The sequence below is a fragment of the Anabrus simplex genome, chromosome 1 (assembly GCF_040414725.1).
Source record: "Anabrus simplex isolate iqAnaSimp1 chromosome 1, ASM4041472v1, whole genome shotgun sequence".
Classification (NCBI taxonomy): Eukaryota; Metazoa; Arthropoda; class Insecta; order Orthoptera; family Tettigoniidae; genus Anabrus; species Anabrus simplex.
The window spans coordinates 291,906,087-292,050,265 of NC_090265.1; positions in this window are offsets into that span (position 1 = coordinate 291,906,087).

Here is a 144,179-nt window from a genome sequence, read left to right on the forward strand (position 1 = left end):
TCCTCTTCCTCAATAGGATTGTATTTGATCCCTTCCCCGTTTCTATGGGTAGTTTGGGCGGAAGGTTTCAGCCGTTTCCTTTTAATGTAATTTTGTAATCTGGTGGTTTAAATGTAGGATTTTCGGCGAAGTCTGAGTACTCTAGTTCTATCCCCTACTGGAAAATATGTAATGTAAGAGAAACGCGGGTGGAGACCCTCTGTCGCCTCCCATTCTCCATTTCTATTGGGTGAGTCAAGTTTTCAACCTCTAAATTTTGAAAATCTTGTCTTGGCTTTAAATGCTCATCCTTTAGTCACCCTTTTTAATATGGGGTTAGCCTCTGTATCACCCACTTAGGCTTCCAGAAATTTATATGAGGAGTGCAGGTGTTTTTCCTCCTTGCCTTTTGTTAATGGCAGGCTAGGTGCAACCTTTTCTTTTTACTATTATGGTCGTGTACTCTTTTCTTTCTTTCTTAATCTGCTTACCCTCCAGGGTTGGTTTTGCCCTCGGACTCAGAAAGGGATCCCACCTCTACCGCCTCAAGGGCAGTGTCCTGGAGCGTGAGACATCGGGTCGGGGGGATAAAACTGGGGAGGATGACCAGTATCTCGCCCAGGCGGCCTCACCTGGTATGCTGAACAGGGACCTCGGTGGGGGATGTGAAGTTTGGAAGGGATAATCAAGGAAGAGGGAAGGAAGCGGCCATGGCCTTAAGTTAGGTACCATCCCGGCATTTGCCTGGAGGAGAAGTGGGAAACCACGGAAAACCACTTCCAGGATGGCTGAGGTGGGAATCGAACCCCCCTCTACTCAGTTGACCTCCCGAGGCTGAGTGGACCCCGCTCCAGCTCTCGTACCACTTTTCAAATTTCGTGGCAGAGCCGGGAATCGAACCCGGGCCTCCGGGGGTGGCAGCTAATCACACTAACCACTACACCACAGAGGCAGACAAGGCCGTGTAGTATGTGTAATTATGCCCCTGTTTATTCTGTATTATTCACAGGGAAACTCTTTCCTCGTTTTTGTTCCCTTTGAGAACAGTGACTAATATGATTGTTGAGCAATAGATAAGGCCACTATCGGGCAACTGTGTATGAACACTTTAATGTGGAGTCACCAGATAGGTTGCCTAGTGTAATTTTAGTGTGTCAAAAGAAAATGATCACCTTTTAGAGGTTATACTCTTGTATTTTGAAGCTTAGGCTCCGGTAAAGTGTACCTGCTCGGAGCAAATCTTGCTCTTTCAAAATACTGTACCTGTCAGGAGCAATAATTCTCTTCTCTATATCAATTAACCACTAGGTATTTATCTCATGCTTTGCACCTAATATAGGACTTCTTGCACTTGTTCCCTGTTATTTCATTAGATGTTCAATCTCCCAACATTAAGAAAGAAAATAAATAAATTTTCCAAGTTTGTTCTACTAAAAGTTGCTTTAAGTAATCCCTTGTCCACCCATTCAACCCGGACGCTTCCTATTCCTCTGTTAACCACGGAATCTCAGTAAGAATTACTATTATTTCTTACGTATTTTGGATCATTTGTGATCTGAAAGCGACAGAATCATACCGCGTGAACTTTCCACGAATGGTTCACCCTACTGACACGATCTCCTTCCATTTCAATATTTGTGGAACCTGAGTAACTTTACCAGAATTCGATCTTCCATTCGCATACTAGAGAGGAGTACTTAAATAAAAGCACCACACAAATTATTATTATTATTATTATTATTATTATTATTATTATTATTATTATTGGTTGTAGTAGTATTAGTAAGGTGGTAGTAGTAGTCATGGTCTTCAGTTAAGAGGGTTTCGGGTTCGATTCCAGGCCGGCTCGGGGATTTTTGCCGCGTCTGATTATTTTTTCTAACTTGGGGACCAGATGTTTGTGTTTATCATAATGCATTCGTCTTCATATACACGCAAAACGCTACACTAATGACCACCACAGAACCAGAACAGTACTGTTATGGAGTGTATGACGCTGTTGACGGTAACTCGTCCAACGGATGAGGACGTTGAGCCTTGAGCAGACCACTAAGGCGTTTATCGGCAAGACTAGGCTATGCGCCGATACCAGGTTGAATCCTTTCACTCTCATCTCACACTATACAACACATAAAATGCAGTCATCACGCTGGAATAAAAAAAAAAGCACATACACTCGCGTAATGATCTATGTTAGTGAATTATTTAGAATGTAAGTCCCAATGATTTAGAACGGTTGGTCTACTTGTTCTGTATGTCTTCTTTCTTAATCTGTTTACCCTCCAGGGTTGGTTTTCCCTCGGACTCAGCGAGGGATCCCACCTCTACCGCCTCAAGGGCAGTGTCCTGGAGCGTGAGACATTGGGTCGGGGGATATAACTCGGGAGAAGAACCAGTACCTCGCCCAGGCGGCCTCACCTGCTATGCTGAACAGGAGCCTTGGTGGGGGATGGGAAGATTGGAAGGGATAGAAAAGGAAGACAGAAGGAAGCGGCCGTGGCCTTAAGTTAGGTACCATCCCGGCATTTGCCTGCAGGAAAAGTGGGAAACCACGGAAATCCACTTCCAGGATAGCTGAGGTGGGAATCGAACCCACCTCTACTCAGTTGACCTCCCGAGGCTGAGTGGACCCCGCTCCAGCCCTCGTACCACTTTTCAAATTTCGTGGCAGAGACGGGAATCGAACCCGGGCCTCCCGGGGTGGCAGCTAATCACACTAGCACTACACCACAGAGGCGGACGTACCGTATGTGTTTAACAAAATATGGTACATATTATTTGAAGGCGTAAGCGTTTTATTATTCTTCAGTTTCGTGTATGAAGTCATTGCTGTGTTTGTTATTATATATGGCAGTAAATAAATCTCGCCTGTCAGCAGTATATTTAATAATATAATGGTGTATTTTACCTTTCATATCAAATGTGATTCAATTGTGTGTGTTTCTTTGTGTGAATTGTGTTTGTATAACAGCTGTTCCACAGCCTCTGCGTACTTCATTAGCTCTGTGAGGTGACAGATTTTTGTGATTCTTATGTCCTCTGTGACGTAAAACAAACATGGCTACTCATTCTGTACGTGTGTGTGATTTAGTACAGTGACCGACAAGAGGTAATGAGATCAACTGTGTCCCAATTATTCAATCAATCCTCACATCCAGCCTCAGGTGATCCTCCCCAATCGCAAACGAAAATCTAATCTAATAATATTTTTCTCCTCTTAATTCGCGGGTATTATTAATCCGGAATCCAAAACACGACACAAAATAAATTTTCCACACCCGCCTATTGAATAAAAAAGCATCAAAAGTGACACAATACATTTAAAAGTGATGCTAAATTTCACATCACGTTTTGTTCTGAATAACGGTATGGGCGTTTACATCGAATCAAGGCATAGTTAGTTTCCTTTGACTGCCGCATTAGACGCGTATTTTCTTAAATATTAAAAGTATAATTTATATAAAGTAACAATAATAATAATAATAATAATCGTATGGCCTGATGTTCCGTTTTACTCTGGGCCTACTAGATGGCAGACCGAGTAAACCGAAACTCTCTTGGGCGTCTATGGCTGAGATTTTAACGAATTTTGTCGGCTAAACACCAAATGCGTCACCAGAGATCTTTTACATGCCGACGTCGTACGACATGGAGTGTCGAATGGACTTTCTTTCCGCCTTTCAAAAATCCGACTACCTCTGCTAGATTTGAACCCGCTAATCTTGGAATCCGGAGGCCGACACTCTGCCACTGATCTACACAGGCTTTTACTCCATTTACGTAAGTTTTGGGTTTATAACCACATTAATCGTTACTGGACATGTTATTTTAATATATAAACTATAACACTTCTTTAAAATTCATTTTATTAAGATGAAAATTTCAAGAATGCAACACACTTTCGTTGGATTTCCATAAAGCATAAATTCACTCGTTTAGAGTTGTCAGTGGTGAGTTGGCGTGGAATGACACAGGTACGGTAAATGAATAAGCGTGAGCGAAGCTTTTAAAAGTAGGAAGGATCATTATACCCGCCTTTGTGGTGTAGTGGTTAGTGTGATTAGCTGCCACCGCCGGAGGCCCGGGTTCGATTCCTGGCTCTACCACGAAATTTGAAAAGTGGTACGGGGGCTGGAACGGGTCCACTCAGTCTCGGGAGGTCAACTGAGGAGAGATGGGTTCGATTCCCACCTCAGCCAACCTGGAAGTGATTTTCCGTGGTTTGCCACTTCTCCTCCAGGCAAATGCCGGGATGGTAGCTAACTCAAGGCCACGGCCGCTTCCTTCCCTCTTCCTTGTCTTATCCCTTCCAATCTTCCCATCCCCCCGCAAGCCCCTTGTTCAGCATAGCAGGTGAGACCACCTGGGCGAGGTACTGGTAATCCCCCAGTTGTATTCCCCGACCCAGAGTCTGAAGCTCCACGACACTGTCCTTGAAGCGGTAGAGGTGGGATCCCTCGCTGAGTCCGAGGGAAAAACCGACGCTGGAGGGTAAACAGATAAAGAAGAAGAAGAATCATTATTACGACGATGAAGTTGAAATTCAAGAGGACAGACTGGGGCAAATATTGATTTATTGGACGAGGAGTAAGGGATTAGAATAAATTATCAAGGGAAATGTTCGAAAAATGTCCATGTTATTTGAAAATGTTTAAGACAGAAGTAGCTGTGTAAATAATTGATATGGAATCTGCCACCTGTTTGAAAGCCCTAAATGTATATTATTGATTGATTGATTGATTGATTGATTGATTGATTGATTGATTGATTGATTGATTGATTGATTGATTGATTGATTGATTGATGTGTGCATTGTATAGGTACCTGGTGAGCACATCAGATGTTTATACAACTAAATTCTCTCGGCATTCAAACCCATCTACACAGAGTTAGTTTTCTCTTACAGGAGAGTTGACTATGATAATCTATATTGGGGGAAGCCTATTAGTGAAAATAGAATGTCGAAGTCGACAACTATGAATTAATTACGTGAAACTATAGGGAAATTTAATCCTCGTCCACATTGTTAGTAAGATCATGCGTAAGCAATAATAATTATTTATTAGTCCACATAGTCGGCTTGTTACAATATTGTTTATACTGATATCATTGGGCTCATGCTTCATAAACTCTTGCACTACACCTGCCCCCATCGTTCTAGTAAATTGTTAATGCCATAATTACTTAACAGGAATTCAATCATCTTAGATTTCTTACCTAGCGTCGTCGCTGTTAGCGATTATGATTTTTATTATATGTTTTCTGAATATTATTTCAAATTCCAACGTATAATTAGACTGCAAAATTTCGGCACATCTCTCGTTATCAGGTTATCAGCTTCAATGAAAATGAAAACCTACAACCTGTTTTCCAGTCATTGACCGGGTCAGGGATGTAATGAACGAAGCATATATAGGCTATTAGTACGATGGGGTCGCCACTCCCAAAGTGATTTATTAATGACTGATAGATGCTATGAAATGAGAATGGAGAGTGTTGCTGGAATGAAAGATGACAGGGAAAACCGGAGTACCCGGAGAAAAACTTGTCCCACCTCCTCTTTGTCCAGCACAAATCTCACATGGAGTGACCGGAATTTGAACGACGGTATCCAGTGGTGCGAGGCCGACGCGCTGCCGTCTGAGCCACGGAGGCTATCAGCTTCAATGAAATGGCTTTCCAAACTACACGTAAGTATAATTTCAGAGGAAGTCATTCCAATGAAAGTGTGATAGTTGTTCCTTCCAGATCAGAAGACATAGAGCACTGTAAACGCCGTGGCCGACTATTTATCTAAATGATAAATAGCTTGTTCACAAAGTGGCAGCCAGACTTAGGCATCGTAGACATCGTATAAATATTGTTTCAGAAATCGGCCTTGTATCTCACCAGAGATGGATCTGGGCTTTGATTATTGTTATGATTTCTAAAATAAAGTGAAAGAATACAGTCTGAATTTCAACGTGTTTGGAAGTAATAATTTTATGTAGGATGTTCCACTGTATAAACTGTGCTTAGCCGGTGTTTAGCAAGACATCGTTCAAGTTTCAATAGTGGTTCGGAAACGGAAATAGAAGTATATTCCATGCTACTATTTGGCTGTCGTAACCAATGAAACTCATCGCTGCGGGTGCCAAAGGTTAGTTAGCTGTCGCCTGTCTTACGAATATACAGCATGGAGGAATGTGCGTAGAATCTGTTCACAGAACATAGCTGTCTCTGAAATAATTACATTTCATGAATTTATTCATGATAGAGCCTCCGTGGCTCTGCGGCAGCGCGCCCGCCTCTCACCGCAGGGTTCCGTGGTTCAAATTCCGGTCAATCCATGTGAGATTTGTGCCGGACAAAGCGGAGGCTGTACAGGGATTTCTCCGGGTACTCCGGTTTCTCTGTCATATTTCATTCCAGCAAGACTCTCCAATATCATTTCGTTTCATTAGTCATTCATTAATCATTGTCCAAGAGGAGTGCGACAGACTTCCTCAGCCGGCACAATTCCTATCCTCGCCGCTAGATGGGGGCTTCATTCATTGCATTCCTGACCCGGTCGAACGACTGGAAACAGGCTGTGGAATTTCATTCATGATATTATCGAGAGTATAGCGACACGCCACCGTATAAGGAGCAGAAGCTTTGATTATAGTGTTGGTGTTAGGGTGAGTGTAAAAAGCAGCAGCTAAGGGAAAAATCTATGTACTTTGTAACTGAGCAAGTTGGCTGTAACAGGAGTATAGATATAAGCTTGCATTCTGGAGATGATGGGTTCGGACTTGGTCATCGGTAATCTTAAACATAGTTTCTCGTGGATTCCTCATTTTCTCACTAGGCAAGTGCCGGGACTGAAGTCCTTGACTTTCCGTTACTCATCGTTGCCGAAAATCTGTCTAGGTTAGTGCGAAGATAACCAGCTAGAAAGAAAAGACAACCTACTTGTAGTGTCACTCTTCTGTTTATCTACTTGGTAATACTGTAAGTAAAATAATTATAATAGAATTCCTTCCGGTTGATATATGCCACAGCCCTCTGTCTATCGGGACAAGTTCTTCTTATACGGCATGGATGCAATCAATAGGGCCTATTATTCCTGGGAGAATATCCATGTAAAAAATAATGACGTTTCACAGTTATAATTTATAACATACTATGAGGTAGTGAAATTTACACATATTAAGGAGAGCTAGTAATTATATTCAATATAAAATAAGACAAAATGTATTATTTGCTTGATATGACAGAGAAACAATTTCTTATAGTTTGTAGATAATCATTGTTAGGGAAATTAATAAATGTTCTCTTCAGTACGTTCGTGGTAGTCACAACAATACCTACTTTCCTCCGAAGTCACTGTGGTAAAAATTCACGGTAAAATTCAGAGTATACTGAAATTGCCTGCGTTGTCGAGAATCATAGGTGGATTCACAGGTGAAATAGACTGACCCTTGTGTCACGCTGAAGAAAATGTCCCACATTGCCTATCAATTTATATTTTCCTTGAGTAGCGAAATCGCATGTTAAACTGTACCTCCTCGTATATTTCAAATAAATTGCTGCGATCTCACAGCAGACTAACCTAACTCTCCTTAATCGTCTCAGTACAAATACAATTTCTTTGTTTCACAGTAGATCTTCACAACCTCCGATTGCGATTCACGTCTAAAATTTAAGGTTAAGTAGTGTCCTAGGCAGTGTATAAACACCGTCTCTTAAACTTGGTTTTAGACAGTATCTAAGTGATAAATAGCGTGTTCGCAATGTGGTAGCCAGACTTAGGCATCGTAGACATCGTCTAAATATTGTTTCAGAAATCGGCCTTTAATCTCACCAGAGATGGATCTGGGCTTTGTTTACTGTTATGATTTCTAAAATAAAGCGAAAGAATACAGTCTGAGTTTCAACGTGTTTGGAAGTAATAATTTTAAGAGCTTAGTTAAAAGTACCGTCAAATTTGCTGCACGCTATACTGGAAAGGCTTCAGAAACCTCCAAGAGGAGAGACAAGAGTACAGACTTAAACTCACACTCGACTGAATACCATGTTCAACCAGTGAGGCGTCAAGGGTGTAATGAAGGGTTTAGGAACTTCGTAAGCTGGTATACGTGTCATGTCTGCATCTCGTTTGCGGTGATTGTGTGTTCAAGGACGTGGATTGGTGTCGTCAGTGAGGAGGTGCACATGATAGGAAGAAGGGTAACATGTCTATATAATGTCCTTTAGACTTTGTCACTCCTACATTCATATGACAAAAACGATTGAAGTAAGATAGTAACATGCATGTATTTCTTTAACAGTGTTCAGTGGCAGAATAGCTCAGGGAGAAGTGCATTTTCCAGGATTTTTCTATCCACACTGGAGATGAAACGTCTGGTATGGAGCCATTTTTAATATTCCTGAGCTTTTCTTTTTTTTTTTTTTTTGTTGCTATTTGCTTTACGTCGCACCGACACAGATATGTCTTATGGCGACGATGGGATAGGAAAGGCCTAGGAAGTGGAAGGAAGCGGCCGTGGCCTTAATTAAGGTACAGCCCCGGCATTTGCCTGGTGTGAAAATGGGAAACCATGGAAAACCATCTTCAGGGCTGCCGACAGTGGGGCTCGAACCCACTATCTCCCGATTACTGGATACTGGCCGCACTTAAGCGACTGCAGCTATCGAGGCCTGAGCTTTTTAGCCGTAACTTTAGCTAATTGCAAATGTAACACTTACACAGATACAACATACCATCGTATATATTCCTCACGATGTAATTCGATCTGATGTTCACAGGTCGTTAGGTTCTAACATAACAAATATTCTTATGGTTAGTTGAATCACGGAGGCGTGATGGCCGAGTTATATGTGACTATATTTTCACCGCGATGGATGCTGTTCGAATTTCAGCCACTGCATGTGGAATTTTTGAAGCAAAAATCACGCTCCTGTGGTTCATAAAACCGGAGGTCCGTTGGTTATGATCACGTAAACGGTCACGGAAAACTATAATTTTTCTTTCATTCTGTTGATCCTATACTTGAAGGAAAAAAGGAGCATTCACATATGTAAGCTGCTTTGTAGAATAGATTTTAAGACACAGGTACTTGATTTAATCATTAAACTGAAATTCAACCGGTTCACATAACTGTAAGATATGCAGCTCCATGGATGAATGGTCAGCATACACGCCTTCGGCTCAGAGGGTCCTGGGTTCGATTCTCGACCTGATTGACGAGGATTTTAATCGCGTCTGGTTGATTCTTCCGACTCGTTGACTGAGTGTTTGTCCCAACACAGTCCTCCTCATATATACAAAAAGCATAACACTGCCAACCACCACAGAAATACATGAATACAACCCTCAACAGAGGGTTATCGTCAGGAAGGGTATCCGCCCGTAAAATAAGGTCATGTCCACAGATTTCGGACCCACGAACACCCTAGGATGTGGGAAAAGCGGCAGAAGAAGATATAACTGCAAGATCACCAACCCCTTCATATTTTACTGCTCATTTCGCTACTCGCGGTATATAAATACTCTGAGAGTATACAATCTGTTCACTTTCAACTGCTATGATTCACTCTTAAAGTCACTTGCTACGGAAATGTATGGAAACCAATTCTCTAAGCATAATGCTGTGTCCATACATTACTTTACTAGGCAGTACTAAAAGTACTTGGACTTGAATGATGTTTTGGCGAGGTATTGTAATTGTAGTAATGGATAACTCAATTTAATGTGATAGTGTTGTAGCAGTGATCGCCAGAGTATTAATTGTCTACTTTTTCTTTGTTTTGGAACTCCATTTGTAACAGCCACGAACATTTTCCATTATGATTTAACGAGACCCTTTCAACAATCAAAATATCATTAACGCGTCTGCATATGGACTGCATGGAGACAAAATCATTTGAGTGGACGTAGCATTCGTAGTCATTGGTAGGAAGATAGATTTTAAAGGAGGAGTCACGGACTATGCCGGATGCCATGGAATCATCAATTCCAGATCATTCTTATTGTAGATAATACTGGTGTTTAGATACTTGCTCATTTAGGTGCAGCAATTTAGAATTCCAGGAGTATGCTGTTCCCGTCCTACAACTTTGTTTATTATTTGTTAGAAATGAGCTACGATCTTATCCTTGGATATTCATAATTATGTTATTAATGAATAACACAATGGTGGATGTAGACGATTGTTAACACTCAAGTTGTTAACTAGATTTCATTAAACTATGCGATGATTTTGTTAGTAATAGTATACCGGAAGACACGATTTTTGGGCCAACAAAAACAGATATTAACGAAAAAAAACCTTCATATTTCTTGTCATGGATTGAATTGGATGATGTGGTTTTTGATTAATTATTTGAAATACGAAGTTAATGTTAGAATAATCGTCAATATGTTTAACTAATTGTATAATGTTATTGCTTTTGTTGCGATTGATACAGTAACTAACAAAAGTATAGAGACATTTAATTATTTGCGTTTATTACTATTATATTCAATTTCGCTGATTATCCAATCATGTTGTCAGAATCAGTTAATATTATTGGTTATATTTCGTAGAGAAATGAGTTAATTAAATCGGAATATCCTTCCATATGAAAATGATTCTCGTTATTCTTATTTCTAGATTAAGATTTAGAATTATTTCGAGTAGTTATAAGAAAATGCATTCTCGTGATGTCGATTAAGGCTCAACAGTAAACAGTGTGACCTGTGACCAATACTCTTCGAACTTACGCGCCCATGAGTGGACTTTCATTGATCTCCGTTGACACCAGCCGAGGCATACCCATAATTTCATTCATCAACGTAACATGTAAGGTCACGGTATTCATACACAGTGGCCCCGCTGTGGGTTTATCCATTGCTTCACAATAAGATTGATAACCGTTCCAAAACGGAACAGAAGCTGAGAAACAGGTACCATTAGAATAACACCTAGTAAACAGGGGCGGCATTGCCCATACTACGTGGCCTTAATCATAAAACAAAAGGTTGCACACAACCGGCCATAAAACAAGAAGCAAGGAGGTGAAACACCAGCTAACGGCCCGAAGGTACAGAGGCTAATCCTATACTACAAGGTGGTGACTAAAGGAGGAACATTTAATGCTAAGACCAAACTTACAAAATTTTGAGGTTGTAAGCTTTAGTCACCCAATGCAAGGTTGAATGGGTTAACGACAGAGGGTCAGCACTATTCGTTCCATTACATTACATATTTACCAATAGGAGATGGAAACAGAGTCCTCAGACTTTGCCGAATATCCTATATTAAACCACAGGATTACAAAATTAAATTAAAAGAAAAATTGTTGAAATCTTCTCCTCAAGCTACCCCCAGGAGCTAACACATGTCTAGGTAAATTCTGCCATTACCTTGTGTCGCACGATCTTCCTCAAGCAGGCATCACCCCTGTCTCCTAGCCCTCTGTTGTACTCCCAAGCACTGGAGCAATGCAGACAAGACGGCCCTAAGGTGCCCTGAATTTTTAGTGCAGTAAGGGGAATCTTCCAGAACACTTTGCTCAATGGCTGTATTCCTGGACACACCCCCGGTTTTGAATGGCTAGAGAACATATTTACCAGCATCTGATAGGTTGATTACAATCGAGGAGGAACCAGCTGAGGTGTTGACAACTTTGGTACATTAAAAAAACAACCCTCAAAAATATTTACCAACTCCAAAAATGATTATTACTCTATCAAGTAGTTAGTTTTTAATCAGAGAGGGTGCGCTAGCAAATCGATGGTAGAGACATCTAACTGTAGACGACGGCAATTTTTGGGACTTTGCCCGTTCAAGTTTGTTGACATAGATGGTCGTAGAGAAGGCGCGCAGTTTAAATAGCCGGGGAAGGTTTACCCCTGGTACAATTATTATTATTATTATTATTATTATTATTATTATTATTATTATTATTATTATTATTATTATTATTATTGTTACGGATTTTTCCGTGGTAGGTAGAGGTGAAAGAAGGTGCGGGTGTGAATAGGTCTCCAGCTACGAAAGCAAAATTAATTTAAAATTTAACAAGGTTATATTTTCTTTTCAAAAACAAAGAAATAACAAGCATGGCAGGTACAAAGTAGCAAATCAAAAAGGGTAGTTACAATATTTACAGGGATTGGGCTTCGCGCCCAGATTTTACACTGCTTGGGCAATCAGCTCAATTTTACCCCAAACACGAGTTTTAACAGAGGGGCAGAAAACCCCATTCATACCTAGGAGCCCTTGCTCCAAATTACACAGAAAAGCCTCCACGAGGCATACAACATTCAATTTTCAAAAGAGCCACTCGCTCTCAAAATTTAAACCAAACTCCACCTTCAAGTTGTCCTCACTGGACATAGACACAGGGGTAAAATACCCAACCTACTGAGGTCTATTAAATAAAAATGGGCAATTACATGACCTCTAAAATAACAATTTGAGAGGAGGCGAACTTGCACTCCTAATACACTTGTTTAAAAAACCTAATCTGGCTCTAGGCCACTAATGCAAGGGCTAATCCCATACTACCGAGGTGACTTTAGACAAGAGCAATTGGTTTTACATTAACGAAGAATAGGTTGAGAAAATAAGTTCACCTCAAGACAATGTGAGTGGGAGCTCGAGAGGGTTAGCACTCTCTATCCCAATATGCAGCTTAAAAGAGAATAGAAGAAAAGATCGTTACATTTTAGGAAAAGGTTACATGGAGGAACGCCTCGCACCCGCCCCGAGAGTTAAACTGCTGAGCTAGCAAAGAAAGAATTTATTAATCGGCCATTACCTTATTGATGACCGCTGCCGAGGAAAGAGGCGCTTCCCGCCTCCTGCTATGTACTTTATACACTGAAAGATGGAACAGAAGTGGCCCGGAGACCCTAAAATCAGCAGTTTATATCCTCTCGCGGAAGGTTCTAGGCGTTAGGGGAATGAAAACACCCTCCCACAAACTTCTTATTGGCTCGGGTACAGAAACATATCCAAGTTGGGGGAAGATACATCGGATTGGTCGGAAATAACTCAAAGAAATTCAGGATTGGTTAAATGCAAAACAAGGGGAAAGAGAGGGGTATACAGCCAACTTAACCAAAGACTAAAAAAAAATTAGCAAAGACAAACATTTGAAATAAAAATTTCTCCAACAAAATAGTTCTTTGACTCCGCACTAGGTTGCACTATTGTTGATCTTCAGTAGTGTCCTCTAGAAGAGAAAGTTCACACTTCTTACTTCAAGTGAAACAAAACCACATCAAAAATGACACAGTTCAAAAACTCAAAATTTTCCACGTGGTGACATCTTCTGAGAAAGTAGAGAATTAATAGCGTAGATAAAGTTCAGACTTCCTCCAGCAGAGGAGTTTCAACTGGCGCACATTTTAAATTAGCGGAGTGGAGGTGTACCGCCCGGTACAGACCTCCCCCCCCAAAAGTTCCTCCCGGGGTGACACATGAAATTGTTTGAAAACAAGGTCCAAGTTTTGATGTAGATATGGAGATTAATTGCCAAAAAAAATATTTATAAGATTTTCTTAATTTGGTTTGATTCAGTTTCAAAATTTTGTTGTTGCAGGTGAAGTAAAGTTTTTAAGTTTGTCGAAGTAGAATTCCGAAGATGGACTTTTAATACTTAAAAGTGATGAAAAATTTTGCAATGTCCACCAAATATTGCTTTTGAATTCCCGAGTGTAGTCATTGCTTATCGTAACTGTTCATGTAGTTGATGTTAATGAAGTTGGATGGCCAGACCGGCCGTTGCAGCTTGCGTCCAAAGGGAGGCCGCTCGGACCCCTCAAGTACCCTGAGATACCGCTCGCCCGCACTATGAGGGGAGCAGAGGTGTTGAAACACGCCGCGCCCGCGGTGAACATATACAGGCTGCGGGCAAGTAGCTGGTCGTGCGCCGCACATCAGCCTTGGCCGGGAGGAGAGCTCCGGCTCGCCGTGCACATGTCGTCCTCGCTGGGGCCGAGCTGGCCCGTCCTAGAACCCAGCCGCGGCACAGCGCCGCGCGGCTCCGGGGGCACTGAAACATTAAAGCTAGGCGGCAGAATTGTGTTGGACCATCATGTTTCTTTGGAGGGCACAGGCATGTAGAGAGATTGAGGGGCCAGCGGCGTGCAGATATCCATGGCATTTCATCAAAGCCAGCCACTGTGTGTAGTGGAGCAGGAGACGGGAGCGTGGTAATGGCCGTGGCAAGGACAGGATGGCAGTTTAACAAATCGGGGAGGTTTACAAGAAATGCTTACCTATAAAATAAAATAGAAGGAGCAGAATGCCTTAAGAGTGGAACTCACAAAAAATATAACCTTCATATTCCTATCAAATTATATGAAGCAAGTTGACACAAGATTTACACCGGTTTCACCTGGGACAGGTGAACCCTAAATATCCTCTCGGTGGCTGGATTGCTTACTAACAATGTAACCGGAGTAAGAAAATCGAGAATGATGCATGGCCCATGAAATCTGGGGGCAAGCTTGCCCGCGGGAACAAAATTCTTGACCATCACCTGGTCACCTACCTTCAAAGTGGTGGGTCTCCGTCCACGATCATACTTTTCTCTAACCTTTTCATGAGATACCTTAAGATTGGCTTTAGCCTTCTTCCAAAGATCTTTAATATTATCCGGATCTATTGTCTCGGGTAGAATGTCACTCAGAGACCAAAGGTTAGAGAGCGGCGTGTTGGGCACAAACTTGAACATCAAGGAAGCTGGAGTGAACTTATGAGATTCATGAACCGCCGAATTCAAAGCAAAAGCTAACCAATGCAGGGACGTGTCCCACCTGGAATGATCTTCATGATGATAGGCAATAAGTGCGGACCTGAGATTGCGATTAACCCGTTCAGCCAGAGATGGTTGAGGGTAATAAGCAGAAGTAGTTACATGAGAGATGGATAAGTCAAAACAGAATTTACGAAATAAATTAGATGTAAAAGCCTTAGCATTATCAGATACAATATATTGGCACGGACCAAAAGAAGCAAAAATAGAATTTAAGCAAGTAATGGTAGACTGAGCGGTAGCCAGCTTAGTCGGAAATAACCAGGAAAATCTGGTAAAACCATCTACACACACAAGGATGAACTTGTTGGCATTACCCTTTGACTGGGGGAATGGTCCTACATAATCAATATACAGGCGTTCCATGGGGCGCGACGCTTGCTGGGAAGACAAGAGGCCTACCTTGGTGGACATGGTCGGTTTACTAAGCAAACAGGATTTACAAGCCTTTACTAGTTCACGGATTTCACCGTCCATACCTTTCCAGATGAACATTTCACGAATCTTTTCACGAGTTTTAAAGATACCAAGATGCCCTCCTAATGGGGTCTCATGATAATACTTGAAGATCATAGGTACAAGAACCGCTGGAACAACAACCTTAATCATCTTATCATGCCTCGAAGGGCAACATAGAACACCATTCCTCAGAACATAAGGGACAACATGTTCCCCAGAAGAAAGGGTTTCCATTATCGGAGCCAGCGTCGGATCTTCACGTTGGTATTTCTCGATATCCCTAAAGAGCATGGGAGCATCTGTTAGGATGGCATTAACCTTAGATAGTATGGACTCGGAAGGTGATGAACTGTCGACCGGTTCGTGGGTGAGTCCATCAGCGACAATATTTTCGGTACCTCTGATATGTCTAACATCAAACTGGAAGGCAGAAATACGGATGGCCCAGCGGGCTATACGACCAGTACGACGCGGCCTACCTAAGACCCAGCTTAAGGCTTGATTATCTGCCTCCAGGTCGAATTTAACATGTTCCAGATAGAGACGGAACTTCTCTAAGGCGAATAAGACTGCCAAACCTTCGAGCTCATAGATGGAATACTTGGCTTCTTGAGCCGACAATGTTCTAGACGCATAGGCGATGGGGCGCCTCCCTAGTTCAGTCTCTTGAAGAAGGACTGCAGCTACCGCTGACGACGACGCGTCGGTTTGGACGATGAATTTCTTCGAGAAATCAGGCATAGCAAGTACAGGGGCATTACAAAGTGCTAATTTAAGGTCTTCAAAAGCGGCTTGTTGAGAAGGTCCCCACTCGAATTTGATGCCTTTCCTACGAAGAAGGTTTAAGGGCGCCGCTCTATTAGCGAAGTTAGGAATAAACTTCCTGAAGAAATTCACCATACCAATGAACCTGGCGATACCTTTAATGTCCTTGGGCGGTTTGAAATCACGGATGGCCTGTGTTCTAGAATGATCGACTGCTACACCATCAGGTGACACAATATGCCCTAGGAAAGACATAGAGGGCTTAGCAAAGGCAACCTTGGACAACTTAACAGTTAACCCAGCCTTACGAAGGCGATCGAGAACCTCTCGCAGATGATCTAGATGTTCTTCAAAAGTCTCTGAAAATACGACGACATCATCCAAGTAGTGATATAAGTACTCAAATTTGATGTCGGAGAAGACCCTATCTAGTAGCCTAGTGAGTACAGCTGCTCCGGTGGGGAGCCCGAAAGGCACGCGGTTGTATTCGTATAAATTCCAGTCCGTGGCAAACGCTGTAAGATGTTTAGACTCTTCGGCAAGGGGAATTTGATTATAGGCCTGATTCAAGTCCAAGATAGTAAAGAACTTGGCCTTACGAAACCATGAAAAACAAGAATGAAGGTCGGGAAGGGGCACAGATTGTAACACCACCTTCCGATTGAGAGCCCTGTAATCAATGACAGGCCTGAAGCCTCCTTGGGGTTTCGGGACTAAAAAAATAGGCGAAGAATACGCTGACTTAGAGGGCCTAATAATACCGTCCTTCAACATCTGATCGATGATTTCTTTTAGAGCCTTCATTTTAGGTGGAGATAGCCTATAAGGTGGAAAACGGACAGGAATCGAATCCGTGACCTCAATTTTGTATTCAATAAGGTCAGTAACACCAGGAGTATCAGAGAACACCTCGGGAAACGACTGACACAATTTGCGAATACTATCAGCCTGCTCCTCAGGTAGATGTCTAAGGTCTAACAACATCTCATCCTGGGTAGGCGAAATAGAAGAACATGATGCAGAATTACACTTTAATAGAGGGATATTACAATTAGAGGCAAATTTGAAAGTGCAAGACCTACTCTGAAGATCGAGCACAAGACCAGTGTGAGAAATAAAGTCCGCTCCCAATATAATGGGGCAAGACAAATGCTTGGCCACAAACAATTTAACTTTCCATGTGAATTGAAAAATACGAATTTTGACATATAAGGAACCGAGAATTTCTAATGGAGAGGAATTAGCCGAAACGTATTGGATCGCCGACAAACAATAGTTAGGAAGCTTACAAACAGATTTCAATTTTGAATACCAATCAGCCGAAATAATAGAACAAACACTACCTGAATCTAAGAGAGCTGTTATAGGCTCGTTATTTAACTCAATTTTGAGAAAGGGGACCGGTGCGGGGAAATCCGCCGCAATCCTAAGACACCCTTTGGGACCTTCAAAAGATGAATTTGAAAATTGCTCGTTCCCTGAAGTTACAACCTGTTTACCCGGGGCTGAGTCTCGGGAAGATGGATTAGTCGACTCAGCCGAAGCCACTAGTCACTTTTTATTATTGGCATAGGTGGAATTTGCACCAGAAGTTGAGCAGGAGGGGGTGCTATTCGAATTGGGACAATTCTTGGCGATATGTGAGAAAGCCCCACATTTAAAACAGCCTTGTGATGACCCGGCTCCATTCCTTGTCCCACTTGACTTGATCAGTGGACACTTGTTGCGCAGATGGTCAGGCGACCCGCAAGCATAACATTTACAGGGATTGACTGGTCGGCGAGGTGGAGGCCGAGTATTACTAAAGGAAGGCGGGGGTTCTTTCGCGACACGCAAAGAATCGGCGTATCTAACTACTTCCGCTGAGACGGCCAATGCTTCAAGTTCAGAGAAAGTTTGCGGGCACGCCGCGAAACACAAATATGACCTGTAGGGTGGTGAAATCCCTTCCACAATAGCTTGTACAATCTGATCCTCAGGGAAATGAAGAGCAAACACCCTAGTATAAAACTTAATGTCCTGAATGAAATCAGCCAAGTTTTCATCCAAGCGTTGTACACGGTAATAGTACTTCTGAATAAGGGAGGACCTGGCCCTAGCCGGGATGAAGTTAGCTAGCAAATGGGCATGGAAATCCTCAATAGATGATTGCTCGGCAATGGCTCTTACGATTCTATCTGAGAGAATACCAATAGCATACGGATAGATAATTTGCAAAATTTGACATGGAGAAAGAGAAAACACAAGGGCATGATCCTGAAATTCAACTAGAAATCTTAAAAAAGGAATTACATCACTGGTGGTATTAACGGAAAACTTAGAGATACCTCTGAGCAACATTGCCAATGGATGAGGCAAGCTGCTAAACCCGGGTGACATAGTAGGTAAAGGTTTCAATGGCAAGGAAGCACGACGTTCAGATTCGTTGTCCAATGGGGCAGGGATAGTTTGAGCAGCAACGGTTATCCTATTCACTTCTCCCTTGGGAGGCGCTTCCTCACTACCTGCATTCTCTGTGGTGGGTAGATCGCTTTTGGGAGGAACCTCCCCTGTTAACAATTGAGTGACCTTGCTAGATAATTCAGACATATTTTCAAGCAGCGTACTAGCTTCCTTCTTCTGAACGTCATTCAACTTTAGAGACAACAGATCGTTAACCCTATTCGAAAAATGATATAGCCTAGCTTGCACACGCTTAATTTGATTAGGAGAAGGATCATTTTCATCAAAAAAACTAACTACAGAAGCTAGCCCAGTAATATTCTCCGTGATCGTGGAAAGAGAGTCGTCAATTTCTTTCTCTCCCAAATTGGGGATGGAAATGGGCAAATCTAGGGACTCTCTAAGCTTGTTTGTGTCTACTGCAACCGTGCCTCCAGATTGTACATTTCTAATAGTCAATTCATAGATCAACTCCTCCTTGCGCAAATAGTTAAGATGGAGAACATCGCGAGGGCCGGGCATGGTGACAGAACAATTTTGAAAAAGTCAAAAAATTCCAGCAACTGGGAAAATAGTTAGAGTTCGGAACAAACAATATTTAGCCGTCAAAAGGGGCTAAATTGAGACCCATTCAACCACGCTCTGCTACCACTTGTTACGGATTTTTCCGTGGTAGGTAGAGGTGAAAGAAGGTGCGGGTGTGAATAGGTCTCCAGCTACGAAAGCAAAATTAATTTAAAATTTAACAAGGTTATATTTTCTTTTCAAAAACAAAGAAATAACAAGCATGGCAGGTACAAAGTAGCAAATCAAAAAGGGTAGTTACAATATTTACAGGGATTGGGCTTCGCGCCCATATTTTACACTGCTTGGGCAATCAGCTCAGTTTTACCCCAAACACGAGTTTTAACAGAGGGGCAGAAAACCCCATTCATACCTAGGAGCCCTTGCTCCAAATTACACAGAAAAGCCTCCACGAGGCATACAACATTCAGTTTTCAAAAGAGCAACTCGCTCTCAAAATTTAAACCAAACTCCACCTTCAAGTTGTCCTCACTGGACATAGACACAGGGGTAAAATACCCAACCTACTGAGGTCTATTAAATAAAAATGGGCAATTACATGACCTCTAAAATAACAATTTGAGAGGAGGCGAACTTGCACTCCTAATACACTTGTTTAAAAAACCTAATCTGGCTCTAGGCCACTAATGCAAGGGCTAATCCCATACTACCGAGGTGACTTTAGAAAAGAGCAATTGGTTTTACATTAACGAAGAATAGGTTGAGAAAATAAGTTCACCTCAAGACAATGTGAGTGGGAGCTCGAGAGGGTTAGCACTCTCTATCCCAATATGCAGCTTAAAAGAGAATAGAAGAAAAGATCGTTACATTTTAGGAAAAGGTTACATGGAGGAACGCCTCGCACCCGCCCCGAGAGTTAAACTGCTGAGCTAGCAAAGAAAGAATTTATTAATCGGCCATTACCTTATTGATGACCGCTACCGAGGAAAGAGGCGCTTCCCGCCTCCTGCTATGTACTTTATACACTGAAAGATGGAACAGAAGTGGCCCGGAGACCCTAAAATCAGCAGTTTATATCCTCTCGCGGAAGGTTCTAGGCGTTAGGGGAATGAAAACACCCTCCCACAAACTTTTTATTGGCTCGGGTACAGAAACATATCCAAGTTGGGGGAAGATACATCGGATTGGTCGGAAATAACTCAAAGAAATTCAGGATTGGTTAAATGCAAAACAAGGGGAAAGAGAGGGGTATACAGCCAACTTAACCAAAGACTAAAAAAAAATTAGCAAAGACAAACATTTGAAATAAAAATTTCTCCAACAAAATAGTTCTTTGACTCCGCACTAGGTTGCACTATTGTTGATCTTCAGTAGTGTCCTCTAGAAGAGAAAGTTCACACTTCTTACTTCAAGTGAAACAAAACCACATCAAAAATGACACAGTTCAAAAACTCAAAATTTTCCACGTGGTGACATCTTCTGAGAAAGTAGAGAATTAATAGCGTAGATAAAGTTCAGACTTCCTCCAGCAGAGGAGTTTCAACTGGCGCACATTTTAAATTAGCGGAGTGGAGGTGTACCGCCCGGTACAATTATTATTATTATTATTATTATTATTATTATTATTATTATTATTATTATTATTATTATTACCATCAGATTCCACGTAACTGAGTCGACCATGTACACACCAATTTCAGACCTTACAGTGCTCTATGACAACAAACTTGGTTGTTTCGCTGTAACGGAAACTTTTGCCATGTTCAACGAGAACGTCTGTTGGATTATCCGTTTATCACATCAATTATCTTTAGCTATTGTATGGTTGTTGTCATCCTAGAAGCTGGTTGGGTCCGTAAATAACATTACCGAAATTATACGATTATAGAGGCAATTCTTAACACTGACGGCTGTCCCATGCTTAAACATTTTTCCTCGGCGATCTGGAAGTTCTGTTTTACGAGTAGCATCTTTCGCAATTACTTAAATCTACTACCGGATTCCTAGCTCTAACCCCTGCAGGATGATGAAGTGAGTGAAGAAGAGAATAAGGTCAGATGCGTGAGTAAACGTGTGGTAAGTGACAATTCTGAATTACAAGTTCATGCTTGAATCTGAACTATTTGTGGCCGATGACCTAGATATTAGGCCCCTTTAAACAACAAACATCATCACCATCTGAACTCCTTTAAGTTACTACCAGATTTTGTGGGCTAAGTACAGCAAATGAACTGCGTATTGTTGCCGGAGCATCGACTCTCTCTCTCTCCCCAGTTTGAGTAAGTTTTTCTGAAGAGATTAGGTGACTAAAGTGCTTTTTTAAAACTGACCATTAGTAGTAGTAGTAGTAGTAGTAGTAGTAGTAGTTGTAGTAGTAGGCCCTACGGTCTAGGGGCAGAGTGCCTCCCTCTCACCCGGAGGCTCCGGGTTCGATTCCAGGCCAGGTCAGACATTTTTACTTGGACCTGAGGGTTGATTTGAGGTCCATTCTGCTGCAGTATGAGCTATCTGATGGCGAGACAGCAACGCCGATCTAGAAAACTAAGAATAACGGGCAAGAGGATTCGTCGCACTAGCCATGCATCACCTCGTAATCTGGAGGCCTTCGGGATGAGCAGCGGTCGCTTGGTAGGCCAAGGCCTATCAGGGCTGTAGTAGCATGCGGTTCGTTTATCAGTAGTAGTGGAACTGTGACCTGTCCGTCACTTAGAGTTCTTAACACTTCCTACATTCATCTTTGGGGTCTCGTGTACACTAACTGACAGTAATCAGAACTCGGAAGCTTCCGTACTATGACAGCCATGAAGGAAAATAAGTAAAGCTATATTTCGCTCTTATCTGCGCCGTTTCAGACGTAACATATAAACTCCTGGTACAACAGCCCATTAGTGCCTTGACCTCGCAAGACGACTGTTGTCTAGTGAAATGTCTTGAAGATTCTGGAGTCCCACAAAGTCAGCGTAACGACATCCTAAACCATATTGCTGGGCTTCCTTGACCGGGTCCACTGTTTCTCGTGTCAACAGTTTCTCGATTGAACTCACAAGTCTTAGTGATTCCCGTTCCAGATCTCAGTCCAGAATTAAAATCCCTATACTGGCCGGGAGTCAACCCGCGGGGCTGGCAAGCTACCCCTAGAGCACGGGACTGATAGAATTAGTTGCTCATAGCAACGATCAATGGTAGTCGTATGCTGCCCGTGAGTCCCGCGTGACCACAACAATAAATGCTGCTGTAGGCTAAGTAATATGAAAATGAAATGGCGTATGGCTTTTAGTGCCGGGAGTGTCCGAGGGTCCGCCTCTGTGGTGTAGTGGTTAGCGTGATTAGCTGCCACCCCCGGAGGTCCGGGTTCGATTCCCGGCTCTGCCACGAAAATTTGAAAAGTAGTACGAGGGCTGGAACGGGGTCCACTCAGCCTCGGGAGGTCAACTGAGTAGAGGTGGGTTCGATTCCCACCTCAGCCATCCTCGAAGTGGTTTTCCGTGGTTTCCCACTTCTCCTCCAGGCGAATGCCGGGATGGTACCTAACTTAAGGCCACGGCCGCTTCCTTCCCTCTTCCTTGTCTATCCCTTCCAATCTTCCCATCCCTCCACAAGGCCCCTGTTCAGCATAGCAGGTGAGGCCGCCTGGGCGAGGTACTGGTCATTCTCCCCAGTTGTATCCTCCGACCAAGAGTCTGAAGTTCCAGGACACTGCCCTTGAGGCGGTAGAGGTGGAATCCCTCGCTGAGTCCGAGGGAAAAGCCGAACCTGGAAGGTAAACAGATGATGATGATGATGATGATGATGATGATGAGTGTCCGAGGACATGTTCGGCCCGCCAGGTGCAGGTCTTTTGATTTGACTCCAGTAGTCGACCTGCGCGTCCTGATGAGGATGGAATGATGATGAAGACGACACATATACCCAGTCTCCGTGTCAGAGAAATTAACCAATTAAAACTCCCGAACCTGCCAGGAATCGAACTCGGGACCCATGTGAACAAAGGCCAGCACGCTAACCGTTTAGCCATGGAGCCGGACGTAAGTAATATAATATCCATTAAGAGAGTGAGCAGGAGGGAACTAACATGACTAATTTGATGTGCACAACGCCTCATCCAAGAAATAGCATGGACCAGAATATTACATAATCATTATCACATACCTGAAGATGAAAGCAGTTAGCAGACTTTATCACTTACTTCGTGTTAACGATCCGCCGAGCCGCTGCCTGGCATCCGCTGTATTAGCACGAACAGGGAAGAAACATCTGGAGATGTTAGCGCCAGCTGTAGATCGTCCTTATTGCTGCAGCAGTATGTGTGTGTGTGTATGTGTGTGTTGGCTACGAGTTTTCGCCGTAACTGTATGCTGTGGCACTTCTAAGGTTCGTTCAACTTTCTCAAGCAATGTTTCCATATCTGTTCGGTCCCGTGTACTCCAAAAATGTATAAATAATTGTAGGGTATTATTAATAATGTCCTGAAAAACCTAACTGTTAAAACAGGCCAAAAGCTGAACTGTCTTGATGATATTTAGGTATTTTCAACAAACCTGACCTTGAAAACGTACAGTACATGGAAAACTCACGCTGTATGTCAGAAATTTCCATAGTGAAATTCCTGGACTGAGCACATTTCCTTTTAGAATCGTGAATGATTACTAACTTAACTTTCGTCCAATTACTTCTTCAACTTTTTGTTATATACAGTTTGTTCAGTTGAAATGTGATTTTTGGTCGCTTTCTTCTGACAGGCTAAATTTAAAATTTAGAAATATTCATCTTTTTATTATTTTTATTATTATTATCGTGTATCCTCAGCTATCGTGTTGCAGAAGGTTGCAGGTCTTGTGAAGTAGTGGCCTGCCTTCCTATTTCGAATCTCAAAGTTGCTGACATATAGCTGACAAGAGGAAATCTACGGGACGGTTTCTAAGTCTGACGCCATTAACTCGCCGAAATTGACTTAGAATGACAAGAATACTGACCTGCCCTTGAAAACTCGGCTATCTCAGTCAGGAGCGAAATCCTCTACCGTTGATTGTTTGAGAGAGTTAACTTACGGTAAAGAATTTACGAGGGAGAAGATCGAAAGTTTGCACTGTGCTAGACGTACCTTTATCATATAGGCTCAGCTCATGGAGTCAATATGAGTCATTAATCAATCAGACTCCATATTTCAGTATCCATGACAATATTGTATTCATCTTCCTTTCAAATTTTGGTAAGAAAAGGAAAATAATTTGTTGTAATTGCAATGAGTTCTTATTTGATTTAAGTATATCACGCACGTGTCAACGTAACTGAAAATAAGAGTTTGTGTTCTGTCCATTCAAAGAATGAGTGAGTCGAGTCGAGTAAGGGGAGCCGGAGGTGGGTGCGAGTGAGACACTTTCTTGAAATCGAATATTTGACGAAAGAATTGGCCTAGAACATTGCATGTCTCGATCTGTAAGCAAGAGGACTCATTTCTGCAGATCGTCCTGTAGTTAAGACACGAGTGCCGGCAGTGATTTTCAACGCAGCGCAGGCTTCCTTTGTTAAAGGTAAGATCATCAGTAAAGCCATTCCACGTCGTCTCCCAGGGCGCCAATAAAGACGACAAGAATAGGAACAAGATTTTTAAAAGCCCTGAACAAGTTATCTGCGTAGCAGCCCAGGGGAAGCCCCATCCATAACGCCAAGTGTAGTTAATAATACAAGCAGGGCATTGTCCCACACATAAAGCCGGGATAGGTCGCATAAAACGAAATTGTGCTCTTCGCGATTCTTGCTTAGCTTTAAATAATAGAAAACCTCAAATATTCAAAGGTGGGTGTTATGGTGGTTATCAACACCCGGACATTGAGCAACACATAATCAGAAATATGGAATAAACTTTGTCGGCTTCTTCTCTTCTCGACGTTCTAAGGAAGCAGAGCATCAATAGTCTTCCCATCACACGCGCTTTATTTTCAAGAATGTATTTTATTATTTGAATAACTTCTGGTTTATTTGTGTTCCTATCTTGAAATTCTGACAATATAGCTCCGTTCTTGCTCTTCTTCCCCAAACAAGGAGCAAAATACTGTCTAGAGGCTGAAATGTCAAGACTTTTTGGAAATTAAATAGTGCTCAAGTTTAATTAGATACTTTTGCGGGACTGGTTAACCTGTGCAGCCTATTTATAATACTTTAAAAGTATGTAATGCATAGACGGGCATTATTGAACCCGGCTGTCTTACTATTATTAATTATTATCATGTATTGCTTGACTAACTTTTGTAATACTTTTCCAAAACTTCCATCTCTAATTGACTCATTTATTGAATTGTGTAAAATTTTACAGGATATTATTATATGTTTCATCAAAGAAGTTATGCAGAATGTTACCTACAAGTATATGGGCATATCAGTATCTTCAATGCATGTTAGCTTTTTATTTCCAAATATTTTTTATTAATTTGTTATTCACTATTCTCAATCACTGTCGACTGGGTTTACATGGTTTGTATCACAAGTTTTTAAAAAAGGCACCCTACTTTAGAATGTTATTTGCAAATGAGTTTTCTCCAACTTTACGAGTGTTAATTTATATTAGTAGTATAATTGGGTGGTTCTGCCGCCTCCTCCTCCGCCCGCGGCGCGGGAAATTTGAATTCTGGCGGGAAATTTGAATTTTTGGCGGGAGATTTGAATTTTGGCGGGAGATTTGAATTTGTAAACAAAGCCACGTGCTTTTTGACAGCTGTCATCGACAACAACGCATCGCTAACCTCACTGCTGCCATCTTAACGGGCCTAAACCTCAGTAGTGCCAACTTAACCTAACTAGCATGAGGTAAACAAAGCCACGTGTTTTTTGACAGCTGTCATCGACAACAACGCATCGCTAACCTCAGTACTGCCATCTTGACGGGCCTAAACCTCAGTAGTACCAACTTAACCTAACTAGCGCGAGATAAACAAAGCCACGTGCTTTTTGACAGCCACGTGCTTTTTGACAGATTTGTAAACAAAGCCACGTGCTTTTTGACAGCTGTCATCGACAACAACACATCGCTAACCTCAGTACTGCCATCTTCACGGGCCTAAACCTCAATAGTGCAAACTTAACCTAACTAGCTCGAGATAAACAAAGCCACGTGCTTTTTGACAGCCACGTGTTTTTTTGACAGCTGTCATCCGCCATCTTTGAGCACTGTGCTGCCCTCTTGCGTTACCTGTCATCGGCAGTGCTGCCATCTTGGCGGGCCTAAACCTTAGTGCTACCAACTTAACCTCACTAGCATGAGATAAACAAAGCCACGTGCAGCTGTCATCCGCCATCTTTAAACTACAGAGCACTGTGCTGCCCTCTTTACCGCAGTAGCTGTAAATTCGTCACCTGTCATCCGCAGTGCTGCCATCTTGACGGGTCTAAACCTTAGTGCTACCAACTTAACCTCACTAGCGCGAGATAAACAAAGCCACGTGCTTTTTTGACAGCTGTCATCCGCCATCTTTAATCTATAGAGCACAGTGCTGCCCTCTTTAGCTACTTACCTTTGAAATGTGGTGGCGGATAATTTGAAAAATACTTTTTGACAGCAGCCATCTTTGTGCACCGTGCTGCCCTCTTAAACAAACTCACGTGCTTTTTTCTGACAGCTATCATCCGCCATCTTGCATCACAAACCTCAGTGCTGCACTCTTTAGCTAGATACCTTTGAAATGTGGTGGCGGCAATTTGAAAAATTCTACATTCTCTTGTTTGGAAACAAACCCATGCGCTTTTTTGACAGCTATCATCCGCCATCTTTAATCCAGAGAGAACAGTGCTGCCCTCTATGTGGTGGCGGCAAATTCTACATGCTCTTGCTTGGAAACAAACTCACGCGCTTTTTTGACAGCCGTCATCCGCCATCTTTAATCAACAGAATACAGTGCTGCCATCTTTAGCTAGATACCTTTGAAATGTGGTGGCGGCAAATTCCACGTGCTCTTGTTTGGAAACAAAGCCATGTGCTTTTTTGACAGCTGTCATCCGCCATCTTTAATCAACAGAGCACCGTGCTGCTATCATGCGGACAATTTCATCACCTGTCATCCGCCATCTTTAATCCACAGAACACCATGCTGCCCTCTTTGTGGCTACTACCTTAAGCACGTAGTAGCGGGCAATTTGAAAAGTTCTGTTAGCTATCATCCGCCATCTTTAATCAAGAGAGCACCGTGCTGCCATCTTTAGCTAGATACCTTTGAAATGTGGTGGCGGCAAATTGAAAAATTCCACGTGCTCTTGTTTGGAAACAAACTCACGTGCTTTTTTTGACAGCTACCATCCGCCATCTTTAATCAACAGAGCATAGTGCTGCCCTCTTTAGTTTAAATGTGGTGGCGGCAAATTCCACGTGCTCTTGTTTGGAAACAAAGCCATGTGCAGCTGTCATCCGCCATCTTTAATCCAGAGAGCACCGTGCTGCCCTCTTTATCGTAGTAGATGTAAATTCGTCACCTGTCATCCGCAGTGCTGCCATCTTTAGCTAGATACCTTTGAAATGTGGTGGTGGATAATTTAAAAAGAGAAATTCTACAGCAGCCCTCTCTCGACGCTAATTGCATAAGATGGCGGCTATACATGACTCCTTAAGGGTGCTTACGCAAGATGGCTGCTATACACAGGTTCTTATGAGACGCCCTTGGGATGCTTGCGCAAGATGGCAGTTATACATGGCTCCTTATGAGATGCCCTAGGGATGCTTGCTCAAGATAGCGACTGCTCTTATGGGACGGCTTAAGTGTCCTTGCACAAGATGGCTTGAGACGCCCTAAGGATGCTTGCGCAAGATGGCGGACGCAAGATGGCGGCTATACACAACTCCTTATGAGACGTTTCAAGGGTGCTTGCGCAAGATGGTTGCTACTCTTATGAAGAAAGCTAGCTTAGAGGCTAACGTGTCGTGCTAGTTCGATTCATTAAATTTAGGGCTTAAATGCAAAATGTTAAATATATCGAAAACGGTGCACCGTAGAGCAAAACGGACAAAATTTTTCTGTCTAATTCCTACGTTCGCAGTATGAGGAACAAGAAAACTATAGTCTAATGATGGGATCAACGGTTCGGTTCCTACTTAGGCCCTTTGGCATTTGCTCTGTTTTAGCTTGTATTGAAGCGAGTCTTCGTAACATGATCAGGTCTAGCTATGGTAGAGAGTATAACGTACCGTGCTGGTTCGATTCATTAAATTTGGAGGCTTAAATGCAAAATGTTAAATATCTCGAAAACGATGCATCGTAGAGCAAAACGGACAAAATTTTTCCGCCTAATACGTAGGTTCGTAGTATCAGGAACAAGAAAAAACATAGTCTAATGACGAGATCAACGGTTCGATTCCTACTTAGGCCCTTTGGCATTGGCAGCTATCTATTTCTATAAGATGGTGGCTGCTCTTATGAGACACAAGATAGCTTGAGATGTCCTAGGGATGCTTACGCAAGATGGCAGACACAAAATGGTGACTATACATAGCTCCTTATGAGACAGCCTAGGGGTGCTCGCACAAGATGGCGGCTAATCTTATGAAGAAAGCTAGCTTAGAGGCTACTGCGCAAGATAACAGCTGCTGTTATGCATGCGGTGGAGGGTAATTTGAAATTCTATATGCTTAATCAACACAGCACCCTGCTGCCCTCTTTAGCTGAAATGTGGTGGCGGATAATTTGAAAAATTCTTTTGACAGCTGTCATCCTTAAACAATGGCGACTATACATAGGCTGTTAAGGCCTTATCATTCTCCTCCTCCTCCTCCTCCTCCTCCTCCTCCTCCTCTACCTCCTCCTCCGCCTCTTATGTCAAGGCATAGCTTTATATCGAACAAGTTTAAACCTGCATCGCGAAGGCAAGCGTGTGCAGCGATAACATTATTGTGCATGTTTAGACTTTCGAAACATAAGAAGAGTAGAATCAAACGCTGTACTCCATACGACATGTGATCAGAACATTGATTGATGCGTTCAGAAAACAAAATAAGTGATCAAGACTAGAATCGAACACTGTACTCAATACATCATGTGTTTAGAATATGTCAGGGGATACCCTTGTTCTAAGAAGATCAGATTGAAACATAACAAGACTAGAAGAGAACACTGTAATCGATGTTGTTAACTTCAACATGTGATCAGAACATTGATTGATGTGTTCAGAACACAAAATAAGTGATCATGACTAGAATCGAACACTGTACTCGATACAACATGTGATCAGAACATTGATCGATGTGTTCAGAACACAAAATAAGTGATCAAGACTAGAATCGAACACTGTACTCAATACAACATGTGTTTAGAACATGTTAGGGGGTACCCTTGTTCTAAGAAGATCAGAATGAAAACATAACAAGACTAGAATCGAACACTGTAAGCGATGTTGTTAACCTCAACATATGATCAGAACATTGTTTGATGTGTTCAGAGCAAAAGTACAATTTTGATGATTTGCTTAGTGTAAAATCAAAAACTATGGAAACACACTGTGCACATATCGCGTAGCTAACTCGCTCAGTAAGCAATATTGCAAAACTACAACTTCAATGATTTGCATAGTGTAAAAATAAAAAAAAAAACAGCCTTGAGGTTTACCGCCGTAAAGATGGCAAGAGTGAGGTTAGCAATGTTCTGTTGTTGGATTTTAAATTCCCCGCTATAACATGCATAAGGTGGCAGCCTTGAGGTTTACCGCTGTAAAGATGGCAGCAGTGAGTTTAGCGACGCTCTATTGTCCTCCAAAGTGAGGTTAGGGTTCGTCAAGGAGACAGCTGTCAAAAAAGCACGTGGCTATGTTTACCAAACAAGAGCACGTGGTCGTGACGTCACGGACACGTAATCAATCCTTAGCTCTACGTCGTTAAGAGCAGTATTAGGATTAGCTATGTTTATAAAACTTGGGAACAGAGCAGCAGTATGAATAGCCATGTTTTAAAGCGTGTACACATCACCTATCGATTTTACATGCATCGACTATCGTACTAAACTTCTTCCGCTAGATTGTGCTGCTATCTTAGCATAACCTATACCCATAAATTTAAAGTACAAAGAATAGCCATGTTTCAAAGCGTGTACACATTACCTATCGATTTTGTATACACCGACTCTCGTATCAAACTTATTCCGCTAGATTGTACTACTATCTTAGTATAACCTATACGCATGAACTTAAAGTACAAAGAATGGCCATGTCTCAAAGCGTGTACGCATTATCTATTGATTTTGCAAGAATCGAATATCATACTAAACTTTTTTCACAAGATTGTACTGCTATCTTAGCATAACCTATACGTATGAAATTAAGGTACAGAGAATAGCCATGTTTCAAAGCGTGCACACATTACCTAATGATTTTACATGAATCGACTATCAAGCGTGCACACATTACCTATTGATTTTACATGAATCAACTATCATAGTAAACTTTTTTCACTAGATTGTACTGCTATCTCAGCATAACCTATACGCATGAACTTAAAGTACAAAGAATAGTCATGTTTCACAGCGTGTACACATTACCTATCGATTTTGCATGCATCGAATATCATACTAAACTTCTTCCACTAGATTGTGCTGCTCTCTTAGCATAACATATACGTATGAACTTAAAGTACAAGGAATAGCTATGTTTCACAGCGTGCACACATTACCTATCGATTTTGCATGCATCGACTCTCATACTAAACTTCTTCCGCTAGATTGTACTGCTATCTTGGCATAACTTATACGCATGAACTTAAACTTCAAAGAATAGCTAAGTTCAAAGCGTGTACACATCACCTATCGATTTTGCATGCGTCGACTTTCGTATAACGATCGCATATGTGTATTGCTAACGTATGTGTATAAAGTTAAACTTCTCCCGCTAGAGTGTACAACGATCGCATATGTGTATTGCTAACGTATGTGTATAAAGTTAAAGCACAAAGAATAGCCAAGTTCAAAGCGTGTACACATCACCTATCGATTTTGCATGCATCGACTATCGTACTAAACTTCTACCGCTAGAGTGTACAACGTTCGCAATTGTGTGCTGCTACCTATCTGCGTGAACTTAAAGCACAAAGAATAGCGTGTACACAACACCTGTCAATTTTGCACGCATTAACTCTTGTTCTACACTTCTTCTACTAGAGCGTGCGATCATTGCTTGTGCATGCTGCAATCTTAACATAACCTATGTGCGCGAACTTAAAGCACAAAGAATAGCCAAGTTCAAAGCGTGTACACATCACCTATCGATTTTGCATGCACCGTCTTTCGTATTAAACTTTTTTCACTAGAGCGTGCGTCAACCTTATAACTATGCCGCTAACTTAGTATAACTTATACGCATGAAATTAAAGCATAAAGAATAGCGATGTATAAAAATCTTGTGAACATAGCAACAGCAGTAAGAATAGCAATGTTTTTAAAGCGTGTACGCATTGCCTATCGATTATACATGCATCAACTAGAGTACTAAACTTCTCCCGCTAGAGTGTGCTACTATCATACCATAACCTATGTGCACGAACATAAAGCACGAAGAATAGTTAAGTTTCAAAGTGTGTACACAACACCTATCGATTTTGCATGCATCAACTATTATACTAAACACATTCCGCTAGAATGTACAACGTTCACATGTGTTTGCACTGCTACCTTAGCATGACCTATGTGCACGAACTTAAAACATAAAGAATAGTTATGTGTAAAAATCTTGTGAACATAGCAGAGTGTTAACTACGTAGGTGTAGACATTGAACTTTGCATGCTGAAGCAGCATACTACGTGACCGTGACGTCACGACCACGTGCTCTTGTTTGGTAAACATAGCCACGTGCTTTTTTGACAGCTGTCTCCTTGACGAACCCTAACCTCACATTGGAGGACAATAGAGCGTCGCTAAACTCACTGCTGCCATCTTTACAGCGGTAAACCTCAAGGCTGCCACCTTATGCATGTTATAGCGGGGAATTTAAAATCCAACAACAGAACATTGCTAACCTCACTCTTGCCATCTTTACGGCGGTAAACCTCAAGGCTGCCACCTTATACATGTTATAGCGTAGAATTTAAAGTCCAACAACAGAACATTGCTAACCTCACTCTTGCCATCTTGAAAAGTTCAGTGTTCCAAACACTAGTTAGAAAAACGTAACTCATCGCACCTCAGGGATTTTATTAGGTAAGACGTAACCCCTAGGTTCCATTCCTGGTTCTGAACATAAAACCATTTACCAATTAAGATTAATTTTCTACACTTAACAAAGTACAAGCGTTCTTGCTGATAGCGATCGATGAGGTTGTTGCTCCTTTAGCCCTTTAGCCCTTTAGCCCATTAGCCCTTTTGCCCATTAGCCCTTTAGCCCATTAGCCCTTTAGCCAATTAGCCCTACAAGGAATGTGCGGTAAGGAGGAGGAAGAGTCCTTTCATCCTTTTGGCCCTTCTGATAAGATGTAACCCCTGGGTTCCATACCCTATCACGATTTTTTTTTCCAGCCATGTTTATGCGATAACTTGTTCGACTGATTTTCACACAAGACGAATGATGGAAGGTAAATAATTTGAAGTTATACTTTGGCTATATCGTTTACCGAGCGAGTTAGCTGCGCAGTATGGGTACAGTGTGTTTTTGATTTTTACACTATGCAAATCATTGAAGTTGTAGTTTTGCAATATTGCTTACTGAGCGAGTTAGCTACGCGATATGTGCACAGTGTGTTTCCATAGTTTTTGATTTTACACTAAGCAAATCATCAAAATTGTACTTTTGCTCTGAACACATCAAACAATGTTCTGATCATATGTTGAGGTTAACAACATCGCTTACAGTGTTCGATTCTAGTCTTGTTATGTTTTCATTCTGATCTTCTTAGAACAAGGGTACCCCCTAACATGTTCTAAACACATGTTGTATTGAGTACAGTGTTCGATTCTAGTCTTGATCACTTATTTTGTGTTCTGAACACATCGATCAATGTTCTGATCACATGTTGTATCGAGTACAGTGTTCGATTCTAGTCATGATCACTTATTTTGTGTTCTGAACACATCAATCAATGTTCTGATCACATGTTGAAGTTAACAACATCGATTACAGTGTTCTCTTCTAGTCTTGTTATGTTTCAATCTGATCTTCTTAGAACAAGGGTATCCCCTGACATATAATAAACACATGATGTATTGAGTACAGTGTTCGATTCTAGTCTTGATCACTTATTTTGTTTTCTGAACGCATCAATCAATGTTCTGATCACATGTCGTATGGAGTACAGCGTTTGATTCTACTCTTCTTATGTTTCGAAAGTCTAAACATGCACAATAATGTTATCGCTGCACACGCTTGCCTTCGCGATGCAGGTTTAAACTTGTTCGATATAAAGCTATGCCTTGACATAAGAGGCGGAGGAGGAGGTAGAGGAGGAGGAGGAGGAGGAGGAGGAGGAGAATGATAAGGCCTTAACAGCCTATGTATAGTCGCCATTGTTTAAGGATGACAGCTGTCAAAAGAATTTTTCAAATTATCCGCCACCACATTTCAGCTAAAGAGGGCAGCAGGGTTCTCTGTTGATTAAGCATATAGAATTTCAAATTACCCTCCACCGCATGCATAACAGCAGCTGTTATCTTGCGCAGTAGCCTCTAAGCTAGCTTTCTTCATAAGATTAGCCGCCATCTTGTGCGAGCACCCCTAGGCTGTCTCATAAGGAGCTATGTATAGTCACCATTTTGTGTCTGCCATCTTGCGTAAGCATCCCTAGGACGTCTCAAGCTATCTTGTGTCTCATAAGAGCAGCCACCATCTTATAGAAATAGATAGCTGCCAATGCCAAAGGGCCTAAGTAGGAATCGAACCGTTGATCTCATCATTAGACTATGTTTTTTCTTGTTCCTGATACTACGAACCTACGTATTAGGCGGAAAAATTTTGTCCGTTTTGCTCTACGATGCATCGTTTTCGAGATATTTAACATTTTGCATTTAAGCCTCCAAATTTAATGAATCGAACCAGCACGGTACGTTATACTCTCTACCATAGCTAGACCTGATCATGTTACGAAGACTCGCTTCAATACAAGCTAAAACAGAGCAAATGCCAAAGGGCCTAAGTAGGAACCGAACCGTTGATCCCATCATTAGACTATAGTTTTCTTGTTCCTCATAGTGCGAACCTAGGAATTAGACAGAAAAATTTTGTCCGTTTTGCTCTACGGTGCACCGTTTTCGATATATTTAACATTTTGCATTTAAGCCCTAAATTTAATGAATCGAACTAGCACGACACGTTAGCCTCTAAGCTAACTTTCTTCATAAGAGTAGCAACTATCTTGCGCAAGCACCCTTAAAACGTCTCATAAGGAGTTGTGTATAGCCGCCATCTTGCGTCCGCCATCTTGCGCAAGCATCCTTAGGGCGTCTCAAGCCATCTTGTGCAAGGACACTTAAGCCTTCCCATAAGAGCAGTCGCTATCTTGAGCAAGCATCCCTAGGGCATCTCATAAGGAGCCATGTATAACTGCCATCTTGCGCAAGCATCCCAAGGGCGTCTCATAAGAACCTGTGTATAGCAGCAATCTTGCGTAAGCACCCTTAAGGAGTCATGTATAGCCGCCATCTTATGCAATTAGCGTCGAGAGAGGGCTGCTGTAGAATTTCTCTTTTTAAATTATCCACCACCACATTTCAAAGGTATCTAGCTAAAGATGGCAGCACTGCGGATGACAGGTGACGAATTTACATCTACTACGATAAAGAGGGCAGCACGGTGCTCTCTGGATTAAAGATGGCGGATGACAGCTGCACATGGCTTTGTTTCCAAACAAGAGCACGTGGAATTTGCCGCCACCACATTTAAACTAAAGAGGGCAGCACTATGCTCTGTTGATTAAAGATGGCGGATGGTAGCTGTCAAAAAAAGCACGTGAGTTTGTTTCCAAACAAGAGCACGTGGAATTTTTCAATTTGCCGCCACCACATTTCAAAGGTATCTAGCTAAAGATGGCAGCACGGTGCTCTCTTGATTAAAGATGGCGGATGATAGCTAACAGAACTTTTCAAATTGCCCGCTACTACGTGCTTAAGGTAGTAGCCACAAAGAGGGCAGCATGGTGTTCTGTGGATTAAAGATGGCGGATGACAGGTGATGAAATTGTCCGCATGATAGCAGCACGGTGCTCTGTTGATTAAAGATGGCGGATGACAGCTGTCAAAAAAGCACATGGCTTTGTTTCCAAACAAGAGCACGTGGAATTTGCCGCCACCACATTTCAAAGGTATCTAGCTAAAGATGGCAGCACTGTGTTCTGTTGATTAAAGATGGCGGATGACGGCTGTCAAAAAAGCGCGTGAGTTTGTTTCCAAACAAGAGCATGTAGAATTTGCCGCCACCACATAGAGGGCAGCACTGTTCTCTCTGGATTAAAGATGGCGGATGATAGCTGTCAAATAAGCGCATGGGTTTGTTTCCAAACAAGAGAATGTAGAATTTTTCAAATTGCCGCCACCACATTTCAAAGGTATCTAGCTAAAGAGTGCAGCACTGAGGTTTGTGATGCAAGATGGCGGATGATAGCTGTCAGAAAAAAAGCACGTGAGTTTGTTTAAGAGGGCAGCACGGTGCACAAAGATGGCTGCTGTCAAAAAGCATTTTTCAAATTATCTGCCACCATATTTCAAAGGTAAGTAGCTAAAGAGGGCAGCACTGTGCTCTATAGATTAAAGATGGCGGATGACAGCTGTCAAAAAAGCACGTGGCTTTGTTTATCTCGCGCTAGTGAGGTTAAGTTGGTAGCACTAAGGTTTAGACCCGTCAAGATGGCAGCACTGCGGATGACAGGTGACGAATTTACGGCTTCTGCGATAAAGAGGGCAGCACAGTGCTCTGTAGTTTAAAGATGGCGGATGACAGCTGCACGTGGCTTTGTTTATCTCACGCTAGTGAGGTTAAGTTGGTAGCACTAAGGTTTAGGCCCGCCAAGATGGCAGCACTGCCGATGACAGGTAACGCAAGAGAGCAGCACAGTGCTCAAGGATGGCGGATGACAGCTGTCAAAAAACACGTGGCTGTCAAAAAGCACGTGGCTTTGTTTATCTCGAGCTAGTTAGGTTAAGTTGGCACTATTGAGGTTTAGGCCCGTGAAGATGGCAGTACTGAGGTTAGCGATGTGTTGTTGTCGATGACAGCTGTCAAAAAGCACGTGGCTTTGTTTACAAATCTGTCAAAAAGCACGTGGCTGTCAAAAAGCACGTGGCTTTGTTTATCTCGCGCTAGTTAGGTTAAGTTGGCACTACTGAGGTTTAGGCCCGTCAAGATGGCAGTACTGAGGTTAGCGATGCATTGTTGTCGATGACAGCTGTCAAAAAACACGTGGCTTTGTTTACCTCATGCTAGTTAGGTTATGTTGGCACTACTGAGGTTTAGGCCCGTTAAAATGGCAGCAGTGAGGTTGTTGTCGATGACAGCTGTCAAAAAGCACGTGGCTTTGTTTACAAATTCAAATCTCCCGCCAAAATTCAAATCTCCCGCCAAAAATTCAAATTTCCCGCCAGAATTCAAATTTCCCGCGCCGCGGGCGGAGGAGGAGGCGGCAGAACCACCCAATTATACTACTTATATTCCTACCCTCGTTTCTGAAACAGCATTTATATCACCTTTTCTTCACCTTTTGAGAATGTTCATCATTCGTATTTTCATTGCGCACTTTTTCATTTCCTCATTTAAAACTTGGGGCGCCAAGGCTCAATACATAACTGAAAAAAGAACTTATAAACATTATCTTCCAAAAATGTATAAAAAGAGCAATGGAAGTGTCCGTTTGGAAACGCAATAACACTGTCTACATCTGTTAGCTTAACGATATATGATAAAAATGGGAAAATTACGCATAGAAATCGAAAGTAACACATTACATACATGGGATACTTTCATGAGCCCACTCGAAAAACATTATTACCCTAGAGACAATTTTAAATTTAAAAGTCTGTTCCAAACTGTGCTAACCATTGACACAGAAAAACAAATTTTGGCTTCAGTTCATAAAAAGGTGGTGTTAGATGTAAATATATTGTTGCGGCATAAAGGTGGTGTCTAAGAACACCATCAGACAGTATTATGATAGTGATCATGATATTGTTCTGTAAGCTATTTTCTAATTCGTATATTTTCCTCCAGTTGACAAAAATATGAAATTTTATCTCTGGACGCGAAGAAGTGGCCAGTGACTGTGATTTTAATTGTATTGTTCAACTGTAAGAGTGTGTAAATATGACTTGCACACATACGTTCGTATAGTACGCGCATGCATAGGAAAATACACACAACGAAAAATGTTTGCGATAGACTGCATATATCCATATATGGCATGGAGGCGAGACCAGTCTTAAGGAAAATAATGAATAGGAAAAGCATTGTCAGATACACGGTATTGTTTCTTCAGCGATGATATATAGAGAATTAAATTTGAGTGGGTTTAAAATTCCAAGTTATTAAAACTTGAAAATATATGAGGTCAAAGGGACGTCAGCTATAGTGTAAGGGTTATTGAATATGATCTTTCGAATTTTTGCCTCATAGAAGTGGCGAACTACAGGGAGTCTTTATGCTAAGCCTTTCTAAAATATTCTCCCCGTAGAGGTCTCTGATGCTTTGATTTCCTCTCGATAAACATGAAATCTTCATAGTTTTCCCCGTGTGAAAAGGCAAAGTGCGCCTTGCTTCTATGCTGAATGGTCAACATCGAGGCCTTTAGTTCAAAGGGTCCCGAAGTCGACTCCCGCACGCATTAGGGATTTTAATTTGCTGATTCAGGCACTGAGTGTCTGCCCCAATACACTCCTATTCATATCTATACAACACACCACACTACCAACCACCACAGAAATAGGTAATAGTGAATACATCCCTCATCAAGGACATCTCACCGTAAAACAGAGTCAAATCCACATGCACGACACAATTTACATCGGCGATTACACCAAGGTATGGAAAAGACGATGGTACAAGAAAGAGGCAAAAACCTGGGAATATAAAAAAGTATCTTCCCCATAGACGGTTCTGATGTGAAAACATCAATCTAAACATTTGACACCTCTATGGGGAGGATACTTCAAATAAAGCTCAACGTACTTTCTTTCTTTTTTTAAAATTTGCTTTACGTCGCACAGACACAGATAGGTTTTATGGCGGCGAAGGGACGGGAAAGTTTTAGAAATCGGAAGGAATCGAACGTGGCTTTGGTTAAGGTACAGCTCCAGCATTCGCCTGGTGTGAGAACAGGGGAACCATCTTCAGTGCTGCTGACAGTGGGGTTCGAACCCACTATCTCCCGAAAGCAACTTAACGTAATATTTCCTTCAAGTTGCCTCTCTCAGGGTAAAATAATATACCGTATATAATGCTCAATTTGCAGTGTTAGGCAGAAACTCCTTTGTAATTTTTACACAACAGTAGCCTACTTATCGCTTTTGCGGAACTATTTGAGAGACTTAACCATATAATTATCAGACTATTGCACACAACATTTTTTATTCTTTATTTAATTCTTTCCGGATGAAACCTGCTCCATATTTGAGCGGTTGTACGGAGTGCATCGATTGTGCGAGGTTGGCTTTTTAAACCGCTAGCTATTACTCTGTTTGGACACTGAAGGAAGAAGAAGACCTGAAACGTTCGCAGGGGGAGCCAGCCGAATGGGCAGAGAAATCTATGCTTGTGTAAATTTGTTACATATTTAAACGAAACGCATTATAATTTTAAACTTGCCTTATTTTTTGAATGAACGTCATTTATAACTTTACCGTTGTAATAATAATAATTTTACCCTCCAAAAAATGAGAATATAAAATAAATAGAAGTGTGTTGAAGGCGTGAAGGAATTATGCGGTCTTGAAGCAGGTAATAAAAAGACACCATTCTAAAACAAGAAAATCAACATTTATAAAATTAAAAATGTGTGCTTAATGTAGTTAACAAAAAACTGACAAACTGACAATCTGCTCAGAGGCAACAAATAATAGTAACATGCGAAAGAATTTAATTGAAAACAAGGCAGTGTGATTATGACTTTAGATAAATTCATAACTTTTCTCAAAGAAACCAAACGGGAAAAACGTTGGCTGAATGGTAAGCGTACTGGCCTTCGGTTCAGAAGGTTCGATTCCCGGTCGGGTCGGGGATTATAATCGCTTCTGATTAATTCTTCTGTCTCGGAGACTGGGTGTATGTGTCCGTCCCAACAGTCTCCTCATCATATTCAGACAACACAACACATGACACAGCCAACCACCACAGAAACATGCAATAGTGATTACACCCCTCCATATAGGGTTGGCGTCAGGAAGGGAATCCGGCCGTAAAAACAGGGCCAAATCCACTTGTGCTACACAGTTCGCACCCGCGACCCCACAGATGTGGGAAAAAGCGGTAGGAAAAGAAGAAGAAGAAGATTACATTTTTCACAACAATATACACTGACTGACAGAGCAAATGCAACACCAAGAAGGAGTAGTTCGAAAGGGATGAAAGTTGGGGAAAAAACAGAGACGGCACGGACGAATAATTGATGTTTATTTCAAACCGATATGCAGGTTACACAATGCGCACGGCATCGACTCAGTAGGATGTAGGACCACCGCGAGCGGCGATGCACGCAGAAACACGTCGAGGTACAGAGTCAATAAGAGTGCGGATGGTGTCCTGAGGGATGGTTCACCATTCTCTGTCAACCATTTGCCACAGTTGGTCGTCCGTACGAGGCTGGGGCAGAGTTTGCAAACGGCGTCCAATGAGATCCCACACGTGTTCGATTGGTGAGAGATCCGGAGAGTACGCTGGCCACGGAAGCATCTGTACACCTCGTAGAGCCTGTTGGGAGATGCGAGCAGTGTGTGGGCGGGCATTATCCTGCTGAAACAGGGCATTGGGCAGCCCCTGAAGGTACGGGAGTGCCACCGGCCGCAGCACATGCTGCACGTAGCGGTGGGCATTTAACGTGCCTTGAATACGCACTAGAGGTGACGTGGAATCATACGCAATAGCGCCCCAAACCATGATGCCGCGTTGTCTAGCGGTAGGGCGCTCCACAATTACTGCCGGAATTGACCTTTCTCCACGCCGACGCCACACTCGTCTGCGGTGACTATCACTGATAGAACAGAAGCGTGACTCATCGGAGAACACGACGTTCCGCCATTCCCTCATCCAAGTCGCTCTAGCCCGGCACCATGCCAGGCGTGCACGTCGATGCTGTGGAGTCAATGGTAGTCTTCTGAGCGGACGCCGGGAGTGCAGGCCTCCTTCAACCAATCGACGGGAAATTGTTCTGGTCGATATTGGAACAGCCAGGGTGTCTTGCACATGCTGAAGAATGGCGGTTGACGTGGCGTGCGGGGCTGCCACCGCTTGGCGGCGGATGCGCCGATCCTCGCGTGCTGACGTCACTCGGGCTGAGTCTGGACCCCTCGCACGTGCCACATGTCCCTGCGCCAACCATCTTCGCCACAGGCGCTGCACCGTGGACACATCCCTATGAGTATCGGCTGCGATTTGACGAAGCGACCAACCTGCCCTTCTCAGCCCGATCACCATACCCCTCGTAAAGTCGTCTGTCTGCTGGAAATGCCTCCGTTGACGGCGGCCTGGCATTCTTAGCTATACACGTGTCCTGTGGCACACGACAACACGTTCTACAATGACTATCGGCTGAGAAATCACGGTACGAAGTGGGCCATTTGCCAACGTCGTGTCCCATTTATCGTTCGCTACGTGCGCAGCACAGCGGCGCATTTCACATCATGAGCATACCTCAGTGACGTCAGTCTACCCTGCAATTGGCATAAAGTTCTGACCACTCCTTCTTGGTGTTGCATTTGCTCTGTCAGTCAGTGTATGTACCATACACATGCCGGAATAGCTTTGTGATATTTGGAAATTACGATAAGATAAAGAACCCTTATGCATTCGTGCTCATTATCTTGTACATAAGTATTAATTGAGGCAATTTCGCAGAGTCACGAAATATAAATGTAAGTTTTATGATTACGTTAGCGGCGAACCAGGAAGGAAAGAGACAGCTGTGTGAAAAAGGACGGGCAGGTAGACGCACGACAATACAGCTCATCACCCGTCCGTACCCGTCATGAGCCATGACTAAGAAAGTATAGAGGTGAAAGAGCGTATTGCTTGCCCGGCGAAACAATATATCGCAGGAGACAAGGCTTGGACCGATTGGATATGCTTGATAAAAGGGTGCGCAAAAATATGCGATTTGTTAACGAACTCCAGAAGAGTGTCATACAAAGGAAACAAACCTTGAGAGCGAGACGAGAGTTCGAAAACATCTTTCAAGCCGAAGGGACGGAAGACGAGAAAAAAAAAAAAGGGCAGATTGAGGCCAGACCCCGGTTAACTGATGCCAGGGGGGGGGGAATCGAACTTGGTGACCAAATAACCCGAAGCCAGGACCAATGAGAAATAGCATGGGAAGAAGGATTGAAATATGACTGGGAGATACCCGGGAGTGCAATTGGACTTGACAAAATAGTGACTGAGTGGATGGCTTTCTAGTAAATAGAACTCAGAGAATTAGAGTAGGCGAAGCTTTTATCGTCCCTGTAACAATGAAGAGGGGAATTCCTCAAGGTAGTATTATTGGACCTTTATATTTTCTCACATATATCGTGTAATGAAGTGGAATCAGAGATAAGGCTTTTTGCGGTTGATGTTATTCTGTACAGAGTAATAAATATGTTACAAGATTGTGAGCAACTGCAAAATGACCTCGATAATGTTGTGAGATGGACAGTAGGCAATGATATGATGATAAACTGGGTTAAAGGTCAGATTGTGAGTTTCACAAATGGGAAAAGTCCTCTCAGTTTTAATTACTGTGTTAATGCGGTGAAAGCCCCGTTTGGGGATCATTGTAAGTACCTAGGTCTTAATATAAGGAAATTCTTCACTGGGGTAATCACATAATTATGATTGTAAATAAAGTGTACAGATCTCTGCACATGGTTATGAGGATATTTAGGGGTTTTAGTAAGGATTTAGAGGAGAAAGGGCATATCATTCTCTGGTAAGACCCCAACTAGAATATGGCTCCAGTGTATGGGACCTTCACCAGCGTTACTTGATTCAAGAACAGGAAAAAAATCCAAAAGCAGCTAGATTTGTTCTGGGTGATTTCCGACAAAAGAGTAGCGTTACAAAAATGTTGCAAAGATTGGTCTGGGAAGACTTAGGAGAAAGGGGACGAGCTGTTGGACTGAGTGGTATATTCCGAGCTGTCAGTGGATAGATGGCGTGGAATGACATTAGTTAGTAGACGAATACGTTTGAGTGGTGACTTTAAAAGTAGGAAAGATCACAATATGGTGATAAAGTTGGAATTCAAGGGGACAAATTGGAGCAAATATTCGTTTATAGGGAGGGGAGTTAGGGATTGGAATAACTTCCCAAGGGATATGTTCAATACATTTCCAATTTCTTTGCAATCATTTAAGAAAAGACTGGGAAAACAACAGATAGGGAATCTGCCACCTGGGCGACTGACCTAAATGCAGATCAGTAGTGATTTATTGATGTATTGATTTGGCATACGCGGAGAAACAGAAGTGATGAAATGTGTCAGCTCGGAGCGCGGAGGAGGATTAGCATTCTTTTCATCTATCAGTAACATTTTACCGGTCTGTTAGCAGTCAAGTCCCACATTCGATCTCCAGCAGAGTCTTTAACATTATGTAACTGTCGTTGTACAGTTAAAACTTTGGAAGAGCATTTCTTCAGACATAGAGCGTGCGCTAACTGAATGTCCCGGCTTAGTCGCGCGATCTTGACATGTACACGGCAGTGCTATAGTGTTAGAGTATGTGTGAAAAACATGGACAAATCGACGAGTGCAAGTCCAGAGCACAATAACGCGAGCGCACGAAAGCTGTAGTGCTGAGATCGAGTCTGATATTACAGAACGAATGACGGAGTTCGGGTATGTTCTCTCGGTCATCGTGACGCGGAGAAACGCCATTATTCCTGAACTATGTGTATGTAAAGGCATATTGAACTAGCTGTTAGAGTGACGCTGACAAAATGTCCTATATAATCATAACGTAGCCATATACTCTGTAACGAAACCAAATAGCTAACGGTAACACATCGGTATGTAAGTGTTACCAGGCTACTAACTAGTCAGCAGCGAACGAGATTCAGCACAGCTGGTTCCAGTACCAGCAACATTAGCGAGGGTTCACGACGATGCAACGAGATATCAGTACCAGACCCGTAGAGAACGAGTTTCCAGAATATCCCGAGAAGTTGACGATGTACGCATAAAACAGCATGGGGCCATCTAGTCTGACACAAAGTGTCACTTGAGATGAGTAGCTATTTAAATTCCTAGGAATGTAATATTTTACGTAATTAATTATAGGGATTATCTTGTAGATAGTAATCATGATGAAATAATTTCCTTGATCAGTTCTTAGTCACCAGACAGCCACCAGATTTATTTAACTAGAGATAATGATAATATGGCCCGTGAAAGGTATTCATTTCAACCCCATTTCATTTTATTTGTGGGAAACAGTAAAGTAACAAGCATGTTATTTGAAGCAATTGTATATAAGGAATGATAATCTTCATATTAATCAGTAAACCTAAAGGACCAAGTAAAAAGTAAAGTAAGCATATAAGCCTCAAAAATTATGTCAGCTCTAGTGCAATTGTGTTGTTTGCATGCCCAGTGTTATGAGTATAAGCTTACATGTGAGAGCCATTCTGTGAGTGTGATTTTGAATGAAATTGTTGCCATTTTCGGCTTATTTGTGTTTAGATGTTCATCGATGAAAATGTTATCTGTGCAAATTGGAACAAGTTTCAATGTGAATTTCGATTAGATGTGAATCTCAGGCTTAATTAGAAATCAGTTGAAAGCAGTAATTGGAGGACGCAGAGAGGTACTATACTCGCGTTTCAAGATTTCACGCAATGGACGACACAAGAATGTTACTTAGGAGAAGGAGGACTCCGCTTCTATCCATTTATGTCTTCAGTCCGAGAAGACGGAATATTCACTGGTGCTCAAAATTAAAGCAAAACACACACACAAAGTGAATGATCACATATTTGCAGGACGTATTTTATGCGACCCGTGTAGTTGTCATTCAACTTTGTATGTAAGATTTGTCTTTTTGGCAGCCTTCGATCGAGGGAAGCAGAAATAAATGCATTTTTCTCTCTATTATACAAATATTTAAAAGAGTTGACATTCTAACACCATTTTGCAATCAAAGAATGGAAGAGGAGGTTTTTGATTTACGAAATTTAGTCCCAATCACCCAACACCAAGGGTTAAGTCTGCTCGGTATGGCATGTTATCACTGTTGGCAGCAATAAAGGCCTGACAACGACGTATTTTGTTGCTAATTAGGCCATCAGCCTCATTTTAACGTATTTAACTTCTCCTTTTCTTTAGAGCAGCCCTTAACTCCTGGATCGTGAGTGATGGGTGTTGACTTAAAAGAGCGTGTCTCCCCAGAGCATTGAAAGCATGTTCTATTGGATTTAAATCGGGAGAGGAAGCAGGCCAATCTATGCGAGCAATATGCTCTGTTTCCAGGAAGTCAGTGATCAACTGTGCTTGGTGAGCTTGGTCATTATCCTTCATCAGCGGGATGTCTGAGACCACAGCACCTAGAAACAACCAAATATGGGTGCTATGATATCATCTCGATATCTGACAACGGTTATACAACGTCATAGAGAGATATTTGTGCGGTTATCATAATGCTTCTTCACACAGTCATGAGTCTTCCTTCACACCGGTCTCTTCCCACAATGTTGAAATAATGGCCCTGCTTCTCTTAATATGCAAATCCTTCGCGAATCACAACTCAACATGATGAGAACATTGAGCCACTGTTCGTCTATCCAGTTGACATGTTAACGGATCCAACTAGACATCTTCTTACATGAACTCGCGTCAGAGGTACACATACGGTAGGCCTTCGACAATAAAGGTCTCTTTGCATACCCCTTCTATTTGCCTCAATATACCTCTTTCAGTGAATGCTGTTAGTTCCGTTGTCAACTGCCGTGCTGTACGACGGTTCTCGTTCTGATGACGCTCTTGATCGTCCTTACCATGATCTGTAGGTTACAGTTTCGGACTCTACGAACTGCTTCCACACTGAAGAAATGGCAAAATGATTCACATCAAGCCATTTGATTAAGTCAGCTTGAGACAGCCCAGTTCCCACTCCTCCTATCACCCTCCACCACAGTGAGTCTTCCAGCTGTCTTCTCTGTGCCGTAGTGGAATGTCAACACGGTGCCGTCTGTTGTTGGTGGGAACACGGACTCATGGTTGTAAGGTGCCGTTCAGAGTGCGGTCATTAGCTTACAGTGTATGGACACTTGCTTAGTCTACATATGATGGTATGGTGAATTGAACACTATATACGTTGTGTACGATGTGTACGTTTGATGCTTTCATTTTGGACTCTAACTCAAGTAAGATGGCAATGCACGCTTAGGGACTGCATTGCCTTACTTGTATCCTGGCAAGGGGGTTGATGTTTTATGAAGGAGTTGTGGTACACAAAATGATGAGGCAAGTCAGCAAAAGGGTTGATTTGTATTAAAGAAAAGATATGGAGTTGTATAATTATATTAACTCGGAAGGGTGTACCTCACACGTTAAGAACAACATTTCATCACCTTGCTGTCTCATAAAATCTACAGCAATTGAAGGGACGGATAAACAGTTAGCAATGTTAACAACTGTAGACTATTTCACTTGCAATGTGTTTTGAAGTCGAGATCAATTCTCTAACATATAAACTAAACAGAAGAGTAATTCCTCTCATTGTCTCATGTAACTAAAGGATAAATAAAGCAACTTGTAAGATGAAGACAGACTATGTAAATAATAGGAGCATTTCTCGAACCACCTGTGAGAGATGGAAGTTGCTACAAACTGGCTGGCGTCATGGTAATTAAGTTGAAATGTACGGCTGCCCCTTACATCTGCAGAGAAAACACAATTTAAAATCACTTTGTAAGTTCCTTCGCTGCTTCTATTTTCTGCTCCTCTGGTAATAAAAAGTAAGAGCGATCTGATACGATCGTGGTAGTGTCTTTCAGAACTATTTGTCTTCAAAAGGAAGTAGTTGAATAGGTATTGTATCACCGATCGATGAGCGCAAAGAGGGCTCTTCTGTGCAAGAACGTTAGAGCGAGGTGTTTGTTTCCTCTGTCTTTGTAGCGCATAACATTTACAGACTAACGGTAGTTCAAATAGAATCACTCCTCTTTTGAAGCCATCAGCAAACTTGAATCTTCGCTATTCATATTAACTATGAGAACTTTCCGAGCAAGCTCATGTGAGCTATCGTATGTTCAGTTGTATAAGAGTTTACTGATTTGCACAGAAGAAGGCGTGATTGGGTATACTGATAAAATTAATAAAGAAATCATTCACTTTTCCTTTTACCCCGAATAACTCTCAACTTGGGTGCGTAGAGTGGCGATTACGGGGCCTCAGCTGGATCTAGTATTACTTCCCCCATTTTTGCTAGATTTCTTTCATTCATCTTTCCTGCCCGAGCTCACTTTGTCAACTCGTATATAATAATAATAATAATAATAATAATAATAATAATAATAATAATAATAATAATAATAATAATAATAATAATAATAATAATATAATTATAGCGCAAGGCTTCCTAGGATGGAATCTACTGTTGAAGACGGCATAAACACCCAGTTTTCGAGCCAGGGGAATTAACCAATGCAAGTTAAAATCCCCGACCCTCCCAGGAGTTGAACCTGTAAACCCTCGGACCACAGGCTAGCATGCTAACCAGTTAGTCACGGAGCAGATATTGTTCTCTTTCAAACCCCAGCGGGATTAGTCTTACGAGGCCTTAACGACCTGTCATTTCTACACCCTTCATGACTTTTTTCTATCTTTCATTCATCGAAGGGTTGAAACCCTCCACTTTCTCCACTGATTGGTGTTAAGAGACAACGATTGTCTCACTGAATATCACTTTTGAATAATAGTCAACACTACGACCACAATCATTCATTTAATGCATATTTTACTTCTTACGAGCTACAGAATCCCTACACTTACTTTATACCAAATTAAAAAATAGTTATTACATTATAAATTGAAACTTTACTATAATTTGATGTCTGACTCAGAATGTAGATGACCTAATTACTTCTTGCTCATACATACAACCTCAATTTCTTCATCTTTCGGTAGATATTGGGTTCAAACCCCACTGTCGGGAGTCCTGAAGATGGTTTTCCGTGGTTTTCTATTGTCACACAAGGCAAATGCTGGGGCTATACCTTAATTAAGGCCACGGCCACTTCTTTCCCACTCCCAGCCCTTTCCTATCCCTTCGTCGCCGTAAGACCTATCTGTATCGGTGGGACGTAAAACCAATTAAAGGAATACGCTTTCGGAACGCGGTCAAATATAGATCACTTCCTATCTATAATGCCCCATTACAAATATTCTACACACTAATTTATGTTTCCGGAACAAAATATGTGGCTATGATCGCGATATGATCAAGCTTCCTTTTTGTTTCTTCAGAAAAACCTCATCTGCTTGTGTTAGGCACCACTATCAGCATTATAACCAGAACTAGGCTTATAACAAAAGTTTAAAATTGTTTCTATCTAAATTGATATTCCGTTTTTAATAATAGTTCTACTTAAATTCTTCAATTTATATTTGGACTGTCTGTAGTTAAGATATTTAATGCATAATGTATAATTTTTTTATTACCGTAGATATTTTCTGGATCACTGAAACCACTCTAGTGATTTTTATGTGAAAATTCTAACCCAGAACAGAACTTTGGGCGTCCGCAAGGAAGGCTAGCAGCTCATACACGCGTTCTCTATTATTATTATTATTATTATTATTATTATTATTATTATTATTATTATTATTATTATTATTATTATTATTATTATTACTTATAAATCATGGAAAGTTATTGCGCAGTAAATAACATGATGCCGTTTATCTTTTATAAACGTATATTCAGCAATCAAGTAAGTTATTTGCAATTTATTATTAAAATAATGCAAAGAATTTTGAAATAAAAGAAGCATTACAAAGATTTTTAGTGTGAACTGTGCCCCTTGGTGACGTCGTTCGGGAACCATGCACGGAATCAGTACCAGTTGGACTGCTCAGTGGATATTTCCCTCACTTCCCCTCGAGACAACCTGCAGGTCCTCAACTCTTGATCGCGATAATCCCAAAAGTTACACGCACCGTTCGTTTCTCGGTTTGGATAAAGCCTTTGTCAAGATATCCGCTGGCATATCTCAAGATGAAACATGCTCCAAATTCATGGCTCCAGACTGAACAGTTTCTGTAACAAAGTGACGGCGAGCATCAATGTGCTTTGTTCGTGCATGAAAAACAGGACTTGTGTTTTTGATCACTGAGTTTGTCGTTCTACAATGTTCCCTTCTCAACATTAAGTGTTCCAAACTCTTCCAAAAAATGTCAAAGGTGGACGAGTTCTTTGGTGGCATCACTTAGCGCCATATACTCCTGCTGTGCGTTGATTCCTGGAATCCCGTGTAACATGACTGTCATTCATAAGAAAAGGCATATCCAGTAAATAAACGTCTGCCTTCGATCGACCCTATTGCTCCTTTTCCAAAGCTTTAACTGATTCATAAGTCCAAGGTGTCCTTTAAATTGTACAAAACGCTCTTTGTTGCCATCCAGTGAGATTTTCCGAAGCAATCGTTTCACTGGTTGAGGCAACTAACTGTGTGCGCTATGTCAGGACGTGCAACTGTTCAAGGATAGAGTAGACATCCTATGAGCTCGCGGTGGGGTGGTTTATTACCATCTCAACGGGTCCATACATCAGCCTTGTGAGCTTCGTTCTAGCAATGGCAGGTGTGGGTACGGGTTTGGATGCTGACATGTTGAAACGACGCAGGATGTTATCTATGTACGTCCTCTGATTCAACGTAATCGTGTCATTGTCTACCCCCGCTCCAGACAACACTTCACCTCACCAAGATTGTTTAAACTCGAAAGCCTACCTCACACGATTTTAGAATTGAATAATATCCTCAGAGCTCCGACACATCACCAAAATATCGTCGACGTGTATTACGACCACGGTTAGATCCTCCACCTTGTCCTTCACGTTTTATATGCATGGGTCTGTCTTCGTTGGTATTGTTTCTTGACTACGTAACTGTTGATCAAGGCGTTGATGCCAAGATCGACCAGCTTGCTTCAAACCATGTAAAGCCTTCTTCATGTGGAAGACGAAGTCACCCGTTTTCAGCCTTTGCAACGTATCGTCAGCTTCATGAACGAATTTCTGGTCGTGATTCTTCTTTCTAACGATGTATTCGAATACTCCTTCCATCTCATTAGACAACTCCATAAACACATCCTCGTCCAAGACACCATTGAGATAGGTTGTAGCGACATCATACTGATGAATATTCATTCTGTTCTATGCTACGCATGCGGTGGCCAAACGAACTGAATCCAGTCGAGCAACCGGGGCAAAAGTGTCATGATACTATTTCCCGAAACGTTGGAAGAATCCTTTTGTAAAAATCCGGACTATTCTCTTCCCCAAAAGTTCATCCTTTCCATACTTATTTCGAAAAATGAAACGGCTTCCAATCACATCCTTAGCAATAGACCTTGATACCATGTCTCTTGTCTTGTTTTTCAGTATTGACTTGACCTCATATGCCAAAACTTCTAGCCATTCATGTGATTGGGCACCAGGCAAAGCCTACGAGATGGAACCTCAGTCAGATATGCGAAGTCTGCCTTCTCTTCGTCGTCGTGATTTTTCGGTACTGTGTCACCACGAAAAAAACGGGGTCTTCCTGGTCTCCGGTGTAAATCTTGCGGCTTTTTTCGTGTCGACTTCTGGATGGTTTCTCGGCAGGGAAACCGAAGAATTCCTTCTGGTCTAAATCTTCTATCTCAATGTCGTCCTGTTGATCTAAGATTTCGGCATCTAGGTCTTGTTCTTGAGAGCAATTGCAATTGATTTCAATGGATGACTTCCCTGCTGCAATGTAGTCGTTCAGTTGACTAGACGGTTCTCGTGAGGTGACTTCCTCTGGCTCGAAATATCCGCATTCGTTGCTTGTCTGCATAGGCGACTTCTCCACGAACTTGACGTTCCTTGATACTAATATATTACCCTTGCTTGGAATCCGGACCCGATACCCCTTTGTTTCTGCGCTGTATCATAGATATATTCCTTTCGTGGAGTGAGGCCCGAGATTAGTTCTCCCTGGTGACCTGTCCATGACGAACACTTCGTATACGAACGGCTTGAAGTCAGTCACATCAGGCGGCTTGCCATGCCAAAGCTCGTGCGACGTCATCCCCTCCGCCTCTTTCGTGAGACACCTGTTTCTGATGAATTTTGCAGTGTTAACTGCCTCTCCCACAAAATGCTGATGGCAACCCTGATTGTATTAGCAGACATCTTGCCATTTCCATGAATGTTCCACTGCCTCTCTCAGCGACGCCACTCTGTTCGGGATTGTAAGGGGCTGTCAGTTGTCAGTATTTCTCAAGTAGTTCACAAAAAACTGAGTTCATGAATTCTAATCCATTATCAGGTTGAAGACACTTGATTTCCCTTCCCTGGTGTGTGAAGATAATAGATCTAATAGATCTCGTATAGATCTCTTAGGCCTGATGGATTTTTCTGTTTAACAAGCTTTATATCACACCATCTGGTTTAGTCAACAATGAATGTGCAAAAACATCTATTTTTACCGTGTGAGGGAACGCGCATTGGACCGCAGACATCCGAATGCACTAGGTCGCCTATGGCTGACTTTCTCTTAGATGTGTTTGAGAACGGCGGTCGACTCATTTCGCCTGCAAACAGACTCTGCAGTCGAACTCCTCGTTGACATTTTGGATAGTTATCCCTCGTAGACTTCCCTTCATCACACCTGCGTGGAGGTCATGGATATTTAAATGTCCTAGTCGGACGTGCCAATATTCTAGAGAATTCTTCTTCGGAAATTTCCCGTATCCTGTCCTCAGCATGTTCTTGCACTTGACGCTACTTTGCCCTCTAAAATAATACAGGCCGTTCTTACGAGTCGCGGTCAAGAGTACATGCCCATTGATGTCCATAACTTCGGATTTCATTTTCTTGAATATGACGTAAAATTTTTTATCTGTGTTCGGATTTAATTTTCATGTATATGATGTAATAACCTTTATCTGTGATTTTGCTCACCAGTATTAATTTTCGCGCAAGTCCGACACATACAGAGTTTTTCGGAAATCGAGCACTTTGACCTCACCATTTACTTTTGTGAAGGTTGGAACAGAACATTTCCCCTTAATATCAACATGTGCACAGTTGGCCAGGTTCGGTTTCCCAACTCCCTTTTAATCTAGTTTCGCGAAAGCATTACTGTCTTTGCACATATGAGATATACAGCCACTGTTGACTCACTAGGTATCGCAATCAGCGTCGTTCCTTATCTGAAGCGCCTGAGTCGACGTCATGTCTCTCAAAACATTACAAGCACACGTGGTTAGAACAATCGGCAGACTGTTCACCGGTTTTCATCGGTGTTCTTCAGTCACTTTTACGATGAGCTATTTTTCTGCAGTTGAAGTACTTCATTCGCTTGTCCTTTTTGTTCGTGTCGTTCTTCTCCTTGGTCGTTTTGCCACGATATTATTTTCGCGGCCGTACATCGCTTCCTGACTGAACTTCAAGCAGCTTCTCTTCGCGCGTTAAATTCCTCGCTGATTTTGATTCGTAGAATCTCCGGAGTTGGCCAATCGTCTTGTGATGAAATGACAAAGAGAAAGTTTTTAAAACTTTGGACAAGCTCCATAGCGGTATAACGGCGGGAAGATCATTATTCTTTTATTTTTACCTCCGTCAACTTGTCTACGATGCAAAAACTTGACGAGTGTGTTCCATTGCATCATTACCTTCCTGCATGAAACTATTTGATTTAAAGGGCCACCTACCGCACTGGTCTTTTAGATTGATAAAATTCCTCCGACCTAATCCATACGACGCGCGAGGTTTCACATCGTTTTACCAGTTTAATTTCGGACGTGAGCATGGCGAGAATGATGTTTGATTGTGCTTTTAAGTCGCCTTCAACCCATACCCGCACGGTTGTAGCATTGTTCGCCGACGCTTCAGGCTTCGTTTTAGTCCCGCTGACGTAGCATCATTCTTGATAAGGACTGCTGGCATCTGAATTTCATCTGAATTTTCCAGGTGTCGTAGTTCTCTTTGTTCAATTCTTAGAGAATTTCACGCCGGCGGCGTACTTTTCTCGGCGTGCGGTGATACTTCGATCAAAGAAACAAGCTTCACCTTGAACCTTGGCTGATTTGCGTGCGCGACAGAAACTAACTTACTTACGTCGTATTTTATTAATATCCTGCCCCATAACCTCCAGTAAATTGTAGTGAGTTAATGCGCAGTAAAGAACACGATCTATTTCGTTTATAACCCTATATTCAGCAATCAAGTAAGTTAGTTTCAGTAATTTATTAAACAAGTGAGCGCTGAAAAAAACAGAAAACAAAGGAAGCACTTAAAACGAATTTCAGTGTTGCCGTCGTTCAGGAATCGTGCATGGAATCACTAGCAGACTTGGACCGCTCAGTAGATATTTCCCATAATAATAATAATAATAATAATAATAATAATAATAATAATAATAATAATAATAATAATAATAATAATAATAATAATTGTACCGGGTGGTACACCCCAATGCAGCGCATTTAAATCTAGCGTTTAAAAGAACTTCTCTAGTAGAGAAACAGTGAAATTGAAACTAGACCAACTTATGAATTTACTCAGAAGATGTCACCACTAAAATCTGATATAATTTTGTGTTATTGTGAAGTTTCCTGAACTGTGTAAATTTCTACTTGTTTTGTTTTCCATTCATCAAGAAGTTTGGACATTCTCTCATAGATGTCACTGCTAAAACTATGATCATGCACCCTAGTGTGAAGTGAAAGAACTTGTGATTTAAAGAAGTTTTGTATTCATAAGGTTTTTCTTACTAACTGATGTTAATTTATTTTTGGGTTGGCAATATTTACCTTTTCTTTCTGCCAGTTTTGGATCCAGCCAATCCCTAATTTCTGTAATTAATTTTCTACCTATCGCAGTCTTCTTCTTCTTCTTCTTCTTCTTCTTCGATTTTGAGTGTAACTTTTAAACTGACCAATAAAAACGAGAGGCTGTGGCTAGTTTAATCTTGAACGGTCTGGAACTTTCCCAGAGGGTTTATATACTGCGGATTTTCACGCCTCTTGGCCAATTGATCGTCATCTTAGTGAGTGTCTGTGTCAAGCAGGAGGCGGGAGGCCTCTTCGTCAGCTGCTAGAACTTCTACCAGGTAATGGCCACTTAGTATCTTTATTTCTGGCTAGCTCCGCAGTTTAACCCGAGGGAAAGGTCCGAAACTTTAACTATGTAACCAACTTCTCTAAAATGTAAATCTCCTTTCGGCTAAAACTTTAAAGGTAATTCGGGGATAGAGAGTGATATACCCTCTCGAGCTCCCCTTCAACTTGGTTTGAGGTGTCACATTTGTTTCTGCAATGTATTAAAGTTATTTCCATGCGTGCAACCTCAGTAGTTTGGGATTAGCCCCTGTTTCGTCGGCCACGTGCTCAATCTTCGACTCCATTCGAGTTGTACTCGGGCCGTTTATTTAACCTGTTCTTTTTAACTAAGGCACTGTATGTTGGGTACTAGATACCTCTGTGTAATAAGATTTCTGATAGTAAATAGTGCCTTGTAAGGCCAGTGATTATTACGTTTTCATATTATGTTGCCTTGAGTAGGCTTGGAAAACTGAGAGCACTTTAGCTCGTTTTCAAGTGTTGTAAAAGTGCCTCTGGGAGGCCTGATATTGTAGTTTAAGGAGCAAGTGCTACATGTAACAGGGGATTTCTGCCCTTGTGGAAATTCATGAGCTTTGTAAATTTGAGCGGGTAGCTCAGGAAATGTAAAGCTAGGGGCTTAAACCCCAAGGTGTTATGATTCTGAATTTTGGACGTTTTTCCAAATTTAACGTCTACTACGTGTAAAAAATTGTCAATTTTTGTGTCTGAAAATATAACCTTCACTTTAAATTTTAAATTCTATTCTTGACATTGTAGTTAGACCCATTCATCCCGACACCTTCTTTCACCTCTGCGTTCCACGGATAAACCCCGTAATAATAATAATAATAATAATAATAATAATAATAATAATAATAATAATAATAATAATAATAATAATAATAATAATAATAATAATAGTAATAATAATAATAATAATAATAATAATAACGCCACAGCCGTGCGGGCATGAGTGGAAGGCGACTTAAAATTATTATATATCAATATCAGTAAGATAATTAACTTATATTTACTGAAGCAGTAATCTGATCGTGATGGTTGGATGGACGAGGAGGCCTAATTGCCCTGTTCTTGCCTCACAAAGTAAATACAGTGTAGGCTCCGTGCGTATAGCAATGTGCTTCTGCGGGTGGAAACTACGATAATTACTTAGGGGTAGCTTCATCAACAGCTGATCATAAGAAGCTGGAATATGTGTGACGTTTACATACATATATTCAGTCATTTTACAGTGGCCCTCTATCGCTGAATCCGTCTCTATGTCTAAAACCATTATAAGAATCTAAGACCACATTCCCTATGTGTTGATCCGGTCATGTTTGTGTTTTGATAACCGCTGTGATGGATCACACTGACGTGGAGAGTAGAACGTTGTGTCCCTGTATCCCAAGTTTTGTTTTGTTTTTGACAAAGTATATGACATCTACGTATGTTCTTTCAGCTAATTTCTTATCTCCCCCCCTTTATAATTAATATATCATCCCTCATAGTTTTTACTTTACTCGATAAAACGACTAGTGGCTGGGTATAACGCGAAAGCGGAACCCAAAAAGTAAATTATGAAGGAGAATAAGTAGAAGAAGAAGAATCATTTTACAATGGTATCTTCAGGTGACTATTTTTAGGATCATAACTTTCGGGCAGAACTATATGCTTTTGTTGGCTGCATTACTAGATACTGTGATACAAAGGTTTTCTTCACGACATTATGAAATGCAATTGAAAAGACGGTGGATCATAGCAGTAAATCGCAAGAAGTAATCCGGGATTTATAAATTTTAATTAAAACGAATTAACTTTTTACAACATGTATTTCAACCGTTTTACAAACAGGTTAACAATTCAAAACAAAATATTATAGTAATTTTATATCTGCAAAGCAAGCTGCAGTAGGCCATAATTTTTAGATCACACACACATCATAATATATACCGGTACACAGTGTATTGCATTGCCATAGTTTTAATTATAGCCAATATAATAATAATAATAATAATAATAATAATAATAATAATAATAATAATAATAATAATAATAATAATATACCGAGAGAAGAATTATAAGGAAAATATTAGGTCATCTAATTGTAAGAATTGCAGAGTTTTGGAAATTAAGAAGTAACAACGAAATTTACCAGAACATAGAAAACATATCAGAAACAATAAGAAAAAGGAGATCGCTATTTCTTAGACACATTTATAGAATGTATGACAATAGACTATCTAAATGAATCCTCAAGTACATTTGGGAAGAGAAAACAACCACCATCTGGATTCAGGAAGTCAAGAAAGACCTGGAAAGGAACAACATACGAGAAGAAGAATTATTGGAAAGAAAGATTTTTTAGGAAGAAAGTCTTAACAAATGGAAGGATTCCAAGGGAGGAAGGAAAAGAAAACAGGCACAAAGTGGAATGCAGACAGGAAAAAAGAAGCACAGTGAAACAATAAAAGAATACTGGAAGAAAAGGAAAGAACAACTACGGGTAAGGAGGAAGAATTGTAATTGTAACGTGGTCCTTAGAAGGCTGGAACGCAAGAAGAAGAATAATAATATACCGTACTGTACTACAGACCAAATTGTGACATTTTATAGTATTCCGTTACAACCTAACGAAATGGATTTGGAAAGGCAGTAGACAAATATAATTACACAAATAGGCCGCCATTACGCAATATCAATAGCTCACAGAAATACCTTATTTCTTTCTTTCTTAATATACTTACACTCCAGGGTTGGTTTTTCCCTCGGACTCAGCGAGGGATCCCACCTCTACCGCCTCAAGGGCAGTGTCCTCTGGAGCTTCAGACTTCGGGTGGGGGATACAACTGAGGAGGATGACCAGTACCTCGCCCAGGTGGCCTCACCTGCATTGCTGAACAGGGGCCTTGCGGAGGATGGGATGATGGGAAGGGATAGAAAAGGAAGAGGGAAGGAAGCGGCCGTGGCCGTATGTTAGGTACCATCCCGGCATTTGCCTGGAGGAGAAGTGGGAAACCACGGAAAACCACTTCCAGGATGGCTGAGGTGGGAATCGAACCCATCTCTACTCAGTTGACCTACCGGGCCTGAGTGGACCCCGTTCCAGCCCTCGTACCACTTTTCAAATTTCGTGGCAGAGCCGGGAATCGAGCCCGGGCCTCCGGGGGTGGCAGCTAATCACACTAACCACTACACCACAGAGGCGGACAATACCGTATTTTACATCCGTAAATTCATGTCCTCGTCCCGAGGTGGTACATTTCTTTTCTAGCACACCCCTAATGGAAATGAGCTGATTGCACCGTCTTAACCACATACCAACCCTCATTCCAAGCTTAAGTTTCTAGCAGTATCAGGATTCAAATTTGGGCTCCCGAGGAAGGCAGCTAGTAGTGCCAACCGTTAGATTACAGAGGTGGACTTGATCATATTGTAAATAGACACACACAATATAAATAAAATCACTTATTGGCAATTTAAAGTGATTCTGAACTTTTCTTCTCATGCATATTGTTTTTAGTGTGCATGCGGTTTCAATATCAGGAATTTCAATAGGTCCAACATCAAGCCTGAGACTTTTTATCAGAAAAAGTTCATCCACTCTCTTCCCCTTGTTATAGTTCTCTTTCCCTACGTTTGAGATGCGAGGTTGAGACCATTCACATGGTCGATCAGTACGCGTGGTGACATGTTATGAGCAAACTGCATAAACAACAGCTGCCTTACATTTCACGGAAACAATTATTCACCATCACGAAATAATGATTGTTACCAAGGTCTTCCTCAGAAAATATGGCTATGTTTACAATTAATTAAATTTAAAATTAATCGCCTCCCTAGCAGCACTAATCTACGCTAACACGATATCGTATTAGAAATAAACCAAGAATAGTTTTTCTTAAGACAGCATTGTTGAATGTGTATACGAACACTAATCTCGTTATCACCACTACTAATACATAAATTACTACGTTGCCTCTATCGTGAAATGGTAGGATATCTAATGAACTAATGTTTCTTTCTGATCACATTTGAAGTTATTGCTCTGTTTTTCTTGTAAATTTATTACATGACCACTTTCTGCAAGTTTGGAATAATGTGGCCAATTGTTATTGCATAAAACATGCTGAAATCCCACGGTATTATTTAGTCGGCTTTGGCAGCACGCGGTGAGACGACAGCGGATATGTGCGCGGTGAAACGCATTAACTTACTGTGCCCGTCGTAGTCAGTCTGCGAACACGAGACACCCCAGGGGTGCTCAGTTCGGTGGCTGTAGGCTTATAAAATAAATGAATGTGGCAGGATTTTATCATAGGGTTCATCAAATAAGCACGTTCCAAGTATAGAACATATATGACACTTTTATTTAATTAAATGCAGTAATGGCCATCCTGAAATCTGTGATTATGATTATGATCGTTACGTTATGGAATTTTATATGGCTCTTGATGTAACAAACCTAGGCACAATCAAATGGGATGGTACACGACAGTTATTTCCCTAACATTCTAACAGAGTATTTACATTGTGAAAAAATTTTTTTTATCGTCTTTAAAGTTATTAAGTTATTTGTTTAAAGTTGGATTAAAAATTTTCATTCAGAAAAATGAGGTCTGGGCCAAGCCTTCATCGATAATCTGGAAAAAATGCAGTAATTGTAAGAACGAGTATAATAAAGAAATATCCAAGATTCAAAAAGTCAACACTCATAGCAAAAATAAAATTTACAGTCGTTGTCTTAACAATAAAATGAAAAGTTGAATTTGCCTTGGTTTTCTCTAAGTTAATCCGAGACGTCGGATATACCTGTTCACGTCGTCTCACATCTCTTTCCGTGAGAATTATACTGAACGTTAAGTATTTGACCAACAATTAAACAAAATAAAACGCCTCCTGGGCTTGCAAACGTAAGTAAATGGGGATAATACCATCCATGTGGAAATCCTGTCCACTATCAATCAATAATATCAGTGTCACATACTTCAGAACAGAACACATAAAAAATAATCCTCTAAATACTAACAAATTACTACTTCTACAGCTAACTACGGAAATTGTCAAGAAGACTGTAAGTACCAAGAAGAAAATATCTACACTATGTACATGTCGACGAGTGTCGATCAACCGTATTACTCTCCTGTTAACGAATTTATTGAGTTACAGCAAGATTGAGTTATCACATGAGAGCGAAAATTGCATCAACGAATGAGCTGATATAGTCACGAATCAGATATTATTTAGATATTTCGTCGAAGACCTGTTCTTCAGACCTAAGGCCTTCTCGAACATTCATCTGTACCTTGAGCTTGAAATGACTGGATTACTTGAGAAAATTTGGGATATTCCCACGAATTAAAAAGTACATCGATTAACATGGACTTTCATTTTCTTCATCTGAAGACACCAATATTAGGCTACACTGCATTTATCGCGAATAATCCATTAACATGTGAAAATCTCAGTTTCACGAAGATTTGTGTCATGCACAATTATTCCATATACTCTACACGTACAGTGTACCACAATGACGACCCTAACTTGTCGCATCCTAATCTCAAATATGTGTAGTCATGAAATATCAGGACCTACCAACGTCCTACAAATACATAATATCCACTTAAAAGTGTCTCGATGATTAATTACTCCAACTAATTATCACATGCTCCCAATGCACATGTTCACATTAAATTCGTACCTAGAATTCGGACTCAATATCCCGATGACACGTTGTCTCAGACACGAGGTACAAGTAGAAGTTCCATTACAAGGAAAATATAGAAAATGTGGACGAAATATCCTACCATTAAATCCATCAGACATAAATTAATTCATATTCGTGACGAAATTCTCTCATTAAGCAAAGATGGTGTCGATAACACATGGATAACTCTATCAGAACCCTCACTGTCAAATTCATGGCCACATGGTCATTAAGTAATCACATGTGTCAGTTTTACGACGTATTCCAGCAAATAAACAACCATAAAGTGTGTCAAAATAGCTTACTAAGAAGAAAGAAAGAATAGAACAAAACTACATAGAACAGATATAAATGAGACGTAATCGACTTAACTTATAGAGAAATCTTCATGTCTGGAAGTCTGGGTTCTCAATCAGCCATGCCAGGATGAAAGAATCTGCATCCCGACGCCGCCAACGATGGTCAAAGGTTTAGAACTTCATGGTGAAGCACTGGTAATCCATGATGCGAAGTTCCATCCTCGTCTGGAAATATTCACGTCCACGTCTTCCGCGTCCACTCGTGAGAAAGCTGAAACTTACACAAAATGTTTTAGCATAAACTCCAAACACACACGTAACTATATTTTGGAAATGACACGTACTTAAGGGATTAATATCTGCACATTCGACGTCTGATCACAGCACTGTTCTAAATTGTATCCAATTTTCAGACGTGTAGAGCACAGGAGTGAAGCCAGTATTCACGACGTTCCACGCTGAGCGACTGAAGGTGATAGTCCAGGAACACGCCAGTGTGTGAGAATGAGTATTCGTATCACATGACTTAAATATCATGTCTGGTGCACATGCACGGAAGTAAAGTCAATTTAGACACTAAATTCTTCTACTGTACGAATCTACACTTCATCACCATTTCAGCCACAAGGTCGTGTAAATTATTTCAAAATTTCAGTTTTTTAATTTATATCCCCTAAATGTGCTATTTTTTATCCAGTTTATTTTGATTTAATCCTTGAGCCTTCCGTAATTATGCACGTCGCCACCAAAGATATTACAAATATTTCATTCATATCGTTCCTCGCAATTACAGGTGACACGCGCTGGCCTCCTTCTTTCACTCGCCAACCTTCATTTTTTTATTTTTATTCCGTTAGCCAGCCGGCCGCTCTCCGCACAAAAAAACTCGTTCTCGCCCTTGTCCAAGGTCGCGCGCACCCCATCTCGCCGACAAGCGAACACAAGCCGCACCAACACCTGTTCACTCATCGGTGGCCTCACGGTCACATCCACCTCTTACTGGGACAAAAATTTTTAAACAAGGTTAAAAATTTTTAGATCATGTTCATTCCTTAAAATGTGGTCCGTATGCTGTCTACTTCACTGTTTAATTTTCCATGGTATTCATAATTTCCAAGCATCTGTCAGTTGTCTGAACGGTAATCATTCTGCACGACACAAACTGGTATTTCTTCGACAGCCGACCTGGGTCTTTTCTTTTTTCTTTCTTCACTCTTCTGCTTTACGGTAGAGTCTTAGGTTCGAGGCATTGAATATAAATGTTCATAGGAGAGTAATAGTTTGATATCTTCACATTGGAGTCTTTCTTCTGGCACCCTGATTTTCAGGTTGATATTGTGGTGCCGAGGGATTTAATCTATCGTCATGAGGTGAATTCCGGTGTCGCTGGAACTGTGGGCTCTCGGCTCCCATCACATCTGGATCGGTGTCTTGATTATGAATGGCGTCCTTCCATTTCGAGCCTTTTTCAGTTTCCTTCCTTAATTCTTCAATGTACCTCATGCTTTCTCGATGACGGTTCTCCATTTCATCTCTGAAATTCCGGTAGTTACGATCTGAATAATATCTAGGTCTATCATAAGGCCTATTCCGTCTGTAGTCCTGTGGTCGGTCCCGTGTCCTGTAATTTCCCCTTCTTCGGACATTCTTCGGATCTTCCATCCTGTCCTCTCTCTGGGATGGTTTTTGTACTCTTTAGGTCCACTCTGATTTCCGTTTTCAGGCATTGGAGTCGAATTCCGGTTTTTCGGAGCGTCTATTACGTTGACCTGGTAAGTATTACTTCTTTGAGTTTTCGGTACTGTTGAGACATTCATGGTGTGGTCGAGCTGTCTGAGGATGGCCTCAGCCTGCACGGCGGTCTGAACATTAGCAGCAATGAGTAAACGCTGTACTTCCACAGGAAACTGCTTTGTTATCGCTTGAACCAACTCATTTTCAGATGGTGGAGTGTCGAGGTCTTTCATTCGTCGTACTTGATTACAGAAGTAATTAGCGTACTGCGTCTGCCCATCTATGGAATATTTTCGTGAATACAAATCCAACCGTAGTGCTTGTTGCAGATCCGCTCCCCAGTATCTCTGTAGGAACAAGCGCTTGAAACCTTCATAGTCTTCAAACGTATAACTGAAAGCATGGTACCAGTTGAGCACGTCTCCCTCTAAAAATTTCTCCGCTGTTCGCAGATGTTTTTCAGTAGGGATCTTCTGTTCACGAATATATTCATCAAGGTCCCTAATGAAATTTTTAGGTGTGACCCCGTTTAAGTTGTTGAATTTTCTAGGCCTGTCCTCGCTCATTCGGATAAAATTAATGATTTGAGGTACACTTTGGGCCGGTGTAGTACTGAGATTTACTGTGGGTTGTTCGATATGGGTAATATTCTGAGACGATTCAGCTACGGGCGATATTCCTTCTGTTACAGTAGATTTAGCCTGTACGACCTCTTCGACATTACTCTGTCGGTCCATTAATGATGTCACTAAGACTCTAGTGCTCCTATCCTGCAACTTCAAGAATCCTACTTCTTTTTCTAATTTTTGGAGGGCGTCCATATTTTCCTCCATCTTCTGTTTCCCGGACTTGACATCTCCGGCAAGATTAATAATTTGTTCGAGTATTTCCGACTTGTCCTTGTCAATCATGCTCTTGATATCATCGAACTGGAGTGAAATATCTTGTATCTCCATTTGGTTGACTGAGATACTGTCCTTTACGGAACGGAGATCATCGTCGACCTTCTCTTTTATTTTCTTTAAGTCTTCTGTGACCTCTCCTCTAAGATTTTTCACTTGTTCTGACATCTCTTCTTGTGCCGTAGAAATCTCTACCTTTATAACATCTATCTCCTTCCTCACGGATTCAATGTTATTTCTTACTAGGACTACGTCACTCTGAAGATCGGTGACCTTCCCGGTGATAACCTTATTATCCTCTTTAATCTGGCTTGTCAAAGTAACAACTTGTTCCAGGGTTTTTTTCTGATTTTCCCTGCACTCTAACACGATATTGTCAATCCGACAACTAGTTTCCTCCAGTTTTGCATATAGTTCGTCACGACCTTTTTTTGCCTCTTCCTGTATCGCAGCAACCATAATGTTCATTTTTTGACTCAATCGTTCATTACTATCTTCCTGTATTCCCTGTATTTTTCTGAGTTCCTCTTTATTCTCTTCCTGCATCTTCCTAAATTCCTCTTTATTCTCCTCCTGTGCTCTCCTACTCTCTTCCTGCATTTTCCTGAGTTCCTCTTTATTCTCCTCCTGTGCTCTCCTACTCTCTACTGTCATAGTCTCTAATAACTTCCTAATCTCCTCGAGATCCATTCTATTATTCATAAAGTGACCTGTGTCAGCAAACGCCGAAATGCAGAAACTTTCCCCCCAGACATGTTGATTGTGATAAGGCAAATTCAAGTTTCATGAAGAAAATTCCTAACCCTCATTTTTCCATGTGAAACACATCATCATAAGTAAAATATTCTGAAAATTCCGCGTACTCTGTTAGAATTCTACCTAACTGGGATGGCATTAAATCTGAAATGAACCTGCCGAACCTTGAATAATTAATGATTTGGGCAAGTCAATTTAAACCACGTGGAGAAGCAATTAATCAAGTTCCACGATGGATTAAGCCACTTTTTAAGCCACAAATCGAGCCCCACGGAAGGGACTAGCCACTAAGATGCCCCACGGATGGGAAAAGCCACTAAGATGTGCCCGTCGTAGTCAGTCTGCGAACACGAGACACCCCAGGGGTGCTCAGTTCGGTGGCTGTAGGCTTATAAAATAAATGAATGTGGCAGGATTTTATCATAGGGTTCATCAAATAAGCACGTTCCAAGTATAGAACATATATGACACTTTTATTTAATTAAATGCAGTATTGGCCATCCTGAAATCTGTGATTATGATTATGATCGTTACGTTATGGAATTTTATATGGCTCTTGATGTAACAAACCTAGGCACAATCAAATGGGATGGTACACGACAGTTATTTCCCTAACATTCTAACAGAGTATTTACATTGTGAAAAAATTTTTTTTATCGTCTTTAAAGTTATTAAGTTATTTGTTTAAAGTTGGATTAAAAATTTTCATTCAGAAAAATGAGGTCTGGGCCAAGCCTTCATCGATAATCTGGAAAAAATGCAGTAATTGTAAGAACGAGTATAATAAAGAAATATCCAAGATTCAAAAAGTCAACACTCATAGCAAAAATAAAATTTACAGTCGTTGTCTTAACAATAAAATGAAAAGTTGAATTTGCCTTGGTTTTCTCTAAGTTAATCCGAGACGTCGGATATACCTGTTCACGTCGTCTCACATCTCTTTCCGTGAGAATTATACTGAACGTTAAGTATTTGACCAACAATTAAACAAAATAAAACGCCTCCTGGGCTTGCAAACGTAAGTAAATGGGGATAATACCATCCATGTGGAAATCCTGTCCACTATCAATCAATAATATCAGTGTCACATACTTCAGAACAGAACACATAAAAAATAATCCTCTAAATACTAACAAATTACTACTTCTACAGCTAACTACGGAAATTGTCAAGAAGACTGTAAGTACCAAGAAGAAAATATCTACACTATGTACATGTCGACGAGTGTCGATCAACCGTATTACTCTCCTGTTAACGAATTTATTGAGTTACAGCAAGATTGAGTTATCACATGAGAGCGAAAATTGCATCAACGAATGAGCTGATATAGTCACGAATCAGATATTATTTAGATATTTCGTCGAAGACCTGTTCTTCAGACCTAAGGCCTTCTCGAACATTCATCTGTACCTTGAGCTTGAAATGACTGGATTACTTGAGAAAATTTGGGATATTCCCACGAATTAAAAAGTACATCGATTAACATGGACTTTCATTTTCTTCATCTGAAGACACCAATATTAGGCTACACTGCATTTATCGCGAATAATCCATTAACATGTGAAAATCTCAGTTTCACGAAGATTTGTGTCATGCACAATTATTCCATATACTCTACACGTACAGTGTACCACAATGACGACCCTAACTTGTCGCATCCTAATCTCAAATATGTGTAGTCATGAAATATCAGGACCTACCAACGTCCTACAAATACATAATATCCACTTAAAAGTGTCTCGATGATTAATTACTCCAACTAATTATCACATGCTCCCAATGCACATGTTCACATTAAATTCGTACCTAGAATTCGGACTCAATATCCCGATGACACGTTGTCTCAGACACGAGGTACAAGTAGAAGTTCCATTACAAGGAAAATATAGAAAATGTGGACGAAATATCCTACCATTAAATCCATCAGACATAAATTAATTCATATTCGTGACGAAATTCACTCATTAAGCAAAGATGGTGTCGATAACACATGGATAACTCTATCAGAACCCTCACTGTCAAATTCATGGCCACATGGTCATTAAGTAATCACATGTGTCAGTTTTACGACGTATTCCAGCAAATAAACAACCATAAAGTGTGTCAAAATAGCTTACTAAGAAGAAAGAAAGAATAGAACAAAACTACATAGAACAGATATAAATGAGACGTAATCGACTTAACTTATAGAGAAATCTTCATGTCTGGAAGTCTGGGTTCTCAATCAGCCATGCCAGGATGAAAGAATCTGCATCCCGACGCCGCCAACGATGGTCAAAGGTTTAGAACTTCATGGTGAAGCACTGGTAATCCATGATGCGAAGTTCCATCCTCTTCTGGAAATATTCACGTCCACGTCTTCCGCGTCCACTCGTGAGAAAGCTGAAACTTACACAAAATGTTTTAGCATAAACTCCAAACACACACGTAACTATATTTTGGAAATGACACGTACTTAAGGGATTAATATCTGCACATTCGACGTCTGATCACAGCACTGTTCTAAATTGTATCCAATTTTCAGACGTGTAGAGCACAGGAGTGAAGCCAGTATTCACGACGTTCCACGCTGAGCGACTGAAGGTGATAGTCCAGGAACACGCCAGTGTGTGAGAATGAGTATTCGTATCACATGACTTAAATATCATGTCTGGTGCACATGCACGGAAGTAAAGTCAATTTAGACACTAAATTCTTCTACTGTACGAATCTACACTTCATCACCATTTCAGCCACAAGGTCGTGTAAATTATTTCAAAATTTCAGTTTTTTAATTTATATCCCCTAAATGTGCTATTTTTTATCCAGTTTATTTTGATTTAATCCTTGAGCCTTCCGTAATTATGCACGTCGCCACCAAAGATATTACAAATATTTCATTCATATCGTTCCTCGCAATTACAGGTGACACGCGCTGGCCTCCTTCTTTCACTCGCCAACCTTCATTTTTTTATTTTTATTCCGTTAGCCAGCCGGCCGCTCTCCGCACAAAAAAACTCGTTCTCGCCCTTGTCCAAGGTCGCGCGCACCCCATCTCGCCGACAAGCGAACACAAGCCGCACCAACACCTGTTCACTCATCGGTGGCCTCACGGTCACATTACAAAGTTCGCCACTCGCAGCGCAGCGGTGCATTTCTCCCATCAGCGCACGGAGCCTATAGGCCTAACCAAACTCATCTCATTCGAGGTCGTCCTCTAGCATTTTCAACAAAGATATTTCCTCGAAGGCTTTCTACCATGTCCTTTCGTTTTGCATCCGTATCATGTGCCCAAACCACCTTACACTTGTTTTGTCAGTTCTCTCTTGCAATTTACAGCACCGGCACGTACGCCTTCTGTTTCCCATTTCATACTCTTTCCTTAATGGTCCTTCATTTAATAATAATAATAATAATAATAATAATAATAATAATAATAATAATAATAATAATAATAATAATAATAATAATAATAATAATAATAATAATAATAATAATAATAATAATAAAGAGGAAGAAAAAGAAGAATCACCGAGTGAACTGGCCGCGCGGTTAGTATCACGTAGCTGTGAGGTTATATTCGGGAGATGGTGGGTTCGATTCCCACCATCGGAAGCCCTGGCGATATTTTCCGTAGTTTCCTATTTTCACAGCCGACAAATGTTGGGGCTGTATCTTATTAAAGGCCACGGCTGCTACTTTCCCAATTCTAATTCATTCCCATCCTTGCGTCGCAGAAGACCTTCAATGTGTTAGTGCGACGTTAAACCACTAGCAAAATATAAATCATCATCAATGTTAATCCCTGTACAAGAATAATAATTATTATTATTGTAGTCATCATCTTCTAATAGCCCGTTCCTTTTCTTGAACGAAGTGTATAGTTATCAATTCAACTTCAGGGTTCATTTTCTATTTGTCCGTTTCTTTGCATGTTTATAAATGTAATAGTATTCATCAGAATTTAAAGAGGAATTGATTTGTTGCGATTATCGTGAAAGGGATTCAAGTAGTCTGAGAGCCTCGCATAGTCCATTAGGAAAAGTTATCTTATCTGGTTCTCTTCTCTGGAGAAGTCAAGTGCCCGCACATCACTTGCCACTACTTGCAGAGACCACGGAAGAACAAGTGGTGGTACTTAGAACTCCAGCGTGGGTGGGCCTTCTCACAGCTCTAGACGACCTAGTTGGATAGAACCATCATTAACGTACACTTGTCGAATTAGAACCAACCTGCTAATGCTAATACTATAATAATAATAATAATAATAATAATAATAATAATAATAATAATAATAATAATAATAATAATAATAATAATAATAATAATAATAATAATTAATAATAATTAATAATACCGGGCGAGTAGGCCGTGCGGTCAGGGACGCGCAGCTGTGAGCTTGCACCCGGGAGATAGTGGGTTCGAATCCGACTCTCAGCAGCCCTGAGGATGGTTTTCCGTGGTTTCCCATTTTCACACCAGGCAAATACTGGGGCTGTACCTTAATTAAGGTAGGCCTTCCCTATTCCATCGTCGTCGTAAGACCTATATCTGTCGGTGCAACGTAAATCCACTAGCAAAATAATAATAAGAAGAAGAATAAGAAGAATAAGAATAAGAACAAGAATAATAATAAGAAGACGAATAAGAAGAAGAATAAGAAGAATAAGAATAAGAATTTAATTAACACTTACCGAACTATAGGGTATTGTTTTTTTGGCTCGCTCCGTGTGTCAGGGGAGCATGCACGGAAGGCGATAGCGCGGCCGAGTGACTCATATGCCGAGAGATATATTGCTTCATGACCGGCTAAGATGATCTAATGCAGTACGGTAGCGATAAACATTGCTTCACATGAACAGTTTATATTAACATCTATGGTATTGGTAGCGTGTTCAATGTGTTCACTTTAAAATAGCGTCGCTTCTATAGGAATATTAAAGTAATCGTGTGTTTAACGAGTGATGCATACAGTAGAACAGCGCGTATACATTGTGTTGTGCTATGCGAAGCATCCTTCTTATACAGAGTGCCGCTTTCGGTTCATTCGCAAATTTTCTGGCATCCTCCCTCCCCATAGGAGTACGATACGTAAATTAGTAAAGAAGTTCCGCACCACCGGGTCCATTCTTAACAAGAAATCACGCAGGAGATGAACCGTTTTAACAGAGGAAAAGCTTGACGAAATAGGAGCTCTCTTGGAAAGAACTCCAACAAAATCCCTGTCGAGTCTTGCCGTACAAGCTAATGTGTCATTATATTCTGCCCACAAAGCAACACAACTGTTAAAAGCAAAACCGCACAAACCCACCCCTGCCCAATATTTAAGAGAACCTGACAGTTTCGCTAGGGTTCGGTATTGTAACTGGTTGCTTCAGTCAGTTTACGATGGGTATGTTGACCCATAACTTTTATTTTATAGTGATGATGAAGCGTGGCTACACTTAAGTGGCTATGTAAATAGTCAAAACAATCGCTACTGGCGTGCAGAAAATCTCCACCAGCTGCATGTCCGTCCCACTATGATGTAAAGATACGAGTTCGGTGCGCAATAAGTGTTCGCAGAATTATAGGGCCTATATTTTTGCGTGAAACAATAAATGCTGACCGATATATAGACCCCATTCGCAGACCATCCTTTCAAGAGCTGATCCAAGAGAAAAGTGTAAGGGTTACGTTATGCAAGATAATGCGACGGCTAATCGGTCTACGACCGAGCTCGATAGCTGCAGTCGCTTAAGTGCGGCCAGTATCCAGTATTCGGGAGATAGTAGGTTCGAACCCCACTGTCGGCAGCCCCGAAAATGGTTTTCCGTGGTTTCCCATTTTTGCACCAGGCAAATGCTGGGTCTGTACCTTAATTAAGGCCACGGCCGCTTCCTTCCCATTCCTAGCCCTTTCCTGTCCCATTGTCGCCGTAAGACCTATCTGTGTCGGTGCGACGTATAACAACTAGCAAAAAAATAATCGGTCTATGGAGGTAATAGGGGAAGTTTTCGAAGATCGTGTGGCTAATTATCCCCATAGATCTCCTGATTTAAATCCCTGTGATTATTACCTGTGGGGGATGCTGCAGAGAAAGGTGTATGTGAACAACACTCACACAAGAGAAGAACTACAAGAGAACATTACACAAGTTATTTCGAACATCACACGGGCTGAGATTCGCCGAGTGTCTGCAAACCTATGTACGAGGTGTCAGGCGTGTTTGACAGTTGAGGGACTACATTTTGAACGTCAGATGTAATGCCAGGTAGGTTTTAGACTAATCGTTTCACTAGAAATGGATTTCTATAAGTGTGAATTGCTGTGAGTAGTGGGGAGGAAAAGCGCGCATTATACCGGCTAGCGACGGAGTGTCATTGCGCCAGCCGTGCCGTGCTTTGAGTGGTGCTGCGGAGCGGGCCAAATAAAAAAAATAAGACCCTGTAGAAACAATCTGCTACAACTGTAATAATAATAATAATAATAATAATAATAATAATAATAATAATAATAATATAAAGCAAAACTAAGTCATCTCCGTACAGGCCATGAAGACTTTTGAAGGAGTGGAAGGTAAAGGCTTCCACAATCCATAACCTCGGCACTTGATTAGCTCTACGCCCGGCCACCTCTGCCCCCAAAAATTAACCTGGTACTCATTTTTGTTCTAGACTGAGTGAGCCTCAGGACCATACTCACTTCCGTACGTGGAAATCTCGTTTCTTAAATTTTTCGACTTCCTGACGGGTAATCGAACCCATGTCCTTCCATCTGAATCGAGCACGCCTTTACCGTCTCGGCCAGGCAGCCCCTGTAGTAATAATATGGTAGTGAGCAATTGATTGCACATGTTAAAAGTTAGATTTCAAGGGGAACCTACTGTAAATGCCGGACTTTCACCTTGCAGATGTCCGGCTCCATAGTTAAATGGTTAGCCACCGGGCGAGTTGGCCGTGCGGTTAGGGGTGCGCGGCTGTGAGCTTGCATTCGGAAGATAGTAGGTTCAAATCCCACTTTCGGCAGCCCTGAAGATGGTTTTTCGTGGTTTCCCATTTTCATAGCAGGCAAATGCTGGGGCTGTATCTTAATTAAGGCCACAGCCACTTCCTTCCAGTTCCTAGGCCGTTCCTATCCCATCGTCGCCATAAGACCTATCTGTGTCGGTGCGACGTAAAGCCACCAGGAAAAAATGGTTAGCCTGCTCGCATTCGGTCCAAGGGGTCCCAGTTCGATATTCGGACGTGCCTGGGATTTTTCTGGCCTTGGGGACTGGGTATGTGTGCTGTCTTCATAATTACAACTAACCCTAGGTGGGACCTCATCTTCACAGTCCTGCAATTCGAAAGATCTGCGTCAGGCCTCTTCGGAGTCCATATGGCATTATTATTACTACCCTATAGAGGGGTATTTTAACTGTAATTCTTCCAGTTCTGCTGTGTCGTTGCTAAAAGCGGACATGAGCAAACTGATAGTATGTCGTATCTCCGGTGAATACTGGGCTTCTCTTTGAATGGCTGGCTTTGTAAATGATATCATCAGACTTACGTGTGAAAACCAATGAATAATCCAAGAATTAATTCAAGATCGGAGATTGCATGCTGAATTTCCAAACGGCATCTACCTCACCGAATTGGTGATAAAGGCCTACCAATTGGAAGATAAAATATGTCAGACAGAACTTCTGAAAGACAAAATTCCGTCAATTGGACGTCTCCTGAAACACTAAATGTAGTTAGTGGGACGGAAATCGAAAACATTTATTTCATTCTACTAATTCTCATCGTTTTCGAATAGAGTATACCTCCTCTCTCGACCTGTTTCTTGTGATGAAGAGTAAGTATTCCTTGTCACTGCGAAAACATTTCTTTCTACCTCTCCTACCTGACATAATCCTGTGCTAATAAATAGGATAAAATTTATCATATCATTTCTCATTCTGTTCCAGTCCTCTGCTTTTACGAAATTTAATTGACCTACTATACTTCTTTACATGATCACGTCAAGACAAGTTTGAAAGTTCGAGCATTTTCGGCTTCTCTTACTCCATCGATGTCGGCCTACTCCAATGGTTTTCAGCTTTGATGATTTCTTTCAATAACAACATTATTTTCAGAACAATAAATATCGATTCTTCGGAAGAGAATGACAGCTAACATAAGGAGACCGAATACGACTGATATAAGTTGCAGTGATCGACTCTCCTTCGTAGCTGAGTGGTGATACCATTTTTCATCGACAGGACAGTGGTCTCCCGCATTCAGCTTCACAAACGTGTGTCTGTTAATGTGTAAAGTTTCAGTTCTAGCATTAGACTGTAGAAGGTTGTTGAATAAACCAGCCCTTCTAGAACAAAAAATTAACCCTGTTGCCTTGATTCAAAATAATACACCAGTACCGTCACACACAACGAAGACCGTAGCAATCCGAATTTTTTTTGCACTAACTGTAGGCCTACATTATAACACAGGGTGATCAGATATACTTTACTCCTGTTCGTGATGGTTTTACTATGGGCGAGAGCATGCTCGTTTGCCGCATGCGGGCCGTGTTCAGTAGCGAGAAGGTAAACTATACACACTAATACAAACAATTTTAAAAAAGTACATTGCTTACGTCCACCCCTGTGGTGTAGTGGTTAGCGTGATTAGCTGCCACCACCGGAGGTCCGGGTTCGATTCCCGGCTCTGCCACGAAAATTTGAAAAGTGAGTAGAGGTGGGTTCGATTCCCACCTCAGCCATCCTCGAAGTGGTTTTCCGTGGTTTCCCACTTCTCCTCCAGGCGAATGCCGGGATGGTACCTAACTTAAGGCCACGGCCGCTTCCTTCCCTCTTCCTTGTCTATCCCTTCCAATCTTTCCATCTCTCCACAAGGCCCCTGTTCAGCATAGCAGGTGAGGCCGCCTGGGCGAGGTACTGGTCATTCTCCTCAGTTGTATCCCCCGACCAAGAGTCTGAAGCTCCAGGACACTGCCCTTGAGGCGGTAGAGGTGGGATCCCTCGCTGATTCCGAGGGAAAAGCCGAACCTGGAGGGTAAACAAATGATGATGATGATGATGATGACATTGCTTACACCAAATGAGGTGTTGAAACTGCCCACCTTTATCCTCCACACATTTTTCTTACTTCGTCGCTGTAATTCACGCTGAGGAACGCCGGCCATTTCGTAACGAATATTATGCATGCTGTGCGGATTCATCTTGTACTGAGCATTTTCTAATTTACACCAGATATACTGTAATAATCGCAGGATAAAAATCCTTACTAATAGAACGCTATTCTGTGGAAACTCTTTGTGAATTTCTCCTATGGAATTATCCGCAGTGTGAGTAGTGGCCGAGTCCTATTGATAAATACATATACCGATATTTGCGCCGTGGAAGGACACTTCATGTACGAAGTAAGGTTTAAAAGCAGTCCAGTAACAACTGCTTTGTGTACTCACATAACCATGGAACTGAAATGAGGCCTCGTCCGGGAAGAATATTAATTTTGTTTATTGTACGTATACATTTTCCATACTCCACTCACAAAATGTGCGCCTGCGTACAGTGTCACCTGATTGAAGAGCATGTGCCACGGTTCTTTTATACGGCTTTATGTGTAATAATTTAGTCTTTTGCATAGACCTATATGAAATTCCCACATGTGCAAAACGATGATGTAATTTTTTAGGAGAATTTTCCAAACGATGACCAATGCTATCTTGGTGCTCCCTTAGTGAGAACCCTAAGCTGCATTTTTGGTTTCTTAGGCTGGATACTTCCAGTTCCTGAAATTTATTATAATGATCTTGGAAGGTTTCACGACTTGGAACGTGTATTCCCGGGAAAATTTCTAGAAAATATATTTGAACTTCATGAGTGGAGTGAGTTAACATCACATCATTTATAAGTGTACAAAATTAATTTCCTTATATCAATAGTTTGCTACAGTTTTATTTTTTCAAAATAATGTTTCACAGTGTCACTCAAGTTCTCAGACTTTTGATGGTACATCGTACATAAAGTCACTAAAAACGCACGAGCCATAATACACTATAGAGAAAAGAACAAAACAGACACACACTTAGAAAAAGCCGAAATACGATTGCGACATCAGATAAGTGTATAAGGTCAGCTAGCAAAACTGCACACGCTCACAAACAAAGGCCGGAGTCAGGAAACAAAACCTGTGGTGGCATACCGCACCATCCCCCTGAACGAGCGGGACCTCACCTAGAGGAGAAATACCGCGCGCGCCCGTGTACAGTAAAGCATTCCTAATCACCCCGTGGTTAAAAGTCCTAACCGAACTCTCAAAACAAGTTCATATTTTTCCACTTTCTGATTGCGGATAAATTGTAGTGCTATAGCCCTCTTCAGAGCTTTTGATTAGAAAACTTTTCTTTTATGCTAGTTGTTTCCCCGCACCAACACAGACAGGTATTTTGGCGATGACATTTTTGTGTAAGGTTGAAATGAATCATAAATTTACAGACATTTCCAATGACATGAAATTATTACATTCGACCAAAAAGGGAAAACTGATGAATGTTTTGGAAAATTTAGAAATTTACCTTACACAAAAATGTAATTCTGAATCAAGTTTAAATGAGAAAAGTACAGAAGATAACCCACTGTTTAGGGTAGCATATAATCATTTAAGGAACAAAAAGAAGAAGAAAAGAAGAAAAACTTGAAGATCCTAAATTTGTATAGTGTTTCTCATTCAGTTCAACCAAAATTGTATGTATTGATCATTTTTATAATATTTCATAAGTTCTCTTTACTCTTTGATACGATGTATTGGGACACAATACTCCTTCAAATTGTAAAACAAAAGATTGTGTCATATTGTGTTATTCTTTGATCTAACCACTGATGAAGGGAATGGTTGAGATTTCCCGAAATATGTATGGTTTAATTAATAATGTTTCTTTCATTTAATGAGTGTATTGATCAAGGCGGATTTAAATAAACTATTATAAATAGTTATATTATACATTCAGACCAGTCAATACGGACCAAACACAATATTAACCTATCATGGTTAAGTTTATTAACAACACTTCAATATTCACACTCTAGTGTGTAATTTATAGTATCAGTACAATGTCGTAAATTAGCCAGCCCCGTGGTGGAGGGGTATGTTGCCTACCTCTTACCCTGAAAACTCTGCTTCGATTCCAAGCCAGTCTATGGATATTAATTCTGTGGATCAATGGTAGGGGTGTCGGCCTCCGGGTCCCAAAATAGTGCGCACAAACCCGGTAGAGGTAGTCAGATTTTTGAAGGGTGGAAGAAAGTCCATTCGACACTCCATATCGTACGATGTCGCCAAGTAAACGATCCCTAGTGACATAGCTGGTGTTTACCAGTCAAAACCCAGTAAAACTCAGCCATAGACACCGAAGACAGATTAGATTCACCCTGTCATCTAGTTGGCTTAGAATAAAACGGAACGTTTAAATTGGCGAGCAGACAGCCAGATGGCGTCACATTAAAATGTTTGCGTACGGTAGCTGAGGCAATACGTTATTATTATTATTATTATTATTATTATTATTATTATTATTATTATTATTATTATTATTATTATTATTATTATTATTATTATTATTATTATTATACTGGATTGAGGTCTGTAACGTGGATTACTCAGCCTCGTGGGCCCAATTCACGAGTTGTCTGGTACGAGATGCAGTGGATCCGGTCACGATAACCAAGCAGTACGGATGAGGATGTCGTCACGCTGATGATGAAGCACCTCAGTATCTGTAGGTCATGTAGCTGGACATCGTCATGACCAGCCAAGGTCCAAAATTGACTGTAGAGGCAACCCGTTTTCATCATCGTGCATTTTCAGTGTTCATTCTTTTGTGCAAAATAGTAAAGTATATAAATTCTATTTTTGATTGATAGTATAATCGTATTGGCGTTAAATTTGAAATTGGTAGAGGGGAACTGCCTGAGGTGAGCCTTATTCTTGATAATTCCTCACTAGGTCATAGCTTCGAGTGGCAAGCGATTTGATTAATAAGCTGGCAGTCGCATCTGGGCGAAGGGTAAGCACATGTTTGGTTTCCAAAATCGCGATAGTAAATACGTTTTCTCTTGTTGCCCTTGCTCTAGTCAGTTCATGGCTGCCTAGCGAAACGGTTCATTGTTATGAGTTCTGTGCTTTCTTCTTGTGTTTCAAAAGGCAAATTGTACTATGGATCCGTGCACACATTCTGTTGGCGTGTACTTTTGTTTATAATGCATACGGTTAATGAAAACACATTTTGTAAGGTGCCTTGGCATAAGCTATTTCCAGTCCTTGAGTATATATGCTTTCCTCAAAATGTATGATTGATGTACAATTTATATCAACATCAGACTGTAGTAATCACGTTAAGCAAGGAAATATAAGTCCCTACGAACATTTCTGAGGGGATGATCTAAGACTGCACTCCTTCACCACAATTATTTGTCTTCACCAAATGAATCATAAAGAAGTCCCTAATACAAACCAGCAGAAGGGAGAGAGTAACGTAGCCAGGATCAGCCGATTTGGAGGAGGGTTGGTGTGTGTGTGTGTGTGTGTGTGTGTGTGTGTGTGTGTGTGTGTGTGTGTGTGTGGTGTAGTTAAAAAATATTCGCAATGAAAGTGCATGAATGACTTGTCAATATAAAGACTCTCATACAAGTGAATTACAGATCTGTTCGTTCTACAATTATGTCTCTGAATGTTTCTTTAGTTTGTTGTTTATTGTCAGTTTCTGTTTATTTTCCTATTGAAAAAATTCCATGGGGGGACAATATTTATCGATTACCAAGCTATAGTCAAAGATAGAATGTTGATACCATCGAATGGAAAAGTTGAGGTCCATGAACTGGAAATCACATCAACATCAGGAAAACAAAACCATGGTGTTCGGCTATATGCAAGTGCATGGCGATCCAGTTCAGCAGGTAACTCAATTAAAATAATTTCTCCGTGTCAATAAGTGGTATACCTAGCCGGGGCGGTAAAGGCGTGTTCGGTTCACCCGGAAGGACGTGGGTTCGATTCCCAGTTAGGAAGTCAAAAAGTTTATGAAATGAGACTTCAATTTCTGGAGCAACACATGGCTATGAGGTTCAATCAGCCTATACCAAAAGAGGAGTGCCATATTAATTATCGGGGGCAAAGGCGGCCAGACATAGACCCAACCACTGTACCCCACTTGGTGCTGAGGTTACGGATAATGGAAGCGTTTACCTTCAACTCTTCCAAGGGCCTTCATGATCTGTACGGAGATGGCCATGCAATTTTGGCCAGATTAACACACAAAGTTTACTACACCATCATGGAATTAGGACTCGAATAGTTTTGAAACAGGAAGAATTTAGAATTAAATGATGTGCCCTTTTCAAGGCAACAACTGCGGTGAACTTCTTCCTTCTTCTGTGCGCCGGCTGCTCCTGTATTAAATGACATTTAAATGATACTCACCGCTGCATGTAGACTCTTCTTCCTCAGTCGCGGACCGTCCGTTGGTATCCCCGAAGATAGGCCACACGTCGATCAGGGAGTGAGGAAATGAAAAGATGGGGTTAACTAACTATAAATGACTGTACCCAAAGACTGAATTAATGTTTGAATAGCAAACTGATTTATTGGATAAAGTGCAAAGTGCCAAAAGAAAGTAAACTAAACTGTAGAAGAATAAGTAAAGTGAAATGAAATTAAAATTGAGAAAATTAAAGATCTGCCTTACAATAACTCAAATATCTGCCTAATAAAACTGACTGAAAGTCGATCAAAGTAATTATGTTCCAGATTATGTTGACACTGTCTTCAAGACGATGACGTGAATAAATTCAAAAACTCTGGTCAGAAAACACCATCTCATTTGAAGTACAGAATTGTATTACGCAGAAAAGTCTCTCAAAATTAATTAATGTAGTTAAATAATTAATTAATTAATTAGTTACGTCATCAAATCAACACTGACTCAGAGGTGTTTATCAAACATTTAACACATGTAGCTCATTTGGGAAACACCCAACTTAAAAAATTAATCGTGGATTGCGCTAACCATGTGTAACAAATAAGGAATAATTCAAAGAAAACAGCCATGGACATCGTACTTCATTTACCACGTAACCACTATCACATTCAAACTACTCGTGGTTGAAAAGGAAATTATTGACACATGAACCTGAGTGTTACAACCACTCATCTAATTATTTAAACTTCACTTGCATGACTGTGATAGCCTGGACTTCTTTAAAATATAAATAATTAGGCCAAGTGCCCCATGTTTACATTTCAAATGAAACGATCCTTGTACATTAAAATTTTACTTAATTTGCCGCTGACTGCATTTCATTATGAACTCATTATTTGTGGTACCACCACTAGATGGAGGCAGACCCCATCTTATTAACCTCATTCATTGCGGCAATTATTATACAACTGGTTCATTAAAGATCGCTTCATTTCCTAATTTAAAATGTAGTGGATTTTAAAGGTTTGGTAATTACTGAATGCCTGGTATGAGCATACCACTACTATGGTTTTGACTGTGACCCAATCGATAATCTCTTATCCTAACACATGAAATCTTATTTACATAATTAAATCTGTTAATGGAGAAAACACTGCTCCAACAAAAGAAAATACAGAAATCAAACTAGCCTAACTACACCTATCTGTTTACATCAAATCAAATATAAATAATTCACATACGATCACATCCTACAAATAAACGGTAATAAAAGGTACACTCAGAAAGAATAACAAATAAACAAAACTAGATCCCAAAATCGCTGCCTACCGAAAATAGTAAGAATGAAATGCGCAAAATATCGGAGTCTACAGAAAAATTTTACCCCGCTACGAGTAGCAAAATATTGTGAATTTGACGGCAATCTCTAACCTCAGACGACAAATGTCTGGCCACGACACTATTTAACCTTTATGGACAATAATTACTGCTATCCCATGTCATCCATGACACTACATGACTATCAAAATACACATTTACTCGTCGCTCTGCTCACATGTACTACGGCTAGCATATTTGCCGAGCATCTACATTCCCTGGAATTATTTGAAACAAATACAGGCTTCTGCCTACAATCTTAACCCATGTCGTAACACATTTAACACTCATGGTTTAATTATTCATCTCTCAATTCTCTTTACTCATCATTATTCTCGACGTAGTACTTCATAATACGGCCTCGCTCGTATCCGGCGGGCGAAATATCTGTCGTGCACATCACTATTTCTTACGACAGTTCATGACATGGTCCAAATATCACATCTCCATTATCAACGTAGATCATCAGGGATATTGTTCATTTAGCTCGATCTCTAGATCATTCTCTGCTTCACATATCACAAAATATCAGAGCTGACTCATCAATGGCTTCCTGTCACTAACTGTTTACTAAAATGACGAGATTGCCTCTCAAAACACAGCTATTAAAAATGTGCAACCGCAACTACACAGAAATAAATACTCGCATCTACCAAAACATCGTCGCAAAATACACGGTATAATAACTACCGGAAACGGTCATCTGAAGGATGATTCCACAACATAAATAAGCTGAATGCGCAAAATAGCAAAATAAGCATTAAAATCAACAAGGCGGCGTCTACAAGATCACAACTCCAACAGAAATATCACTCAAAACCAACGATATAACATGATTATTATTATTATTATTATTATGAATCGGCATTACACACATTGAGATCAAATAATATAGCATCCTAAACTGTCAAAGTGACATACTACAGAAATAATCCATAACAATACGCTAACATCTACATAAAGGAAGTGCGCAAATAACCCTAGCTGAAAGTGCAACATATTATTATTATTATTATTATTATTATTATTATTATTATTATTATTATTATTATTATTATTATATAATTACATTATTATTATTATGTGAATTATTTACAATCCTATCTAACAGTCTAAGCTACATTTGATCATCGATTAGGCACGGTCCTACATACTTATTTACATTATTTTATTGATGCTCATACCTGGGTGATGGAGGCATGTTGGATCACCCTCCGGGCTCCGTCATGGTGAATTAGAATTCCATCTTGAAGCTGATGTGGTATTCCAAATTTTCACACACGCAAACTTGATACATTTTTATCATGGCGTTACACACGCTTACATTAACATAACACACGCACTTTCTCGCACTCCAGTGAAGATTGGACGATAGCACTGCATAGACTCCTGACGTGAAGTCGAAAGTTTCCTCTCCGCTACCTGCCTGAAAGAACACCTGCTGGTCCCCACACCGCTCTCTCAGTTGTTTACTTACAGCTTACCGATCGTTCACCCCTTCGGAACATAACAGTTAGCTCAAGGTCTTTACCACTGCGGCCTTCATTAATGAAAAGGCATTCTGCTCCCCGTCTGCTTTAAATAGTTTCTCCCCGCAAACATCTCGCTTGCCAAAACAGTTTATTGTAAGTGGTAAAAGCAAGCTAAAATACAGTTTCCAATGATGTGGAGAAATTTATGCTGATCGTCCTCCCAAAATGAAGAATAAAATAGCTTTCCAACAAATGTCAAACTACACGTGGATCAGAAAGGTTTTATGCAGCTACGCTGAAACATGGACTTGTCCCTCTCGATTCGTAATGTGAGTTCATTCAAGCCAAGTGTTGAAAGTGTAGCTATTGCCTGTTATCTCTCCATAAATTCAAAGTAAAGTAAAGTTTGTTAAAGTGTTCATTTCTGAAATGTTACCCTCCCAAGTAAAATACATGGCTCACTCGGAATGCCATCAAGTGTCTCTAATCGCTTTCTTACCAGACAAAAGTAAAGTTCAAAGCTGACTAACTGAATTAGCTGACACACTCTAAACACACTGAAGATTCAACTAACCCACGAATACAGGATACACAGTGAAACACACAGTCACACCGTCACACACACTGTCACTCAAGATTCACCACCCTGCTCGCTGGTTATGTAATGAGTTCTCCCCCCACCTTGAAAATAGTTCTGTGGAAGGGATGTGGCGTAGTGATCCAGCACTTGGGGGCGCTTTATCATACATCCGTAGGTTAAAGTTTCACAATTTATGTACAAAATCTTCCTAATTACGGTCTGACTTACTTGTTATATTGCGCCGTGGGAAACGATCACAGGATAATCCACACGACGGCGCGCGTCACCGGCGTTATTTTCTTCCTGCGAATGGCTCCTTCCCGCCATGACAGTTCATTTCCTGGGCGATACTACTCTTCCGTGTGAAGTTAAATTTTATTAATTAGCCAGTAATTAACCACACCTTCGAACTGATAAATTTTCAAATATTATTAGGAAGTCAGGACACTGTTTTTCACCACTCTTCCGGGCTCCAAATAGCGAAATACTGACTATAGATTCCCGCTATGACAGGACATTCAAATTTAGAATTTTGTGATTGGCTGAGACTTTCGCGCTCTTCGCAGCATGGGTGCTTCCATTTCCTCCCAAGGGTTGGTGGGTGTTATCGTTGTCTCTTTGTCCTTCTAAGTAGGTCAGGCCTCAACGCGTGATTTTCTCGTGAGAACCAAGTAGAAAGTTGTCACTCCTAGGCGGTACCATAAAATTTGTTGGAGTACTCAGGGCGGTTTACAAGATGGTCGTGCTCTAAGAAGAGTTTCGAGGATTTTCCTTGCCGACTGACTGGCGCCAGAAAGTTCCTTTGTGACTGCTAGCTCTCACAGCCTACTGTAGTATTCGAAATGCGAAATATTCAACTTTTAATTTGTAAATTAATTACGTAAATTCGCTTATGGGTGCAATGACAAGCAATCCCTGTTTTGCCAAAGCACAATGTCCCTCAGCCTTCGTAAATGCTTGCAAATCACTTGTGTATTATTCTGTGTCTCATGGCAAGCACATTTTAGTGTTAAATTATTATCATTACAAGAAATCAAATTGGCAGCGCGGGGTTCTCACAGGAGAAACATAACATGACATTAGTAATCGGCCATAAAATTACCAAGCGCCTTAGCAGCGTCGTTTGTGTCACGTAGCTGTGAGCTTGAATTAGGGAATAGTGGGTCGAACTCCATCGCCATGGCACTGAAATTGTTTTTTATATGGTTTCCTTTGAGGTAAATGCCAGGACTGTACGTTACTTCAGTCCATTGCCGCTTCCTTCCCAGTCTAGCCTTGCGTTGCGGAGTCCACGTGCTAGTACGGCGTTGAAACATTAGAACATGAACATTCCCTTAAAGAGATCAGTTTAACATCATTGACCACAAAGAGAAGTTTCTTCTGATTCTGCAAGAAAGGTTACTAGATTATGAACGTTTAAGCCCTATAAAGTAACAGTGACACAAGCTTTTGCATTGGCTGATATTGTACGTAGGCGCATATTTTGTGACTGGATCATTAAAATTATTCATAACTGCGTAGACGACAGTGAGTGATGGACTGTTCCTTAAGGAGATGACAGAAATGTGTGGACAACAAAGACGGCGAGTTTGAACTCATTTTTCATGGAGTTGTTAAGGAAACCAAACTACGTTGCACAGTCGCCAATCTACGAGCACCGCCACATGCCAATGTGTACTCGCTCATACAACAAACACTGCTCTGTATTACGAGTATGTGAAGCTAAAGATAGGTAACGATCCTTGTCTCTACAGTGTAGTCTAGCAACAGGTTATCCAGCCGTTCAGTTGGGACGTCTTCGAGTCGTCTTACATTCGTATTGTGGTGCATTACAAAATAATAAAAACAAACAAGAAAATACAAACAAAATATTTGTTAATTTACTTGCAACAAAGGTAAGAACATTTGAATAGTATGGATGTACTTCTTCTTTTTCTCCTTCGCGAATGGGTCACATAGGACCACGCGGAATCATCATTTTTCGGTCTTCCGTTCTGTCCAGTATTTCTTCATCTTCAATGATTGTGCACGTCTCCGGTCCTCCGACCATACCGATCGTGTAGGTTTCCTTTCTTGTTCCTCAAAGCCCCGTGTTTGAATATTGAATCCTTGTAAATATGTTTTGTATTTCCTTTCGATCTTGTAGATTTGGCGATCCTAATTCAGTGAGGTCTTTCTCTAATAATTTGTACCACTCTGGTCTAGTGGCCTTGTTTTGTAGAAATGTGTAAATTTCATGTGAAAGTCTGATAGGATTCATTCGTTCCAAATGACCTGCAAATTGGATTCGTCGCATTCGAATTGCATCCGTGCTTGTCTATTTCACTATTAGGTTTAGGGCAATGAGTTCGGTTTATTATCCTTGGTCCTAAGATCTTTCTCATGATTTTTCGTTCTTTAATTTCTAGTTGTTCCTTCAATCCCTTCTGTTGTGGGTTGAGATTTTCCGCAGCGTAGAGTGCTTCTGGTTTAACTACTGTATTTTAATGTCGTACTTATTGTTCCATGAAAGACATTGTTTATTGTAAACGGTTCTTGTAAGTTGGAAAGCGGTTTCCATCTTTTGAATTTTTGAAGTCATGGATTTGCTTTCATTACAATTTTCTGTAATCCTTTCACCTAGGTTTCTGAATTCATTTACCCTTGAGATTTTGTTGCTGCCAATGATAATGGATGAACTGTATATATCTGAACAAGATAACTGCAGCTGTAAAACGATAATACCTTGATTTCATATAAATGAGCATTTTTTTCACTGCTACCTGAAACACATTATCAGTTATGTCCACAACCAAAGAAAAAACAACAGCATGGTGATACAGCCCTGATGTCCTTGGCCTACTACGCAACAACTGCTCAGTCTAAAGGTCTGCAGATTATGAGGTGACTCGTGGTCAGCGCGACGAATCCTCTTGGCCGTAATTCTTGGTTTTCTAGACCGGCGTCGTCATCGCACCGTCAGATGGCTCTCAATTGTAATCCCGTATGTTGAATGGATCTCGATTCAACCCACAAGTCTAGGTAGAAATCCCTGTTCTGGTTAGGAATCGAAGTCGGAGCCCGCGGCTGAGAGGCAGGTACGCTACTCATGTTCTGCAATACGAGAATTCTTACCTTCCTCTATGCAGAAATTATGGATGCCTACAGTTCTTAGACATTATCACAGTGCTTTTCTCCTTCGTATACGACCCCCCACAAGTTATACGTAAGGGTGCGGTCTGGAGAAATGACTCTGTGCCAGTCTCCTCTGCAATTGGTAAAGATGGGTTTCACGCAGTTTGTGATGGTTTGTAGCTTTCATAAGGCCTGAGGGGAAAGAAAGTTTTGTTTTTCTTCCATAACCGAAACCCTTCTATACCAGCAGGGACTTTCCCCCATTCTGTCTCTTAGAAAATATCTGCTCTTTTCTATTACAGTGCCAGTAGTATGACCAACCATCAGGACCATATAAACTGGGTACCTTTTCTTCACTGAACACACATTTCCATGCCCGGCTCCATAGCTAAATGGTTAGCATGCTGGCCTTTGTTGCTGGGAATTCCAACCATAATTGGTTAATTTTGCTGGCACGGGGGCTGGGTGTACGAGTATGTGTCGTCTCCATGATCATTTCATCCTTATCACGACGCACAGGTCGCCAACGGAGGTCAATTCAAAAGACCTGCACCTGGAAAACCGAACTTGTCCTCGAACACTCCCGGCACTGAAAGCCATACTAAATTTCTTTTCATTTAATAGATTTTCATGCTTTCTTCAAAGTTACTAACCCACTTTACTGTAAGTTTCCAAACAACTCGTCTTTTTCTCTAGGTGGTCTTCAGGCGACTTCTTTCCTTCATTTTTTTCTTCCATAATTTCTCTTTAACATCAGGAAATTGTTTGCCAAAGTAGGAGATCTAACAATTCGCCTTGCTATTTACCTAGAAGAGATTCGCTCTTACTGAGCGAGTTGGCCGTGCGGTTAGGGGCTCGCAGCTGTAAGCTTACATTGCGGTGACAGTGGGTTGGAACCCCACTGTCTGCAGCCCTGAAGATGGTTTTTCGTGGTTTCCCATTTTCATACCAGGCAAATGCTTGGGCTGTACCTTAATTAAGGCACTGGCCGCTTCCTTCCCGCTCCTAAACCTATCCCATCGTCACCATAAGACCTATGTGTGTCGGTTCGACGTAAATCAACTTGTAAAACAAAACAAAAAATCGCTCTTCTTTGGAAGCCGCAGTCTGCCCCTGCTCGAAGTAGGACAACATTTTGACCTCCAACACATTTGACTTTGCCCTATAACCTTCACACACAAACTGCACAAGGTAGCTTATGCTACATTTATACCCAATAACGAACTGAAAGTTGAAACAGTATTCGCAAGGAGGAAAGAGCTAGATCTTATCATTTTAATTATGTATTTATTTATTTATTTATTTATTTATTTATTTAATTACTGTATGAATTCATTTATTTAATATCCTTCGTATACAATAGGATACCAGGACACCAGGTATTTATTACGTGAATTAGGCTATCTGTTTTATATCATACTAGCAGAAGTACCCGTTCTTCCTACGGGTTATCGGAAACTGGCTTTGGTTACTCATACTATCGGCGTGACTGACTTCATTTGATATTTATATCACTGGTGTATTTACTTAAGCACGTAGAAATTATTTGTCATGTTTGGAATTATAGTGTAAGTATACTGCCGCTAGATAGTACCACAAATATAAATATTATTGAATGTATTTGTTTGATCCGACATTTCGTCGACACGTCGCACCGACACAGATAGGTCTTATGCGGACGATGGGATAGGAAAGGCCTAGGAATTGGAAGGAAGCGGCCGTGGCCTTAATTAAGGTACAGCCCCGGCAATTGCCTGGTGTGAAAATGGAAAGCCACGGAAAACCATCTTCAGCGCTGCCGACAGTGGGATTCGAGCCCACTATCTCCCGATTACTGGATACTGGCCGCACTTAAGCGACTGCAGCTATCGAGCTCGGTTTTCGTAACTATTACAAATGATCAAGGAAATACCGGATGCATACAAGAAACTACTATAATTATCGAGAATTATAATTCGCAGGGCTTGCCACTCATGTCGCACATCGTATAATAAATCTGAGTATAAATGTTCAAATATTTTGTCAAGTCATGGGTGCAACATCTTGACAATTGTGCATATAGGTTGTTTTCGTGGTCACAATGATCGTAAAATTGGACTAAAATATCGGCACTAATAACATCAGGGATCTTACTACTCCATGATTTGATAGAAAATAGTTCAAACTATAGGTAACAGACTCCGCAAAATGCTGAAACCTAAGCCAGTAAGGAAAAACGGAGGGCCGTCGGTAACCGCTGGTCGCAGTACTACGGAGATATCCGGGGCAATTATTTTTTTATACTTCACTCCCTTTCCATCCTCGCCCAAAAGAGTGCTATGAGCGTTTTACAGAACAGTTTATTTTTTCCATATAGTAAGTCATATGTGTATCAATTTTGGTTGGCAGCTATGCCCAAACGTACATGCATAATTTCGCTGCTGTAGAATCCTGGAGCTGACGTTGCCATGGTTTTGGCCGTTCGTTTCTTTACCCGATTCCTAGAGCAGGGATAGTGTGTTCCAATATCTCCACAACGGTTGGTTTCAGGGCCTTAAAACATGGTTTTCGGGCCCGTAGGGCTTACCGAGTTTTGTTCTTTGCGTCAAGGGGCTTAAAATGAACTTTGTCTCGTCCTTGTACGACAAATTCGATTTCGCCTCTTGAACGCATGACCTTTGTGCCCTAAGAACATTATGCATAATGTAACAATTAAACTAAAGGTTGGATTCTTGATAGCATGGATTTGACACGTGACGAGGGGGTGATTACCTTCGGTCCCACGCTCTGGGGTACGTGACGTCAACCACACGTGTCGACGGCGGAAGAATCTCAAGTCATTTTTATGAACTATTTCAAAGCGCGTGTAGATGGCGTGACCACGCCAAGTCAAAAAAATATAGTGCCTATCAAAGGAGGTCAATCATCTCACAAATCGAACCCGTAAAAATTTTAAATGTCCGTGAACACTGCCGCCAGAAATGTAGCAAGCATGTAGTCACTTTCAAAACTCTTGAAATTGCAGTTTACGTAAGTCAGAAAATTTATAGAAATTTTCTTGGCGGCAAAGGGAGAGATCCGAAGAGAGGGGGTAACTGCTATAAATATGAAGGGACGCCATGACGAACTCTCCTTCTCCGGCATTTGTGATACAAAGCGGACGAAAAATTGTTGAGCTGCTCTGCGAAATCAAACCAACGAAAGTAGACTGAGTTCAACTGCAGATTTTAGCCATTGCGGCTAAGTCTTGACTCCATGAGGAGATAGTTTTCTTGAGTGAAATAATTGTACCAGATAGGACGGTCAAAGTACTGAATAAATTCTAATGTGATTAAGTAATTCGTGTGCGGAAATAATTATAGTCCATCGTGTGCGTTCAAGCAAACAAGTGAAGGGTGTTTTCTTTTTTTTATGCTTTATTCCAGGAAACCTGAAGAAATAATAATAAATTGTGAAGCCATGAATGTAAAAATGGCTAAATAAAATGCCAGGGTCACAGGTGAGCCCTATGACGAATACTGGCGTGACGACATGAGGTAGGTGACTTTCCATCTTACTACCTCTTATATCTTGTCTCGTGATTTCTTAAAGTGTATTTGAATGGGGATATACGACGCAGTGGTCACCCCTACTAAGTTTTGTAAATGTGAGAGTACGACTAAAAGAGTCATTTGTTTTATTTTCCACTTGGATAAAAGTTTGAAGTCTTGCGAGTGCCGTATAATGTTGTAAAAAGATATTGAATAGGGTTCCGAAGTGATATCACGTCCAATGTAGATCGTCATCCGTGTGAGTGTACTGCCTGTATTTTGTGATGTCAAATTAAGATGTTCATTCGACGTAAAATTCTTCTGTCTGCAATTTGACGTTAATAATAATCCATGGTCACTCATTTTCAATTGAGCGGAAGCGCGCTGTCGGGTGAGAACCTAGGGTGATGAATTTGGTCACGGAGAGAAACGTTTTTATTTAATGCCCATTTTAAACTGTGTCTGACTGACAAGAAAAAGATCTAGTAGAATGTTTCAGTCATTTCTCGTAAAAATCAAGTTATTAAATACGATATCATTTATGCGAAGTTATTCATGATTAATGCATTATGCGATATTAGACGTCGGGATTTCTAGTGAGGATTTTATTCCAGTTCTTTGTCGATGATAATTGTGGAGCTGGGAAACAGAGGTTAGTTTGTGAATCAGGTTGGACCTGTCATTGAAGCCGGGACACGGAAGCCCGAGGAAAGTTTTATATGAGTTGAGATGAGATGTGCGAATCAGGTTAGAGTCCTGTCATTTGAAGCCGGGACATGATAGCCCGAGGAATATTTTATAATGTTGAGAATGGAAAGAAATTCATAGAAATCCATAGCGGTAATAATTGGCGACGCGTATAATTAGTGTGGGCATCTTGAAGCATAACCTGTGCATTTTGTTGGTTAGAATATCGTATTTGTTTAATTATGTCGGCAGAGTTTAAAGGGAGCATTTTGAGAAGTCAGTCAACTGTGAATAAACTAGGTGTTTCCTGTAACTGCCAAGCGAGCTTGGGGGGATGAGAGGCCTCAGCTATGATAACGGGAAAGAAGTGGAGTTGAGATTGTACTGTAATTCTCGGCCAGGGGAAACGTTAAAATGCTGGATTTAGTTGAAATTCATAGCCGGTAATGATCTAAGTATTGTGAAATACTGTAATTGGGGACGTAAAGAACATTTGAAATCACGAACTTTGAGTATAAGGAACAGAGTAACCTAATTCAGGGTTGTCCAAAATATAGAGCGATGGTCGTGATGATCGGTTTGTCTGTGAGGGGTGTGCAAAATTCATAATGGTAATGACGAGATATGACATCGTAATTATATGGCGAGTTGTTTGGTTTGTACGTAGATTATTAGGATATCCAAGTGTTAATAACGGTTAGGACTAGATTAGATTTTTAAGCATGATATCACGAGACAGGATATATATAGCTGGACATGAATTATGTAAAATTCTTTTCCAGCCAGATAAACATCGCAATATTGAACTCACATCACAGCTGCGTAGAAATTTGTGAAGAAACCAGAGTCCGCGGAGATAAAATTTGTTGTTCGTTAATATTTCGTTAAATCATTTAAATTTATATAATTATTAAATTCAGTGAAACCGCATTTGAAATAACTTTAATCAAGCGAATAACTTGGAGATGCATTCTGGAAATTTTAGTTTGTTTTCTGGGGAATGTTAACATGTAAAGTAACGATTAAGGGGACATATCCGAAGGAAATGGATTTTACTGCCACAAAGTTTGTGAGCATTGCTATTGTTGTAATTATTGAACTTTGATTGATTGAGCAGTGAATGTGCTGGGGATAGTAAAGTGGAACTTTGGTCATAAACCGATGTAACTTAATTGTGTTTAGCCTTCAGCCTAGAAACTTGGATGGTCAGGGGGTCATCAACCTCAGTGATTTAGATTAGGGCCATATGCCATCGTAGCATCATTTCCTTGCGGTCATCATCCACAATGACTTTAAAGTAACTTAGAAGTTTAGATGTCGGTCCATGACATAGACGCAGGTCACATCGATTCAATTAAGGGTCCATGCCGTAGAACCACTGTGTGGCACACACCGATTGGACGGCCTTAATTATACTCAGAGTCCAGAGTTCGTGTTACGAGGGCTGGGCCATAACGAATCACTATGATGGTACATGTGGTCTCACATGGAAGCCGAATTTAAGGATTTCCAGACTTTCCTTTCTTAAATGATTAATAATTGAGACAATGGTTTCTAGTAAGAATGCCCATCAGGCAATTACGTTAAAGTCTCACACCAGTGTTCTGACATTTATGTAAAAATGATTGTGGTGTCCAGTGGACACAATTGACTATGACACCGTTGACATAGTAAATTACTTCAGAATTTCCTGAATAAATAGGAATCTTTTAAACAGACCTTTCATTCCAGTAGATAGATTAGAATTACTGAACCCTAGCTTTACCTCAGCAAGTGACGACATTAGAATGGCTTCCAACGTGGGGGCATCAGTCACTTAACAGTGGGGCCTAAGTCACGATAGCGAGGAGGATAATTTTACACGTTGTGCATCAGTAAAATGTTGCCCAACGTGGTGGCTTCAGTCACTTAAGAAAGGGCCTAAGTACATCGAGAGAAGAACTACAAGTTAGGTTGGTTGACATCAGTGAAACGATGACCAATTGTAGGATTGTTGTACGTTGGTCGACCAGTAAAATGTCGCACCAACGATGGGGCATAAGTCACGATAACGATGAGGGAACCTAAGTCACGATAACGATAAGGATATTTTGAAAAAAATCGTGTACTAGGGGAAAAGAGAAATAATGTTGAGGCTATGCCACATTATGGATGATAAAATCGTGCGCCAGAGTTGATAGTGAACTCGAAGAAATAGATAAACGCCCGATGAGTAAGGCTAGGAGATACCACTATGAGAATAATTTATCTACTGAATGAAAGGTATAATTTAAGTGTGTTAAAGTAATTTCCCAAAATTTTGAATACTGGTTTGAGTGTTTTGGCTGATCACTTTGATCGAGTGAACATTGAATTTCACATTTTATTAAATAAAATTTTAGAGAATGTTGCATTAACAGTGTGATGTGTTAGATAGGAGGATGTTGTGATGTTTATCGTTGTAGTCCTATTATACGCCGTTGAAGTCTCGGGCTCACCGATGACCTATCGTTTTCTGTTAAATACAGTATGTTTATGCAGGAGGGAGAATTGACCCAAGGGCAGTTGGTCCAAATGATCAAGGACTTAAGTGAGAGTATTAAATCTATGGGTGTAAGGTTGGATAATAAGCAGGAGACAGTGGACAATAAATTAGATAGTGCAGATGTAGACTTAAAAGGTATGAAGGGGGTCGTACAGGACAAGCAGGATAGTTGTAAGGAAGCTAGCGTTGATATTAGGAAGGACATTGGTGACTTTAAACATGAAATAAATCAGCAGTTTATAGAAACTCGCGAGCTACATCGTGTTCTCAGGGAAAATCGGGACATAAGTAGAGGAGACCTCGATAGGCACGTCAACGGAAGTAGAGATCTATATAAGCAGTTGATGTCAGATCAAGCTGAGCTTAGGCCCGATCCGAAGACAGAGGTAGAAGAGGATATAAAAAAATTAGGTACGACTCAGGAAGAAACGCCTAGGAGTATTGAGGAGGTACAGGCAGACTTGAAGGAACCAAGTGAAAATTTAAAGGCGGATGCGAAAGACTCGAACAAGAAGTTAGAAACAGTGGAGGTTATACTGGCCCGTATACTTGAATATCTAACTAACATGAAGTCTCCTAAATCAGCGCCACAAGTAGTTATGCACGTGGAAAACCAAACGAATGTCGTAAACCACATCGAAGAGAGTAGACCGGATAGGGATGTCTCGCAGGCAGTCATACAAGAGAATAATGGGCAAGGGTTTGAAACCATACTAAACCAGGATAGTAAGAACGTGGAACAGCCTAGCTACCTGTACGGAAAGTGGAATAGACGCCGTGATCCATGTAGGAGGAACCAGGGTCGATGTCGAGAAAATTCTTACCAAAGACGCAGACGCCATCGTGGAAATGAAGCCGATAGAAGGTGGAATAATTACAAATCCAGACATTCTGATCTATGGCATGGGTCCGAAGAGGAAAAAGCAAAACCTATACGATCAGGGGCCAAAAAGAAGAAGAGGCCTAAGAAAAGCAGTAGTGATGAGAGGGACGAAAATTCAGACGAGGATGCCAGCGATGACGATTATAGTCCGTCAAGAAAGGCTAAAGCGAATGCGAAGAAGTGTAAATCAGCTGCTAAAATGAAGAACATGGGGATGATGATGAAGAAGAAGGGTAAGCCAGCTGCTAAAATGAAGATGAGGATGATGATGAAGAAGAAGGGTCAGCCAGCTGCTAAAATGAAGAAGATGAGGAGAATGATGAAGAAGAAGAACGGTAAACCACCAGCAAAAATGAAGAAAGTCAGTGACAACGACAGTAATGAGAACAGGGATTTGAACCCAGAAACTTCGCATTTCGATGTGAATGTAAGTTCGTCGAGAAGTTGGAAGGACAAACCACCTAACTTCCAATAAGTCAACTACAGTTCACTGGAGATCTACCCCGCAACCCCGAACTCTCCAAGCAACCGAGAACTACCAGGAAGCTGAAGGCATCAACCATCATCCGTACACCAGGAGATGAGCAATTGCATACGAGAGAAGAAAGGAATTTGTATTCAAAGGTCATGTTTCATCAGACGTCAAAATTAGAAATTTCGCCATCTGGAGTATTTAAAGGAAATTCCTTGTCACTGCGCGAAAGGAATTCGTGTCTTGGGGGAAATATGAACCCATGACCTTTGTGCCCTAAGAACATTATGCATAATGTAACAATTAAACTAAAAGTTGGATTCTTGATAGCATGGATTTGACACGTGACGAGGGGGTGATTACCTTCGGTCCCACGCTCTGGGGTACGTGACGTCATCCACACATGTCGACGGCGGAAGAATCTCAAGTAATTTTTATGAACTATTTCAAAGCGCGTGTAGATGGCGTGACCACGCCAAGTCAAAAAAATATAGTGCCTATCAAAGGAGGTCAATCATCTCACAAATCGAACCCGTAAAAATTTTAAATGTCCGTGAACACTACAGCCAGAAATGTAGCAAGCATGTAGTCACTTTCAAAACTCTTGAAATTGCAGTTTACGTAAGTCAGAAAATTTATAGAAATTTTCTTGGCGGCAAAGGGAGAGATCCGAAGAGAGGGGGTAACTGCTATAAATATGAAGGGACGCCATGACGAACTCTCCTTCTCCGGCATTTGTGATACAAAGCGGACGAAAAATTGTTGAGCTGCTCTGCGAAATCAAACCAACGAAAGTAGACTGAGTTCAACTGCAGATTTTAGCCATTGCGGCTAAGCCTTGACTCCATGAGGAGATAGTTTTCTTGAGTGAAATAATTGTACCAGATAGGACGGTCAAAGTACTGAATAAATTCTAATGTGATTAAGTAATTCGTGTGCGGAAATAATTATAGTCCATCGTGTGCGTTCAAGCAAACAAGTGAAGGGTGTTTTCTTTTTTTTTATGCTTTATTCCAGGAAACCTGAAGAAATAATAATAAATTGTGAAGCCATGAATGTAAAAATGGCTAAATAAAATGCCAGGGTCACAGGTGAGCCCTATGACGAATACTGGTGTGACGACATGAGGTAGGTGACTTTCCATCTTACTACCTCTTATATCTTGTCTCGTGATTTCTTAAAGTGTATTTGAATGGGGATATACGACGCAGTGGTCACCCCTACTAAGTTTTGTAAATGTGAGAGTACGACTAAAAATTCATTTGTTTTATTTTCCACTTGGATAAAAGTTTGAAGTCTTGCAAGTGCCGTATAATGTTGTAAAAAGTTATTGAATAGGGTTCCGAAGTGATATCACGTCCAATGTAGATCGTCATCCGTGTGAGTGTACTGCCTATATTTTGTGATGTCAAATTAAGATGTTCATTCGACTTAAAATTCTTCTGTCTGCAATTTGACGTTAATAATAATAATCCATGGTCACTCATTTTCAATTGAGCGGAAGCGCGCTGTCGGGTGAGAACCTAGGGTGATGAATTTGGTCACGGAGAGAAACGTTTTTATTTAATGCCCATTTTAAACTGTGTCTGACTGACAAGAAAAAGATCTAGTAGAATGTTTCAGTCATTTCTCGTAAAAATCAAGTTATTAAATACGATATCATTTATGCGAAGTTATTCATGATTAATGCATTATGCGATATTAGACGTCGGGATTTCTAGTGAGGATTTTATTCCAGTTCTTTGTCGATGATAATTGTGGAGCTGGGAAACAGAGGTTAGTTTGTGAATCAGGTTGGACCTGTCATTGAAGCCGGGACACGGAAGCCCGAGGAAAGTTTTATATGAGTTGAGATGAGATGTGCGAATCAGGTTAGAGTCCTGTCATTTGAAGCCGGGACATGATAGCCCGAGGAATATTTTATAATGTTGAGAATGGAAAGAAATTCATAGAAATCCATAGCGGTAATAATTGGCGACGCGTATAATTAGTGTGGGCATCTTGAAGCATAACCTGTGCATTTTGTTGGTTAGAATATCGTATTTGTTTAATTATGTCGGCAGAGTTTAAAGGGAGCATTTTGAGAAGTCAGTCAACTGTGAATAAACTAGGTGTTTCCTGTAACTGCCAAGCGAGCTTGGGGGGATGAGAGGCCTCAGCTATGATAACGGGAAAGAAGTGGAGTTGAGATTGTACTGTAATTCTCGGCCAGGGGAAACGTTAAAATGCTGGATTTAGTTGAAATTCATAGCCGGTAATGATCTAAGTATTGTGAAATACTGTAATTGGGGACGTAAAGAACATTTGAAATCACGAACTTTGAGTATAAGGAACAGAGTAACCTAATTCAGGGTTGTCCAAAATATAGAGCGATGGTCGTGATGATCGGTTTGTCTGTGAGGGGTGTGCAAAATTCATAATGGTAATGACGAGATATGACATCGTAATTATATGGCGAGTTGTTTGGTTTGTACGTAGATTATTAGGATATCCAAGTGTTAATAACGGTTAGGACTAGATTAGATTTTTAAGCATGATATCACGAGACAGGATATATATAGCTGGACATGAATTATGTAAAATTCTTTTCCAGCCAGATAAACATCGCAATATTGAACTCACATCACAGCTGCGTAGAAATTTGTGAAGAAACCAGAGTCCGCGGAGATAAAATTTGTTGTTCGTTAATATTTCGTTAAATCATTTAAATTTATATAATTATTAAATTCAGTGAAACCGCATTTGAAATAACTTTAATCAAGCGAATAACTTGGAGATGCATTCTGGAAATTTTAGTTTGTTTTCTGGGGAATGTTAACATGTAAAGTAACGATTAAGGGGACATATCCGAAGGAAATGGATTTTACTGCCACAAAGTTTGTGAGCATTGCTATTGTTGTAATTATTGAACTTTGATTGATTGAGCAGTGAATGTGCTGGGGATAGTAAAGTGGAACTTTGGTCATAAACCGATGTAACTTAATTGTGTTTAGCCTTCAGCCTAGAAACTTGGATGGTCAGGGGGTCATCAACCTCAGTGATTTAGATTAGGGCCATATGCCATCGTAGCATCATTTCCTTGCGGTCATCATCCACAATGACTTTAAAGTAACTTAGAAGATTAGATGTCGGTCCATGACATAGACGCAGGTCACATCGATTCAATTAAGGGTCCATGCTGTAGAACCACTGTGTGGCACACGCCGATTGGACGGCCTTAATTATACTCAGAGTCCAGAGTTCGTGTTACGAGGGCTGGACCATAACGAATCACTATGATGGTACATGTGGTCTCACATGGAAGCCGAATTTGAGGATTTCCAGACTTTCCTTTCTTAAATGATTAATAATTGAGACAATGGTTTCTAGTAAGAATGCCCATCAGGCAATTACGTTAAAGTCTCACACCAGTGTTCTGACATTTATGTAAAAATGATTGTGGTGTCCAGTGGACACAATTGACTATGACACCGTTGACATAGTAAATTACTTCAGAATTTCCTGAATAAATAGGAATCTTTTAAACAGACCTTTCATTCCAGTAGATAGATTAGAATTACTGAACCCTACCTTTACCTCAGCAAGTGACGAAGAACCCGATACGACCCAAGAGACAGATCTCATGAACTTTGCTGATAGGTAAGGAAGGTAGGTATCCCTCAATATGGACCTAAAGGGTTCACTATATTAGCCTATTATTTTTATATTTGTATACCTTCCCCCGTCGCCGCCCCCACCCTCGAATTGTTTTTAAAATAAAATACAGCCCATATTACTCACTGGCAATGTAGGTTTCTATAAGTGCTGTAATTTTTAAAATCGGTTCAGTAGTTTTTGAATTATCCGTTACAAACAAACATACAAATTTTTCCTCTTTATAATATTAGTATAGACTAATATAATATAATATTAGTATTTTTCCTCTTTATAATATTAGTCTATACTAATATTATAAAGAGGAAAAATTTGTATGTTTGTTTGTAACGAATAGACTCAAAAACAACTGAAACGATTTTAAAAATTTCTTCACCTATAGATAGCTACATTGCCAGTGAGTAACATGGGCTGTATTTTATTTTCAAATCAATTCGTGGTGGGGGCACGGGTGGGGGGAGATATAAAAATAATAGGCTAATATAGGCAAAATATCGAATTTGTCGTACGAGGACGAGACAAAGTTCACTTTAATCCTCTTGATGCAAAGAACAAAACTCGGTAAGCCCTACGGGCCCGAAAACCGTATTTTAAGGCCGTAAAACCAACCGTTACGGAGATATTGGCACCACACTATCCCTGCTCTAGGAATCGGATAAAAGAAATGAACTGCCATAACCATGGCAACGTCAGCTCCAGGATTCTAGAGCAGCGAGATTATGCATGTACGTTTAGGCATAGCTGCCAACCAAAATTGGTACACATAAGACTTACTATCTGGAAAAAATATACTGTCGTGTAAGGCACTCATAGGACTCCTTTGGGCGGGTATGTAAAGGGGGTGAAGTATAAAAATCTTATCTTACTTCTTACTATACATAAAAATGGATGTATGTGTGTGTAAATGACACATCTCCTCCTAAACCACTGGAGCAATTTCAACTAAACTTGGTACACGTATTACTTACTATCGGGAGACGAGCACTGTGGGGATAAGCCATCCCTAGCGCCCTTAAGGAAGGGGGGAACATTGGGGTTAGTTATAAAAACAACCGAGAATAGTGTCGAATTCATAGTTTTCGGGGTCACTGAGTTGAAAAGTAATACTCCAGAATTTTTAAAAGTCCAAGTTCAGCCCCCTTTTAGGTGGGGAGCGAATGGGGGGCGAGATATAGAAATAATTAAACACAGTTTCGAATCCATATATTTCAGGGTCTCTGAGATGAATAGTAATATTCCGGATATTTTACAAGTCCAAGTGGGAGGCGTAGGGGGTGAGATATAAAAATAATCGAAAAACTATATATAAAATCTTATCTTCTTCTTCTTACTATATATAAAATGGATGTATGTGTGTGCGTGTGTGTGTGGGTGGGTGTGTAAATGACACATCTCCACCTAAACCACTGGAGCAATTTCACCAAACTTGGTATACTTATCAATTAGTATCAGGAGACAAACAGCGTGGGGATAAGACACCCCTAGCACCCTTATGGCAGGAGGCGAGGGGTGGGGGCAGGGTGCTATAAAAATAATGTAGAATAGTATCGAATCCATAGTTTTCGTGGTCGCTGAAATGAATAGTGACACTCCGAATTTTTTAAAGTTCATGTTCAGCCCCTTTTGGGGTGAGGGTGAGGGGGGAATGAGATATAAAATTAATCGAAAACAGTGTCGAATCTACAGTTTCCGGGGTCACTGAGATGAATAGTGACAATCTAGATTTTTTATCTCTTAGCGGGGGGGGGGGGAGTATTGAGAGGGGGACAGTCTCATTGACAGTTGAAATCCTATACATCTTATCTATAGTGCGACAACTAAATACATATAGTTATCACTTATTGATTTTTGACAGGATCAAATACTTCCCAGTCGATTCGAGCTTCCATAAGGACGAAGTTTTACTCGAAAATTAAATAATCTAAAACTTGAAATCAAACACACCTAAATAATTCTAAAACTACATTATAGATCGTAACATATCAATCTGCAAGTCCAAAAGGAATTCTATAAAAAATCACTTCACACATAACTGGTAATGCAAATCTTAAAGGGATATATTCAGAAACTATATATAAGTAAATTAACTAGGGTTACATTTACCCAATATAATGATAAAAGATTAACATATATTATATTTGTATAGAACTAAACAAGGCCACTGAGAAGATTGTGGTGGAGTTAAGTACAATTCCAAAGGTTTGCAGACTGAACGCTGAAAGTCATAACAGTCTATAAGGAAGATTTAATGCCTGTATAACAAACTTCTAACGAACGTATTAACAACTAACCCATCAATTCACACAATATATTCAAAGAGATTTTCAATGCTGGCGATGTCCGACTCATTGGCTGAACGGTCAGCGTACTGGCCTTCGGTTCAGAGGGTCCCGGGTTCGATTCCCGGCCGGGTCGGGGATTTTAACCTTAATTGGTTAATTCCAATGGCACGGGGGCTGGGTGTATGTGTTGTCTTCATCATCATTTCACCCTCATCACGACGCGGAGGTTGCCTACGGGCGTCAAATAGAAAGACCTTCACCTGGCGAGCCGAACCTGTCCTGGGACATCCCGGCACTAAAAGCCTTACGACATTTCATTTATTTCAATGCTGGCGATGGGCAACATGTCTGTTAACTATTGAGTGCTAATGGCAATTCTGAAACTGAACATAAATTAGTGGAGAGGAGTACTAAACGTTAGGCTCTGGATTTTACAAACAACTCTCATGTACACAATGCACAGCCTATATGAAGATGAATTTTGTGTGAAGCAGTTCTTGCTACAGGGTTCTTAAACACTGCGATTTTGATGCAATTCGTGGGAACTTAACATTGAGGAGTGATAGGTAGACCGGATTATATGAGTCGTTACATTTACAGTTTTGTATAAACATTTCCTGTCATCCCTCTACCTTCGATACTCCAATTTCTTCATATCAAAATTTAGTAGTAATTCCTCGTAGGATACCATGAAGGGTTAAGTGCCTGTTGTTCTGAGATGCTGCAATTTACAAGAGTAGATGGCACTGTTAGTACGTATATTATGTTACTGAAATTTACCAATGACAAATAATTTGACAGTGCTATACGTCCTATAAATGTTTTATTTGATGCATTGCATATCCAGTGTCATGCTAGGACCTGTTTACTACACCAGTACACCACAAAATCATAGTAGTCTTATTAACAAGCATCTCATCCTTTTTTTATACACGTTAACATTTTACTTTTAATTTCCTTACCAATATTATTTTGGTCTATCGCCGTGGGCTTGTAGTTGGCATAAGAACTTCCCCGCCTTTAGGCTAACAAATACCGAGCAAGTTGGCCGTGCGGTTAGGGGTGCACAGCTGCGAGATTGCATTCAGGAGGTAGTGGGATCGAACAGCACTGTCGGCAGCCCTGAAGATGGTCTTCCGTGGTTTCCCATTTTCACACAAGACAAATGTAAGGCTGTACCTTAAATAAGTCCACGGACGTTTCCTTCTCACTCCTTTCCTTTTCCTATCCAATCGTCGCCATAAGACCTATCTCTGTTGGTGCGACGTGAAGCAACGTGTAAAAACAAAATACACATTAAATACAGGCTAATAAACCGTCACGATTTTGGTAGCAAACTATGTCCCTGGGACGCCAAACGTCCCGAATTTGGCGTTCATATAAGTGTATCGACAGATGGAGTAAATTATTAATAACGTAATTTGATAACTATACTGACACTCAGGTTTCTTCGAGACGCTGTAGTTGACAAGTATCACGACCTTATAATCATTCTTACTATAGGGTAGAGATTATTTTCTTGAATCAGTCTAGCGTCAGTGCCAACAAATGCATCGTAAATCTAATGTGTTCAATAACTTTCCTAGTTTTGTGCTTAGGAAAACAATAACTACACGTAAATATGTGAAGCAATATCATTCAAATTAGCTTATAATTCCATTTTCGCTTTATTAATATTTTATTTGTATTATTATTATTATTATTATTATTATTATTATTATTATTATTATTATTATTATTATTATTATTATTATTATTATTATTATTATTATTATTATTATTATAGAAGATTTTAGCAGAGTTTAGTACAATCACAGAGGCTTGCACACTGAACTCTGAAAGGTGTAACAGTCTATAAAGAAGATGCTGTGCATATATAACAAACTTCTAACATACTAACAACTAACCTATCAATTCACACATTAGCAAAGAAATTTGCAATGATAGGAATGTGCAACATGTCCTTTAACTAGTACTACTACAACTATTATTATTATTATTATTATTATTATTATTATTATTATTATTATTATTATTATTATTATTATTATTATTATTATTATTATTATTATTATTATTATTATTGTCGTGGATTTATTATCTGAAAAATGCAGATTTCTGTGCGGGGTTGGCCTTCCGAAGAGTTGGTTACCCTATAAATCTTGGACATTTAAGTTTTATCAATCAGTTGGGTACCATAACGTGAAATAACGATTTATCTTCAGGGGTCAATTCTAGTTAAGTAAAGAAAATTACGATCCTAACATTTAGACATTGATTACCACTATGTCCGTCCATTGCGTTGCAGGCTATTGCAGCAATTTCGACAGCGGCTTGTTATTTAGAACTTCATCACACGACCAACCGTATAATGGTCCATGAATACAGACCGTCAATATTTCATATCCCAGGTAGCTTCTATCATGTCTGAGATGACCTGACCGAAAAGTAAATCTAATCCTTCTCAGCTTCAGAAAAAGCATTCATAGGTTTCTGACCCCTCGCTGTACAACGCTTGTTCCACTACAAAGAGAACTGTTTGTGTTAGACCAGACGGATTTCAATAATGCTTGGGTGAATGATCAACTAACACATCCTAAAATTGAATGGTAATTTTGATCTAATATCAATGGTATTGTTATAATTAATTGCTTAAATATATCTAGCTGGCTTGAAGAAGTTAATTGGTGTTGAGATAAAATAACCTTGCGTATGCACTGTACGATAGCTCTATTTTGAAGTTACACAAAATCCTTTACAACGAAAATAATATTTTGAAAAGACGAACTACATTTTACACTCTATTAACCTATTTTACTAAACAAGTGCAATATATGAATATACTGCAGAACGCACACGCTGTTAATGGGCCGACAGTTGACTATGTCACTGACTTCCGTTTGTACCCTTATGACGTGTAGTTTTTAAGCAGCAACCTTGCTACACTCTGGTGTCCAGCGTGAATTAGCAGGACCTGTTAAGAACCGGCTAAATATCCAGCCAAACAGCGTTCGGCCGTCGGGTGCTCTGGAATGCGTGTTTTATCACATTAAAGCCACATTTCCTGGGAACCATTAATTACAAAGGAAACGCATACGACTTTCTCTTGTAGAAAACTATCCCCTTCTATTCGATTCATGTGACCCCAACGCCGAACCGGGTTGATACGTACAGCCTACCAATCTTTGTACCAGCAGTCATTCTCGCTACATTCAAATCTGTCACTTACATCTTAAGAATAGGATATCCTGAGTACACCCTGTATTCACTCCCGTACAACAGAGTTGGTCTGAAAACAAAGTTAGGTAAAAATAGTTTCATCTGATAGTCCAACAGCTCCTTGTTTGCTTTAAGAGATAACCCAAGGATATGTAACGTTTTTATGTGCCTTTTTTGAAACGCTTTAAACTGGGGTTATTTTAAATTTGCAGGCATGTATTTGACAAAATTATTTTCCAAATTTACTCAAGTTTAACGTACTACTGTTCGAATTTAAAATTTCTGTCGGGTGTTTAAATGATAAACTAAAAATATAATGGAAGTAATCAATTTTAATTCCATTTCTCCCATACTTCTTTGTAGCTTTCGAGCTTATAGCGCTCTTAAATTTGCCATGTTAGAAATCTGGGATCAATTAAGAAAGATAATTTACTAAGGAATACTTTGGCGTACGGAAACTCTACGCAGGCCTACATACTTTCACCACACTCGGCAAACCACGTACTCTCAATATGTTGGCTATGACCTGAATAAATTATGCCATTGGTATGCTCGCGTTGCAACGGCACCTGGTCTAGGAGCAAGCCGTTACGCAATTCTTCGCAAATTATTTCGCAAATAATATATTCTCAAGTTATATTTTGAAATGGAACCTTGTTAGTTATATGGCAGTTGCCTCTGGAAATGTATGAGTAAAAGTTTATAACATTCCGCTTAGCGGTGTAGAGGTGATGCCGTTTCGGAAGACAGACAGACAGACAGACAGACAGACAGACAGACAGACAGACAGACAGACAGACAGACAGACAGACAGACAGACAGACAGACAGACAGACAGACAGACAGACAGACAGACAGACAGACAGACAGACAGACAGACAGACAGACAGACAGACAGACAGACAGACGTAATTTAATTTTTATATTATTTAGTATTAAATCCTCGTCAACTAAACCTGCATGCTATTAATACAACCTTAATATAATGTTGGCAATAATGTTTCATCATTCAGTTCCTTATCTAGAGCCTGGATTTCCATGCAAATGCATGTTTTTAAATAGATTGGTTATACTTCTCAAATTTTGTAAATATTCCTTTTATGACTTAGTGACTCTAAATAACCGTTGTTTTTCCCTGCGTGTTTGCATGTTTTGGCCTTTTTAGGAGAAAATTCATGCATAATGCATATTATGAAGATTTTGGACTTAATAGCGAACATCTGAACGTTTATATTGCACAATCTGACTTTTCTTCTTACTTTGGCGCATATGTAATGTTAACTTGCATGATAGTGCCTTTTATGAATGTAAGTGTGCAGAATTTGGGATCGCTTTCCCAGGTTATACAGTATGTCAGTTATTGAGAGACGGAGAGGATGTATTCCTGGCATAATATCTGACAGCCAAAGTTAGTACATACGGTAGAGGTCCTATAAACCAATTAACCAAGCACTTTCTTATCTGTTGCTTGAGTAAACATTGACTTATATATTAGACGAAGAAAATAAACCTTAAATCACTCTCCTATGACGCCGCATTACTGAGATACCACCTTCCAAACCTTGATTTTGCACTGAACCCTCTTCCAATGTTATCCTGAAATGTCCTACCCGGAACTCTCACTCGTCACACGTCTTTGCTATCTTTAGTAGTTGTTGAAGACATCAACGTCTGCGATCATTGCACGAAGAAGTAGGTGCGACAGCTAGAGATAAGGTGAACAAAGTGCTCCGTTCAAATCCTGATTTTGAGTTCGTCAAGCTTATAAAAGATGTATTGTGGTGAAAATGCAAAGACGTACAATTTGACCTCACTTTGTCCCAAATGCCTTTATTTAGTTATGCACCTGTCACTTCTTGCGACGTAGAAAGGTAATTTTCTGTGCTTAAGAAGGTGCTGACAGATAAACGGATGAGCTTAAATCAAGACAATTTGGAGAAATTAGTTGTACAAGTTTTCAAAGGGAAATGCATTTTGATAGTGTATATTTTCTAGTTTTTTTTTTTTTGCTAGGGGCTTTACCTCGCACCGACACAGATAGGTCTTATGGCGACGATGGGATAGGAAAGGCCTAGGAGTTGGAAGGAAGCGGCCGTGGCCTTATTTATGGTACAGCCCCAGCATTTGCCTGGTGTGAACATGGGAAACCACGGAAAACCATTTTCAGGGCTGCCGATAGTGGGATTGGAACCTACTATCTCCCGGATGCAAGCTCACAGCCGCGCGCCTCTACGCGCACGGCCAACTCGCCCAGTATTTTCTAGTTTATTGAGCATGTTTTGCCATATGATAGTGCATGAATTCATGCATATTTTGAGATTTGATAGTGCATGGAAATCCGGGCTCTACTTATTACGTATAGCTTCAGTGTGGGCTACCGTGTACATTTCGTGTATGTGTGAAGGGTATAGGACGAAGTCAAATTGGTCGGAGATCACAATATATTCCTAACTGGGCAGGGACAGTTCGCAGCATCCAGTAAAGACGGGTGGTCTTCCAAAGAAATAATAATAAAGAATTATCAGTTTACGTATCTTGTAAAGAATTTCTGACTGTAAAGGAATGCTGGCGGAGCAACTATGAGACAACTCTTTTAAGATCCAGTGATCTGTTTTCACAAGTCTGCATTATCTAGGATAGTCAATCAGAACAGCATTTTGTAATGGGAAATAAAGGAAGCAGTCTGTGTTTTGGTAACGCATGAGGAGAACAGCATTAAATGGGCTAGAGAGCATGTGACTTGGAAGGCATTGAAATGTATCATCTTCAATAACGAAAAGATATTCAATGTGGATGGCCCCGATGGCTGGTCACACTATTAGTGTGACGTTAGGAAAGAAGAGCAGATATTTCTAAGAGACAGCTAGGGAGTGGTGGTATGGAGTGGATTCGATTAACGAATAAATGTCAGAGAGGTGGGTAGTCCGTTCATGTAGGTTCATAACCTTACACTGAAGGATTTAAATGTAAATGATGAGAATGTGCGGATGTATACTGTATGCGTACATGTGAATTATATTCAGTTCATTGAATCTAAATCCCTTGCCAAGATATCACTCAGTCGTAGGGAATTCCAGCAAATGAGCATATGGGTTCGTGCTTTGAAAGATGAGGAAAAAAGAGGCGGATTAGTTTTATCTTCGCTTCACAATCCAGTCCATGTTTAAAATACATTTAATGGATTAAAAAGTTGTATACAGCTTTACAAATGCCACATGTTGGTTCTTTTCAACAGCCAGTGATTATTATGCACGTTATGTGGGAATGGAAAAATACGTAGGTTTGTGAAAAGAAAGGAAAACAATGTCACGGGAAATATGAGTAGAGATGTGTTTCTACCGATGTTTTTACTATAAACGAACTATGTACAAATTGAAATTTGAGATTTATGAACAATTTATTTTGCTTCTTAAAACAATGTTATATCTAGCCATGATCATAGTGAAAACGTACATTTTGTCTGGGTAGGGCGAAATAGAAACGTGGTTAGTATTATTCCTTTACTAAAGAGGAGAGAGGTAAAGCAGAGGAGTGATACCTGCTCTAGAATGAGGGTAACTGAATGGTTACATCCTCCTAAATATTTGTTTCATATTTCGAATCATATATACATTTCTAATTTCTTTCCAAATTGACATAGTCTATGTTTATATATTTTTTCCAACCACGTATTCAGTTTCCAACTTGCTACCTCGGTACTGTGAAGCTCTCTCCGATGAGAGTTAATTTTTCCCTGTACGTATTACATACAGATGGCGTCCGGCTCCTTAGCTGAATAATCAGCGTACAGGTTTCGGTTCAGAGGGTCCAGAGTTCGAGTGTCAATCAATTCGGGGATTTTAGCTTTCTCTGGTTAATTCCTTTAGCTCGGGGCTGGATATTTATGTTCGTCTTGAAAAGCGTCTTCATTTACGTACAACATATTCCTCCACAGAGACACTTAGGCGTCACCAAAGGCATCCAGTCGTAAAAATGGGCTAAATTAATATAAAATGCCAACAACATGTAATTAGGAAAATAGCAGGAAGAAGGAGACTGCGTTTACCAGAATTCTAGGCGAGTGGATAATTAGAGGCCAATCAGATTGATGTACGTTGTTTGTAAGCTCTGGGAAAGCATTACTTCTGATTACTGTATATGAGATACATTTCCGAAATACATTTTTTTTTTGCTATTTGCTTTACGTCGCACCGACACAGATAGATATTATGGCGACGATGGGACACGAAAGGCCTAGGAATGGGAAGAAAGCCGCTGTGGCCTTAATTAAGGTACAGCCCCAGCATTTGCATGGTGTGAAAATGGGAAACCACGGAAAACCATCTTCAGGGCTGCCGATAGTGGGGATCGAACCCACTATCTGCCGGATAAGAGCTCACAGCTGCGCGCTCCTAACCGCACGACCAACTCGCCCGGTCCGAAATTACTAACCGGTTTGATAGAAGATAGTTCGGGTTTAGGAAAGCTTACTCCAGTGAAGCTTGGTCTGTAGGATTCCAGCAAGACATAGCAGATATTTTAGATTCAGGAAGTCAAATGGACTGTATCGCGATTGACCTAGGTTAGATCATGAGAGACTACTGACGAAAATTAGGGCTAATGGACCGCAAACATGAGAGGTTGAATGGGTGGCTAAACTTCTAGAAAATAGAGCTCAGAGAATTTGAGTAGCTGAAGAGATATCCTGTAATGATTAAGAGGGGTCCCACAGGGCACTATTATTGGACCATTACATTTTCTTATATACGCAAATGATGTGAGAAAAGAACTAGAATTTCAGATGATGTTCCTTGTGAATGATATTATACTCTTTAGAGTAAATAAGTTACAGGATTGTGAGTAACTAAAAATCAGATCTCGATAATGCTTTGAGATGGACAGCACAGATGAAAAGTCAGGATGTAAGATAAAAAGTCCTCTCAGTTTTAATTTCCGTGTTGATGGGGTGATAGCATCTCACGGGAATCATTGTAAGTGTCTAAGTGTTAATATAAGGAATGATATTAATTGGGGTAATCAAATTAACGAGTTGGTGTAGGAGGGATCCAGATCTCTTCACATGGTTATGAGTTATGAGAGGTATTTAAGGCTTCTAGTAACAATGTGAAGGAGAGGACGTATAAGTCTCTGGTAAGACATCAATTAGAATATGGTTCAATCGTATGGGATCCACACCAGTATTATTTGATACGAGAAATAGAAAAGATCCAAAGTAAAGGAGCATGATTTGTTCTTCGTGATTTACGACAAAAGAGTAGCCTTTCAAAAATTTTGCAATGGGCTGGGAAGACTTGGTAGTAAGGAGACAGATGCTCGACTAAGTGATATGTTCCGAGCTGTCAGTGGAAAAATGGCGTGAAATGACATTAGTAGACGAATAAGCTTGAGTGGGGCTTTTATCATTAAGAATGATCGTAATATGAAAATGAAGCTGGAATTCTAGAGAACACACTGAGGACGAGGAGTAAGGGATTGGAATAAATTATCTAGGGAAATGTTCCATAAATTTCCAAGTTCTTTGAAGACATTTTGAAAAGGCTAGGTAAACAACTGACAGGGAATCTGCCACGTATGTGACACCCCTAACGGTTGGTTAATCATGGGACTAAGTCTGGGTGGAACCCCCATTTTGAGCTCAGAAGACCAGCGCTCTTCCATCGGAAAAATTCAGCTCGGTTTATGTTAACACATTCTCCATGAAACCTAAATGGACCGGGCGAGTTGGCCGTGCTCTTGGGGGCACGCAGCTGTGAGCTCGCACCCGGGATATAGTGGGTTCCAATCCCACTGTCGGCAGCCCTGAAGATGGTTTTCCATGCTTTTCCAATTTCACACCAGGCACAGCCGCTTCTTTCCCATTCCTTTTTTTTTTTTTTTTGCTAGTTGTTTTACGTCGCACCGACACAGATAGGTCTTACTGCGACGATGGGACAGGAAAGGGCTAGGAGTGGGAAGGAAGCGGCCGTGGCCTTAATTAAGGTACAGCCCCAGCATTTGCCTGGTGTGAAAATGGGAAACCACGGAAAACCATTTTCCCATTCCTAGGCCTTTCCTGTCCCATCGTCACCATAAGAACTGTCTGTGTCGGTGCGACGTAAAGCAAATTTTAAAAAAACCTAAATGGCGTTGGTACCCAAAGATATTACCATGTCTTAAGTAACAACAACAATAACATAAATGAGAAACATGAATGTGATCTGACTTCTGTCTAAATTCAAGGCATCCTATGGTGCAATACAATATCATCTCTCCCTTTACGTGGGTATTGCTCGTAGCGTGGGTTCCTGTAATCACGTCCTAGCTCGTGAATCATGAACTGCGGTCGAGCATTCTCCGCTATTTAGTCATTGGCTTAGTTTACTCTGTTGCTGAATACTCAGCCCTAGTTAGGATAAACATTGCTTGAGTGAACAGAATAGATGATAGCCTAACAACACCATGTGCATGATTTTGGGAACAACCAGGTCAACCCAGCAGCTTTCAAAAACCAACAAGGGAAGAAACACACTTCTCATGCTGAAACCTAACTTGAAATTCCAGCGGTAGAAGCGATGTACCACAAGAAGCCCACGTCAAAACTAATTAGACGCTAGTTTAAACTGCAAGAACCCAAAATCGAAGGCGGAATCCGCAGCTACTACTCTGTATGCTTTACAGATTGATATGCCTGCATCAAACACAGTTCGAATGCACTGCGTGGGAAGACGCGACGCGGCATAATTATTGTCTCGCTACTACCTTCGCTTTCAATCATCGATAAAAGAAAAACAAAATATATAATCAATTTATTGCAACATTGCTTTTCACCCAATTTTCCTTTGTCTCCAGGCAATATTTCACAGGCACAACGGACTCGGAGGGCCGATTTGTTGCATATCTGATAACGAATCAGGATTCATTTATCATGTTCCGGAACCTAGGAGATGAAAACAGTTTTTTCAAAATTATACAACAAAGTTGGGCACTAAGGAACTGCAACACTTTCTAATATCTGAATATATCAGCGTTCCTTACAATAGAGCAATCATCTCGAAAACTGTGCCATCTCGTAATAAGCTTAAATAAGTACCTCTTAGGCACTCTGAATGTGTAACTTATTCCTCTTAACTGTTTTTATTTCCAGTCACCTTAAAGGTTGAAATAGTTGTTACTGTTGTATTGTTACTTTGATAATAATCCATCTACTTAAAGTAATCCTCCCTATTAGGAAAATAGTAATAGTCAAAGCATATGTAAAACACTATAATTACTCTTTCACTTTTAGAACTTAGACCTGAATCCGCCATTGTTGTAATTATCTATGCATTGTTCCTCTCAGGTAGCCTATTTATCAATAAATCCAAAATCTAAAGTGCATAAAATATAGTAGTAGTACTACTGGCATGTGGCCTCCGAAGCAGTCTGGTACAGGTCTTTCGAGATAACGGCGTATAGGCGACTTGCTAGTCCGTGAGGATGGGGCCCTGTCTATGATAAATTCTAATGCTGAAGACCGCACTCACATTCATACCCTGAGCCATTGGAATTAATCCCCGGCCCGGACGGAAATAGAACCCGGGACCCGTGGATTAAAGGCCAGCAGGCTAACTGTTTAGTCATGGAGCCCGATATAGTAAATTCAGGATACCGTCTCTGTAGAAATCCTCTTCATGAATGTTCTCACCTGACGATACTATTTTTGTTAGGTGGACATAATGTGATTTCCATTGCCGGAAAAAAAAAAGAACTTATCCAGTGGTTCGATTTTTCTAGTAATAAGAAGTACCAGGAAGAATCTGGAGAAACTCTATGGTCATTCCTCCAGGAATATTCTTGAGAAAAGTCTTATTAGTTCATGTTCAGTAGTTCAGAATTCGAAAAGTGGGACAGTTTTCTTCAGAAAATAGGAAGAAGGCTTCTGTAAACCATTATTTCAACTCTCTCCTTCCCATAAACAGGTTCCCATAAACAGTTTGGGAAATATAGATCAGTCCATGCTGACTGCGGGCGTTACAGCATACGAATGTGTCAACGAACTGACCGATTGGGCTACTGTCTACAATACAGTATTCTTCTACTTCTTTCGCTTTTCTTACGCGAGTGGGGTCAAGGGTGCGAACGGTTGGCCCTGTTTAAGGGCGAGTGCTCTTCCTGACGACAATCTTATATGGAGGGATGTAATCACTATTGCGTGTTTCTGTGGTGGTAGTGTATTACGTTGTCTGAATATGAAGAGGAAAGTGTTGGAACAAGCACAGACATTCAGCCAACGAGTCGGACTGTCTACAACACAGTAAATGCGTTTATTCCCCAACAAAAGACGGAGTCCATTTTGATAGCTTTTCACGCTCAAATACACTTTTGTCTGTGTTGTTACTGGAGGAGGGAGCCTAATGGATGAAACACTCGCTTTATGATTCAAGAAATTCCTCTGGAGTCGTACATTTTTTTGCTTCATTGTGGGCGCGGAATGAATGTGATTTTTGTTTTGTTTTTAATTTTACTTTTTCCTTGAATTCACATCCAAGAATATGGTGTACAGAAATCTGTATTTTCGATATTGAGTTCTCGTGAAATTGTCAAAGCCCACTATCGTAATTCTTCGTCACTCATATTTCCTTTCCCTCTTCTAGCTTCCTCAAAACCAACATAGGCCTAGAAGTCTTCATGCATTAAATTCCTACTTTCTGGATGACTGAGTGGCATATTATAAACCTATTTCTTGGCTGTCACACTGATGACACCATAAGGAAGTTTCTGCAGACATCGCTTGATGTTACCTTCATTCAACCAGAAATCCAGAGTTTCCTCTTGTATTCATTACAGATTTTCAGATACTTTTTACTGGCCTCGCAACATAAATAGAACTAGAGAATTTCCAGCTTGGTTGCATTGTGTCACTAACTTCCGGCGAAAAACTCTGTGTTGTAACTCCCACTCGAACTAGCAACATCACCTGCGGACGCACAGTTGGCTGCGCGAACGGTATCACTGGACTGTGTTCCGCATGTACTTCGAGAATTTCCTCAAATCGGTTAACTCATTTATAGTTTATTTTCAGCTGGTTCTATCATATATTGGTCCAGTATATTCTCCTTTGTATTTATATTTCCGGTGGAAGGAAAAATATTTTTCGCGGAATTAACTCAAAACGAACTCAACGATATTAACGAGATTTAAAATCTCTCGCTCACGATCAGTGGAATACATTGCGACCGTTCTATTTCTATACTATCCTAACAAACTCTATCATAATTATTTAACTAACAGTAAATCGAATGCCAACAAATAGCTGCTCTTAATGTCAACACTTCTTCTTCTTTATATATTTACCCTCCAGGGTCGGTTTCTCCCTCGGACTCAGCGAGGGTTCCCACCCCTACCGCCTCAAGGGCATTGTCCTGGAGCTTCAGACATTGGGTCAGGGAGGATGACCGGTACCTCGCCCAGGCTGCCTCACCTGCTATGCTGAACAGGGGCCTTGCGGGGTGATGTGAAGATTGGAAGGGATAGACAAGGAAGGGGGAAGGAAGCTGCCGTGGCCTTAAGTTAGGTACCATCCTGGCATTTGCCTGGGGGAGAAGAGGGAAACCACGGAAAATCACTTCCAGGATGGCTGAGGTGGGAATCGAACCCACCTCTACTCAGCTGACCTCCCGAGGCTGAGTGAACCCCGTTCCAGCCCTCGTACCACTTTTCAAATTTCGTGGCAGAGCTGGGAATCGAACCCAGGCCTCCGCGGGTGGCAGCTAATCACACTAACAACCACTACACCACAGAGGCGGACCTTACTGTCAACACAACTCGCTCAATTCCTGCCTCCTGGCATTTCCCGCGTGATCTTCAAATAAGCAGTCAGAGCGTCGAGCCGAGCCAGTAATTTGAAGTAGTGTTTCTGCCTGTACTTTAAATGAGCGGTTTGGTGCCAGATTTAGAGAACTTAGATTTCAAACTACCAGATAACATTTTTTTACACTGACTGACAGAGCAAAAGCAACACCAAGAAGGAGTGGTCAGAAATTTATGCCAATTGCAGGGTAGACTGACGTCACTGAGGTATGCTCATGATGTGAAATGCGCCGCTGTGCTGCGCACGTAGCGAACGATAAATGGAACACGGCGTTGGCGAATGGCCCACTTCGTACCGTGATTTCTCAGCCGACAGCCATTGTAGAACGTGTTGTCGTGTGCCACAGGACACGTGTATAGCTAAGAATGCCAGGCCGCCGTCAACGGAGGCATTTCCAGCAGACAGACGACTTTACGAGGGGTATGGTGATCGGGCTGAGAAGGGCAGGTTGGTCGCTTCGTCAAATCGCAGCCGATACCCATAGGGATGTGTCCACGGTGCAGCGCCTGTGGCGAAGATGGTTGGCGCAGGGACATGTGGCACGTGCGAGGGGTCCAGGCGCAGCCCGAGTGACGTCAGCACGCGAGGATCGGCGCATCCGCCGCCAAGCGGTGGCAGCCCCGCACGCCACGTCAACCGCCATTCTTCAGCATGTGCTGTTCCAATATCGACCAGAACAATTTCCCGTCGATTGGTTGAAGGAGGCCTGCACTCCCGGCGTCCGCTCAGAAGACTACCATTGACTCCACAGCATAGACGTGCACGCCTGGCATGGTGCCGGGCTAGAGCGACTTGGATGAGGGAATGGCGGAACGTCGTGTTCTCCGATGAGTCACGCTTCTGTTCTGTCAGTGATAGTCACCGCAGACAAGTGTGGCGTCGGCGTGGAGAAAGGTCAAATCCGGCAGTAACTGTGGAGCACCCTACCGCTAGACAACGCGGCATCATGGTTTGGGGCGCTATTGCGTATGATTCCACGTCACCTCTAGTGCGTATTCAAGGCACGTTAAATGCCCACCGCTACGTGCAGCATGTGCTGCGGCCGGTGGCACTCCCGTACCTTCAGGGGCTGGCCAATGCTCTGTTTCAGCAGGATAATGCCCGCCCACACACTGCTCGCATCTCCCAACAGGCTATACGAGGTGTACAGATGCTTCCGTGGCCAGCGTACTCTCCGGATCTCTCACCAATCGAACACGTGTGGGATCTCATTGGACGCCGTTTGCAAACTATGCCCCAGCCTCGTACGGACGACCAACTGTGGCAAATGGTTGACAGAGAATGGAGAACCATCCCTCAGGACACCATCCGCACTCTTATTGACTCTGTACCTCGACGTGTTTCTTCGTGCATCGCCGCTCGCGGTGGTCCTACATCCTACTGAGTCGATGCCGTGCGCATTGTGTAACCTGCATATCGGTTTGAAATAAACATCAATTATTCGTCCGTGCCGTCTCTGTTTTTTCCCTAACTTTCATCCCTTTCGAACCACTCCTCCTTGGTGTTGCATTGTCACTGTCAGTCAGTGTATATAATATGGGCTTTTATAGTTCATCATTTCTGTCACTGGTATTTCAAGGTAGTTTTTACCATTTGGAGTGTGATACTTCCCTTGTTAAGTCACATTCTTCCACTACATCTACGGTGATGCAACACTCTGACGAAGAACTACCTAAATATTGTAAATAACCCCAAGTTGCCCATCCATGAAAATATCGATCACGTACCTACTGTAACCGTCCAGGCTTCTCCAGCCATACTAATTTAGTATACAATTATATTACGTGATATTGTGACGTACCCACTCGGCCCACAGATATTTGACAAAATTATAACGTGGCGGGCCACTTTAATATTAAAATAAATAAGTGATATCTCATTGTTTCTCCATAAACAATATCCCATGGGCGCCTGCCTTCAAGCTTATGGCTTGAAAACGAAAGTTGATAATTAATAATAATAATAATAATAATAATAATAATAATAATAATAATAATAATAATAATAATAATAATAATAATACGTAACGAGACTCAAAAAACTCCCAGGGGTAGGGTGACGGGACACAAATCATTAAGTACACTAACTTGGAATTTGAGGATCATTAATAATAATTTCGGAACATACAAATTAAAACAGCTATTCATTAGGATAAAAAACGTGGCGTAACGGCGTATTAACGAAATCTGAACTTACGGAAGCAAAAGGAAAATTGAATGAAATTAACCCTAAGAAAATGAACTGTTGCGCGAAGACTTGCAGTAACTTATGCCATATGTAGACTCTTAGAAGTGAAGCTTCCACGGTGTGAAGAATTATTTAATTTAATTTCCGGGTTGAACCGTGTTGTACTTGTACGCATATCACGTACAGTTTGCCGACGTTTCGAATACATTGCAGTATTCTTTGTCAAGGCGACTGAAATACCCCTACTCGATCCGAGGTAATCAGTCTCCCAGGCAGAAATTACACTACTAGAGTGGCCTTGATGTTGGACTTTTATATCCTAGCCTTTCTGGCTGACGTAAGCCCTGGCTGTCTCGCGAGACTTCTGGAAAGCATATGTCACAGCCAGGTAGTGGGGGCTTGCCCTCACTGTTATGTAATGGGGTTGCGGCCCGTGTGTTTATGTTGTGGTCTGTATGTCTTAAACTATGAATGATAGGCATCCAAGAATTACTGATTTTGTATCCTTCTTCAAAATTTATGTTGTTCGGATGTTTCTTGATTTCGATAGCCTCGCGGATTTTCCTTTCCAGATTCCAAGGGATAGCTTCTAGGATCTTGGTCTTGTCAAATGATATTCCGTGCCTAGTTTCGTAGGAATGCTTGGCTATTGCTGAAATATCTGTATTTTGGTTCTTGGTGTGACGGATATGTTCTTTTAGGCGGGTGGAGATCAGACGTTTTGTCTCACCTACATAACAAGCTCCGCAGCTACGTTCAATGTGATACACTCCAGGGGCCTGTAATTCTATTGTGTCTTTTACTGGTGGTAGATAACGGGCTAGCTTACGGTGAGGTTTATAGATAGTTTTTATGTTGTATTTGTCCAGTATCTTGCCGATCCTGTCTGTAGTGTTTTTAATGTATGGCAGTATCGCTGTTTTCTGGCGGATCAGTTCTTCTTTCCAGTTGTTTTCTCCTGCGGCGGCCTTTTCTTTGTTTTCTTCTGATTTTTTAAGGACTCGTCGGATGTTATTGAGCGAGTAGCCACTTTTCCTAAGGGTTTCCGTGAGGTGTTATTTTTTTTCCTTGAGGTGCTCTGCGTCAGATATCGCTATGGCCCTGTTCACTAGTGATGTTAGGACAGCCTGCTTTTGTGATGGGTGATGATGAGACGAGGCGTGTAGGTACCTGTCTGTGTGTGTGGGTTTCCTGTATACTGCGCGACTCAGCGTCCCATTGGGGTTACGTATTACTAGCACATCCAGGAACGGTAGTTTTCCGTCTACTTCTGTTTCCATGGTGAACTGAATATTTACGTGTATGGAGTTGAGATGGTCGAGAAATAACTGTAGGTTATTGCTCCCGTGAGGCCAGATTACAAAAGTGTCGTCCACAAAACGGAGAAAACATTTCGGTTTCAGGGTAGATGTAGCTAAGGCTTTCTGTTCGAAGTGTTCCATATACATGTTTGCTATTATTGGAGGAGTGGCGACCCCATCGCGGCCCCTTATGTCTGTTCATAGAACTCCCCGTTGAAATAGAAATAAGTGGCGCTAAGGCATTCTTTAGCTAGTGTTGACAGGTCTTCTGGCAGTTTCTGGTCTAATAGCGGAAGTACCTCGGTTAGCGTCACCTTGGTGAAAAGTGACGTGACGTCAAAGCTTACTAATATGTCCGTACTTTCAATCGATTGGTCCTTAAGGAGCTGGATGAAATGTCGAGAGTCCTTCACGTAGGTTTCAGTGTTTCCTGTATGTGGCTGAAGTAGTCCAGCTAGGTAACGGGCGATATCGTGCGTGGGAGAGCCTATAGCGCTCACGATAGGTCGCAGAGGTATGCCTTTTTTGTGGATTTTAGGCAGGCCATACAATTTTGGAGGTATCGGGTTCGAGGATATCAGTTTCTTCTGTATTTCGGCTGGGATACTGGAATTTTTGACTAGTGTGTGGAGTTTGTTCTTAATGCGGTTGGTAGGGTTCCTAATTTTCCTGTATGTAGAATCGGTGAGTAATTGTTCTATTTTCCGAGTGTAGTCTGTGCGTGTCATTATCACTGTAGCGTTGCCTTTATCTGCGGGTAGGATAATTGTTTCCGTATCTTGACGTAGTGTTTTTAGGGCATGAATTTCTTCTTTAGTCAAATTGGATGGCGGCGGCTTTGCGGGTCTCAGTAGACATGATATATCCTGTCTGATCTCCTCTGCAGATTCGGTAGGAAGGTGCCGGATTGCTATTTCTACTTTGCTAATTATTTCTTCTACCGGTATACCATTCGGAGCTACTGCATAGTTGAGTCCTTTTCTCAAGACCGAGGTAGTAGGTTCACTGAGTGGCTTGTCTGTGAGGTTTACTATTACATTCTTCTTCAGTGGAGCAGGTGGTTTCGGTTTCTGTTTTTGTAAGAGGCGGTTGAATTTCTTGTTTTGCTTGGCAGCGTCTAGTTCCAGTGTACGCTGGGATTGTGTGTTGCTAATGCTGTCTAACGTGGTCCAGTCATTGAGCGACAAAGTGCTGGCAAGTTGCAGGTGGAGATGAAATAATTTATTGTTGAGGTAGTCCAGAGTATGTCTTGTGTCACTGATCCGTTCTCTGAGGAGTTTTATGCTGGTTTCGTGAAGAATAACGTCAGTCCCTCGGTTCTTGGTGTGATATTTCAGTCTCACACATGCTGGTATAATGCTGTTGTCCCTGCGGCGTTTCAGAAAGGCGAGTCGAGCCAGGTAGTTACTCATTTTCTTCCGAAGATTGTCGAACTGCCTAGTAGCTTTGAGAATATCCTCCCCGTAAAGGTTTCGTCTCTTAGAAGTGAAGCTTCCACGGTGTGAAGAATTATTTAATTTAATTTCCGGGTTGAACCGTGTTGTACTTGTACGCATATCACGTACAGTTTGCCGACGTTTTCTCCGTTTTGTGGACGACACTTTTGTAATCTGGCCTCACGGGAGCAATAACCTACAGCTATTTCTCGACCATCTCAACTCCATACACGTAAATATTCAGTTCACCATGGAAATAGAAGTAGACGGAAAACTACCGTTCCTCGATGTTCTAGTAATACGTAACCCCAATGGGACGCTGAGTCGCGCAGTATACAGGAAACCTACTCACACAGACAGGTACCTACATGCCTCGTCTCATCATCACCCATCACAAAAGCAGGCTGTCCTAACATCACTAGTGAATAGGGCCATAGCGATATCTGACGCAGAGCACCTCGAGGAAGAAAAAGAACACCTCACGGAAAACCTTAGGAAAAATGGCTACTCGCTCAATAACATCCGACGAGTCCTTAAAAAATCAGAAGAGAACAAAGAAAAGGCCGCCGCAGGAGAAAACAACGGGAAAGAAGAACTGACCCGCCAGAAAACAGCGATACTGCCAAACATTAAAAACACTACAGACAGGTTCGGCAAGATACTGGACAAATACAACATAAAAACTATCTATAAACCTCACCGTAAGCTAGCCCGTTATCTACCACCAGTAAAAGACACAATAGAATTACAGGCCCCTGGAGTGTATCACATTGAATGTAGCTCCGGAGCTTGTTACGTAGGTGAGGCAAAACGTCTGATCTCCACCCGCCTAAAAGAACATATCCGCCACACCAAGAACCAAAATACAGATATTTCAGCAATAGCCAAGCATTCCTACGAAACTAGGCACGGAATATCATTTGACAAGACCAAGATCCTAGAAGCTATCCCTTGGAATCTGGAAAGGAAAATCCGCGAGGCTATCGAAATCAAGAAACATCCGAACAACATAAATTTTGAAGAAGGATACAAAATCAGTAATTCTTGGATGCCTATCATTCACAGTTTAAGACATACAGACCACAACATAAACACACGGGCCGCACCCCATTACATAACAGTGAGGGCAAGCCCCCACTACCTGGCTGTGACATATACGTTCCAGAAGTCTCGCGAGACAGCCAGGGCTTACGTCAGCCAGAAAGGCTAGGATATAAAAGTCCAACATCAAGGCCACTCTAGTAGTGTAATTTCTGCCTGGGAGACTGATTACCTCGGATCGAGTAGGGGTATTTCAGTCGCCTTGACAAAGAATACTGCAATGTATTCGAAACGTCGGCAAACTGTACGTGATATGCGTACAAGTACAACACGGTTCAACCCGGAAATTAAATTAAATAATATGTAGACTTTGTTGTCTTGAAGCTGATGATGCGTGGATCTCTCGTACTGGCTGCCTCATCTGTTGTTGGATTCCAGTCCTACATGCTTTTCCTGCCTTTAACACTTCCTACTTTACTCCTTACATAAAGTCGTAATGAGTCCTAATTTTAAGTGCAAAACCACCATTTAGTGGGAATAAGAATGTCCTCTCCAGCTCTTGTCTTCGAAGTATATCGGTTCAAAAGTCTCCTTGCATCAGCCTATCACATGGTCCAGTAAGATTCGAGGTCTCATCCCTTCTCCTATGGATTGCTGTGAATCCATCACGTTGCTTCATTACGTTCATTCACATAGGCTGAACTTTCCCGCTGAAATAAAGCGTCAGGTAGCGAAGTTCGAAAAGTGGGCGTTTATAATGTATCAACTGTCTCTTCATGAGGTAGAGAGGGTGAGGTCACTCGTAACCTAGATGACGTACTTTTCCTGGAAATGGGCTGAAATTAGCCTGCTGACTCTGGTCACCTCACAACGGCTATTGGAAAATTTACTGCAAGTTATAAATATGAATGATGTTGAAATACTTTTCCCAATAATTTGTTCGTTCAGAATACGTTATAGCCGCGATACAAAGAAGTGAAATGGTGATTGAAATGGATGATAAAACCCTATATATATATTATAACCTTCCAATGTATGTCAGGATGAGATTGGTGAACACATTGGAAGTTTATGTTGAGAAATAATGTCAATGAAATCTTATGTTCGGTTATCACACCTCCAGGTGAATTTGAGTTCAGTTGACTTGTCTAATTATGTGAACGGCATCGCTGAATTGAAGATAGCGGCGAATTGATAACAAGCTCTAAACCCCGTGGTGCCTCGGAAATATTGGTAGACAATAAAACATCGTGGAACATAGGGCAGGATTAAATGAATAATACACATTTCTCAAGTAAAGTTACTGAAATGCGTATGAACGGCAGAATATCAATGACAGAATGTTACTGAGGGCCATGAAATGTGTGAATAATAAGTTTATATGAGAGGGCCATACCTTGTACATCTAGTCTCGCACAATTCGACGATCGAGATGAAGAATGAAACTGTCGATTACTAACCTAAATACGAGGCAGCAATTATTAAATAAGTTCCTTTGCGAGTACAGCTGATTTATACGAGATCGTTACGCATTATGTGCCAAATGTTTCCAATTGTCAAGAGCATATGGGAGCTGGAAGCATAGATGAATTCTAAAAAGCAAACCGTCTGCTATTATTATGTTGTGGTAGAATTTGTTTTGTCTCTGAGGAAGTTGACTCTCAATCTGTATCTTAGAAGGATCGGAAGCGAAAACTCGTGGGAGAAAGATTGTGTTGAAGAGATATATTAGCGTGATATTGGCATATTATAAACACATATTATATTGTAAAACAAGATATCTTGTTATCGAAAAACATAAAGGCAAGTGTGTTAATGGAACTGTAAAATTGTATCAAGGTGTATAACTCTGTCCTAATTGATATCTTTGAGTTTCAGGTAACATGGAACCGTCAGTTATTGGTTATACATATGAGATGACTGCACGTATTAACATGAACAACTAAAATAGAGGGACCTCGAAGGATCTGGCCAGGAATGTGATGGACACTAATGGATAATATTAATAATTGAGAGCTGAACATGGAAGGTGACACCGTCGTGGAGCAACAACCCAGGATGAGTACTTGAATATCGTCTATATATTCCGCCATGTAGTTGCTTATTTTAGATGTAGAGTAGTATTAATTTTAATGTCGATTTATGACATGTTTAATTTTCAACTTGAAGGCGACCGTTATTTGTTAATCATTGCGTTGTATTACTTATGATCGTTGCGTCTAGTGCGGTGAGTCAATCTACGTTGTGATAATATGCGATGGGTCGTGTAAGTTTTCTTTTAACGTCTTCTAGCAAGGTTTTACGGAATGGTTTTTTCGGCATCGATGATATTGGTACCGTAATGATGTTATTGTGATGAACGTTAACTTAACTCGTGGCTCAAAATACCCCGGAGGAGCTTAGTATTTACGACGTGCGATTCTATGGTCTTCAAATATTATGTGCTTGTGCAGAAATACGGTGTTTGATAATGGAAGTGTGATATTATTGTGGTGATATGGTGTTAATGCGGCAACATATTTAGTAGTCTTTGACGTAATTGCCTGAATAGATTATTCCTAGGTATTGTGAATTCGCTGTGCATGACGATTTGTGCGACGTGATAAGGTGTTTGATACGGTAGGATCTTTGAAAATATGTATGTGGATAGTGAGATTTGGATGGTATAGACGTGTCATTAGGATTGCGTATTTTATGATGATGTAATGTGAAGGTCCTGATGATGGCATTGGCGTTAGGAATTGTGTTGGTCATGCGTGAATTTTGATGTTGTGGTGATGAATGATTTATTTAGGCGCGAGGTCGTATTTTAGAATAATGTTATAGGATTTTGCACTCACGAACACTAATAGATGGTCGTCACATTTATCCTATTTAAATACAAGATTGACCAGAGCGCACGGTATTAAAGGGATGTTTAGGATCTTCGCAAAATAATCGGTAACGTAAAGATATTGGGTCATGTCGTAAAGGGAATATGATCTCCTATGGTAAGTAAATCATTTCCTTGCTAGTTGGATATTTTGTAGATCATTTGAGTTGATGCCTAGTGCTGATGTAGTTATTTCAGGCTAAACTTCGCAGTGGAATCCGGAGGCGCAGAATCAACGTAGTTAGAGAAGGTTATTGTAGATGCTGCAATGTCTATTGATGTCCTTTATCTAGGTGCAGTCTTCGATGAATGTTCGAGAGGATTGAGTCTGTCTTTTAAATGCATGATTTTGGTGGGTGACATATTATGTTACGATCCTGTGTCTTTCAAACATTTCTCTTGCATTTATGATGATTTATGAATTTAGAATAACGGTGTTTTCAAGTTGCTAGGTAGCCAGTTTACCGATAAATAATGCGATGATTTAAATTAAAATGACGGAATATTATGATATATTTGAGTAGGAACTGCATTCTGAAGTGGACGATTCTATAATTCCCAGTTATTTATTTCGAAATGCGTGATGGATAATAGATCTTTCACTGTAAGCCTTCAGCAGTGGGACACTTTGTCTCTTTTGTTTTCGATTTTCTCTTGATTGACGATGTTATAATTTCTTTGTAACAAGAGCAAGAAGTTAGGTGCTTATTTCAATTTTAACGTAACATTTTTCTTTCTTTCTATATCCATTTGTGTTGCTAATAATTTGCTCATTATGTAACTGACATTCGAAGTTATTTTGAGTCATTAAACGGAAAATCCTTCCATAAATGAAACATTTTACAGAGTTCTCATTTGATGTAGCGTAGGAATACTAGGATAGTTATTTAATTTAGGATAAAATGAAATGATGGTCAATGTATCTTGATGAATATGCCAATATCCTAGATCTCTTAACATTCTGTTGCGGAATATTCACGTAATTTTTAGGCAGGAAATGACGATTACGTTCTACGTTTAAACCACACTGATAACAGTCCACTATATAAACCTGTGACCCGACTCGTCGGACTTGCACGTCCCTAGAGTGGAGGCTTCATGGATCTCCGACTGCTTTGCTTTGCCGCGGCGTAACCCAACACTGAGATACAGAATTAAGATGTGCAAAATGGTCACAGGGATTGCTGTCAGGGCTCAATATATAAATTTAAAATGACCTATTAGTGATTAAGTATATACATCTTATCAATCAATTATATAGTTCAATAATTGAAAACATGCAGTGATGTCCCAAACATCACAATATCACTCGATATCAAGATTATCCGGCATCGGCAATTATTCATAAAGATATATTAATTTAACTTCAATCATTTGTAAATACGGCTTTTGGAATCATATTGTATACATTAGAACATCAATTATTATGTAAATTATTATATTATGTAGGATAGGAATTCATTATGTATTGCAAATATGGTCAATGTTGAGACAGAGTTTGTGTCATTTCATCTCATATTTGTGTACACGGGAAAGTTATTCTTGAAGCGGGGGAAGTAGGATGACTCACGGATTTAACTCATGATCAAAGGTAGTATATAGCGACCCGCGCGCGAGGCTAGCAAGCGGGAAGACTACATCATCGCCACGCCTACTGGTTACTTGTGAAGAATGAAGAGAGAGAGATGATAATGCTATCTACGAATCAGATGCTTCGTTGTATTGAGATTTGGTATTGAGCTGCTACCAAGAGTGGGGAGAGCCCGGGGATATATTATCTAGCGCGGAGCAACCCTCGACTCTCACTACCAGAACCACAATTACTTTATTATTATTCAGACAGTGAGTGGTCGCTTCGAGACATAGTTATTTTCGTACAGTGTGTTGTCGCTTCGACACAGTACTTAGCTGCTGTGATGCTGTCGGATCAGTGTGAGACGAAACAAGCTTACGACTTGTGATATATTCAGTAATTATTCTGGACGAAGAACTATGTTTAGTTCAGGTTCACGAAATTTGGTACAAGTCTGTATTGTATCAGTAGAATAGCTAAGTTGGAATGAGATTTCTGCTAACATGGAAAAATTCATATATCTGAATTTTCTCCTCCTACGATCTACGGTGATCAATTTTCACAAGTAGAGGGCCAATGTCTAATTTAAAGACTAGGCAATTGGGAAGTGCTAGTCCAGATAGCCCAAACCATATCACAGAAGGAAGGAAGGATGTTCAGGGAACCAATTCTACAACGAGAAGAGGGGAGCGAGTAACCACGGAAGATAGATGACCTCAACGGAAGCTGTAATTGGTGAGCTTCAATTAGATAAAGCAAGCAACAGTTAATTTCAGTAACGTAAATTCTAAAATTCCTCCAAGCTTTAAGGAACTTTTCCGATTCATCTCATTTTTGTATAATAAATTCATTTTATTTAATATTGCGTTAATTTTTTTTCTCAAGCGATACTTAATGGTTAATTATTTAAAATGCTAACCCTGTGATTTAAGTATAAGTCTCTATGTTAGTAAATATAAATTTTGCTTTACATTTACAACTGGAACGCAGGCGCCCAAACATTACATAGAGAAACGGGAAACCAGGGAATGATTAGTGATTCTACTTGCGTGGCAATTTGCGGGCAAGCCACATATAGTTTATTTGATATCCATGTGTCCCCAGGTATTAACTGTCGTCTCCACTAATGTGAACAATAGGAGAGCGAACAGTTACATTTGTCGCACCAACGTGGAGCTCGAAAACCATTAAGTATTTGTGGAAAGCAGTAGAGTCTGTGTTTGTGGGGGTTAAGTGAGTGTCCATACAATTTATATGTGTGATTTTGAGGGAATCATGGCTGCACAAGGTGAAAAGGACATGAAATTACGTAGCGGAAACTTAGGAAAGGGAGGCGAGACGCTAAATTCTAGGAATGTTGTAGATAAAAGCATTGAAGTAGATAAAACGGTGGAGAGTGGTGGGAGCATGGAAAATAGTACAGAATCTGATGTAGCTAGGTTGGAGGGCGAGGAAGAAAGTAATACGAATAGTGAAATTAATATTCAACAACTGTTTGTGATGATGCAAGTGATATTACAGCAAACGGATGAAATTAGGAAGGAAACGAATGAGATAGATGACATTAGGAAGGAAGTAGAGAGAACGCAGACAGAAATTAAAGAAAATATAAAAGAGATAGATGAAAACCGAAATTAGCAAAGAGGTAGAACAGACGGAAACCGAAATTAGCAGAGAAGTCAATGCTAGCATGGATACTTTAAATCGTAGATTAGATGAAGCACTAGAGCAGCAGAAACATTTTGAGAATCAGTTAGCGGAACAGGAGATGAGACGTAGCCAACATGAGAAAGTGGTAGAAAGAAAGTTAACTGAACATAGGAGCGAAGTAGACCAGCAGATCACAGGAATTAATCGCAAAATTAGTAGTAGTTAGTAAAGTTAGAGAACAAGTACAACAACAATACGATGATCTGTGTTGTAAGGCAGAGATTAATGCTAAAATATGTAATGAAAAGTTTAAGAAAGCAGAGGAATATGCTGTTGAAATTAAAGCCACCAAGGAAAGACAGGAACACATTGCGAATAACGTAAAAACTAGAAAGAAAAGAATAAATGAACGTATTGGTAGGTCGGAGGCAAAAATACGTAAAGAAATCAGAGACAAGCAGGGTAATATAGGAAGTCAGTGCCATGGTACAAATTTCGTATGTGAAACTGAACTACCTAAATTTAATGGGAGGCAGACAAACCCTTTAGATTGTTTAAACACTGTGAAGAAACGGTTTGAAAAACGAATAGAAGGAGGAGTCATTGAATGGGAAGAAGCGTTAGAAATAATAGGCAATGCTTTTATTGGGGAAACAAAATCATGGATTGCGGTGTATAAGAGCAGCATGACCAGTATGGTGGAATTCCAGAAATATTTCACGGAGAAATTCTGGAGTGAAGGTGTACAAAGCAAGGAAAGAGAACGCATTGTCTTTGGGAAATTTAGGCCACACGAAGGAGATTCTATGACAGAATATTTTTTGGCCCACGTTATGATTTTTAAAAACGTAGACATTTTCCCAACAAAATCCGCGCTAATGAGAGATCAGATTATCAGTCTTCAGGTGAGTGCATAATAATAATAATAATAAAATAATAATGATTATGATTTATTCAGCGAACGCGCAATGGACATCGTGGAGAAAAATTGATTTTAATATAACTGGAATCATATTATTACTACTAGAATCTCCGTGGCTCAGGTGGTATCGCGCAGTCCTCTCCCTACTGGGTTCCGTGGTTCAAATCCCGATCACTCTATGTGACATTTGTGCTGGACAAAGAGGGCGGGGGACAGATTTTCCTCCAGGTAGTCAAGTTTTCCCTGTCATCTTTCTTTACAGCAACACTCTACAATATTTTTAATTTCATATGCCAGTCATTAACCATTGTCCCAGAGGAGTGTGACAGGTTTCGGCAGCCGGCAAAGTTACTATCCTCGCCGTTAGATGGGATTGCATTAATTCCACTCCTGACCCGGTCGAATGACTGGAAACAGGCTGTGGATAGAAAGTAATTCAGTCTCCGTTGGAAAATGTCTCTCTGAAGGAATGTCCGCTTTCTAATACAATTTCTCAATATAAAATCATCTACGACCTTCTCTAGATTAAACGCCTTAGCAGCCGCCGAAGACTACCAAACTCAACGCTTTTAGGGGCCACTGCTTCTAAGGTATGAATGGTGCAGATTTATAGCATTCAGAGCAAGTCAGTGCCCGGCCACATCTTTTTAACCACCGGCGGGAAGAAAAATGTGAGGCCCTCTATCACATTTCTTAATATAATAATAATAATAATAATAATAATAATAATAATAATAATAATAATAATAATAATGAATTTGAATACGCTATCTAGACTGTTCAGGCGGTACATCTGGTAGTACCGAGCTCGATAGCTGCAGTCTTCAGTACATGTTGCGAGAAATTGTGTAATGAAGCACATTAATTATGATCTCGATGTTAGAGATGAGTTATTACGGGAGGTGGAAGTGGATCAAGTGGTAGTTGCTAGTAACCAATTATATTATTCATATTCCGTAGATTCGTTGTACAGTCGCTTTATTAATGGGTGATGAAGTTATATATTCTTCATTTAGTCTTATGAATAGTCTGTAAATCAATAATAATATTTTCGATAAGCAATACAGCCGTGATCAATATACTGAATTACTTCTGGTCTAGTTATTAATCGTATTATTTCATTTTGATTAAATAACTATGTACATAATAAATTACTTCCAAAAATGAGACGTTTGTTTATGAAGCACGTTTGGAATAATAAGTGTGATAAATATTTTAGTCCTTGCACTTAACGTGCATTTATTATTATTATTATTATTACTGAAGAAATGTGTTACAGGCTGGAAGTCGTAAAGAGACTTAAAATACTACTTAAGCAGCGATACACTACACAGCTATATGAAACATGGCCCCCGAACGAATGAAATGGAGACAGAGCTATGGAATTAACCCTGCACTGACCACTAGCAAAAAAGAATATCTGTTGTCGTTTGTAATTTAATTGCCTAGATAATAAAATGTGTCAACTTGACTATCTGTATAACGTCGTATTAACACATATAGGTTTTCCGAACGATAATTGGGAAGGGTTACACAAGTAGTAATCTCTTTAAATTTCTTCTGTTTTCTTAAACAATTTTTGTTGTTGTTTTTTTTCACATTTTCACTTCTCCGATCTCGAAGGTTTTCCTTTAGTGCCTTTCGTCGCGGTAACATATATGGATTTTCGATGAAACCTGTATAGGAAAGGGCTTGGGCAGAGAAGGAAGCGGCGCCGTGCTTGCGAGTTACAGCATTTCGTGGCGTCAAAATGGAAAACCACGTGTTAACATATTCAGGACTCTCGATAGTAGGATCTGAACCTTCTATCTTACGAATGATCCGTTCCCCGTGGCCAAATTGCTAGATTCTTTCTATGTTAGATGAAGTCGTAGGTTACAATAATAATAATAATAATAATAATAATAATAATAATAATAATAATAATAATAATAATAATAATAATAATAATAATAATAATAATTGAACCGGGTGGTACACCCCTACGCCGTACTTTTAAATCTTGCGCCAAGAAAACCTCCTCTACAGGAGAAACACTTGTCTTAAAACTAAACCTCCTTAATCTTTTGCTCAGAAGATGTCACTACCTTAATTTTGTGATCATGAAGTTGCCAGTACTGTGTGAATTTCAACGTGCTTTGTTTTCCGTTCTTCAAGAAGTGTGGGCATTCTCTCATAGATGTCTCTGCAAAAAACTATGATCATGCACCCTGGTGCGAAATTAAGGAACCTCTTTTGAAGAAATTTTGTATTCATAAATTTGTCCTTTACTAAATTATATTCATTCATTTTTGGGTTGGCAATAATGACCTTTTCCTTCCGCCAGTTTTGAATTCAGCCAATCCCTAATTTCTGTAATTAATTTTCAGCCTATCACAGGTTTCTTCTTCGATTTTATGAGTAACTTTTCATCTACCAATAAAAGTGAGAGGGTGTGGCTTGTTTATTCATGAAAGGTCTCGAACTTTCCCCGAGGGTTTATAAACTGCGGATTTTCACGTCTCTAGGCCATTTGATCAACGTCTATCTAAGGGTGTGGATGTGAAGCAGGAGGCGGGAGGCGCCTCCTTCATCAGGCAGCATGTCTTCAGCAAGGTAATGGCCATTTAACACCTTTATTTTTGCTAGCTCAGCAGTTTACCCCGCGGGAAAGGTCCGAAACCTTTACCATGTAACCTATCTTTCTAAACATGTTATTTTTTGCCGGCTTATGTAAAAACTTAATTAAATCTGTAACTGTAATTCGGGGATAGAGAGTGATTTACCCTCTCGAGCTCCCCTTCATTTTGATTTGAGGTGACTCCGTTTTGGTAACTGATTTTCTTCTCTTCCTTAATGTTTTAAAATTTCTTTCTTATACGGGTCACCTCCATAGTTTGGGAATAGCCCCTGTTTCATGGGCCTTGTGTCCGTTAGGTTTTTAAAAGCTACATAGAGGAGTGCAAGTATCTGCCTCCTTCCTTTTTGTTTGGGCCATTTATTTAACGGTTATTTCTTTTACTCGAAGGCCCTGTAGGTTGGGTACGAGATACCCCTGTTTCAATTTGTAAGCTGGGCCATGGAAGGCCAGAAAGAGTAAGACATTTTTGGTGTTGCCTTGACTAGGCTGGAAAAACTGAGAGCGTGTCTGCTCTTTTCAAGTATTGTAAAAGTGCCTCTAGGAGGCTTGATATTGTAAATTAGGGAGCAAGTGCTCCAGGTATTAGGGGATTTCTGCCCTTTTGTAAATTTATGCTCCTCTGTAAAGTTTGATCTGGAAGCTCAAAGATTGTAAAACTAGGGGCTGGTAGCCCAAGTGTGTTAAGGATTTGAAGTCTTGGATTTTTCTAAAGTCTTGTCTTTAATTTGCTTGTAATTGTTATCTCACAAAGTGAGAATTTGTTAACTTGTTGCTTTTCAAAAATATAACCTTCCATTTCAGTTTAAATTCTTTCTTGACAAGTAGGACCCATTCACCCCGGCACCTTCTTTCACCTCTGCTGATCTACCAAACGACGATAATAATAGTAATAATAATACTAATAATAATAATAATAATAATAAATACATCTTCATAATAGACTATTATGCCTTTCAGCGTTCAGTCTGCAAGCTTCTGTGAATTAACTAAATGCTTCCACAATCCTCGATTTGAAACTAGTTCCTTGGCTTCTTTTGGTTGATTAAGAGTTCAGTCCAGCCATCGCCGTCTTTGTCCTCCTCTACTTCCCTTATTCTACATAGTCGAGTCCTCTCCATTCGCCTCACCATTAAGGCCGGCTTGTACGTACGAGGTTATTCCCAACTTAGCTCTTATCTCCTTATTCAGAGTACCTCTGCCATTGTTCCCACTTGTTTGTAACAGCAATTCTTACTATGTTCATGACTTTTACTTCGAAATATCCTGTGCCGATCCAGCTTTCACTCCCGTAGTGCAAAGTCTCAAAGTAGACCATTGTAAGGATAGTTACATCTAAGAGGTAACTTCATGTTTTCAAAATGATGATGATGATTTTTGAGTTCATTTGGTCCGCCTGGGGACCACGGGCTTGAAATTTAGCTGTATCGTTGTTGTTGTTGTTTTTGTTTTTGTAGGCTTTGTTGTTGTCGTCGGTGCTTGCTGCTTCTGGTGTTCTTGACGGTCGGTTTGGCTACTGCTTTCTGCTTGGTAGCCAACGGCTGTAGCCGTGTTGAAATACCGCATCCCGTGAGATCGCCGAAGTGAAGCAACGTTGGGTGTGGTCAAGATTTCGATGGGCTGCCACGCCCTGTTGGTGGGGGGTAAGGGAATGGAGGAGCGGAGTGGAACTGGCCACCCTACCGTACGTAAACTCCGGCTCAGGCACAGCTCTGCTGAGATTCGAACCTGTCTTCGAGCAGAATACACCCTTTCTGCTTGATAGGCCTACCTTGAAATTTTTGTTCGCCCAGTAAGTTAATTCGTAATTTTCTTGCTGAACTCTACCTTGCGTTCTTCGGACCATTTCCAGGTCTCTGTTAGGGATGTTAGAGGAGTCTGGTTTTGACAGTTGAACGGTTGTTACTCCTGTTAATTTCTATTATGTGATTAATATTAAGTTATGCGAGATCCTTCTCTACCTGCTAAAGTATATTCACCGAGTTCGATAACTTCAGTCACTGTCCGGCTCCATGGCTAAATAGTTAGGGTGCTGGCCTTTGGTCACAGGAGTCCCGAGGTTCGATTTCCGCCAGGGTCGGGAATTTTAACCATAATTGGTTAATTCCCCTGGCACGGGGACTGGGTGTATGTGTCACCTTCATCATTTCATCCTCATCACGACGCGCAGGTCGCCTAAGGGAGTCATCTCAAAAGACCTGCACTTGGCGAGCCGAAGTCTTCGGACACATCCCGGCATTAAAAGCCATACGCCATTTCATTTTTACTGCAGTCGCTTAAGTGCGGCCAGTATCCAGTATCTATTCGAAACATAGTGGGTTCGATCCCCACTGTCGGCAGCCCTGAAGATGGTTTTCCATGGCTTCCGATTTTCACTCCAGGCCAGGGCCGGATGAAGGGGGAGGGGGCTAAAGGGGCTGCAGCCCCGGGCCCCGCGTACCTAAAATTGTATAAACAGTCCTGCTGCTCCACCTCCGTACATGTACATGAATATTTACGCTCACAAAATATCGAACACGCATTCTTTCTTCCTTCCTTCCTTCCTTCCTTCCTTCCTTCCTTCCTTCCTTCCTTCCTTCCTTCCTTCTTATCAGCTGTCTGCGTTAGTATTTCATCACTGCTTGAATCAATTACCATCCGGAGACATGAATTTATCGGAAAAACAGAAAATGACCTGTGTTCCTTTAAATGTCATTGCGAACTGCACAATCATTCATTTCATTTCAATACCTGCCACAAGCGAAGATTCACGCGCAACTGACGGCAACGGCAGTATTGTTAACTACGTCGGAGTAAAAAAATAGGTATAAGCTTGGGATGAAAAGAATTACAATTGGCTGAAATGGACCTAGATTACAATTATAATATATTTTAACGATATTTCTGTATTTTTGGATGTGAGTCTTCTGACGTAGGAAGGGGAAAACGTTATTTTGTCACAGCACTTGCGGATATACATAACGCAGATGTTTGAATTTGCTGACTGGGGCACTTTCTGTTAGCCGATATTTCTAGTGATCGACATTCGGATAATCGATACTTTATTGCAGGCAGGAATGAGTTTGCCGATGATATATCGAAGGACATTGTAGTATTATGACTTGTAAAAATGTAGTACAAGTCATAAGACTACAATGTCCTTCCTTATCTCATACTACCACTTGTGCTAGCTTTTTACATGTTGATTTAGTTTTAAATTTTAGATTTTAAATTCATATAATGTCAATAAGATAATGGAAATGAGATCGTAGTAAGTTCTGTTTTATATGTCGATTCGATAGTGATGACGAGACAAATGTAAAAAATGTTTTGGGATTATGAAATATTAACATGAAAAATATAGAAACATTGTAGTATATTTCAACACTTCCCTGTTCATCAATTTAAGTGGAAGTAGTTCTATAACGACTTCAGTAAGCTGGTCTTGCGTGATGTTACGCAGAAGGGGCCCCACATTCTTAAATAGCCCAGGGCCCCCAAACACCCTAATCCGACACTGCTCCAGGCAAATGCTGGGACTGCTTCCTTCCCACTCCTACACCTTTCCTGTCCCATCGTCTTTATAAGACTTATCTGTGTGGGTGCGACGTAGACCAACTTGTAAAAAAGTAGTCTAATAATAAATAAAGTCTATAGGCCTATTGGACTAATTTTCGAACTTTCGTACAATAAGGTCAGGAAGTCAACAACTGTCACGGGACTGCTTATGTTTTTATGAAAACTATATACCATCAGCAAAATGTTACTGATGGTAAAACCATTTAGTAACAATTACTACACATTTTTGTAACACGTAGACTAGCATTTGTTGTATTTGATCGAAGGAATTGCGAATTTGATTTCCAAACTAAGGACCTTAAATCACAATCCTTATTTCCTTATACGGTACAATTTTAGGTACTATTTTGCAGAAGTTCTTCCTTAATATGGTTTTGAATTAATCTTACATTTTATTCTGTACCACCATTTTCTTTAGAGGTGTCTTCTCAATGTATGTTTCAAAGTTCATATATTCTCGGCTCTGAATATGTCTAGTTGCCTCTAAACCTTATAAGAAGTTCTCCATAAAAATGCAAATTGTGTCAATTATTGTAATGCTGTTGACTTAAAGTCCCCAAACTGCAGTTATCTCTTTCACGCCGTCTTCTTGTAATCCACATCTTCCTGTCTGTACTTTTTGAATTTCGCAATTAATGACTCACTTAATCACTTAATCATGTCGGGTTAAGTTTCACTCTTGTCTACTTGTCTGATGTTTGTTACAGCATAATGGAGAAACCGATGGGTGGTATTAGAATCTCACGTTCCTATTTTGCCACACGATTGAGAGAAAAGTCTGAACAAGAACAACAATTTCCTCAATATCAGTCTGATCGTAGTGATATGTGTTAGTAGGGCTGCAATAAATGTTGTTTCCGAATGTCGATCTCCTATATACAGTATTTAATACGACAAGAAAGGACATCTCTTAGCGCTCGACAAGAAAAAAGCGAGGTGGGGAGTAGCTCAGACGGTAGAAGTGCTGACCTTCTGGTCGATCTCCTCTCAATCCGGTGGTATTTCATGGTGTTCAAATATGCCAGCCTTGTGTCGCAAAGTTTACTGGCATGAAAAGAACTCCTGTGCGACGAAATTCCTGCATCTCGGTGTCTCCAAAAACCGTAAAAATGCAAATAGATGACGTAATACCAGTAACATTATTGGGAAAGGGAGGAGGAAGCGGGGGCAGTCAGCTGCGCCTTCCTGACGGTCAGACTTCCAGTCCGAGTAATCTTAGAGGATGTCGTGTTCGGTCACATCCAGCTGAGCAATACTACTGAGTGTTTTGCGTTCCTGTGTGTTGTTACTAATTGAATTGATGCGGAGTGTTTACTAGTCTGCTCCCGCAAAATTATTTTCTCGTCAAAGAATAGATACGATAGCTAGTAGGACTTACCACTACCACTACCCCATGGCACTACAGCCCTTGAAGGGCCTTGGCCTACCAAGCGACCGCTGCTCATCCCGAAGGCCTGCGGATTACGAGGTGTCGTGTGGTCAGCACGACGGATCCTCTCGGCCGTTATTCTTGGCTTGCTAGACCGGTAGTAGGACCTACAGTAATTAAAACAATATACTGGTGCAGTTTTCTGTGTCTATGTCTGCGTCTGTTGTTGATAATATTCATCACCCCAAGACTTCATGAATAATAATAAGAAGAAGAAGAATAATTGTACCGGAGGTACACCAACTCCGTATATTCAAACTAAGCGCCTTTTAGAAGGGCATCTATAATATGAACAGTGAAACTCATTTCTGAAGAATTTTCGAACTCTATCTCTAGATGACTCTACTGTCGATTAGTGTGCCCCTCTGGTGGGAGGATGGACAATTAAATTTCCAAAGAATTTTTGTATTAATTGGTTTCCTATATTGAAATTTTTGTAGATTCTTTTGGTGTTCTAAGGTTGCTAGCACTTTTATCTCTTCCCGCCTGCTTGAAATTTTAGCCAATCAATAATTTTTTATGTTTATTTTATCAACCAATAGTATTTGTGGGTATGTCCAGGGATTTGGCGCATACAATCCTGAAACCTTCCTCTCAGCTGTAAAAGCTGGGACATTTTGGGCCATGTTCTCTTTCGATCCTTCTAGTCAAGAGGTTTAGAGTGTGTTAGAGAAGGCAGCGGGCTTGCCTCGTCCATCTCCCGAAGAACCACCAGCTCAAGGCAATGGCAGACATCTTTTAAACATGTAATAGTCCCAGAAAGCTACCTAGAGAGGAAGGTTTCAAAATCCTATTTTAATGAGATCTTCCAATGTAACTTTTCAACCAGGTCTAAAGAGTGTGAACCCTCTTGTAGTCACCTGCAACTTTGTATTGTGGTGACTATGAATTTGTAAAATTTAAAATTTTCCTTTTGTAATTTAACATTTTCTCTCCATCTAGTCACCTCCGTAGCATAGGCTTCGCCTCTATAACTTCGGGCAATAAGCTCACCTAGGGTTTCACGTATTTTCAAGATAATTTCAAAAGTGTGCAAGTGTTCGCCTTCTAACATTTTGATTTACAACCAATAACTTTAATCTTTTCTTTGTTCACTACGGCCAGGTAAAATAGGCACTTACATCCTTTGTTGATGTTAAACTATTTAAGTGTAACTTAGACGGTCGAACGAATAAGACAGTGGACACTGGTTGTTGTTAACCTAATGTAAAATTTGAATTGTGCCTTTCAAAGACTGGAATCTTGTAAATTTTGGAGAGTAGTCTCCTTGGTAAATATGTGGAGCAAAGGCACTCTTTCGAAGGTTGTAAATTTTGGAGCCCCGTTTCCTTATATGTAGGGGCTGCCTGGCCGAGGCGGTAAAGGCGTGCTCGGTTCGCCCGGAAGGACGTGGGTTCGAATCCCCGTCAGGAAGTCGTAAAATTTAAGAAATGATATTCCCACTTCCGGAGGTACATATGGCCCTGAGGTTCCCTCAGCCTACACAAGAAATGAGTACCATGTAAATTCCTGGGGGCAAAGGCAGCCGGGCTTGGAGCTAACCACTCTACCCCATCACGTGCCGAGGTTAACAATGGTGGAAGCCTTTACCTTCCACTCCTCCAAGGGCCTTCATGGCCTGTACGGAGGTGACTTGGCTTGTTTCCTTATTTGTAATTGATTGGAGCAGTAGTGCTCTTGGTAATAGTGTAACGTTTGAGCAACCTAACTCATCTCTTTATTTTACCTGATTTCAAATAATTATTGTTTCTAGATCTGTAGAGCTCCCCTTATGTCTTTCCAACTATCATGTGTTAGTGTTTAACAAAGTTTAAAACCTGAAAAGAAAAAAAAAAAAACCAAGGAAAGAAATACAATTTTAAATTTTAGAGTTCTAAATTATACTTTGATCTTTTCTTTGTGCACCCATTCATGCCCGCACCTTCTTACACCTCTCCGTTCCACAGACCACCCAGAAGAAGAAGAATAATCTCGTTATCACTATGTTCTATACCAAGCGAGTTAATAATAATAATAATGTTATTTGCTTTACGTCCCACTAACTACTCTTTTACGGTTTTCGGAGACGCCGAGGTGCCGGAATTTAGTCCCGCAGGAGTTCTTTTACGTGCCAGTAAATCTACCGACACGAGGCTGACGTATTTGAGCACCTTCAAATACCACCGGACTGAGCCAGGATCGAACCTGCCAAGTTGGGGTCAGAAGGCCAGCGCCTTAACCGTCTGAGCCACTTAGCCCGACACCAAGCGAGTTGGCTGCGTGATTCGCGCCATGTAGCTGTTATCTTGCACTTGGGAGGTTGTGGGTTCTTGCCTCACTGCCGGAGCCCTGAGTATAGTTTTGCATGGTTTCGCATTTTCACACCACGGAAATGCTGGTGCTGTAGCTATTGAGGCCACGAACGTTTTCTTTCCAGTCCTAGCCCTGGTCGTCTTGTCGTCGCCGTGAGACATGTCTTGAGACGGTGCGATGTAAAACTAACAGATGCTGTTGCTGACCTCCTCATGACATCAATATCTTTGCTCTGCTAATAGAGCCATAAGAAGCTATGAACAACAGTTATATAGTGTGAGTAATGAGAGTGGTCAAACTTCTAGACAACTAAAAAAATTAGATGCACAGTAAAATAATTAAACAGCTCTTCGGATTAAAGGAAAATACCATAGCTTCAATGGTACACGGTGCTTTAGTCGATAGGATTGTGGATAGACGTCTCGTTCTGCAGTTTAATCGTAGCGAGTGGCACTGAGGCCATAAAGTTGGTTTTTTGCTCTCTGAAGACTGGTTGAACACGGAATTAGGAAGCAAAGCAGCAGAAGAGGGCTAGTACCGGGAGTTAGGCAAGGGAAGAAAAAAGAGAGAAACAAAGAGCGACGGAGAGAGAGAGAGAGAGACGCTTGCGTTTGTACTTGATGAAATTGCATTCCAGTGCAGGAGGCCGTAAGGGAACATTGCTTCCACCTCGTGCGTTGGGAAGCAACAGATATCCTGCCACCCTCCCTCCCCACTATCAGCACTTGTCCACCCCTCTGCTCGCTGGTGGGTCGAAAAGTGGGCGGAGAATAGATGCTTCCGAACCGGGTGCAGCGCGCGAAGGCAATGCCACTTTGTTTCCCTATACTTCAGCCAAGAGTCGATTCTCGTCCTCTTGGGCCGTCTTTAAGCCCGCCACGCTCACACATTCACACAATACGTCTCCCGTAGAGTACAGGGGCTGCCCCCGCGGCTTCGGGTCACTTCGGAGGTCTCCGCGCGCTCACAAGGGGAGGGGGAAGAGAGGGCTGGCCCGCGATGATGATTACACCACCGTCGCCGACGACGAGCGCGACGCTGGTAGAAAGCAGTGCGTGGCTTACGCCGTCGCGGTATAGTCGCTAGCGGGCCGTTACGAACGTGTGTTTCTTGAGACCAGCTTAACCGGGCTGTTTAAAACGACATCGTCTTTAAATATATTTAATGTGCTGTTAATAACTAATAATGTTTGTTCTTTGCAAGAAGCCACAGTGATATAGTGGCAAGTTTGGTTGTTAAGACTTGACACAACGTCAAGGTGAGTCCTTCTTTTGAGCCTCACTGCTAAGAACGGCGCTAAAAATGATGTGTGTATGGTTTAAGAAGAAATCTCCTACTGCCCCATCCCACGAAATGAGTAATATCACATTAAATACAAGACGTTTTATTATTATTATTATTATTATTATTATTATTATTATTATTATTATTATTATTTCTTGAATATACAGCTTTTCTCTTCCGAGATTTTACGTCGTTTACGTTTACGTTACACAATTATTATACACTGTGAAAAACTTTGTGTTACTCAGTATATTGATATTGTAATCGACTGGAAAATAATAGTTATAAACACGGAATTCATTATAGTTTACTTTCACATTTTAACAAAATATTAAATATAAATTTGAAACGAGAATCTCAGGCAGCTGCTAGATAATAGCTCTCTCCAAGTACCCCGAAGAAAAGTAAATAATAGGTGTGTCAGAAGTAAAAATAAGACGTCTATGCGAACTACAAATTACCTGACGGATCCTCTTAAACCAGCTGTTAACTGTACACATTGGCTACCCTCGATAGCGCGCGTGGTTCAGCTTAACCTTGGAGACGGGTAATGAAATGTTTTATATCACTGCGAAACAGTTGCGGGTTTAAATGAACAGTTTTCATAATTCTTATCAGTCTTTAGCTGTCGCTGTGACATTGCTTTTAAGTGACATTGCTTTCTGAAAATACGTGACATTCCTACATGCCCCTTCAAAGAAGTAAGCAATAATTACCTCGAAGGTATTGGTCGAAATATTTTCCGAACAATTTTTTTTGCCAACGTCACTTGTTTGAGCTACACACTAGTGAAACAAAATACCTACATTTACTCAAATGCCTCCCAAAGTAACATTCATTATACAGTAAGGAGAGGTAAAGAAACAAACGTATAATACGTAGAAGACATGCAGTACACTTCGCACAAAATTTAAGACTGTGTACAAGAACGATTACCACCCTCCAATTTTTACTGAAATTATATATTTTTAAATACAGGTTGAATTACACTAAAAGCTTTGCCATAATATTCTAAAACAATCACCAGTAAGAATTCCATGCAGTAGAATATTATTTTAAACTTGTTGAAAATTTCGCTCTTGGAGCATTACATCAAAATAGATTTTTCCAAAATTAAGTAGATTGATTCTCAAAAATTGTAATGGATATGATTCTTAATATGATTATATTACCGTCAAAAGAATATGACTTCCAGTAATTGTAGGCCTACATTACTTTTATAAAAATAATAACAATATTGAAATAGGACTAGAGAGGATGGTTGCTCAGTTGTACTTCCTCTTAAAGCGATAATCACCATCACCATCACCATCGAAATGTTCATTTATTACTTTTAATAACTTACAGTTTAGGTTTAGCATTAGACGTAGAGTTTAAAAGGAATTCTTTAAGACATCTTCAGTTATTAAAATAAATTCAAGCGTAATCCAAAACAACTGGAAGATGTAAGAATTTCTACTGAAACCTACGACATGAGGCATACCATTTTTCTCTAACTGGAGAAACATCTCTTCCGTAATATCAATCGTAACAGGTTTCAAACTTTAAATGTTTCTAATAATCTAATATGTGTACAAGAAAATGTAATGATTCCACTGTAATTCTTGCGGATAGGTAAATATAAAATAAATTACTTCATTTCAAATAGAAGGATGGTCAGTTAAGTAGGCTACTCCATTAGTGAATCACTCTATTTAAACGACTGATTTCATCATTGCTGTAGCTGTATATAGCAGACTTCAAAAAGTGTAATTTAGCAAGTTTATGCCTGATCGCAGACCGATATTTAAATGTTTTGTTCTCGTAACGCTCACGTGGGCAATTAGGTCGCAACACGATCGCCGTCATTGAAAATTTGAATTGGATTCTAATTTCCTTCAAATGATAGCAGAGTATTGGCGCTTAATATTTAATCATGCTTCAACAGGCATCCAAGCGATGAGGCATTCTTTATACGGTACAGGAATCTAAAGCTGCGATGCCTGTTTTTAATCATAGGAGGGGTAAATTTCATACAGCTGTGGCGTGCTGCCATTCGTAGTGACAGGGAAAGAAAAGACACCAGACTGTAGTCCCATTTATTTTTGAATTAATTAAAAAATAAACTCTTGTTGGGCAGAAGGAATTTCATTTCGCGATCCTTTCACTACTAAAATACATGTGCAGACGTGCAATTCTTTTAATAAATTTACGGTTCTGGATAATTTAACTTATCGTCAAGGCATTTTTTCTCTGATTTCGGCTAGTTTTTTTAAATACCTATCGACCTCCTATATTTCTGTGTGCGTTTGATCGTTCATTTCTGCTCAGCTTACCTCCACAGTTTCGAGGCGTTTGCACTTATAAACAAACAAACAAACAAACAAACAAACAAACAAACAAACAAACAAACAAACAAACAAACAAACAAACAAACAAACAAACAAACAAACAAACAAACAAGCTTTAAGTTGTATTTAGTTGTTGATATTGTGATCATTGACCTCCAGTTTAACGTGGAGTCCGAACCACACGAATATGACTCTTTCATATCAAAAATCGCACATGCATTTTCCGGGATTCAAACTTCAGTCACATTGATAAGCCAACCTGCGACTATGTTACATTTACATGCTTTGCGGAGTAATGTCTTAACACTGTCCTATATTCAACCATATAACTTCTCCACAAAACAATGTCCATTTTAATTTAATTCAGACATTAATAGGCCTCGTGAAAAAAAAATTACAAGGTAACTAAATGGAAACGCATGAGCAGTACAGATACAGAAAATAATTTATACCTCAGAATGCATAGGACGAATACTAACTGAACTATAAAACTGAATTTTGAAATATGCAAGACAATCATAAGGGAAACAAAATCAATTTAACGTATTAAAATATACAAGTAAATCCCCATCTCAATACAACCTTCTCCGTAACACATTATCTATAAGATTTTAAAAAAATTAGATTATAGTCTTCCATGAAAGGTCTTCGGATTGATGCATAAAAGAGGGACAATATCAGACATTCGTAACGTTTCGAAACGTATTGTTTAAGAAATTCAGACCATTCATTCTTTACAGTACGTTCTGCACTATACAGTACGTACGCAAAAGATGATCACTTAACGAATAACTCAAACACGACTGTTGTGCTGCTAAAAATAGCGACTGATGTTAATTTTTTTACAATCTATTACTTATAATCCTTTAAAGTGCATTTCTGAATCTATTCAATTCCTGAATATAGCTTTCTCCAGAAATGTCTCACTATCTACTGTAGGCCTAGACCTTATTTGTGATTTACGAGTCTAGTGGAGTATGCCATTTGGAGTCTAAAATCAGTCTAACTACGTCAAAATGCTAAGATACTTGTTCACGAAAGGCGAGTACTTTGTTTAATGGAATATAACTGAATCTGCTAAAACTGTGAGAATCAAGTGGAACTTGGAAAACATAAGTAATATTATAATTAGTCAATTTAAAAGTATTGTTGAATTTCTGGATGTTTTCCAGAGAAATTAACCAATCAGTTCTCAGTAGAAACCATGATTTATGTTAATATTAGGGAGGCGTGTTTTTAGCATGAAAAAAATATCGAAATACAAAATATTTTGAAGAACAATACAAATTATATCCAGAAGAATTGAGGTAAACTTCCATCATTCAGTGGAAGGAAGGAAGGAAGGAAGGAAGGAAGGAAGGAAGGAAGGAAGGAAGGAAGTACCCTGCCTCCTTTTCATACTTCAGAATTACTGGATGAGATTTACGAAATAATTCCTATGGTACATTCCATCAGACACCAACCGACCTTACGCCGACTGCTGAAAGTGCTGCCTTGAAATTCTTTCCGTTCAAAGTACAGCATCTGTTTCCGCCGGCGGACGTGGCTCAAGTCCAGCACGTTGGAGGTGCTGCAATCGGATGTTGTACTAGCACGACAATAGATTCGGATGCCGGTGTTGCCTTCAAGTTAAAAAATGATCGTATCATCGTATAAAACAATAGTAACAGGTCTTCCCGTGTGGGTTGAGGTGTTCCATATTCTTCTTGTTACAAGGACTAGCTACACACTGTAAAAGTTCCTCATAATGTATAGTTTAAAATTTCCAACATTTAATGTAGGCTACTAACCATTTAGAGTCGGGCAGAGTGACTCAGACGCTGGAGGTGCTGACCTTCTGACCCCAACTTGGCAGCTCCGTTCCTGGCTCAATCCGGTAGTATTTGAAGGTGCTCAATTATGTCAGCCCCGTGTCGGTACATTTAGGGATGATTCACACTATGGGTACGATCACGGTCTGCTCACGCCGCGGTCACAGTCCGATCACAAACAGTAGGTATTCCATTAGGACGAGCAGCCTAAGGGCAAGCTCCGGTCTTGACCACTCAGTTGATATCAGGTCGTTGTTGCTGTAACAATGTCAGGCGAGTTCTCTACGAGAGAGTAGGCAATTATTGCGATTGGGCTGGATGATGATAAAGAAGAAGAAAGAAGAAATGTGAACAAAAAATGTAAAAGGAGGATATGTTGGATACATCCAAGTTTAATTAACAGGAGAAATGAAGGAGAATATTATACTCTCTTTCCTCGTTTGATGGACGATGAAAGTAAATTTTTACAGTACTTTAGAATGAACATTGGTACCTTCGAAATGATCCTGTCAAAAATTGCTCCCGAACTTCAGAAAACAAACTCACCATTAAGAGAAGCCATAACTCCAAGGCAGAAGCTGGAGTGGGGACTGAAAAGCACAGGCACTACTGTACGCTCGCTTGTGCGTTGCTTGCTCGTGCTCGTACCGTGACCGTACTGTGATCGCTAGTGTGTACAGTTCCCATCAAATCAGTTCAATAATATCTGACTGGATCGCGACCGTGGCGTGTGCGTACCGTGATCGTACCCATAGTGTGAATCATCCGTTAGTGTTACGTAAAGGAACTCCTGCGGGACACAATTCCGGCACCTCGGCGTCTCCGAAAACCGTCTAAAAGTAGTTATGATATGATATGATTTATTTTAACTGGCAAAGTTAGGGACACGTGTCCCTGTCTTACACTTAACCAGTGAAATACATAATTAACATAAAAATATATAACATACTGAATAAATGAAAAAGAGACTGAAACAAATTACTACGGTACTATGCTATCCTGCTGTATATAAAAATAACTATTATAATACACAATATAAATTAAGATTTTGCTTCCTACGAAGAAATTAACATACAACAAAGAACGAATTACAATTTCAATAATAATAATAATAATAATAATAATAATAATAATAATAATAATAATAATAATAATATAGATAAACCTACTAATATTTACAATTAATTTGTCCAATTCCAGAAATATATCACATTGACGAATGTTACAGTTTTCATGTGTTTACTGTGGGTGAAAAACATTGCAAAATGGGGATAGGGATAAGGATAACTATGCAGGAAACCACAGCTGAGTACTTTCTAACACTATTGATGAATAATAATAATAAGAAGAAGAAGAGGAAGAAGAAGGACCATGGGGGAGAAGAAGAATAAGAAGAAGAATGATCATAATAATAATAATAATAATAATAATAATAATAATAATAATAATAAGAAGAAGAAGAAGAAGAAGAAGAAGAAGAAGAAGAAGACTGTCGCACTACGAGCTCGTTTCATAGAGATATTTTGAACACATACTTTTAAATCTTCCGTGGTTTGATATCCCTCTGACTTCCTGCGGAAGGAAGTTCCATTCACGGCTTGCCACAACAGTCAAGGAATTGTTGTAGGTTGAGGATTTATGCTTAGGAATAGCGAGCAATGTCGAACTCAGCGCTCTGGTGTTTTTATCATGGTGTTCAGAAAGGCTATGGAATCGTTCATACAGGTAAGATGGGGATTGTAAGGTAAGGATTCGGTGCAATGAAGTCAGGGTATGCAGCTTGCGTCTGTCTTCAAGGCGTAGCCATCCGAGGTCGACGTAAGACTGGGTAACATGATCTGAAAATTTCAGATTACATATAAATCTTACACAGGCATTCTGTGCACGCTGTAGTTTATCTCGAAGCTCGGTTTTCACATCTTTGTAAACTACGTCACAATAATCGAATATTGGAAGAACGAGGGTTTCAACTAGTTTCTTCTTTAAACTGAACGGAAAAGTAAATTTGAAATTGTTTAATGTGTGCAACGTAGCAAAAACTCGTCTACTCACAGATATTATCTGATCCGTCCACGAGAGGTGCTGGTCAATGGTTACTCCGAGATTTTTTACGCTCTTGCAAAAGGGCAAAACTTGATTTTGAAGTTGTACGTCGGGGATGGACATACGGAAATTGTCGGAAATAAGTCTTGGGTGGGCAATTACTATAGTTTGGGACTTTTTTGGGTTCAAAATAAGTCTATGCTGGTAAGACCATTTACTTATGGCCTCTAGATCCATGTTAATTTTCTCGATTGCTGTCAAAACGTCTGTTGGTTTTGCATGGAGGTACAATTGTACGTCGTCAGCATAGATGTGACGTTTACAATGTGTCAGCTGTTTAGCTAGGTCGTTGATATAGACAGAAAATAGCAAAGGAGTAAGGATTGCCCCTTGTGGGACACCTCTTTTTACATATTGCCACGAAGAAAATGCACCTTGATTGATAACACGTTGTTGACGTTCGTGTAAATAAGCTCCCAACCATCTCAGAGTACTGTAGGAGAACCCTAGGTGATAAAGTTTGGACAGGAGCAGTTCATGGTCTACACAGACAAATGCTTTGCTGAAGTCCAATAATACTAGGATAGTCAGGTTTTGCTCATCAATAGCCAGTCTTTTATCGTCAGTCACGCTTAGTAAGGCAGTACATGTACTGTGATTGCGTCGGAAACCTGACTGGTGTGGATCTAATATGTCGTGGTCGTTGAGATAGTTGGTGATTTGATTATGCACAATGTGTTCGAGTCCCTTGGCTACTATTGACAGTATATTTATAGGTCTGTAGTCACTGTTTAGTCTAGGAGATTTTGTCTTTGGTAAAGGATGCGCCAGGGCCATTTTCCAGACAGTTGGAAATACACTATTTTGAAGGGAGAAATTGTATATGAATGTCAATACTGGAATAATAGCGTCGATAATTTTCTTTAGCATTATAATACATATATTGTCCACCCCTGTGGATTTAGTTTTAATTCGTATGATAGCCGCTTTCACTTGAAGGGGTGAGACATAACTAAAATAAAATTTGTCTCTGCCTACGGGTGGTGTGTTGTAATTTGCACACAAAAGATATTCTTTTGCTTCTTCGTTTAATTGTACATGGGAGGATACGAAGTGATTATTCAATTCATCAAGAGAAACTTCCAAATCGTCTACCTTGTCCGGTTTATTTAGTCAAAATGGCGGATTGACTTCCATAAAGTAGCTGGTCTTACGTCAGGTTTTATAAGGTCATGGGCGTACCGTAGTCGAGCGTTTCTTACTGTCTGAGTCGTTTTATTACGTAGTCGTTTGTAATAGATAAAGTTTTCCTCTGTCGGGTAATGTTTATATTTCCTATGACCTGCATCCCGCTTAGCCATCATTGCTCTAATATCATCATTTAGCCACGGGGAGAGTCTTTTACAGACGCGTGCTGTTCGTATAGGGGCATGTTTGTCAAAAATATGTAGTATCATGTTATTGAAAGTGGTGACCATGTCGTCAATATTAGTTTTATGAATTATCTCCTGCCACGGCATCGAAAAAGCGTCTTCCAATAATTTTTCGTTGTTAATACGGCTATAGTCTCGGTAAGTCACGTACTTAGTTTTATGTTTAGGGCATTGCAGTGCGTAAGACATAAAGATGATGTCATGGGCTGACAGTCCGGGAGCAGATGTCTGGCCGTGATGTAATACTCTGTCAGGGTTGTTCGTTACTATTAGGTCCAGTAGTGTGTGTGAAGTTTCAGTGTGGTGAGACGTAAAACAATAACATTATTATTAAACAATTTAGACACATACCAATTCATTTGCAGTTAACCGGGGTGAGTAGCTTATACTGTACAGCGCCGATCTTCTGAGCTCAAGCTGGCGAATTCGATCCCGGCTCAGTACGATTGTATTTGAAGATGCTCAAATATGTCAGCCTCGTGTCGGTAAATTTACTACCTATAAAACTAATTTTGGACAAAATGCTGGCACCTAGGCGTCTCAAAAATCCATTATTATTATTATTATTATTATTATTATTATTATTATTATTATTATTATTATTATTATTATTACTATTAATATTAATAATATTAACAAGTTGTTCTACGTCGCGCCGATACAGATATAATCTAGCTCTTATGGCGATAATGGGATAGGAAAGGGCTAGGACTGGGAAGGAAGTGTCCATGGCATTAATTAACGTACAACCACAGCATTTACCTGGTGTGAAAATAGGAAACCAATAAAAACTATCTTCGGGGCTGCCGGGAATGGGGTTCGAACCCTCTCTCTCCCGAATGCAAGCTCACAGAGCTGAGCGCCTCTAACCGCACGGCGAACTCGCTCGGTATTATTATTATTATTATTATTATTATTATTATTATTATTATTATTATTATTGGATTTGTAATTATCATTTCTTCTTCTTTCTGGCCCGTCCCCAGGCATTTTGAGGTCGGCACTACAAGTGATTTGGTCATGTTTAACGACCGGATGCCCTTCCGACTTAAACTCTACGTAGAGGGATGTATTGACTACTGTGTACCTCTGTGGTGGTTGGCAGTGTGATGTGCTATGTGTGTTTACATGAAAGGTTTACAGTACATGAATACAATCAGTCCCCTAGCCGGAGGAATTTAACACACGCAGATAAAATCCCATACACTACCGGGAATCGAACTTGGGGCCATTTAAACTGAAGACCGCTACCCTGACCATTCAACCAAGGAGCCGAATGTAATTATCATTTTCATTTATATAAATATCAACATATTTTACCCTTCTTCTGCCTTTCTCACTGCACTCGTGTACGACTCATTAACAAAACAAAACGGGGCCTTCGTGAAACTATTTTAACTGTGGCACTCTCCCAGACGATCCCTCCTGTTATTCTATGCGAATATTGGATTAGTTATACTACTGGCGTACTCATATGAAAACCAAACATAGTTTCAAGAACGAATAGAGAAGAACGTGTTCCGCGTGACAACAGGTAAATTGAGTTCCACAAGGGATTTCTTTCAACAAGCAAGCTGAACTCCAAAAACTGAAACCAAACCCCATGGCGCAACAGCCCCGAAAGGCGCTGGCCTACCAAGCGACCACTGCTCAGCCCTGAGGCCTGGAGATTATGAGGTGTTGTGTGATCAGCACGACGAATCCTCTCGGCCCTTATTCTTGGCTTTCTTGACGGGGGCCGTCATCTCACCGTCAGGTAGCTCCTCAATTATTGTAAACACGTAGGCTGAGTAGACCTCGAACCAGCCCTCAGATCCAGGTAAAAATCCCTGACCTGGCCGGGAATAGAAGCCGGGGCCTCCGGGTAAGAGGCAGCCACGCTACCCCTACACAGCGGGACCGGCACAAGTTGAATACCTCTTATTCTGAATTCGCCCATTAGAAAAACAGAGAAGAGTGTCACGAATAAGGAGACGTTTCTGTAAAATCTAGTGCTTGCTTTACAGCAACAAAAAAAGTTCATTACTCAGGTTTGAAAGGACTGCTGTATTTAAACTCCTTACAATATAAGCCATATAGTACACAATATTTTCTTAAATACAATTATAATGGGTTGCACATACGTATATTTTGATATAATGCTGAATTACATAAATATTTTGGATCACGTCACTAACGTAGACAAATATATCGGTGCGAAATTAATAACTGGTTCAATAGAAGGCAGTTCGGGTTAGGAAAGGTTATTCCACTGAAGCTCAGCTTACAGGATTCCAGCAAGATATAGCAGATATCTTAGATTCAGGAGGTCAAATGGATTGTATCGCGATTTGCTTGTCTAAGGCATTTGATAGGGTGGATCATGAGAAACTACTGGCAAAAATGAGTGCAATGGGTGGCTATATTTCTAGAAAATAGATCATAGAGATTTAGAGTAGGTGAAGCTTTATCTGACTCTGTAATAATTAAGAGGAGAATTCATCAAGGCAGTATTATTAGACCTTTATGTTTTCTTATATTATATAAATGATATGAGTAAAGAAGTGGGATCAGAGATAAGGCTTTTTGCTGATGATATTATTCTGTATAGAGTAATAAATATGTTACAAGTTTGTGAGCAACTGCAAAAT